This window comes from Homarus americanus, unplaced genomic scaffold, assembly GCF_018991925.1.
Source record: "Homarus americanus isolate GMGI-L3 unplaced genomic scaffold, GMGI_Hamer_2.0 scaffold40145, whole genome shotgun sequence".
Taxonomy (NCBI): domain Eukaryota; kingdom Metazoa; phylum Arthropoda; class Malacostraca; order Decapoda; family Nephropidae; genus Homarus; species Homarus americanus.
In genome coordinates this window covers 52947-188244 of record NW_024741274.1, presented here as the reverse complement: position 1 = coordinate 188244, position 135298 = coordinate 52947, and the positions used below count along the sequence as shown (strand labels likewise).

At 42.6% G+C, this 135298-nt stretch overlaps 1 protein-coding gene across 1 annotated transcript; it reads right to left on the bottom strand.

Annotated features, from left to right (window-relative positions):
• Window positions 1-14003: 14003 nt before the first annotated feature.
• LOC121875819 lies at window positions 14004-103721 on the bottom strand. The gene is made up of 10 exons (XM_042380512.1): window positions 103612-103721; window positions 65548-65766; window positions 65107-65319; window positions 62935-63041; window positions 39161-39281; window positions 21850-21914; window positions 20763-20871; window positions 19998-20074; window positions 14529-14622; window positions 14004-14395 (listed from the first exon to the last, which is right to left on the bottom strand). The coding sequence occupies exons 1-10, from the start codon at window positions 103658-103660 to the stop codon at window positions 14004-14006; spliced, it is 1446 nt and encodes a 481-aa protein (XP_042236446.1). The 5' UTR covers window positions 103661-103721.
• Window positions 103722-135298: the final 31577 nt, after the last annotated feature.

Here is a 135298-nt window from a genome sequence, read left to right as displayed (position 1 = left end):
ATCGTACTTCGTTCAGTTACATGTGCTGGCTGTGTACTGTGGGGGATATAAATGAGGTTGTGTACTGTGGGGGATATAGTAGGCTGTTTACTGTGGGGATATAGTAAGGCTGTGTACTGTGGGGGGATATAGTAAGGCTGTGTACTGTGGGGGATATAGTAAGGCTGTGCTGTGAGTTCCTCGTGGGCTGTGTGCTGTGGGGGATATAGTGGGCTGTGTGCTGTGGGGGATATAGTAAGGCTGTGTGCTGTGGGATATAGTGGGCTGTGCACTGTGGGGGATATAGTAAGGCTGTGTACTGTGGGGGATATAGTAAGGCTGTGTGCTGTGTGGGGATATAGTAAGAGTGTGTACTGTGGGGGGATATAGTGGAGCTGTTTACTGTGGGGGATATAGTAAGACGTTTGCTGTGGGGGATATAAAGTAAGCTGTTTACTGTAGGGGATATAGTAAAACTGTGTACTGTGGGGATATAGTAAGGCTGTTTACTGTGGGGGATATAAGTGAGCACAAAAAAGCTGTGTACTGTGAGGGATATAGTAAACGGGATATACTGTGACTGTGGGGATATAGTAGGCTGTTTGCTGTGGGGGGGAAATAAGGCTGTGTACTATGGGGAATATAGTGAACTGTGCACTGTGGGGATATAGTAAGGCTGTGTACTGTGGGGGATATAGAAATAGTAAGACTGTGCACTGTGGGGGATATAGTAAGGCTGTGATATGGGGGATATAATAAGGCTGTGTGCTGTGGGGGATATAGTAAGACTGTGTGCTGCAGGGGATATAGTAGACCTATGCACTGTAGGGGATATAGTAAGGCTGTATGCTATGGGGGGGATATAAGTGAGGTGTGTACTGTGGGGATATAGTAAGGCTGTGTACTGCAGGGGATATAATGGGTTATTGTACTGTGTGGGATATAGTAAGGCTGTGTGCTGTGGGGGGATATAGTAGGTTGTGTGCTGCAGGGGATATAGTATGACTGTGTGCTGTGGGGGGGATATAATGGCTGTGTACTGTGGGGGATATAAAAATGGAGGCTGTGTGCTGTGGGGGATATAAATGGGCTGTGTACTGTGGGGGGGATATAGTAAGGCTGTACTGTGTGGGATATAGTAAGAGTGTGTGTGCTGTGGGGGATATAAATAAGGCTGTTTGTTTACTGGGGATATAGTAAGACTGTTTACTGTGGGGGGATATAGTAAGGCTGTGCTGTATGAGGATATAGTAAGGCTGTGTGCTGTGGGGGGATAAAGTAAAGGCTGTTTACTGTGGGGATATAAGTAAGGCTGTGTACTGTGGGGGGATAGTGGGCTGTGTGCTGTGGGGATATAGTAAGGTGTGTACTGTGGGGGTCTCAGCAAGGCTGTGCTGCTGTGGAGATGTAAGTAAGGCTGTTTACTGTGGGGATATAAATGGGCTGTGTACTGTGGGGGATATAGTAAGGCTGTGTCCTGTGGGGGGATATAAGTAAGGCTGTGTACTGTGGGGGGATATAATAAGGTTGTGTACTGTGGGGATATAGTATGACTGTATACTGTGGGGGATATAGTAGGCTGTGTGCTGTGGGGGGATATAGTAAGGCTGTGTGCTGTGGGGATAAAGTAAGGCTGTATGTACTGCATGGGGATATAGTAAGGCTGTACTACAGGGGATAGTAAGGCTGTCTACTATGGAGGATATGTGGTTTGTGTACTGCAGGGGATAAAGGGCTATTATTACTCAGGGGGATATAGTAAGGTTGTATACTGGGGGATAAGTAAGGCGTATATACTGGGGGATATAATAAGCTGTGTACTGTAGGAGATATAGTAAGACTGTGACTGTGGGATATAGTAAGCTGTGTACTGTGGGGATATAAAGGCTGTGTACTGTGGGGGGGATATAGTGGGCTGTGTACTGTGGGGATATAGTAAGACTGTGACTGTGGGGATATGTGCGTTATGCTGTGGGGGATATAGTAAGGCTGTGTACTGTGGGGGATATAGTAAGGGCTGTGTACTACACGGGGATATAGTATGACTGTGTACTGTGGGGGATATACTAAGGCTGTGTGCTGTGGGGGATATAGTAAGGCTGTGTGACTGTGGGGATATAGTAGGCTGTGTACTGTAGGGATATAGTAGACTGTGTGCTGCGGGGGGATATAGTATGACTGTGTGCTGTGGGGGGATATAGTAAGGCTGTGTACTGTGGGGATATAGTAAGGCTGTGTGCTGTGGGGGATATAGTAAAAGGCAGTTTACTGTGGGGGATATAGTGAGCTGTGTACTGTGGGGATATAGTAAGGCTGTGTACTGTAGGATAGTAAGGCCATGCAAAATGTGTACTGTGGGGGATATAGTAAGGCTGTGTACTGTGGGGGGATATAGTGGGCTGTGTACTGTGGGGATATAGTAAGGCTGTGTACTGTGGGGGATATAATGGCTGTGATCAGGGGGGATATAGTAAGGCTGTGTGCTGTGGGGATAGTGGTGTGTACTGTGGGGGATATAGTGGGGTGTACTGTGGGGATATAGTAGGTTGTTTACTGTGGGGATATAGTAACTGGTACTGTGGGGGATATAGTAGGCTGTTTACTGTGGGGGTATAGTAAGGCTGTGTACTGTGGGATTTAGTAAGACTGTGTACTGTGGGGGATATAGTAAGGCTGTGTGCTGTGGGGGATAAATAAGGCTGTGTATATGGGGGATATAGTAAGACTGTGTACTGTGGGGAATATAGTAAGGCTGTGTACTGTGGGGATATAGTAAGGCTGTGTACTGTGGGGGATATAGTAAGGCTGTGTACTAGGGGATATAGTAGGCTGTGGGGGATTTAGTAGACTGTGCTGTGGGGATATAAGTAAGACTGTGTACTGTGGGGGATATAGTAGGCTGTGTACTGTGGGGGATATAGTGAGGCTGTGTGCTGTGGGGATATAGTAAGGCTGTGTGGGGATATAAGACTGTGCTGTGGGGGATATAGTAGGCTGTGTACTGTGGGGATATAGTAGGCTGTGTACTGTGGGGGATATAGTAAGACTGTGTACTGTGGGGGATACAGTAAGGCTGTGTACTGTGGGGGATATAGTAAGGCTGTTACTGTGGGGATATAGTAAGGCTGTGTGCTGTGGGGATATATAGGCTGTGCTGTGGGGGATATAGTGCTGTGTACTGTGGGGATATAAATGGTGTGTACTGTGGGGATATAGTAAGGCTGTTTGTGGGGGATATAGTAAGGCTGTTACTGTGGGGATATAGTATAAGGCTGTTTACTGTGGGGATATAGTAAGGCTGTGTACTGTGGGGGATATAGTAGGCTGTGTACTGTGGGGGATATAGTAAAATTTACTGTGGGGGATATAGTAAGGCTGTTTACTGTGGGGATATAGTAAGGCTGTGTACTGTGGGGATATAGTGGGCTGTGTACTGTGGGGATATAGTAAGCTGTGTACTGTGGGGGATATAGTAAGGTTGTGTACTGTGGGGGATATAGTAAGGCTGTTTACTGTGGGGATATAGTACGGCTGTTTACTGTGGGGGATATAGTAAGAGTGTGTACTGTGGGGGATATAGTAAGGCTGTTTACTGTGGGGGATATAGTAAAACTGTGTACTGTGGGGGATATAGTAAGGCTGTTTACTGTGGGGGATATAGTAAGGTTGTGTACTGTGGGGGATATAGTAAGGCTGTGTACTGTGGGGGATATAGTAAGGCTGTGTACTGTAGGGGATATAGTAAGGTTGTGTACTGCGGGGGATATAGTAAGGCTGTGTACTGTGGGGGATATAGTATGACTGCGTACTGTGAGGGATATATATATATATATATATATATATATATATATATATATATATATATATATATATATATATATATATATATATATATTTATTTATTTATTTATTTATTATGACGACTCTGTCCACTCCTCACTCTACTACTTTAACCATCACTTGGTCCAACTTGGCACCAGGAGAAGAAACTGCTTCACTAAGCTACTTGACCCCAGTGAGCACAGTTTCAGAACCAGTTTCCCCATCTGACTATAAGACCGAGGTATTGAGGCAAGTGTGTCTGTCTGGTAAGCTCAGTCTCTTCTCTGTGGCCTACGGTGTTCCTCTTCTCCCGGGGTATGGTCGACGAATTGTTTTAAGGACCACTGCTGGTGGTGTTGTGATGGTTTGATGGTAGTGGACTACGGCGTTATCCCTAGTTTCTTGTGGCTGGCCGTCGTAACCTACTGTTGACTTGCTACCTGAGCTGCCATTTCCATCATGTTATGTGTTGTTGTATATAGTATGTGTATTAATGCTTAAAGTTGGAATAATTTGGTAATATTCTGGTGTGTTTTGACAAATGTATAGTTGTAACTTTTGTTTTGATAATTGCATATTTTGTTTTACTTGTGTTATTTAATATTTAATATAAATGTTATTAAATTACTTAGTTTACATGATAATAATCTTATCCCTTTCATAACTTAAATTTGTCTGTCACAAACAGTGATTCTATTGTGTGTGCTTCCTACTTGCTGCATCCACGTATTTCAACCCCTAGATTATTCACTCTGTAATTTTACTTGTCAACTTTGCCTTTCCTCGATGTTCTGGGTTGCAAGGAGGGACATCACAATATGTATGTACAGTCACAATCCAAAGTTTCGACACCCCCCCTGGTTGGGTGTACGCCGAGACTAGGGTTGAGGTAGGGCTGGGTGATCAGACGCAGACATTCCACTACCACAACACTCCGAGACTCACAGCACACGAGCATGGAAGGATTTTTTTTTTACGAATTTTGACATGACATGCACCTGCATAACAAAATTTCATTTATAACATTGTTGGCACACATAACAATAGCACACATAACTCTCATAATCCGAGACATTAAGAAGCGAAATTTAAAAACTAAAAGCAGCAGTAGACAGGAAACACGGCAAGTGACCAAGAAGTAGGCACTAATGATGACACACGGCCAGGCATCTACGCTGAGGGTCGAGGTCTTCGGCAAAGTCGCTGCTCCGGACCAGACAAAAATTGTTTGGGTGTTACCATGATTAATGTGAATTGCAACATTCCAAGCCTAAACACTCCAATGTAGTTACTGATACACCATTAAATATTGCAAACATGACTATATGAATTCCTAGTATGTGTGAAACCATAATATTCCCGGGTTATGGTAATATCCATACATGTATAGGCCTCACCTTGTCGACTCACCGCTCACTCCCTCTTGACGAAATTCGGCCGCCGGCCACCTTTTATATATGCTGCCCTGATGATTCATGTGCAATACGAGGACTCGCATCTAGTGGTTCCAAGTCAGTGTTTTGGGACCGGGCAAAGTTTTTCATGCTCCAATCTTAACATGTTATTGTTATGTGTGGCAACACTGTTATGAATGCATTTGTTATGCAAGTTCATGACATGTCAAAGTTCGTAATAAGTTCCTTCCTGTGCTCGTGTGCTATGAGTCTCTGAGTGTTGTGGTGGTGGAATGTGAACCTCACCATCGTAGTGCCTCGTTACCACATTGCTGATCTAGTCTGCGTCAGATCACCCAGCCTTACCTCAACCCTGGCCTCGGCGAACACCCAGCCAGGGGGGTTTCGAAACTTTGGATTGTGACTGTATGTACACAGAGTCATCGACAACGAATACCAAAATTTAATATATAAACAAAAAAATTAATATTCTTGTCTGTCTGCCTGTTTGTCTGTCTGTGCAGCCGAAACGGCACAATCGTTTTTCACCAAACTTGGTGGAAAAATCGCAGAGAAATCGTAGAGTGGAACAAACCTGGTCCCATGTTGATGGTTTCCTTAGGAAGCCATTAATTAACCATTTTATTTACGGTGGAAAACGCACCCGAATTAACCATGCAAGTCTACGGACTTGCCGCACCCTCATTCGCTGTACTCTGTCAGCCGGATACAATACAGTACAATACCATACAATACCATACCATACAAAACAATACACAACGAACCATAAATACTTGTAAGAATAAAACATAATTATATAGACATGTAAGACTCACAACTTGATAAGATATCCGTAAGACATTAGCTATTGGAAATGTGATTAAATGTTTTGTTATTAATCCAGTGTGAAATGTATCGGTATTGGTGGTACAATCCTAATGGTCTCTAATCCTGTTGATTAGGTGAGGTTAATCTGGGTTTATTGAGATTGAAGATAAGGTGTGGGGTTTATTCTACCTGTGTTAGTCTAAGGTACGACCCTAATTGTAACAATCACGACCATGATTATAACAACCAGGACCATGATTATAACAACCAGGACCATGATTATAACAACCAGGACCATGATTATAACAACCAGGACCATGATTATAACAACCACGACTATGATTATAACAACCAGGACCATGATTATAACAACCACGACCATGATTATAACAAGCAGGACCATGGTTATAACAACCACTACCATGATTATAACAACCACGACCATGATTATAACAAGCAGGACCATGGTTATAACAACCACTACCATGATTATAACAACCACGACCATGATTATAACAACCACGACCATGATTATAATAACCACGACCATGATTATAGCACCCACGACCATGATTATAACACCCACGACCATGATTATAGCAACCACGACCATGAGTATAGCAACCAGGACCATGATTATAACAACCACGACCATGATTATAACTAGCACGACCATGATTATAACAACCACGACTCTGATTATATCACCCACGACCATGATTATGACAACCACGAATGTGATTATAACAACCACGACCATGATTATAACAACCACGACCATGATTATAATAACCACGACCATGATTATAACAACCACGATTATAACCACGACCATGATTATAACAACCACGACTATGATCATAACCACGACCATGATTATAACAACCACGACCTTGATTATAACAACCACGAACCATGATTATAACAACCACGACCATGATTATAACAACCACGACCATGATTATAACAACCACGACCATGATTATAACAACCACGACCATGATTATAAGAACCACGACCATGATTATAACAACCTCGACCATGATTATAACAACCACGACCATGATTATAACAACCACGACTATGATCATAACCATGACCATGATTATAACAACCACGACCATGATTATAACAACCACGACTATGATTATATCACCCACGACCATTATTATAACAACCACGACCATGATTATAACAACCACGACCATCTGGAAAACGATGTTGCTGTACGCTGTCAGCCGGACGACGGTTGCGCTCTAGCCAAGCACGAGAGTTCGAACTTTCACGCCTCGGTAAACTGTACCACCGGACTCGCCACCCGGCACGAAGGGCCCACGATTACTTGTCTAATCAATCGTTTTTCATCAAACTTGGTGGAAAAATCGCAAAAAAATCGTAGAGTGGAACAAACCTGGTCCCATGTCGATGGTTTTTTTAGGAAGGCATTAATTAACCATTTTATTTACGCTGGAAAACGTTGCAAGTCTAAAGACTTGGCACACCCTCATTCGCTGTACGCTGTCAGGCGAACTGGGCATGAAGGGCCCGTGATCACTTGTATATAATCTATAACTCTTGAGATGTACTGCGCACTAGCCTAAGCGACCTATGTAGATTTAAGGTTATCTTTTTTTTCTGATCGAGGACAATCAACTACTCACTAATTCCATGTCTTTGCACATTGCTCTTATATAGGAATTGAAAGTACAATTTCTCCATTTATCTAAATAAAGCTAGAAATATAGATTGTTGGTGTTGATCGTATAATGTACTACTGCTGCAGTAGGGGAGGTTTCCGAGTCCCAATGATCCGATGAGCCATACTAAAGGGGGCTTGGGCCCCTTCCTTCCCTCCTCGGAGGAGGAGATGGGTTCTCCAAACTGGGTGGGTCACCGGGGAGAGTCCAGGCAAATTGGTTCCTATCATGCTGCCGGTTTGGAGAGCAGACTAGCAGCATTGTCCCGAGCCCAGACCACCGGACTGGAATACTCTCCCACGTTTACGCCGTGCGTGGCGTCCTATAATGCTGGGACACGGGAGTCTTGGGGGTTGAGTGAAGCCGTGCCCTTCGGCTAGCAACACACCTCTTTGGTCCATATTCCAACTAGACGGATGAGCCGGCACGGCCGGTCACAGTGTGGTTAGGGTCAAGCGGACATCAGGGGGCCAGGCACTCCTATGGTCTAGGACAGTTTAGGTCCTAGACTTTAGGAGCTGCCATCTTAGCCCTCTGGTGGTTACCCTCGTATACTCTCCTGCTAACCCGGCAGGGTCTTATCTCTGGCATTAACCTCTCCTTGTTTGGCTACATGGTTGGTGGGGGGGGGGAGTGTGGAAGTGAAATTTTTTATGGATGAAACAAACTTCATTATACGGCCTGATTTTCCCTCTGACGACAATGCATCCGTCCGTGGACCCTCTGGATCATCAATTGCAAAAATAGCTCTATCAGATTGAAAAGAATGGCTCTGGGTCCCGACAAATAACAAAGTATAAGAGCCACAGGAGGCCCACTGGCCCTGGCACCCTCCGTGATGCTTCTACCCGTGATATCCTACCAGATGTGTTCAAGCAGGTAGATTCGGCAAAATATCTCGTGCTCTGTACCGTGGAAGACAAGCCTGTAATGCACATGGACATTTTTGATGTTCACACGTCAATAGGAGAGTGCTCGACTCCGTACCCTGTCTGAGGTACCTGGTGCCCCAGTCTCCTGTACTCCGCATACCACCTTTAACCAGTGTCGATGGGTGGTAGTCTTTAAAGAGCTGCTCCAATACTCAGAGGAGAAGCTTCTGGAAGAGCTTCGAGTCCAAAAGGGGGTGACAATGGACAGGTTCCGCAAGAAAAAAAAATGGCATTCTTAACTCTACACCAACTCTGTTATTGACATTTGACTGCTTCGAAATTCCTATCTTCTGTCAAGGTTGCCTGGATCTCCCTTAAGTGAAACCACACCTCCCAAACCCTAGACGATGCTTCCATTGTCAGATGTATAGCCATGTCGGCCTCACTTGTTGTAAGATACAGCAGGGTATTCCTGCAGTATGTGTTAACTGTGGTAAGGCCCATGAGGGTCAGAAATGTCCGGGTCCGGTCTGCTGTTTTCACTGTAGTGAGGCGTACCCTGCCTCTTCTAGTGAATGTGACCCGGTTCCGACTCGAGAGAGATACCCTCCACATCCGCATGACAAAGTGTGCTTTGTCGAAACCAGAAGCACAGCACTGAAATCAGTCTCAAGTCATGAGGATTCTTATGTACAGGTTCTGTCCCGACACGAGGATCGGCGAAGTGTTGATGTGACATCGACCCGAGAATCATCTGTACCTGTGTTGAATTTGGCTTCCACTCCTGACTCTGTGGATGAGGCGGGCACATCTGCTACTCTTCATCATTCCTCCACCCACCGTTCTGGTACTACCAAAATTTCAGAGAAATGCTACCGAGGGTCCTCAGAGTCTCTGGATGTGGACGATCATCTAGCCAAGGTCTCGATGGTGGAATCGTCCGACTGTTGCGAAATAAGCAAGGCCTTTTCGCTAACTTCAGAACCCAATTCTGAGTCCCAAACACTTCAACAGATGTCAGCTCAGGCTGGCGCCTCCTACCCAGAAAAGCCAGCTGATCTCCTTCCGGTTGCCCTTGGTGATGGGAGCCCATTCCAGGGGTTAACTCTGGTGTTAGCCCATCCGATGGGCCTACATCTGCGATGGTCTGTGGCTACAAAGATACAGACACAACTTTCAACCTTAGGGCGGGACAGAAAAGCCCAGCCCCACACAAGTCGTCCCCACCCCCCCACTTCAGCAGGGGGACTGGAGGAGGGGCACGTCGTGGTACACTCCCGGTGCATCCTCCAGGTTCCAACACCCAAAGCCTGTTGGGAGCCGCACACTCGCATACCCCTACTTAGATCCCCACTAATCGTGGCTACCATAGTCCAATGGAAGTGTCGAGGCTTAATAGCCAACTGGGAGGAGCTCCAATTATACCTGAACAAGTTCTCCCCTATATGCATTTGTCTGCAAGAGACAATGTTCGGTGTCTATGATCGTCTCCCTCCCAGAGGTTATTCGGATTTTTATTCTTCTCAAAATCAAGAGGAGATGCCTCATGGGGACACAGCCATCCTTTTCTCGGACAAGTGTGGTGTACCCTACAGTATAGCCTATTATCCATCACTTCCCCGTTGCAGGTGACAGCTTGCCAGATTCACCTTCAACGCACCTATACCATACGCTCCGTTTACCTCCCACCCAGTACACCAATTGCTAGGGAAGATTTGGTTTAATAAATTCGTCAAATTCCTTCTCTTTATCTTATCTTCGGTGATTTGAATGGCAGGCATACCTTCCGGGGTGATACAAGGGCTAATAAAAGGGTCATTTGATAGTCTCGATCAATAAAGAAATGGATCTGGGAATATTAAATACTGTGATGTCACCCACTATCATGTCCAAACCGACACGACTATAGCCATAGATCTCTCACTGTGTTCAGCAGACTTTCTACTGGACTTTGAGTGGAGAGTAACAGATGACCTCAGAGAAAGTGACCAGTACCCTATCCCACTTTCCTCCCCGGAGGAAAGTTCCCCGTTGGCAGTTAGATAAGGCGTAATGGGACTTGTTCAAGGAACTAGCAAAGGTAGAGGGGTGCACTAAAGACTTTTCCTCAGTAGATAGGCTGGATATTGTTCCATTCTTCGGACCTCTGGTTGTGTAGCTCCCCGACCTGTTCCTTGGTCGTTGGAGGAATGCAGACATGCAGTTGTTGAACAGTCTCATATGACGGAATTTTCGTGTGGAATACAAATGGGCCAGAGCCCAAACTCGTCGAGTTTCAAAGAATGCCCGTCACCAGTCTCTGTCCTCATATGTCTTCTCTCTAAATGTAAAATCTCCCTTCTCCTAGGTTTGAAAACATATGCAGAAAATAGCAAGCCTCATTCTAACCCCCCCCAGTTCTCATGGCTAATGATGGCAGCTCCGTCGCCGCCCCCGAAGAAGTTGCTGAGCTTTTTTCCACAACATATGCAGGTGTGTCTTCTATGACAGCTCGATCACGGACCCTGGATCTTGGAGTGGGACGTGGAGAGACGTACAACATCTTGTTCTGAATGAAATAAATGAAAACCGCCCTCTCACTCACTGGAGATGCATCACCAGGGCCTGAAGATGTCCCATTTTCAATGCTCCAACACCTTGAATTTTTCTATTGGAGCTATATAACAGGATCTGGCGAGAGGGTGTCTTCCTTTCCTCATGGCAGGAGGCTACTGTCCTGCCTTTCAAGAAGACTGGAAAAGAGGGTATTCACCCGTTAGAATATCGCCCCATAGTTCTGAACTCCTGTATCTATAAGCTGTTTGAAAAGATGCTCAACTCGTGATTAGTATTGTACAGTATACTACCTGGAGAAGAATGCCCTTTCACTATATCAATCTGGCTTCTGGAAGATACATTCAACATCAGATGCTCTTGTTCGTCTTAAGTCCTTGGTCTGTGAGGCCTTTGTTCGTCGTCAGCATCTAGTATGAGTTTTATTCAACCAAAAGAGAGCATACGACGCAGCTTGGAGATTTGGCATTCTTAAGGTGCTTCTCAATTTTGACTTGCGGAAAAATTTACCACCAATAATAGGTCAGTTCTTGGACCATCGCACTCTTAGGGTCTACGTTGTCACAGAAATATCAGCACCATATATTCAGAACGACGGGGTTCCTCAGGGAAGTGTCTTGAGTGTGACCCCATTTGCCATCGCAATAAATGATGTAGCAGCATCTGTTCCAAGTGGTTTATCAATTTCATTGTATGAAGACGACTTGTCCATTTGGTAGGCAGCTGCTTGCATGTCAGAGGCTGAACGTCGCAAACAACTTACACTGGGCAAGGTTTCTGCCGCCTCCGAGGTGTTCACCCCGATCCTGATCTACAGCTCTATTGTCATCGTGTGCGGTGTGTCACAGAGACCCGTTTCCTGGGCATTATCTTCGACAACCGTCTTATGTGGCAGCTACATATTCGTTACCGCAAAGAGTCTTGCCAGCGTGCTCTCAAGTTATTGAGAGTCTTGGGGCACACGTCGTGGGTTGCTGACCGAGGAACTCTGCTACATCTTTACCACATGCTAGTTAGACCCAAAGTGGATTATGGGTGTGAGGTGTACTCCTCAGCTACCGAGGCTTGACTCAGTACAATGAACTCCATTCATCATACTGGGGTGCGCCTGGCGACCGGTGCCTTCAGGTCCTCGCCAGTTCCAAGTCCACTGTTGTTGCTGATGAGCTTTCCACTTAATCTTTGGCGCAAGTATCTCAAGGTCCAGTGTTGGTTTCGCCTCCATCGCCTTCCGCAGTCCGTAACCAACACTTGTGTAGTTGACGAGACTATGTCCCCACACTACACTCCACATCCAGGCCTCCCGCAACATTTTGGCTTCAGGATAAGGGAGTTGTGAGTGTTCTTTGTCTTCCCCCTGTTCAGATATGCCCCATGCTCCATGGATTCTCCTTGAAGTTCTACTTTGTTAGTATTTTAACGAAAAGAAGGACTTACTTCTTCCTTGTGTGGTTCGTTCTCATTTTTTTTAGAGCATGCCTCCGCTCCCAGAGGGACTGTCCCTGTTTACACCGACGGCTCTAAGTTGGATGCAGGGGTGGATATTGTGGTATTATTTTCTGATTTCTGTTGACGGTAGTCTCCCACTAAGGAATCTATTGTTACGGCAGAGCTTTCAGGTATTTTACTTGCCGTTAAGATTATTTTTACCGAACCCAGGAGCGATTTTACAGTTTTTAGTGATTCTTGCAGTGCTCTGCAGGCTTTATCTAGTGTCTCGTCGCCCCATCCCGTAATTATATATATTTTACAGTCGTTGTTTCTCAACCAATATTGGGCCGGAAAGTCAGTTTTTGCTGGGTTCCGTCCCGTGTGGGGGAGAAGGAGACTGAACGTGTTGATGCTGTGGCGAAAGCAGCTGCTTCTCGCTCTGTGGCACATCATTCCTTTCCACCTGCCTCTGATATGAAGCCGGTAATAAGAGCTGCCATCCGCTCGAGTTGGCAATGCAGGTGGGATGCCGGGATGCCGTCGGAGCAAACAAGCTCCATGGCACCCACCCTGCATTGGGTGCCTGGGGATATCGGGGACCGTTGCGTCGCTTTGGCCCACCTCCATATTGGCCACACGCGGGTGACTCATATTTTTTAATGGACAGAGCGCCCCCTCCCCATTGTGGTGAGAAGCTTGGTTCCATTGACTGTTCGACACCTCCTGCTGGAGTGCCCCAGTCTCAGAGATCTTCGTAGTGGGCACCTCTCCCAGTGCCGGGGGGAGACGGATCTTACCGCCTCTTTTTAGCGCTACGGGTGGGGTAGGGGAGCGTGGGAAGGAACATCCTCTCCTTAGTAGAGGAAGCCAGACCTATACACAAGCTTTGAGTTTTATTGATTAACGTTTAAATTTTTTTAACTTTGAAAGTTCTTTGTTATATATTATTTATGTATTTTACCTTGCATTATTTGCTTGTAGCCTTATAAGTTTTTAGTTTAATTCGACGGCATATGACCTAAGCTTTTGCGTCGCCATGGATGTAATTACTAGACTCATCAATCAATCAATCAATCATCAAGCAAGTAGTTAGTACTGTACTTAAACCAGTCATCAAAACTTAACAATTAAGAATCTCTCTTTCTCTCTCTCTCTCTCTCTCTAAATATATATATATATATATATATATATAATATATATATATATATATATATATATATATATATATATATATATATATATATATATATATATATATATATATATATATATATATATATATATATATACTGTATATGCAATTTATTTAATAAGGACAATGAATCGCTTGTATAGATTAGGACCCCATAGCTTATTTCACCTGATAAATAAACTCGCTTACACTAACCTAACCTAACCTAGCATCGCATCACATCACATCATCGAGCCTAAGCTAAGATAAGCCCCCAGGTAGGGTTAGGTTGTTTAATCCTCAAGTGAGATAAGCTGTGATGCCTAATCTTCAGGTGATCCAGACTGGCAATAGAACAGTGGTACTCACGAGAGCATGGAAGGTGCAGATTAGGTTTATCCCAATTCAAAAGTCCATTATCATTTCTACAGTGCACAGCGCCCCTTCGTGTCCTAGCACCTCCCTGCACACCCTCCGAGTAGAACCACCAGCACTGGTAGGTGATGAGGGAGCGCAAGCCACGGCTCAGGGACACCGTCGCGTTCTCTGTCCTCGACCTCTGGATGGTGGCTCCTGACGGAAGTAGGAACGCTGGGTCCTTTACAAGCCATGAGGGTTCCATAATCCCGAAAGGTGGACACGAAGTTGCTGTGGAAGGATAGAGAGAAAGATTAAAACACTAGTAATAATAATGATGATAATGGTAATAATTAGTTAGGCAAATAAGGATATTTCTAAGATTACTTGTCACTGTGTTGTGTCCTCACCTCACGACACTTACCTCTATCAAACACCTGTGGTCTTATCCTCACCCTAGCAGCTGACACGGGTTCAAGTAACGAAGGCCATTCTGTTATGCCGTTGCCAATTTTGGACTGAAAGCAAATGAAGAAAATAGAGAAACTGTCAACGATAACTATAATTTTCCTACCTGGCTGAGTGATGACGAGATAACTTGTCTATTAGAATACTTAAGCAACAACATGGAAGATGGTTGGTTAAAGTGACCTCGAAGTTACAGATTCTATCTATAGGGAATTACATTTTTTACTCTAGTGCTTTCCGTCTCCACACCTTCACCTACTCATACTGACACAGAAACAAACAGACACTAATTATACAAACAAAGCAACAAACACACGCACTAATTATACATACACAGACACAAACACAGACACTCATCATAAAGACACAGAAACAAACACACTAATTATACATACATAACAACAAACACACACACTAATGATACAGACTCAGCAATAAACACATACACTAATTATACAGACACAGCAACAAACACACACATTAATTATACATATTCAGCAACAAACACACACACTAATTTTACAGACACAGCAACAAACACACTAAATATACAGACGCAGAAACAAACACAGACACACCAACAAACACACACACACACACTAATTATACAAACACAGCAACAAACACACTCATTAATTATACAAACACACCAACAAACACACAAACTAATTATACAAATACAGCAACACACACATAAATTACACATAAGAACATAAAAACATAAGAAAATAAGGAATCTGCAATAGGCCGGTTGGCCTGTGCATGGCAGCTCCTGTCGAGAGATACAACCACCCTCTATCGTCCATGAATCTATCTAGTCTCCTTTTAAAACTTTCCAGCGTCCCAGCACTGACTTCATAGTTGCTAAGCGTGTTCCACTCGTTTACCACCCTATTTGTGAACCAGTTTCTTCCTATCTCCGTCCTAAATCTAAACTTATCCAACTTAAATCCGTTGCTACAAGTCCTATCCTGCTCGGATATTATAAGAACTTTATCTATGTCTCCTTGATCAATTCCTTTCATCCACTTAAATACTTCTATCATATCTCTCCGCACTCTTCGTCTTTCTAGGGAATGCTAGTTTAGTTCCTTTAATCTATCTTGACATAGAAGGTTTCTAAGTCCCGGAATCATTTTCGTCTTTCTTCGTTTCACCGACTCCTGTGAATTGATATCCATTCTATAATGAGGGCACCAGAACTGAAAAGCATAATCGAGGTGCAGCCTGACTAGCGCAAGGTATAATTGCAATATGACCTCCGCACTCTTATTACTTACACTTCTAGATATAAAACCTAATTCTCTGTTTGCCTTATTTCGAACATTAACGCACTGTTTTCTAGGCCGAAAGTCCGGGCTTAAAAGTACCCCTAAGTCTCTTTCCCAAGTCGACTTCATTAGGTTGATGTTGTTAAGGCTGTAAACATTGACAGTATTTGTTCTTCCAATATTAAGTATCCTGCACTTGCTGGTGTTGAATTCCATTTGCCATTTTGCTGACCACTCCTGCAGCTTATTTAAATCCTCCTGTAGTGCATTTGCATCCTGCCCTGAATTAATCTGTCACCCTATTTTGGTAACATCTACAAACTTGCTTACGTCACTGCTGATCCCAGTATCTCGATCGCTTATGTAGATTATGAACAAGAGTGGACCCAGTACTGACCCCTACTGGTTACACAGCCCCACTAAGATTTAGGACCATCTATGCTGACCCTCTGTGTTCTATCGGTGAGCCATGATTTTATCCAATTTAAAACTTTCCCCTCGATACCATGAGCATTAACTTTTCTCAGAAGCCTCTGATGCGGTACTCTGTCAAATGCTTTACTAAAGTCTAAGTAAATAACATCGTAATTTTCGTCATTATCTACTACCTCATAGATTTTTCTAAAACACGTCAGCAGATTTGTTAGACAAGATTTTCCCTTTGTAAATCTATGTTGACAGTCGTAGATTAATTCGTTTTTCTCTAAATGCGCTCGGGTGCTATTTGCTATAATTGATTCAAGAAATTTCTCCACTACTGACGTCAAACTCATCGGCAAGTAATTTGACGCTGATGCTCTGTCTCCCTTTTTGAATATGGGTATTACATTTGCCCGTTCCACAAGTCTGGCACAACTCCCGTGTCTAATGATTTTGTAAATAAATTTACGAGGGGTCAGCTAATCTGTTCCTTACACTCTTTCAAAACTCGAGGGAAAATTTCATCCGGCCCTGGAGATTTTGTCTTCTTTAATTTATTTATCTTCTTAAGAACATCCTCTTTTCTGATAGTGATATCCTTTAGTTTCTCTTCTCATTTCCCCTAAATATCAGTTCCACCTCTGGCATTTCCTCGTGAATTTCTTCTGTGAAAACTGATATGAACTAGCTGTTTAATGCTTTGCTTATTTTCTCACTTTCATCGATCACTTCCCCTCTCTCTAACTTTAAAGGCCTCACTTTATTCTTGACCTTTGTCCTATATACCTGGAAAAGTCCCTTGGGATTCACCTTGGATTCTCTTACTATCCTAATTTTGTAGCCCTTTTGCCGTCCGTACATTTTTTCTTAACATTCGTAGATAGTTCATTATACTTATCTCTGAAATGTTCCTCCCCTCCCTTTAATTTCTTATAAATTCCTTTCTTTATTCCGATGTCATGTTTAAGTTTTTTGGTCATCCACCTTGGCTCATTCTTATTTGACCTAATTTTTATGCATGGTATATTTCTTGTTCCTGTGCTTTACGTAGTATACTAGTGAATTTATTATGATCAATTTATCATGATCAATCTTTGTGTCAACGGTGACCTCACGCATTCCTACGAAAGACTGACCTGACCGTTCCCAGGTGATCTACCTAGGTACCTTCTTAACCCCTCATAATCCGCCGATCATCGAAAGTTTGGGACTGACCATGTTGTCATTATTTTTCGTTTCCCAATTTAGGGTAAACTTGATTTCTCCGTGATCACTGTTCCCTAGTTATTCCCCTATTGTGATATCTCTGATAATATTTTCTTTATTTGTTAATTCTAGGCCTAATATATTGTCACCTCTAGTAGGTTCTGTAATTAGTTGTTTTAAAAAATTGTCCTGTACTGCGTCTAGGAAGTCTTCAGATTCATAGTCACTCATAAGAACATAAGAACATAAGAAAATAAGGAGTCTGCAATAGGCCGGTTGGCCTGTGCATGGCAGCTCCTGTCGCGAGTCACTACCACTCTCTATCATCCATGAATCTATCTAGCCTCCTTTTAAAACTTTCCAGCGTTCCAGCACTTACTACAAAGTTGTTAAGCTTGTTCCACTCGCCCACCACCCTATTTATGAACCAGTTCCTTCCTATCTCCCTCCTAAACCTAAACTTTCCAACTTAAATCCGTTGCTACGAGTCCTAGCCTGCTCGGATATTATAAGAACTTTATCTATATCGCCTTTATTGATTCCTTTCACCCACTTAAATACTTATATCATATCTCGCCGCACTCTTCGTCTTTCTAGGGAATGCAAGTTTAGTTTCTTTAACCTATCTTGATATGGAAGACTTCTAAGTCCCGGAATCATTTTCGTCATTCTTCGCTGCATAATGTTGTCCCAGTCAATATTTCTGAACTTAAAATCCCCCATAATGCACAGGTTACTGTATCTTGCTGCCCTACTCATTTCCTGCCATATGGGCTGAGCTGCTGCTTTCCCAAGACTAGGGGGGAACTGTAAATTACTCCCATAATTAGTTTTCCCTTCCTTCCGCAATTTCTACCCATTCAGACTCAGTTTCTACTTCACCCTTTATTGTATTATTAATACAACGTTTTAATGTATTCCTGACGAAGAGTGCCCCCCCCTTCCTACCTTCCCTGTCCTTGTGAAAAAGGTTGTACCCTTCTATGTGGTACTCTCATAAAAAGTTCTTACTCGCCAGATTCATCCAAGTTTCGGTGATTGCTATGACGTCTATATTCTCGGTACATACAACCGCTCTCAGCAAGTCTATTTTATTTCTAACGCTCCTACTGTTTGTATAGTATACATTTAAACCTACCCTTCCCTGGTCCTGTTTTACCCCTTGTCCTGAGTGACCAATTCTACTCCCCAGGACTTGATTGCTTTTTTTACTCCCATTTACCCTGATCTCTAAAATCGACCCCCCCCCTTCCCTTTGGAGCGACAATTTCGCGCTCCAGGGTTGCAGAGAACGTCTTTACCCCAGCGCAAGACAAGTGTACTCCGTCTGGACTGTACAGGTAGTCGTTGCCATGGAACGGTCGCCAGTTATCAATGAATGCCCAACCATTGCTTGTACAATGTTTTTCCAGTCGGAAATTTATAGCAATTGCCCTGGACAGCCACTCACCGCCAAACCCCCCTTTAGGCATAGACACCACATACTATCGGGATCCCTCCCTTATCGCTAACCTTCCCCAGCGCCTCGCTATATCTCCTGAAAAGTTCCTCACTCCTAACCTTTCCTATGTCGTTACCTCCTACACTAAGACACACTACTGGCTTGGTACCCTCCCCTGACAAAATCCTATTGATCCTCTCAGCTACATGTCCTATCCCAGCCCCAGGAAAACACACCCTAGTCCTACGTTTCCTATCTCTTTCGCAAAAAGTTCTATCTAAGAACCTCACCTGGCTGTCCCCAACTACCACGACCTTACCACTGGGCAGGGTTTAACCAACTGCCCTTTCCTCTCCTACCACCACACTGCCCTGCCTCTTCTCTTCCTCGCTAGCTTCCTCCATTACTTGGTAAGGGTTACTGCACTCCACACTCTCGTCAGCTTTCCTGAGTCTGACCTTAGTCCCCTTGAAGACAACCACTCTCCACTCCTGCTCCTCCTGACCCTCCTTCGAGTAGGTGTCCTGCTAGGCAGGACACCTACTCGAAGGAGTTCAGTCCTGTAGGCTTCGTTTTCCCCCTTTAAAACGTCCATCTCTCTCCGCAACTGCTCCAGCTGACTTAACAGAGTGGCCAGGGGGTAGTCTCTCCCGACATATCGCCTCTTTTCCCCCGCAACACAACGGCCCACGGCGGCCATTTTCTATGGTCACTAACACGAGCACACAGGGGAACAGACACAGCAACAAACACACACACTACTTATACAAACACAGCAGCAAACACACACAATAATCTTACAGACACAGAAACAAACACAGACACTGCGACAAATACAGATACTAAATATACAAACAGCAACACAAACACACTAATCATACAGACACTGCAACAAACACACACACTATTTATACAAACACAGCAACAAACACACTAATTATACAGCCACAGCAACAAACACAGACACAAAAACATACACTAATTATGCAGACAACAAACAAAAAATACCAAACAGAATCGCACAGACACTACCAATCAAACAGCAGAGAGGCAACACAGGGCAGACAAAAAGAGAGACATTACTCACTGCGTTTATGTTTGTCGATATCCACCACTGGTCGACCACTGAGAAGGTCTCGTTGATGTTGTACTGGAGGGAGTCACCTGGAGCATTACCAGTGGAGAAGAGAGTCAGGAAAATGTGACTACTGTTCGTCTTGGTTGTTAAAAATATAGATCATATAGAGCCTTGGACACTCCAGGTTATTTCACCATAGGAAAAAGAAAATTAGCAACCTAACCTAACCTAACCTAACCTAGCCTAGGACAACCTAAATAAGCCCATCCTAACTTAATCTAGCACAACCAAACTTAATCTAGCACAAACTAACCTAATCTAGCACAACCTAACCTAATCCTGCGAAACCTAACCTAATCCTGCAAAACCGAACCTAACATAACCAAACCTAACTTAACATAACCAAACGTAACCTAACCTAACCTAGCAAAACCTAACCTAACCAACCCATACCTAATCTAATTCTAATCGAATCTGACGCTAAAACCCCACCAAATTTAAGTTAACCTAATTTAACACTAACTTAAACTAACCTACGTTAAGCTAAACCGACCTGACCTGACCTGACCTGACCTGACCTGACCTAACCTAACCTAACCTAACCTAACCTAACCTAACCTAACCTAACCTAACCTAACCTAACCTAACCTAACCTAACCTAACCTAACCTAACCTAACCTCAACCGAGAGACAAGAGGGATATGTCAATGAAAAATTTTTTCTCTCTCTCTCTCTCTCTCTCTCTCTCTCTCTCTCTCTCTCTCTCTCTCTCACCTGCGTCACCGTGGTAGGTACCTAACTCCACGACCCGGTGGCTCTCGTCCAGCACTAAATTGTCGTAAGTGGCGTGGTAAGTTTTGCCGTTAGATCCCCTCAGCAACACCTGCCAGGGACAAGAGAGGTTGTTAAGTACTGCCAGGTACAAGGGAAAGTGTCAAGTTCTGCCAGGGACAAGGGAAAGTGTCAAGTACTGCTAGGGACAAGGGAAAGTGTCAAGTACTGCCAGAGACAAGGGAAAGTGTCAAGTACTGCCAGGGACAAGGAGAGAGTGTCAAGTACTGCTAGGGACGAGAGTGTCAAGTACTGCTAGGGGCAAGGGAAAGTGTCAAGTACTGTAAGGGACAAGGAGAGAGTGTTAAGTACTGCCAGGGACAAGGAGGGAGTGTCAAGTACTGCCAGGGACAAGGAGAGAGTGTCAAGTACTGCCAGGGACAAGGAGGAGAGTGTCAAGTACTGCCAGGGACAAGGGAAGAGTGTCAAGTACTGTGAGGGAAAGTGAGAGTAACGACTACTTCCAGGGAAAATGAGTGTCAAGTACTGTCTGAGAAAGTGAGAGTAACGACTTCTGCCAGAGAAAGTGCGAGATTGTCAAGTACTTTCAAGGAAAGTGAGAATAACGATTACTGCCAGGGAAAGTGAGCGTCCAGTACTGCCAGTGACAAGAGAGGGTGTAATGTACTGTCAGGGAAAGTGAAAGAATGTCAAGTATTTCCATGAATTATGACAGTACCTGACACACTTTCACTTGGACAGTACAGTATGTGTATACAGTATATGTGTTTGGTTTTGTAATTGTGTGTGTGTGTGTGTCTCAGTATGCATTACCACATAATATGTGTGTTCAGGTTAAAGTATGCACGTATTAGTGCCATATATATATATATATATATATATATATATATATATATATATATATATATATATATATATATATATATATATATATATATATATATATATATATATATATATATATATATATATATATATATACGTGACCAAGAAGTGAACCACTCCTAAAACGAATCCTCCAGCGTTAATTGCTTCACCTGTTAGCACTTGAAACGCCTTAGAAGTTTACCTGCAGGACAAGAGGACGCGGATCCCCGGTCACCTCTCTATTCATCTCCGTCAAGTTCTGGATTCCTGTAACAAGGAATGAGGCGTCAGGCTTCGGGGATTACTCTTGCAATGTGCAGGTAGAAATAAATTTTTTGAATATATATATTCTTCAGGTTTGGGAGTTAGTCTGGTAAACCATTATTCAAGGGTCATTTATCTTAACCTGAACCTAAACAGGGTTCAGGTCCTATAACGATTTAATTTTGACAATACTTTAATGTGTTGGTAGTCATATTGCCAGTATAACTATAGGAGGTCGGGAGGGGGAGACAAGGAGAAAAGGTTAATGACTTTGTCAACAGTGTGTGAGTATTGAAGCACACATGGTTGGCCGCTCCATTATGAGTGCTGTCAGGGTTTAAAAGTATAACAGTCGCTCATGACGCTTCATACAGAAGAATAAACAGAAACATTTTATCGTTAAATAAATAAAATACTTGATATAACGGGTTGTGAGGTGCTGTGAGTTGTGTTGTGATGTGCTGTGAGTTGTGTTGTGAGGTGCTGTGAGTTGAGTTGTGAGGTGATGTGATGTGAGTTGTGTTGTGAGGTGCTGTGAGTTGTGTTGTGAGGTGCTGTATGTTGTGTTGTGAGGTGCCGTGTGTTGTGTTGTGAGGTGCCGTGTGTTGTGTTGTGAGGCGCCGTGAGTTGTGTTGTGAGTGCTGTGAGTTGTGTTTTCAGGCGCTGTGAGTTGTTGTGTTGTGAGGCGCTGTGAGTTGTGTTGTGATGTAAGTACCGTATAGAGAGTGTGATGTAGGTGCTGTGTGTTGTGTTGTGAGGTGCCGTGTGTTGTGTTGTGAGGTGCCGTGTGTTGTGTGGTGGTGCTGTGAGTTGTTTTGAGGCGCTGTGAGTTGTGTTGTGAGGCGCTGTAAGTTGTGTTGTGAGAGCCGTGGGTGTGTTGTGAGATGCCACTGGGATTGTGCTGTGAAGTGTCATTAATGTTTGCATTGTAGGTGCTGTGTGTTGTGTTGTGAGTGCTGTGAGAGTTGTCTTGGCGGAGTTCCGTGTGTTGTGTTGGGAGGTGCCGTGTGTTGTGTTGTGGTGCCGTGTGTTGTGCTGTGGTGCCGCGTATTGTGTTGTGAGGGTGCCGTGTGTTGTGTTGTGGTACTGTGAGTTGTGTTGTGAGTGCCGTGTGTTGTGAGAGTGCCGCGTGTTGTGGGGATGCCGTGAGTTGTGTTTTTAGTGCTGCTGAGTTGTTGTGAGGGTGCCGTGTGTTGTGCTGTGAGGTGCTGTGAGTTGTGTTGTGGGGTGGTTTATTTGAGTTGTGGAGTGCTGTGTGTTGTGCTGTGAGGTGCCATGTTGTGTTGTGAGGTGCCGTGTGTTGGGTTGTGAGTACCGTAGTTATATTTGTGCCGTGTGTTGGGTGTGAGGTGCTGTGTGTTGTGCTGCTGAGGTGCCATATGTTGTGTTGCAGGTGCCGTGTGGGCTGAGTTGTGAAGGTGCCGTGTGTTGTGTTGTGGTGCCGTGAGTTGTGTTCAGTGGGTGCCGTGTGTTGAGTTCATGAGGAGTGCTGTGAGTTTGTGTTGTGGGGTGCCGTGTGTTGTGTTGTCGAGGTGCCGTGTTGTGTTGTGGGGTGCCGTGTGTTGTGTGGTGCATTTAGTTTTTGTGTGTTGTGAGGTGCCATTAATGTTTGTGTTGTGAGGTGCTGTGTGTTGTGGTGAGGTGCTATGTGTGTGGGTTGTGAGGGTGCCGTGGGACGTGTTGTGAGTGCCATTGTCATGTTGTGGGGTGTTTACGTATGTTGTGTTGTGGCAGGGTGTGAGGTGCCACAGTGTGTTGAGTTGTGGGGTGCCGGTGTGTTGTGTTGTGAGTGCCGTGTGTTGTGCTGTGAGTGCCGTGTGTGTGGTACCGTGTGTTGTGTTGTGAGGTGCCACCGCGTGTTGTGCTGTGAGTGCGTGTGTTGTGCTGTGGGGTGCCGTGTGTTGTGTTGTAGGTGCCGTGTGTTCTGCTATGAGTGCTGTAGGTTGTGCTGGCAGGGTGCTGTGAGGTTGTGTTGTGAGGTGCCTTGTGTTGTGAAAGTGCCGTGTGTTTGTGTTAATGGGGTGCAGTGTGTTGTGCTGTGAGGTGCCGCATGTGTTGTGTTGTAGTGCCGTGTGTTGTGTTGTAATTACTGTGAGTTGTGTTGTAAGGGTGCCGTGTGTTTGAGGTGCCGCGTGTTGTGTGCGAGGTGCCGTGGGTTATTGTTACCCCGAAGGTGCTGTAAGGTTGTGGTGTGAGGTGCGTGTTGTGCTGTGGGGTTTTCCATGTGTTGTGCTGTGAGGTGCCGTGTGTGTGTTGTGAGCTGCTGTGAGTTGTGTTGTGATGTGCAGGGGTGTGTTGTGAGTTGCAATGTGTGCATGCTGTGAGGTGCATGTCTGTGTGTTGTGAGGTGCCGTGTGTTGTGCTATGGTGCACAGGGTTTTAGGTTGTGAGGTGATGTGATGTGAGTTGTGTGTTGTGAGGTGCTGTGTGTTGTGAGGTGCTGTGATTTGTGTTGTGAGGTGCTGGGTTGTGTTGTGAGTGCTGTATGTTGTGGTGTGAGGTGCCGTGTGTTGTGTTGTGAGGAGTGCCGTGTGTTGTGTTGTGTTTTCGTGAGTTGTGTTGTAGTGAGAATTACCATATATTGTGATGTAGGTGCTGTGTGTTGTGTTGTGAGGTGCCGTGTGTTGTGTTATGAGTGTCGTGTGTTGTGTTGTGGTACCGTGTGTTGTGTTGTGAGTGCTGTGTGTTGTGCTGTGAGTGCCGTGTGTTGTGTTATGGGTGCCGTGTGTTTGTGTTGTGAGGTGCCGTGTGTTGTGTGTGGTGAGTGCTGTAGGTTGTGTTTTGAGCGCTGTGGTGTGTTTTAGGGCGCTGTGGGTTGTGTTGTGAGGAGCCGTGGGTGTGTTGTGAGATGCCATAGGTTGTGCTGTGAGGTGTACGTGTGTTGCATTGTGAGGTGCTGTGTGTGTTTGTGTGTTGTGGGTGCTGTAGGTTGTCTTGTGAGGTTCCGTGTGTTGTTAGGATATTACCGTGTGTTGTGTTGGGGTGCCGTGTGTTGTGTTTGAGGGTGCCGTTAGTTGTGTTGTGAGGTGCCGTGTGTTGTGTTGTGAGTGCTGTGAGTTATATTTAGTAGTGCCGTGTGTTTGTGTTGTGAGGTGCTGTGAGTTGTGTTGTGGGGTGCGGTTTGTTGAGTTGTGGTGCTGTGTGTTGTGCTGTGGGGTGCCATGTGTTGTGTTGTGAGTGCCGTGTGTTGGGTTGTATGGGGCCACCGTAGCAGGTTATGTTGTGTACCGTGTGTTGGGTTGTGAGGTGCTGTGTGTTGTGCTGTGGTGCCATATGTTGTGTTGTGAGGTGCCGTGTGTTGAGTTGTGAGTGCACCGTGTGTTGTGTTGTGAGGTGCCGTGAGTTGTGTTGTGGGGTGCCGTGTGTTGAGTTGTGAGGTGCTGTGAGTTGTGTTGTGAGTGCCGTGTGTTGTGTTGTGAGAATTACCGTGTGTTGTGTGAAGATACCGTATGTTGTGTTGTAAAGGTACCGTTAGATTTGTGTTGTGAGGTGCACCGTGTTGTCGTGTGAGGTGCTGTGTTGTGTTGTGAGGTGCTGTGTATTGGTGTGAGGTGCCGTGAGTTGTGTTGTGAGGTGCCGTGTGTTTGTGTTGTAGTGCCGTATGTTGTGTTGTTGTGAGGTGCTGTGAGGTGCCGTGTGTTGAGTTGTGAGGTGCCGTGTGTTGTGTTGTGAGGTGCCGTGTGTTGTCTGTGGTGCCGTGTGTTGTGGTACCGTGTGTTTGTGTGTGGTGCCGCGTGTTGTGCTGTAGAGGTGCCGTTAATGTTGTGCTATGAGTGCCGTGTGGTTGTGTTGTGAGGTGCCGTGTGTTGTGTTGTGAGTGTGTTGTGAGTGCCGTGTGTTGTGTTGTGAGTGTGTGTTGTGTTGTGAGGTGCCGTGTGTTGTGTTGTGAGGTGCCCGTGAGTGTGTTGTGTTGTGAGGTGCCGTGTGTTGTGTGTGTGAGGTGCCGTGTGTTGTGTTGTTGAGGTGCCGTGTTGTGTGTGTGTGTGTGTTGTGAGGTGCTGTATGTGCCGTGTTGTGTGAGGTACCGTGTGTTGTAAGGGTGCCGTGTTGTGTGTGAGGTGCCGTGTGTTGTGTGTTGTGGTTGTGTTGTGATGCCGTGTGTTGTGCTGTAGGTGCGTGTTGTGTTGTGAGGTAGGTGCCGTGTGTTGTGTGTGAGGTACTGTGTTGTGTTGTGAGGTGCCGTGTGTTGTGCTATGAGGTGCCGTGTATGTGTGTGTGTGTGTGAGGTGCCGTGGCCGTGTTGTGTTGTGTGTTGTGTTTGTGAGGTGTTGTGAGGTGCCGTGTGTTGTGCGTGTGTGTGTTGTGAGGTGCCGTGTGTTGTGTTGTGAGTGTTGTGAGGTGCCGTGTGTTGTGTTGTGATAGGTGCTCGTGTTGTGAGGTACCGTGTGTTGTGAGGTGCCGTGTGTTGTGTTGTGAGTGTCGTGTGTTGTGTTGTGAGGTGTGTTGTGTTGTGATGTTGTGTGAGGTGCCGCGTGTGTGAGGTTAACGTGTGTCCAGCCGCCGTGTGTGTGTGTTGTGCCGTGTGTTGTGTTGTGAGGTGCTGTGTATGTGAGCGTGTTCCGTGAGGTACCCGTGTGTTGTGATGGTGTTGTAGTTTTGTGTTGTGTGTAGGGGAAGCGTTTTGTTTGAGGTACCGTGTTTTGTGGCTTGATGTATCGAGTGGTGTGTTGTGAGGTGCCGCTGTTGTGTTGTGAGGTGACGCGTGTTGTATTATGAGGTGCCATATGTCGTGTTGTGAGGTACCGTGTGTTGTGAGGTGCCGCGTGTTGTGTTGTGAGGTGCTGCATGTTGTATTGTGAGGTGCCGCGTGTCGTATTGAGAGGTACTATTGTGCACCTAAGTCGTGTCCACTACCCAACCACAGTGAGGATTCGAATAGCCTTGAGACTGAAGTTTCGAAACAGCTGGGGGAAATGCTATGGTCGGCCAACAGATGTCGCCCACTGTAGTGTGTGTGGGGGGGTGATAGAGGAGGTGGGGGTTAGTCTGATAACAGTCTGTGTATAGGTGGAGCATAACATCGTGAATTCCGCTATCACTGATAACAATAAGAATGTCATGGCATGGTGAGAGATGTGTAACGGTAAATAAAAGCACTTCTACAACGACCATATCTCTGCCGTTCATGGCTACGACGGTGAGACTGATGGGCACACCAGTAATTAATTCTCCGTGACTACCATTACTGGTAGTCACAGGTGCCGTGTGTTGTGAGGTGCCGTGTTTTGTGTTGTGGTGTATCGAGCGTTTTGTTTGAGGTACCGTGTTTTGTGGCTTGATGTATCGAGTGGTGTGTTGTGAGGTGCCGCTGTTGTGTTGTGAGGTGACGCGTGTTGTATTATGAGGTGCCATATGTCGTGTTGTGAGGTACCGTGTGTTGTGAGGTGCCGCGTGTTGTGTTGTGAGGTGCTGCATGTTGTATTGTGAGGTGCCGCGTGTCGTATTGAGAGGTACTATTGTGCACCTAAGTCGTGTCCACTACCCAACCACAGTGAGGATTCGAATAGCCTTGAGACTGAAGTTTCGAAACAGCTGGGGGAAATGCTATGGTCGGCCAACAGATGTCGCCCACTGTAGTGTGTGTGGGGGGGTGATAGAGGAGGTGGGGGTTAGTCTGATAACAGTCTGTGTATAGGTGGAGCATAACATCGTGAATTCCGCTATCACTGATAACAATAAGAATGTCATGGCATGGTGAGAGATGTGTAACGGTAAATAAAAGCACTTCTACAACGACCATATCTCTGCCGTTCATGGCTACGACGGTGAGACTGATGGGCACACCAGTAATTAATTCTCCGTGACTACCATTACTGGTAGTCACAGAGAATACACAAGTTGTTACTAAGGTTGGCGCCACCCACACCAGGGGAAGGAGATGATGTCGAACACTGAAACATGCCGAGGTCTCATTCCTACCATCGTCGTCACCAACAGGTAAGTCACATTAATTTGTCAGTATAGCCCATGTCGTCCTTACACTATTGCAGGGTGTCCCTACTCAGAAAAAATAATGAATGGGCCCTCCAAACAAATTAAAGATGAGGTGCACCCCACCCAAATAGGGATGGGCGCTCCATTTCCTTTCGCCTTCTTTTATCCACATCCTTTCCCTCCCTCCCATCGCCCCAGTCACCCCATCCTACCACCCAATACCATGCAGTGGGCAGAAGGCCACACACTTTCTCTCCTCCTAAAAGTCTGTTCCGCTTAACCCACATTCTTTCACTACTAAACCTTCTTCCCCCTTTCCTGTATTTCGCTATCGCTATCCCCCGCCTCGACTCCGCCATTTGTAATAGTTGCCTTGCATAATTTGTAAAATCCACCTCACGGCTAAACGTAAACCGAAAAATCAATATATGTGTAGAAGCTTTATACTCAGAATCACATATTCTTTCACCTCTACAAATATCTGCTGTAATTAATGGGACACCCTACTATTATTATATGACAGTTGGTATAAGAGCTCCTTAATTAACTTCACCATAAAAATATGGTGTTTGATGTGCTATGCGTTTGCCGCACGTTACCTTACTCGGTTATGTTACACCCCCAGTTGCAACCTGGGAATTTGGGTTGGGTAATGTAGTATTTTGAGCAGAAATGGAATTCAGAACGACTCAATGAACATGAAGAAAAACGTTTTTACATAACGAACCCTAACGTAATGTAACATATAACAGTTATATGTAATCTGGGACGAACATGTCATAGCTGAAAATTGTCAAAGAAATATGTAAAGCAATTGAAAACCATGTATTTTGATTATCGGTGAGGCTAACTACCTATAAACAATTAATATTTGACGATTGGCAAAAGTCCTGGGAAAATGAACCAACAAGTCATAAGCTAAAAATGATCAAATCATCAGTTTATCCTTGGTCACCATCAAAACAATCCTCTCGACATCACGAAACTATTCTGAATCGTCTAAAAATTGGGCATACGCGATTGACGGATGGCCAACTCATGTCTTCCCCCAATGGAGCCCCACCTATATGCTCCAACTGCCGAACACAAATAAGAGTCCAACATATTCTCATTGAACGCCCTATTTATAATCGGTATCGAACAATATGCTTCACTAACCCTACAATGTAAGATATTTTAGCAGAGACTCCAAAAATTTTTCCTAAGATCAGTTTTGACCTTTTTGAAATACTGTATCTCCTCCAAACAATATAACACTAAATTATAGAAACAGAAATATATGTTAACTAATCCCTCTGGCCAGCCCTAGGAGAGACTCAAATGGGTGTCAGTGGTCTGGTTAAACTAAATCCTGATGATGATGATGATTATCGACGAATGTTCACTCTACAGTCGCAGGGGTGGTGGGGAGGATCCACTTGCAGTTCACTTTGCATACATGAAATAGGAAGGGTTTCTTGGGCAGTTGATCCAAAAAGATTTACCAAAACGTTATTTCAGAGTAATAATACTTAACGTAGGTGTTACTAATACCATTAATTTACTCTAGTATATAAAAGCCTGCATCAGTTACCACAACATAATATTACTCTGCCATTTCAGATATGCCTGCAGGACGAGCAAATTCGTCGGCAGTGATTGCTGAGCGAAGCCAAATCATCGGGATGTGGAGAGCCGGGGCAACTGTGCCGAACAGTGCTGTCGAAGTGGGAAGGAGCACCAAGACGATTAGGAGGTGGATCCGCCGGTGGGAAGAAGAGGGCTCAGTGGAGACGAAACCTCGAAGCGGAAGGCCACGAGTAACGTCGGCAAGGATGGATGCCATGATCGTGGCAGCTGCAACGGCATATCTAATGCGAACATCAGTGAAGCATACAAGAAATCTGGGCCTCAACTGCCATCACATGACGACGAGACGCCGACTTCATGAAGCCGAGATCGACTGCCATATTCCAGCTCACAAAGGGTGGCTAACACCTACTCACAAGGAGTGTCGACTCGGCTTTGCATTGGAACACCTTCTACATAGAGAAGAATACTGGAGAACCATTATATTTACCGATGAAACGGTGTTCAGGTCAGTGGGAGCCGAAACAAGGCAGTGCTGGCGGCCCCCCAACACACGCTACCATCAGAAACACATTCAACATCGCGCAGTGAGTGGTAGGGTGTCAGTGTCATTCTGGGGGTGGATGTGGGCACATGGGCCAGGTGAACTGGTCAAGATCAATGGCTGTTTCGCTAGTGAGCAGCATGTAGGCATCCTGGAGCAAGTGCTAATTCCTACAGTCCAGGCTATGGCAGTTCCAGCCCCCCACACTATCAGGCTGGTTCATGACAACAGTCCCATTCATACCAGCAACATAGTGAAGGACTACATCCAGATCACCCTGAAATTGAGGTCATTGTCTGGTCAACACTAGGATGTGATAATAATACGATTGAACATATTTGGGCCATGATGAAGCGTGATTGGGATATTGGGGAGCAGCGAACCTGTGCAGCAATAGAGGCCAAAGCTTACGACGTGTGGGGAGGGTATACATCGACGACCAGGGGTGTGCCTAAAGCTGGTCAACTCCATCCCTAATCGCTTTGATGAAGTCCTGAATGCAATGGGTGGCTGGACCAAATACTAAGATGTGTGTATTGGTGTATTGTTTGGATTTTAGTATTGTTTGTAAATACAATTAATATATATTAACTCACCTACAGTGTTATCTTAAATCCATGTTCTTAATGATGTCTTAAACTATATCGCATGAAAATTCATAACAAAGTAACTTAACAGCCACAAATTATGTATTGTGTGGAAAACAATGGTCTGTATGACACGTCGTGGAATGTGTTGTCTTATAACACAATATAATTATATAGTTACAATTGCTACCATCATTGAAATGCTCATGATGTTCAGCACACAATATTAACGGTAACTGAGCACACTCCAAAATATATGAAGCTTGCATATTGTGGTGGGGAGTTTAAACACTGGAACTTGGAAGAATTGTAACTAGATTAAGTCTGAATACTATTTTATCATACTAATAACTTTTTCACTCCACTCTTTTTAACATAAGTATATAATTATATAATATTGTATATTATCACTAATATTTATTAAGCAAAGGATGAGTGGAATATAAATAAATATTACCATAATCTCTTTGTCGGAATAACAACAAAATTGTGACGTGGTCGCTGAGTAAAACTAGCTGACCAAGGCCCTTCACCCTGATCCTTGTATATTTCACTTTTATCCTTAATATATTCCATTCTTTAAAGTATCATTGTGACCTGAGCGGCAATAAGAACCCAGGGCACTGCACCTGTTCCATGAAGTCGTAACCATAAAGAAACAACTGTAAGACAAAACGTAGTTAAAAAGGCAGCTTGAAATTATGGAGCAATTAATAATAAATAAGCATGCCTCTCATCCAGCCCCCACCTCCTCTATCCCCCCATCCCCACACACTACAGTGGGCGACATCTGTTGGCCGACCAGAGCATTTCCCCCAGCTGTTTCGAAACTTCAGAGTCAAGGCTATTCGAAACCTCACTGTGGCTGTGTAGTGGACACGACTTTTGTGCACGATAGTACCATGTGTTGTGATGAACTGTTTTTTAATTATTTTTAATTTTGCCCCTTTCAGCGGATAGTTTATAGTGCACCCCTTACTCATCCTGTGAGTGGTAGCAGCAAAAAGAATTAAGAGTGGAAGCCACAAAGCGTCTGTATAACTAACCCCTGTGGGCAGGATATACAGTAATGACACTGAATGTTACAGAGTATTTCAAATACGTTTTCTGTTTAGTTCTATTCATAGAGGGCGACTTATTCGGAAGTGCGTGAGTAATGTAATGTGAGGCGATATGTCTGGGCACACTCTTTATTATTCACAATTGCGTGAGAGGTATTGTGAGGTACAGTGTGGTGTGAGGTGCCTTGTGCTATGAGAGGCGCTGTATCGTGTTGTGAGGTGTTGGGGACTGTGTCGTGAGGTGCCGCCCGTTGTGAGGTACCATGTGTTGTGAGGTGCCGCCCGTTGTGAGGTACCGTGTGTTGTGTTGTGTTGGGAGGTGCTATGGGTTGTGTTGTGAGGTGTCGTGTGTTAGTTGTGAGGTGCAGTGTGTTGTGTTGTGAGGTGTGTTGTGTTGTGAGGTGTCGTGTGATGTGTTGTGCCGTGTGTTGTGTTGTGACGTGCCGTGAGTTATGTTGTGAGGTGCCGTGTGTTGTGTTGTGAGGTGCTGTGTGTTGTGTTGTGATGCCGTAGGTGCCCTGTGTTAGGTGCCGTGTTATGCTGTTGCTTTTCTGTGTTGCCGTGCTGAGGTGCCGTGTGTTGTGAGTGCCGTGTATAGTGCACCGCGTGTTGCGTTGTGAGGTGCCGCGTCCGTATCCTGTGTTGTGAGTGCGGTAGCGGCAAAAGGATTAAAGAGTGGAGGCCACAAAGGGTCTGTATAACTAACCCCTGTGGGCAGGATATACAGTAATGACACTGAATGTTAAGAGTATTTCAAATACGTTTTCTGTTTAGTTCTATACATAGAGGGCGACTTATTCGCAACTGCGTGAGTACGATAGTGTGAGGCGATATGTCTGGGCACACACATTATTATTCACAATTGCGTGAGGTACCGTGTGATGTGAGGTGCCTTGTGCTATGAGGTGCCCTGTATCGTCTTGTGAGGTGTTGGGGACTGTGTTTTGAGGTGCCGCCCGTTGCGCGGTAACGTGTGTTGTGTTGTGTTGGGGCCGTTTGTTATGTTGTGAGGTGCCGTTTGCTGGGTTGCGAGGTGCCGTGTGTTGCGAGGTGCAGTGTGTTGTGTTGTGAGGTGTCGTGTGTTGTGTTGTGAGGTGTCGTGTGATGTTGTGTGTGTCAGGTATGTGTTGTGAGGTGCCATGTGTAGTGTTGTGAGTGCCCTGTGTTGTGTTGTGAAGTGCCGTGTGTTGTGAGTGCCGTGTGTTGTGTTGTGAGGTGCCGTGTGTTGTGTAGTGCCGTGTGTTGTGTTGTGAGGTGCCGTGTGTTTTGTGAGGTGCCGTGTGTGTGTTGTGAGAGTGCCGTGTGTTGTGTTGTAGTGCCGTGTGTTGTGTTGTGGGGTGCGTGTGTTGTGTTGTGAGTGCCGTATGTGTTGTTGTGTTTTGTGAGTGCATGTGTGTGAGTGTGCCGTGTGATGTTGCCGAGAAAGCCGTGTGTTGTGAGGTGCCGCGTGCCAGGTGTGTGTGTGTTGTGTCAAGTGTTTTGTTTGAGGTGCCGTGTTTTGTGGCTTGATATATCGAGTGGTGTGTTGTGAGGTGTCGCGTGTTGTGTTGTGAGGTGCCGCGTATTGTATTGTGAGGTGCTGTATGTCGTGTTGTGAGGTACCGTGTGTTGTGATTAACTGTTTAATTAATTATTTTTGATTTTGCTTCTCTCGGCGGATAGTTTATAGTGCACCCCTTACTCATCCTGTGAGCGGTAGCGGCAAAAGGATTAAAGAGTGGAGGCCACAAAGGGTCTGTATAACTATCCCCTGTGGGCAGGATATACAGTGATGACACTGAATGTTAAAGAGTATTTCAAATACGTTTTCTGTTTAGTTCTATACATAGAGGGCGACTTATTCGCAACTGCGTGAGTACGATAGTGTGAGGCGATATGACTGGGCACACACATAATTATTCACAATTGCGTGAGGTACCGTGTGATGTGAGGTGCCTTGTGCTATGAGGTGCCCTGTATCGTGTTGTGAGGTGTTGTGGACTGTGTTTCGAGGTGCCGCCCGTTGCGCGGTAACGTGTGTTGTGTTGTGTTGGGGCCGTTTGTTATGTTGTGAGGTGCCGTTTGCTGTGTTGCGAGGTGCCGTGTGTTGCGAGGTGCCGTGTGTTGCGAGGTGCCGTATTGTGAGGTACTGTGTGTTGTGAGGTGCCGTGTTTTGTGTTTTGATGTGTCGAGTGTTGTGTTATGAGGTGCCGTGTGTGTTGTGTTGTGAGGTGCCATGCGTTGTGTTGTGAGGTGCCTTGTGTTGTGTGAGGTGTCGTGCGTTGTGTTGTGAGGTGCCATGTGTTGTGAGGTGCCATGTGTAGTGTGGTGAGAGGTGCCGTCGTGCCGTGTGTTGTGTTGTGGGGTGCCGTGTGTTGTGTTGTGAGGTGCCATGTGTTGTGTTGCTGCAGGTGCCGTGTGTTGTGTTGTGAGGTGCCGTGTGTGTGTTGTGAGGTGCCGTGTAGGTGTGTGTTGAGGTGCCGTGTGTTGTGTAGGAGGTGCCGTGTGTTGTGTTGTGGGGTGCCGTGTGTTTGTGTTGTGAGGTGCCGTGTGTTGTGTTGTGAGGTGCCGTGTAGTGTGTGTGAGTGTGATGCCAGTGTGTGTTGTGTTGTGAGGTGCCGTGTGTTGTGTGAGTGCCGTGTGTTGTGTTGTGAGGTGCCGTGTGTTGTGTTGTGAGGTGCCGTGTGTTGTGTTGTGGTGCCGTGAGGTGCCGATGTTGTGAGGTTCTATGGGTAGTGTTATGAGGTGCTGTGTGTTGTGTTGTGTGGTGCCGTGTGTTGTGTTGTGAGGTGCCGTGTGTTGTGTTGTGAGGTGTCATGTGTTGTGTTGTGAGGTGCCGTGTGTTGTGTTGTCAGGTGCCGTGTGTTGTGTTGTCAGGTACTTACTTCATCATTAACTCGAACACTCTGAGTAACTTCAAATATAGGTTGGACGGATTTATGAGCGATAGAGGTTGGGTGTAAATTAAACATTGGGTAATCGTAATCAGTTGTCATAATCGATTACAATCGATTACAGTTTTTGAAGTAATAGTAAACGTAATCGATTACATTCAAAATGTAATCGTAATCACAATTACTTTCACGATTACTATAGTAAGTACATACCGGTACTTCATTTCTTTTACAAAATTAAGCTCATGATTTTCAATACAGTCATCTACAACCGGTCCTTTAAATGACTCGGCATACATTCACCATCCATATTACGTCTGTAATACTCTAGGTCAGCGTTTCTTAACCTGGGGTACTAGGATGCTTTATTTTTGGAGAATGAACAAAATATATTCTCAAACAGTACTTTATTTACTTTTTATAGCCCCTTAGCAACTGTGGTCTCTGCAACCAGATGTAGGGGGTGCTGGACTGTCTAAACCTGACTACAGTGGGTGCTGAGGTTAGATAAAGTTAAGAAACACTGCTCTAGTTACTAATAACAAGTTATGGAGTCGGTAAGATCTAAACATTCATGCTAGTAACTAATGATTTACGTCTAAGCAACCACAGAACATGCTAGCACGCAGACTTAGGCTAATCATTTTATCAATTAAGTGACGCGTCAGCAACGTTACAATGTGAATTTGTTTTTTCTTATGAGATTAAATCTAACTGTGTAAGTTTAAACTACACACGAACTGAACGTCCTCTCCAATTTCTGTGTTCATTATTTTCATATTAATCTTATGAAAATTTAGATCCATCTGTTAAAGATTTAGATTTTTTCTGGTCTATTAAATGGCCGCACCATTACGTATAATGCATTATATCTACCTTTTCGTCTCTCAGAAAATATGATTTTATTGTACCTGGTTGACAAACAGCACAGTAAAACGGGTTTTTGTAGTACGTTCGTTTATTTCCCATACTAGGCAGCCCCATTTACACCAGACATGGGGCGATTACATCTGTAGTGTTATCGATTACGATTACATGGTAATTTTAAGATTACGATTACAGTAAAATGAATGTTATCGATTACGATTACATGATGCGTAATCATGATTGCAATCATTATTAATTCAAAAGGAATGTGCATAACCAATAAGCCTGATGCAGTTTCCTCCATTCTTACGTTCTTATATTCTTATGTGATGAGGTACCGTTTGCTGTGTTATGAGGTGACGTGTGTCGTGTGGTCCCAAGTGTTGTGTTGTGAGGTGCTGTGTGGCGTGTTGTGAGATGCTGTGTATTGTGCTGTTCTGTGCTGTGTTCGTGTGGTGATGTGTTGTGCTGTGTGCTGTACAGCTGCTAGTTTACTGTGCACCCCTTGCTCAATCTTGTGAGCGGTAGCGCAAAAGGATTACAGAGTAAAGGCCAGAATATTATGGCACTGAATGTTACAGAGTATTTTGTTTTGTTTTTACGGGAATTAGCCTACCCGGGTACAGGTCAAACGACCCACAACGGGGCCTGGGGGGCGAAAAAATTGAAAAATTTAATAATAGAAAAGAAAAAGGTTATATTAATCTACACCACGAAGATGCCGGAAAACCAGCTTTTTAAAGTGAGACAGATTGTATGAGTATGGAAACACAGAAGAAGGCAGAGCATTCCACAGTTTGGCTGTGTGAGGAAAGACGGACGCACTATAACGGGTTATTCTAGTGTGACCGACATCCACAGAGAAACGGTGGGCACCGCGGGCAAGACGTGTATTACCAGCCCACGGCCTTGCCGGCGGTACACAGGATGCCAAATCCATCGAACATTGCCTGTTAAAGTACCTGTAAAAGAGAGAGAGAGTGAAGCAACATTGCGGCGAAGCGAAAGGGAAGAAAGATTGTCAACTAAAGGAGGATACTTAATAAGGCGAAATGCCTTTGATTCCACCCTATCTAACAGTTGGATAGAAGAAGAGCCACCCCAGATATGAGAGCAGTACTTAGAGTTAGGACGAATGAATCCCATATATACTTGAAGCAACTGCTCGGGAGTAAAGTAGCTACGGCTTCTGTACAGCATTCCCAACTTTCGGGAGGCAGCTTTAGCAATGTTGAGGATGTGTGGCTTCCATGACATATTAGAGGAAATGATGAGGCCTAGCATATCTATTTTAGAATTTGTCAGAATGATAGCGTCCTAATTTAGAAAGTGTAATTGGTAAATACTGAGCTTTATTACTATTGAATTTAACCAAGTTTCTACCTCCCCATTCGGAGATGCTGCACAGATCTGAATTGACAGATGTAATGATATCAGCCCTAGAAACAGATCTAGTTTGAGAATTAGGAGAAAGGGGAATATGTGAAGAAGAGTGAAGAGTAGAACCATCAGCGTAAGAATAGAAAGAATTAGTTGTAAAGTGAATTAAATCATTGACAAAAAGAAGGAAGAGATTAGGTGAAAGAACAGAATCCTGTGGGACACCAATATTGGTAGAGAAAGAGCGAGAGATCGATCCCTCGACAACAACTGCCATGGATCGGTTCTCAAGAAAGCTAGAGATTAGAACAAAGTGGGGGAGAGAAACCATAAGAGGGAAGTTTAGAAAGCAAAAACTTGTGCCATACCCTGTCAAATGCTTTGGAGATGTCGAGGGCCACGACGAAAGTTTCCCCATATTCCCTAAGAGAGTATGAACAAAGATGGGTGCAGTAGGAGAGCAGATCATCAGTAAATCTCGCCTGGCGAAAGCCATACTGGTGATCCGACAAAAGAGAAAGGCGTTCAAGGTGAAGGAGAAAATAGGAGTTCAAAATAGTTTCGAAAATCTTAGAGAGGGATGAAGTTAGGGCAATGGGGCGATAGTTAGAGGGATTAGAATGGTTACCCTTCTTCGAGATGGGCTGAACCAAGGCATGCTTCCAAGAAGAAGGAAAAGTTTGGGTTTTGAGGCAGAGGAGAAAGAGGCGAGCAAACACAGGGGCCAGAGTTTCAACACACTCTCTCAGAACACGATGGGATATTCCATCCGGTCCATGCGCCTTACGCACATCTAACCTGGATAACACACCGGCAACCCTGCGAGTGGAGATTATAGGAAAGTGCATAGGTTCAGTAGGAGGTTCAGGGGTGGGAAGGATAGAGTAGGAATCGTCTAAGGTGGAATTAGAGGAAAATACGGTGGTAAAGAGATTGGCTTTGTCATGGGTAGAGATGGCTATAGAGTTATCAGGTCGGAAGAGAGGAGGAAAAGAAGGAGTGCAGAAGTTATTACAGATGTTTTTGGTGAAGGACCAGAAGGATTCTCTAGAGGAAGAATTAGTCAGGACAGCGGTCATTCCTTTTATATAATTCCGCTTGGCCCTACAACGATTCCTAGAAGTAATGAAAGAGGAGTGGGTAATAGGAGAAAGAGATAGTTTCATAGCTTGATATGCCTTATCTCTCTCCCTGCATGCAAGAGAGCAGGAGCTATCAAACCATGATTGTAAAGTGAAAGTTTTGGTAGAAGATGGGATAAATGCACTCATACCACCCTGTATAACCCCAGCAATGCTGTCAGCACATACCGAGGCGTCCCGAGTGGTAAAGCAACATTCATCCCAAGAAAAGTCGGTGAAGAATTCTCGCAAGGATTGCCAGCTTGCCCTCCGATAGTGCCATAGATGACGTTTAGAGGGAGGCGGGGGAGGTGGCCGTGCCCAGTTTGATTTAAGAGAAATAAGGTTGTGATCACAAGACCGTAAGGGGGCAGAAATTGAGTATGAATAGTGTGAGAGGTTAGAGGTAAAACAAAGATCAAGAATGTTAGCAAGTTGATCGTGTCGATCAGGAACACGTGTAGGGTTTTCTTTGTTTTGTTCTGTATGAAAAAGGTGACTTATTTGAAAATACGTGAGTACAGTAGTGTGAGAGAATATGTCTGCCCGCACACTTTGTTATTCATATTTGAGTGAGAGATATTCATGCACATTGTCTGTTCTCTTCTATACATGATAAATCATATAGTTATTTAGGGCAAAAAAGTTGATACAATCTTAATATATCAGCTAACTTGCCATGAGAGTTTACATTTTCTGCCATTTCACACACACAGTGTACTTGGACCATTTACCTAAAAGGTTTTATTTTTCACACAGTCAAGGACATAATATTCGAGTGTGTGGCCATATGTTTGACCACACACTTTACATTTGGTTTTTGTTGCTGTGTTGTGAGGTGCTGTGTGTCGTGTTGAGGTGCCGTATGTTGTGTTGTGAGGTTCTGTGTTGTGTCGTGTGTCGTGTTGAGGTACCGTGTGTTGTGAGGTCCCATGTGTTGTGTTGTGCTGTGTGTCGTGTTGAAGTGCCTTGTGTTGTGAGGTGTCGTGTGTTGTGTTGTGAGGCGTCGTGTGTTGTGTTGTGAGCTGGCACTTTGCATTGCCACACAGTATTGAAACCACAGCCAACTTTACTTGGATTGTGGAAATAGCTGACCTATGCACGTGAATGGCATATTTCACAGACATTCACGTGGTTTAAAACTTGAACTCTCAGTGTATTATAATCAAGCTTTTCTATATTCTACAGTATATTCTTACACTGACCAAGAACGTCACGGTTTGGGGATAAAACTTAAGCTTTCATAAGCTGTACAGTAGTGTGCGGTACAATAAATGCATGTTATACAGTAGTAGTTAGTACAGTGCACTCACCTATGAAGTAGCCGTTATCATAAGTTGGTTCTACGGTGATCCAGGAAGTCTTCTGCATCGAGATAGTGGTCCAGCCTCCCTCAGCCCATTCCACGTCAGCAGTGTTCACCTCGCAGTGTACCTGTACACAATTCATAGATAGATAGATAGATAGATAGATAGATAGATAAGAATGGAGGAAACTGCAGCGGGTCTATTGGCCCATACTGGGCAGTCCCATTTACACCCAACCCCTATCGCTTATTATATTGACTTTGATACTGTATCTAACCAGAAAAACAGAGATACTATTAAGAGCAAGTGTAGTGTAATAAAAGTGTTTATAAACTGAGAATACTCCTGTTACCTTAGTCCCCCCGACACCACACTCCCTCCGCGGGAGGCCCGCTCATGGCCTCCCCTCACACCGCTAATACGCTGTAGATGCCAGTCTCCTTTGTCCTCTAAGAGGGTTACGCCTCCCAACCACCGCTGACTTCCTAGGAGTGCCAAGCAGTCCTCGGCCCTCTGACGTAGGCATATAAGTCGAGCCCTGTAACTCCACCATGTCTGAGTTGACTGGAGACCCAGCTACTCGCTTTAACTCTCCTGATGCACTGAGTGAGCCAGGCGACTGTGGTGTTGACCTTGACACCAACGGAGAGGATGGCTTTCAACTAGTTCAGTCCAGGAACAAGCGGAAGGCCGGAAAGGCAGAAAGACTTCGAGACCATCAACTACAACCACAACCCCCCATGAGAGTAAGATTATACTTCCCTGAAGGTACATCACCTGAAGACAAGTATCTCTGGCTGAACGATGCGGAAGACAAATACCCTGAGGCTGAGTTTCAGTTCAGAGTCGGTACACAAGATCATGTTCTGATTAGAAACGACCCAGCAGTCATACAGGATCTCCTCACCAATAGCATAAGGGGAATAACCATGGAACAATCATCCCAACCATCGAGCAAGAAAACCATCTTAATCATAGGGCTCGACCAGTACCAGACCCCTACACTACTAGAAGCTCATCCCTACATCAGAAGGACGAAGCGACTCAGGGGCAAGAATGCAGTCATTGCAGACTGGGTTGGCTCGGAAGACCCACCCAAGACCATTCGAGTCCGTGGTGCCTATCGGACTCTGAAGGTAACTCTTTATCAGCCCCCTAACCGGAGGTGTTACAACTGTCAGCACTGGGGCCATGTGGCCCGGTTATGCCCCTCGACTAAGCCATGGTGTGGTCTCTGCTCAAGGCAACATGCAACACAGGTTTGCAGAGATACAGTTGCTCAAGGGGGTGTCATCCAACAGAAGTGTATTAACTGCAAAACAGTTGGAGTTCCTGTATGGCACCCTGACTGTTCTAGAGCTCCTACACCCCTTCAGCGCCCAGACCCGCCACCCAGGCAGGTCTCAAGAAACACTAATGCTGCTAGGGTACTCCCTACGGCCAACCCCTGGCCCGCCCTCCCCACCAAAGCTCCAGGATCATCACCAGCAGTCAAGATCAGCATGGGGCAACACAGACGTACCGACACAACAGGTAGCTGCCAACACACTCCATGAACACGCACAACGTGAAGAGATCAATGATTTGAAAAATGAAATTAAAGAACTCAAAGCTCAGTTTACAGCTCAAACTGAAATGTTAAGGAGCCTCTGTGATACACTAAAGGAAAAAAACACCACAGACACAGTGCAGCAGCTACGGAAAAATTACAGTCAAACTGAAGACATTCAGATGTCAGTACCAGATGTGGAAACTCAAGACCCACCAGGAACTAGTGTCCACGCAGAGGAAAATAGTGATACTGGTAACAGTTCTACTGATGCCTCTGTGGACATGGTCAGTGAAGATGAACAAGCACAAACAGAAAATGGTGGTGATGTCGAGTGTAACCAAAGTGTGTTGTTGTCTGCCACTGAAATACAACAATTGTTGAGCCGTACATGCTCCAGAAATGTTTCAAAAAGGTTAACTGGCCTACTGCCTGCCGAAGGGACAGGCAGCGCAGAAAAGAACAGTATCATACAGTGCCTTTTGCTTCTTTCCAAATACATTTCATAATGGCCAGTGTTAATACCAGACAAAGTTCCAAATACATTTCATAATGGCCAGTGTTAATACCAGGCAAAGATACAGAGCGGTGAAGGTGATGAGTTGGAACATCTCATCCCTTAGAAAACGATACCCTGACCTACACCACAAAGTTGTGACTGAGGACATCGATATTGTGTGTCTGCAGGAGTGTCTCACACCTAATGGTAAGCCCCCACCCAGTCTGCCCAATTATGTGTATTATGATCCTAGTTCTACTCACACATGTTTGATGTATGTTAAGAAGTCACTCCCGCATGTACCTCTTGTATCCAAAAAGACTACCAACCTTCAGTACCATGGGATCACTATCCACCTGGGCAACTCCACACTCAACGTGCTAAACGCCTATGCTCCCTCAGATCAGCTTCAGTACACAGATCTCCCAGACTTTTTACACACTGAGCCAATAGGCAACTGATATTGTACGAACTAGCCAAAATGGATATAGGAGGTAGGCTGTTACACTGGATAAGTGGTTACCTAACCAACAGAAGGGCTGCTGCACTGTTTCAGGGTTACAAAAGTGAAGTTAAAGATATGCAACTTGGTACCCCTCAAGGTGGAGTACTTAGCCCCACTTTGTTCAATGTTCTTATGAATGCATTATTAAATTTAATACCAGACAACCCCAGCAATATCTCAATCAGCTATGCTGATGATATTCTTATACATACTAAAACTCATCGTGAAATGCAAACCACCCTGAACCATGTATACGCAGCCTGTGAACACCTCGGTCTTATTATCTCCACTGAGAAAACTAAGGTGTTCAACAAACAAGCTGGTAACCGCAAACGCGGCCCCGCCAAGTTCAAGATAGGTAACAACACTATTGACTATGTTTCTTCTTTTAAATATCTTGGTGTTTCCGTCCCTTGTACCCTACCTGCCATACAACAGCTAACCCGCCAATGTACTGACAGACTGAGACCTCTTAGAAGTGTAGCGGGGTACAGCCCGCACTATGGTGCTAATATTAGAATTGTTAAAACAATGTACCTAGGCGATATAAGATCTCTGATAGATTACCACGCACCAGCCCTGGTCATTCGTGACGGGAAAGGCGTTGACAAGGTCGAGAAAATGCAAAATAAAGCCCTCAGAATTATCCTAGGATGTCCCATGAGCACTAAAGTACTTAATATGAGGAAAGAACCAGGTATACCCAGTGTTAAAGATAGAATAATTGAAGTCAACCTCATGATAGCCCTGAGGCTTCTGCGTGGTGTTCCTGATAACGTTGTTTCCTTAAAATTGCTAGAATGTATGAACCATGGGACTACTGAGTTTAAATGGATCCAAACTACAGCTACACATATGAAGATGTTTGGACTAGACCACCTGTACAAAGTTGAGACACAACAGCGCTTCCTGCCACCCTGGCGGACAGTTCCCTTCGATATCACAATACCGACGTATCCGCCTAAAAAATTAATTATACAAAGCATTTATCTCCAACACACTGCCAAATTGAGAGCTCTTGAACACATACACACTCTACAGACTGATGATAATATCACACAGACCATCTACACTGATGGATCTCTAAACACCGCCTGTGGGAGGGCTGGAAGTGCTATTGTTGTGACTCAACCTGACGGTAATATAATTGAGAAAGGAATTAGAATTAACAACTGGGCATCCACTCTATAAACTGAATTAGTTGCCATACTCACAGCTATTAAATTCATTGAAACCACTGTTACTGACAGTCTCATCATCACTGACTCTCTATCCTCACTACTTGCCCTTGGTACCCTCGACTCAGGTTGTCACGCTCTTGCCTCTGAAGCCAGACACAAATATGCGTGCCTTGTTGACCGGGGTGTCAAGGTCAAACTGTTGTGGATCCCCTCTCACATAGGCCTCATAAAACATGACAGAGTTGATGCCCTCGCCAAACTCGCGTCTAACAAAGACACCGTTGAATACAATTTGGGTCTGTCAAAAAGAACCCTTAAAACTGTAATTAGGAAAGAACTTTTTGATGAGTTTGACGCAAGTAGACAAGTGCAAACAGGCACTAGTCGATCCATAGGTTACCATGATGAGATGTATCAAGTGAAACATGTATATGGAGCAAGTAACAAGATCACTAGATTACAAGATGTTGTAACCGCTAGATTAAGGTTAGGATATAAGTACCTTTGGCAGTATGTTCCTCAAGCAGATGTAAACAAAACTAAATGTAAAGTGTGTGGCCATACATATGGCCACACACTTGAACACTACGTCCTCGACTGTGTGAAGATAGAACCTTTTAGGGACAGGTCCAAGCACACTGTGTGTGAAATGGCACAACACTTCATCTCTAATGGCAAGATAGTCGACATATTAAGATTGTATCCACTTTTTTGCACTTAGTAACTATATCAATTCTCATGTACAGAACCAAATACGCAATGTGCTTGAATACCCCTCTCGTAAAGGTGAATAACAAAGTGTGAGGCCAGACATACTGCCTCACTAGGGTGTGTCATACGGAGGCGAATTTTTTTTTATTGAGTTTGAAAAATCGGCCCATGGTATTAATGATGTAGTTTTATGTGCAGAATCATGTATATCTTCAGATTTGAAAAGTTTTCATTTTTTGCTAGGTAAATTTTAACTTGAAATCTTATGAAAATTCAGTATTCCCACCCTTTTACCAACACCACTAAATAGTTTATTTAAAGTAAAGTAAATGTATCAGGTTAATTTATTAGGATGAAAATGATCCAGAATAGTGAAACGAATGATCTTGACACATTTATTAAATTTAATATTCCTTTAGAAAACAAAATCATCAAATACAAAAACCGGTTTTACTACTACGACCCGGTGTTGCTGCACACCATAGAGAACATGTCTTTCTTGCTTCTGTTTCTACTCATCACCTCCCTGCTGACCACCTGAGCTCGGATGTAGCCTTCCCTCCTCTCCTGGCTGTACACGTGACTGCTGGCCTCGCTCACTTGCTGTACACAACGCTCTATACTCTGGGTGTGCGAGGGCCAGGCATGGACATGCATGGGGTTGTCCAGGAAAGCTCTGACTTGAACATTGGTGAGGCTGCAGGTAAGAGGGGGCTCACTGTCAGCCTGGATGTTATCCAGATCTATGAGATCAGTGAGGGTCTTGGCACCTAGATTGACTTCAGGAGTCTTCCTGACCCTGAAGGAATAGTCACCAACTGATTCGTCATGCCCAGATCCTCTCATAAGTCTCATATCCAAGATCTTTTTGACTGCCACTCTTCTCTCCTCCTCATCCTTACTGCAGAGCATTGTCTGCAGAACTGCCTCGGGATGAGCATACCAGGAAGATCTCCTCACAGTCTGCTCCACAATCTGAACAACCTTCCTTGGCTGACTCCTCAGGAGCTCAAGCTGGAAGGGAACATGCCTCGGATCTTCGGAGAACGATGACTTGACCTTGGTGTTGAACCAATTTGGCAAGTAGACAATCACGATGAATTGGACAATAAGTCTCAGGTTGTGAAGCTGGTTCCCTTTCAGTTTATGATGAGCGACCCAAATTCTGCAGAACCTGAGAGCCGTTGTGAGCCACCTAGAATGTGAGACTGGACCTATCTGCAGGTAAGCAAGTCTATCAGGCATGACCCCAGTTTTGATGGCACTGCAAATCATGTAACCATAGTACTGGTCAGTACTCAGGTCGTCAATGACAGTATGTGCAAGCTCAACGAGTGGAGGGCCAATTGTGATTTTTTCAAAGCTCGGATTTATTTCTAACTCAGTGGCAGAGTCCAGCATCTTGCCAAGAGGACCAGACCATCTGTTGTTTGAAAGAGTCTTGCCATCCAGCTCCTGGATCAGATGTCTGAGTGGCAACTCGGTGGTGTGGAAGTCACAAACAATCCAGACCAGCTTCCTCCCAATCTTCCGCTCTATCCACTGTATGACCCCCCTTGCCACCCTGTGTTCGTGTTGGTGCTGTCCCCTCCAATGGCCTGCAGGGTCTGGTCTACGTTCCTCTCTCTGAGCCAGTTCACAATGTTATCTGCCACTATCTCAGCTGGTTTCCTGATGTCATCTTTCTCTGGAGTGAAATGCCACAAATACTTCCCTCCTGGTTCACTGCAGCAGGAGTAGTGTTCCTCCTTCACCATGGCAGGGAACAACTTGTCAGAATCTCCAACTTTCATGAACACTTTAGTGTCATCCCTTCTCCCATCAAAGAACAAACAATTGATTCCATTTTCTTATCCCCTTATCAAACTCCTCTTCTAGGTTACTGACAAGTTTCTCCTGAGCTCTCCTTACTTTGTTATGATCTATCACCAGGTGAACATCATCAGGTGTTATCAAACCACCGTCAATCCAGGCAGCTGTTGCTATCTCTGCAGTTTCTCTGAGACCAGTGTGGTGTCGCATGCTGGCCAGAGCTATGCTCGGGATATCTTTCCTATTTCGAATCTTGTGCCTGGAAGGTTTGGGATCATTATTTTCTGGGTTAGGAACAAAGTCACCATTCTCCTGGTCAGCACTCGGATCAGCCATGGGGAAGTCATTAAACTCTGAATCAGCTTGACTCCAATCATCGGCCTTTTTTACCTCACCCTGGGCCTTCTCAAGTCTCTTTTCCTCGGCAACTCTTCTCCTCTTCTGTCTCTCTGTGGCAGCCTCCTGTCTCTTGGACTCCGGAATATCTTGGCTAGAAATCATGAGAGCCCCTATACTGCCAGTCTTCTCTCTCTGTGCTTTGACAAATGCCAGTTCGATCACAGGAATCTTCAGTTCACGCTTGCAAATACAGGAGATGTGGGCCTCGGATTTACAGTCACGATCGCATCCAAACTCAGGACAGAGAACAATTGGGCACTTGCAAGTAATTATGTCAAATAACTGGTCCAGTTGCTTGGCAAAGCTGTCCTTAACTGCAAGTTTTCCTCTCCCAAGAGAGATATCTCTTGCCTTTTCCCAACTGGCTAGCAGTCTCTCACTAATCTTCTTCTGACTTGTTATGACTGGAGGCTTGAACTGAGCGTTAGCCAGAGTGTACTGTGCCAAGACAGCTTTGGTCATATCACTGGCAATGTCTTTGTTTGTGTAAGTTCTTTGGTTCTTTTCACTGATTTGCCTGATTAAAACACCGTATCTCAAAGCATCTCTCAATGTAGGCAACTCCGACTTCAGGAGCTCTCTCCCAGACCCAAGATAGTGACTGAGATGGCTGGATTTTTGGTTCCTCGTCCTGACACAAGCAGCCATCGCAAATATTATCAACTTATAAATGCATCAGAATCTGAAACAGAAAAAAATATTGTTAGTTGGGTTGTTAAAGAATGAAGTCAGAAAGCAATGTTCACTATTTAATTGTAATGCACTAATGCAGCTGTACGTTAGATTTTCGATAAATTTCACGCTAAAATTTACCTAGCAAAAGGTTGCAAAATATTGAAACTGAAATTATTTTCTGTTTATATACACTAAAATCTACCAAAAAAGTGATGGGCCATTAGTTTTAGCTGATCTTCCCTCCTATGACACACCCTTCTGCCTCACACGCCTGTACTCACGCATTTGTGAATAAGTTACCCTTTATGTATAGAACTAAACAAATAATGTAAATGAAATACTGTGTAACATTCAATGCCATAATATACTGACAACGGGGGTTAATTATTATGACCCTTCGTAAACCCTACTCTGTAATCCTTTTGCGCTACCGCTCACAGGATGAGTGTGGGGTGCACAATAAAGTAGCCGCTGCAAGCGGCAAAATCAAAATCAAATCATTATTTTATCCATCCAACCTATGTTTGAAGCTATCTAGTGCATTCGAGTTAATGATGATGTTTTGTAACTTGTTCTATTCATCCACTACTCTATTTCCAAACAAATGTTTACCTATCTCGAGCCTAAATCTAGATTTGTCTAATTTAAAGCCACTGTTACGAGTTCGTTCCTGGTTGGATAGTTTGAGTACCTTTGTTATATCACTTTTGCTTAGCCCTGATTTCCATTTATAAACGTCTATCATATCGCCTCTCACTCTACGTCTCTCGAGGGAGTGCAAATTAAGATGCTTTAACCTGTCTTTGTACTCAAGGATCCTAATGCCCGGGATTAGTCTTGCCATTCTCGTCTGAATTCTTTCTGGGCATTCTATATCCATTCTGTAATACGATGACCAGAATTGAACTGCGTAATCCAAGTGAGGTCTCACAAGCGTAAGATATAGTTTTAGAATAACCTCTCTAGTCTTGTAACTAACACTCCTTTGTACGAACCCAAGTACTTTATTAGCCTTGTTTCGGACAAAGACACATTGTTTACTTGGCTTAAGATTCCTACTTATCATTACTCCTAAATCTTTCTCTCATTCGGATTTATCTATAACATCGTCGTTCATCTGATATCTGGTTTCTCTGTTTACATCTCCTAGACAAAGTGCTTTGCATTTTTTCCACATTGAATTCCATCTGCCATTTATCAGACCATTCGATTTTTTTTTTTTAGATTTTCATGTAGTTTTGCAGAGTCCTCGTCAGATTTAATTGTACGCCCTATTTTAGTGTCATCAGCGAATTTACTTATGTTGCTGTCTAAGCCGATATCTATGTCCTTTATGTATATAATAAATAATAATGGTCCAAGTACTGAGCCTTGAGGTACCCCACTAGTGACGTTACTCCAATCGGATTTAGTGCCGTTAATGCTCACTCGCTGTTTCCTGTCCTGTAACCACGCCCTAATCCATTTTAGAATATCTCCTCCAATGCCATGAGCCTCCACCTTTCTTATTAGTCTTTCGTGTGGGACTCTGTCGAAGGCTTTACTAAAGTTAAGATATACCACATCATAGTCGTGCCCCTCGTCCACTGATTCGAAAACAGCTGAAAAGAATGTTAATACATTAGTTAGACATGAACGCCAGCTTATGAAGCCATTTTGGGATTCATTGATCAACTTGTGCTTCTCCAGGTAGATAGATAGATATAAATAAAATACATGACGGAACTATTTTTCATTAATAATTATTTACCTGTTCAGTATAATGGAGGGTATTTTTGATACATTTTTAACTACCCAGCACACCTTAACTACCCTGATTACCTTAACTAGCCTGCATGCCTCAACTACTCTCCACACCTTAACTACCCAGCACATCTTAAGTATGCTGTACATCTTAACTACTCTGCATACCTTAACTACTCTGCACACCTTAACTACTTTGAACACCTTAACTAGCCTACATGTTTTAATTACGGGAGTAAACCCCGAACGAAAAATCTGCGATGGGAGGGCGCCCCGCATCAGGCAGACCTGCTTACAGAGCTCCTGTAAGACCCCAACGGCGATATTGGCGGAAGAGGTGACCAACACAGAAACCTAATGAATACACCGGCGGATGAAGGCAATGCAAGATGGACAGGCTACGCCCCCCCGCTCATTCGACAGTAACTCCTTAATTATAGACGAAGAAGGCATCCGTCAGTGCAAGAAAGGGCACTATCATTCCCTGCTCAACCAAAACACCGATGTGAATATCCTGACTACCCAGCAAGTTCCTCAGCTCCCAGAGCTGACCCACCTCAGCTATCCTCCATCCCGTGATGAGGTACCTACTGCCATCAAACAGATGAAATATAACGAAGCCACAGGGCTTGATGAAATTCCAGTCAAGGTGTAAAAAGCAGGAGGACCTCTGCTTACCAGCTGTCCCCATTCCCTCCCGGAGATTATATGGGAGAAGGAGGAAATCCCCCAAGATTTTAAAGACTCTTCCTGAAGCGGAAAATTCCTCCCAGAATCTTAATGTGGCTTTAGACCATCACATAGCACCACAAACATGATCTTTGCTGCCCGCCATATACAGAAAAAGTGCAGAGAACAGCGTCATGACTTGTATTTGGCCTACATCGACCTTATCAAGGCCTTCGACTTGGTCAACAGGGAAGCCCTCTGGCGGACTCTCAGTCGTTTTGGCTGCCCACCAAAATTCATCGCCATTGTGAGGCAACTCCACGCTTGCATGAACTGCAGTGTCCTGCACAATGGCACCCAGTCTGAGTTCTTTCCCACCCAAACTGGGATAAAACAAGGATGTGTACCGGCATCAACTCTCTTTTCCATTTTCTTGGCTGCCTTTCTTACTTGTGCCAGTGCCAATTTAACCGGTGGAGTGGACATCCAGTACCGGATGAAGGAATTTTTCAACATGCATGTAAGACGATTCCAGGCAGGAACAAAGGTGTCGGTTGCTTCCATAACTGAGCTTCAGTATGCAGACGACCTCACCCTCGTCGCTCACTGAACACGACCTACTGAAGATCCTGAACACCTACGCAGATGCATATGCACACTTCGATCTTGAGGTGAATGCTCGTAAGACTCAGATTCTCTTTCAGCCTGCCCTGGTTCTGCCACACCTCCACCCAGGTTTACGGTACTACGCTCTCTAATGTCTCCCACTTTTTAGTATCTTGGTTCCCACCTTTCCACCATCGCGGACAGCGATGGAGAGATTCAACATCGTATCATATGTGTATCCCAAACCTTTGGCAGACTCCGTTCCCGTGTCTTCAGCTTTAGGGAGCTGAAATTATCTACAAAGCTCCTGTATATCAGTATATCAATGAGACGTGGGTAACATACAGGAGGCATCTCAAGGCACTTGAAAACATTCACCAATGTAGTCTACGTACCGTCTTCCGAGTTCACTTGGAAGACAAGAGAACAAATGCCAATATTCTCGCTGACACCAACAGTTGGAACAACGAGGCTACCATTATCCTTGAATAACTTTGTTAGACTGGCCGTGTTACCCGAACAGACGACAGTAGATTTCCAAAGCAGCTACTGTACTTTACAGCTACCTAACGAATGGGTAAATGTACGCTGGTGGACAACGGAAAAGGTATAAGGATAGTCTTAAGACAAACCTGAAAAAGTGACAAATCGACCCCCTCACCTGGGAGACAATCGCTCCACACCATAACACTTGGAGGAGTAACACACGAGAAGGTGTCAAGACTTTCGAGTAAGCCAGACTGCTTATAGAGGCAGACAAGCGCCAGCACCGGAAGGACGCTGCCGCAGCCCTTCCCGCACTATATGTAGCCCTCTACACATGCAACATCTGTGGACGGCTCTGCCAGTTCCGTATCGTCCTCTCGAGTCACCTCAAAGCTCACCAACGAAGGATGACATCGTTAATAGCTCATATCATTGTCTCATGGCTGGATGATCGTCATACTTGATTCCAAATGACAACAAAGTAGTAGTAGTAGGATACAGCACACTATGTAATATGCCTTCAGTACTCAATGAGGTACCATGGTCTGTACTGCACTTGCCTGGATTCACTTGACCAAGTTGTAAACTTAGGTACCCATTTACTGCTGGGTTAAATGAGAGTGCCTGGGATCGAACCACTGACCCATGAAACAGGAGGCGAGCGCTGTGTCCATTCTACCACCACACTGCTTGCTAATATCAAAACTCTGATGTAAAAAAATAATATTAAAAATATGTAAGGCAATGTTATGCATATTTTCCTATATATTCAGTATTTCTTCAGGAATTTACTATGCGTAAACCAGGTGACGCTCGATATTCATGGAAAAGAATAATTTGGTAAGGAATTTCACTTAATATATAGTTTTATATATGAGAAATAGCTAACTTTTACCGAGTTAGCGTGTCACATGGAACTCAGAAATATATCTTAACCTTATATTTAAAAAAAAATATCATGTTCTCTAATAAATCTAGAAATATGCTTATTTTTTTTTTAGTTCCAGGAGGTTAGTGATTCAGGGAGTGATAGAAATGTGAATAATAAATGAGTATACATGTGATATATGAGCCACGACTCCTCATATATCACAGTAGACGAGTTTAACCATAATCATATACCGTATTGTTGTGTTATATTTGACAGAAAATGTATAATTAATTCATTAAAATAGCGTGAAAATATAAGTTAAATCCACTAGAAGTTATAAAACATAAAGGTAAATCAATAAAGCGAAGATGAAAATTTATATTAAATTCAATTAACTAATATAATATTATTAAGATATATATACCAACAGCCATAATACATTGATGAAAATGTCATCTAAATTAAGAGTATAATAATTATTTTTTACGATTGTTTGTGCAATAAATATTTATATATTTTTTTATGAAATCAGTACTTAGGAAACAGGTCATGGTATATATATTTTGTTTATGATAATGAATAAAAGACCGATTTTTATTTCCCCAAGTACGGCTTAACACAGCTTAGTGACACAAATATTATTCAGTCTTAGCGGGTCTCTTAACTACCTCTTCTTCCTTAAAGTTTACTCTCTTAGTCTTTATTTACACTTTAAAAGTCATCCTTAAATGCTTTAATTCCACCTCAAACTCCACTAACTTACTCGTGCCTTTATTTTTTTTAAATGCCCTTTAACTCGCCCTCTCTCTCCCTCTCCTTTACTCTAGCTCCCTAAAAAAGAAATCCCTAGAAATCCTTTAATAAACTTTCCGTTTAATGCCCTTAACTCAGACACTCCCTGACACCTTGATTTTGCTCCTCTTCGTCAACTTCCTTTTTTTTCAACTTTCTCTTTCAACTCTTTCCCTTTGTCTCTCCCTCCTACTCCTTTCCTCAACCCCTCCCTCCTTCCTACCCCTCTCCCTCCTACCCTTACCCCCTAAAAAAGCATGTCAGTGGCAGTCACACAATATACAATAATGTCTGACTGAAACTTCATATTCTGCATTCTTAATGTTGGTAATTCATGCGCATTTCTCCGGTTCCTCCTCCCTCCCTCACCTCCCCGCAACAAAAACTCTCTCTCATATGAACATATGACGTCTAACCATTTTTTTACCTGTTGGTAAGATATGAAACTCTTATAATAACTTGAGAAGGTTGAATATCATAGTTTATCTGCGTTGTGTTGTTGGGTGTGTGTACACACAGGGTGTTGTAATGCGTCTAGTGTGGTAGCATTATGTTAGTTTTAAGGTGCAAACACTGCTTGCATCCTCTCGCTTTCAGCTACCGCCGCTGGCTAGCCCTCGTGGTGAACAGGGAAGCAGCTTTGTCTTCCCACGCCAGTACACACCCTCTTCACCATCAAGACTCCTGCAATACCTCCTCGTGGCAACACACGGTAACTGGGTGCCTCGCGGCAGGGTATCTCGGAGCACCAGTGGGCCCCACATGGACGACGCATAAACTAACCAACAGGTGGACACGTCCTGGCTCCTACCAACTACTGACCCGCTGCCTTGCGGATTAACCTTGGGAGGTATAAGGCTCCGGAAGTAAACCGCGAACAAAAAGTCTGTGGGGGAGCCCAGAATCAGGCAGACATGCTTACAGAGCTCCAGTAAATCCCCAACGGCCGAAGAGGTGACCAATATGAGAACCCGACGACTATACCGGTGGATGAAAGTAATGTAAGATAGACAGGCTACTAAGGCATAACCTAACAAACTGGGCTATCGGCAGTCCATTGCTCACTCCACATGGTGAGGGGGCTATTAAAGGTGCTCTAAACATAACCTGCTGAGAAAAAAAAAACCTGACTGGGCAACCGCACTCAGTAAGGTCATCTCTAATGCGGTCGAAAACATAATCACAGATCAAAGCAAATAAACCTACAACCTCTTATAGTCGCTGCATGTAATGCCAGGACCCTTCTGGATAGTGGCACAAATTAGCATCCTGAAAGAAGAAACGCCAATGTAGCAAAAGAGCTGTCTAGATATAACATCAAAATAGCATCCATTAGTGAAACCCGGCTCCCACACGAGGGTCGACTCACAGAACAGGGGTCCGACTATTCCTTCTTCTGGAAAGGTAAGCCTGCTGCGAAGAGAAACCGCATTTATGGAGCTGGTTTGCCATTCTCTAATCCATCCTACATAGGCTAACTGAAATGCCTGAAGGGGTCAACGAGCGCCTCAAGACACTCCGAGTCCCACTGAATTAATCATGCCATGCCTTCTTCATCAGTGCATACGCTCCAACACTGGATGCAGAGGATAACATCAAGGAGGCATTTTACGCCGACCTTGACAGAGTGCTAACCTCTATCATCAGAGAAGATAATGTTGTGCTCCTTGGAGACTTCAATGCCAGAGTTGGCAGAGATGCTGACATATGGCAGGGAATCATAGGGAGAAACGGAGTAGACAAGTGTAATCTCAACGACCTACTCCTTCTTAGGCATTCCGACAAGTTCAAAGGTTCTTGACAACACCCACAATCCAAACATTGGCATCTCATTGACTACATCATTTTCAGAAAAAGAGATCGCTGAGATGTACTAATCACCCGAGCCATGCAAGACTCAGACTACTGTGGCACAGATCATTGGCTCGTCAGAGCCAAACTCTCCCTTCACGTCGCCCCAAAACAGCGAAGGTAACAAGCCTCCAGAATAGTTTTTAACACCAAGGGACTGGAGGATGAAGCGGTCGAAGATGCTTTCAGAGATCATGTCGACGATGGGCTGATAAACTACCCAACAACAAACAACCTAAATCCGAGTGCTGAATGGGGTATCCTCGACGGTATCATCACAAAAACCTGCAGCAAGGCCCTCGGCCAGATCCAAAGAAAACACCAGGATTGGTTTGATGAAAATAACTAGAAAATCGATGCACTTGCCAATGGTAAGCACGCTGCTTTCATTGACATGCAGAACAACCCTCAGTCTCGGACCAAACCTAATATCTTCCGCCAGAAGAAAGTGATGGTCCAGAGCAAAAATTCATGATCTAAATAACGACTGGTGGAAAAATAAAGCGTGTGAAACACAAAAATTTGCGGATCAACACAAGATGCTTGAATTTTTCAGTTCCACTAAAACACTGTATGACCAGCTACTCATGGCAACTCCCTAATTAAAGACGAAGAAGGCATCCATCAGCACTGCTCAACCGAGACACCGATATGGATGTCTTTACTACCCAGCAGGTTCCTCAGCACCCAAAGCTGACTCATCTCGGCTATCCTCCATCCCGTGATGAGATACAGTAGCTACTGCCATCAAGCAAATAAAAAATGACAAGCCACTGGGCCTGATGCAATCCCAGCCGAGGTGAATAAAGCAGTAGGACCTCTGCTTACCAGCCGTCTCCACTCTCTCCTGGAGAATATATGAGAGAAGGAGGAAATCCCCAGAGATTTTAAAAACGTCTCCATCTTCAATATTTATAAGAACAAGGCAGACCGGTCAGATTGTGGCAAATACCGCAGGATCTTGCTGCTGTCCATAACTGTCATGATTAATGACCGAATCTTCCTCAACAGACTTCTGACTAATGTGGAAGATTTCCTCCCAGAATCTCAATGGGGCATTAGACCATCGCGTGCAGAGAACAACGCCATGACTAGTACATGGCCTTCATCGACCTTACCATGATGGTACAAAAGGCAGTGTCCTGCACAATGACATCCAGTCCTGAGTTCTTCCCATCTATAGGGGGGTAAAAAAAAAAGGATGTGTACTGTCACCAAATCTCTTCTCCATTTTCTTGGCTGCCTTCCTTACTCGTGCCAGTGCCAATTTAGCCTGAGGGGTGGACATCCCGTACCAAATTAATGGACTTTTCAACATAAGACGAACAGGAACAAAGGTGTCAGCTGCTTCCATCATTGAAGCTCAGTCTGAAGACGACCTCACCCTTGTCGCAGATACATATGCACATTTCGCCCTTGAGGTGAATGTACATCGGACTCGTATTCTCTCTCAGCATGCCCTTGGTTCAGCCATACCTCCACCATCCATCCAGGTTAACGGTAGTACCCTCTCCAATGTTACCCACTTTCGTTATTTTAACTCTCACCTTTCCACCAATGCGGACATCGATGAAGAGATATAACATCGGACCAGATGTGTATCTCAATAATTTGGCAGACTTCGTACCCGTGTCTTCAGCTGTAGGGAGCTGAAATAATCTACGAAGTTGCAAGTATATCGATCAGTGGTCCTCCCCACCCTGTTGTATGGCAGCGAGACATGGGGTCACATACAGGAGGCACTTAAAAGCACCAACATAGTCTATGCTCTATTCTCTGAGTTCACTGGGAAGACCAGAGAACAAATGCCAATATTTTCGATAACAACTGTTGGAGCATCAAGGCTACCATTATCCATAAACAATTACGTTGGACTGGCCATGTTTTCCGCATGGATGACAGCAGACTGCTAAAACAGCTACTTTCGAGTCATCTGTCAAATGGTAAACAAAACAATTTCGGGTAACGGAAAATGTATAAGGATAGTCTTAAGACAAACCTGAAAAGTGCCAAATCGAACGCCTCACCTCGGAGACGATCACTCCACACCGTAACGCTTGGAGGAGCACCACACGAGAAAATGTCAATAATTTCGAGTTAGCCCGACTGCATACCGAAGCAGACAAGCGCCAGTGCCGAAAACACGTTGCGGTCGCCCCTTCCGCACTAGATGTAGCCCTTCACACATGCAACATCTGTGGACGGTCATGCTTTTCCCATATCGGCCTCTCGAGTCATCCTTAATAACTCGTATAATTTTATCATAGCTGGATGATCGTCATACTCGATTCCGAGCGACAGCATAGTAGTAGTTGTGTGTTGTATTGTGCATTCCTGTGTTGTGTTGTGTTGTGTTGTGTTGTCATTCACCAAACTGTTAGTCGCCATTCATTACCTAAGCTACTCAACCCACTTAACAAGACTGAATTTCCATGTTATAAAATTCAATTAGAAGCTTTCTGAGCACCTCGTCCTGAAGAGCCGATATTCATTTATAACAAATTACTCGTGTGGGGGAAGTAATTTATTCAAGGTTTCATGCAAGTTCTTTCTTCTGTAAACAAGACAATAGTGATAGTCTTAACTCAGTTAAATCAAAATAAGTTCTTCATTATATTTTCTCTACATAAGAGGTTATAAAATCTGAGGAACTTTTCAAGGCAAACGTCGTCAAAACAATAGTGGCCATTATAATGGTGGTTGATATAATGGTGACAATTATAATGGTGGTGGATATAAAGGCGTAATGGTGGTTGATATAATTGTGGTTAAAATATTGGTGGTTAAAATAATGGTGGTTGATATAATGGTGGCAATTATAATGGCGGTTGACATAAAGGCGTAATGTGGGTTGATATAATTGTGGTTAAAATATTGGTGGTTAAAATAATGGTGGTTAATATAATGGTTATTATAATAGTGGTTGATGTAATGATGGATGATATAATGGTGATAAAATTTTTGGTGGTTAAAAAAAAGGTGATTGATATATTGGTGGGAATTATTATGGTGGTTGATATAATGGTGATAATTATAATTGTGGTTGATATAATAGTGGAAATTATAATGCTAGTTTATAAAATGGTGGTTGATAAAAAGGTGATTAAAATAATGGTGGTCAAGACAGAGATGGAGGGAGGGAATAAGGGAAAGAGAAAAGAGAAGAGGGGGAGTAAGAGAGAGGGAAAAGGAGAAAAGAAGTAAGAGGGAAGAAAATATAATTAAATAGAGAGAAAGAAAGTTGAAGAAAGAGATAAATAAAGAATGAAGAATGAAAGACGCAGTAGAAACGGAGGAAGGAGAACTAGAGAGTAAAAAGGGAAGACAAATTAGCGAGAGAGAGAGAGAGAGAGAGAGAGAGAGAGAGAGAGAGAGAACACACACACACACTCACACCACACCACAACACACATACCACAACACAACACATGACCCAACACAATGACAGACTATTGATCAATGAGACAGGAAGATGATTCAGTGTGTTTATGCTGTAGACTGGTGAACATACTGGCCAGGACATATTGTATTCAAGGCGCCAACATAATGAAACCAGATTCATATGAGGGAATACTGTATCCTACCTGTACTTTACGGTCACTACATGGAGATTACTGTATCCTACCTGTACTTTACGGTCACTACATGGAGATTACTGTATCCTACCTGTACTTTACGGTCACTACATGGAGATTACTGTATCCTACCTGTACTTTACGGTCACTACATGGAATTACTGACGGTCACTACATGTTACTGTATCCTACCTGTACTTTACGGTCACTACATGGAGACGGTCATTACATGGAGATTACTGTATCCTACCTGTACTTTACGGTCACTACATGGGATTACTGTAACCTGCCTGTCTTTACGGTCATTACACTGTATCCTACCTGTACTTAACGGTCATTACATGGAGATTACTGTATCCTATCTGTACTTTACGGTCAATACATGGGGATTACTGGATCCTACCTGTACTTTACGGTCACTACATGGAGATTACTGTATCCTACCTGTCATCCTACCTTGTACGTACTTAACGGTCATTACATGGAGATTACTGTATCCTATCTGTACTTTACGGTCAATACATGGGGATTACTGGATCCTACCTGTACTTTACGGTCATTACATGGGGATTACTGTATCCTACCTGTACTTTACGGTCACTACATGGGGATTGCTGTATCCTACCTGTACTTTACGGTCACTACATGGGGATTACTGTATCCTACCTGTACTTTACGGTCACTACATGGGGATTACTGTATCCTACCTGTACTTTACGGTCACTACATGGGGATTGCTGTATCCTACCTGTACTTTACGGTCACTACATGGGGATTGCTGTATCCTACCTGTACTTTACGGTCACTACATGGGGATTACTGTATCCTACCTGTACTTTACGGTCATTACATGGAGATTACTGTAACAAAATCCATTAATTTATAAATAAGTACATACATGTAGTTTTTATATTACGGTAGATTATTTCTTCAGGTTCCAGTTAATATAATGCTATATATACTTGTGGAATTTCTCGCCAACATTCAGATATAACAACAAAACCTGAGACATATCTGGCGTGTCTGTCTGTCTGTCTCTCGAAACCTGTCTTTTCTGTCCAACTGTCTGTCTGTCTGTCTGTCTTTTTACTTTTATCCTCTTCGCCACTGATCGGCTTGTTAGCCGCTTGGGCGATCGGTCACGTCTCTTTTCCTTTATATTCTTCACCAAAAGGTCGGCTCGCTAGCCGCCCGGGCGATCGGTCACGTCTCTGTCACGCACTGTTGGCAAATACTGGGCATGCACCGGCTCCTGAATGTACCTGAACCCGCTCCAGTGTTGGTCAAGTCTTCTCTTGAAAGAGCTCACACTCGGCGCCGTCACAACACTCTCTGGTAGATTGTTCCAAGAGTTTACAACCCTCACTCCGAAAAAGTTTGTCGGGTTGTTCATCTTTTATTTGGTCTATCTATCTATGTATGTCTGTCTGTCTGTATGTATTTCTGTCTGTCAATACATTATTTACTTATTTATACATAAAGTAAAGAGAGTGTCAGGAGACTTAGATTTCGTTGGCCACTCTAATGCAAATTTGTAAAGCAAATCCGTAAAAATCTGTAGACACTATTAAAATAAAAGTGCAATAATCCGGAAACAAATTCGTAAAAACAAAAACAAAATCCTTAAAACCCCGTAAAAATTTTGTAAAATCCGTAAAGTCTGTAAATATTCGTAAAATTCTGTAAAAAATGTCAAATCCGTAAAAAGTCTTAAAATATTCGTAAAAATCCGTAAAAAATCTTTAAAAATCCGAAAAACCCGGAACAAAAAATATAAAACTAATAAACTCGGTAAAAGTCAGTAAAACTCTTCCATGTCAAGTGAGTTAAGAAATATTTATCAACATTCAACATTTTATCAATATTTTTATCAACATTTTGTTTTTGTTTCCTGATTTCATATTTTGTAGTTTATAAGATTTTATTTTATATTTCGATTTGTCTTTATGTGTTTATGTAGGTGTAGAGAGAAAGGTGTGTGTGTGTGTGTGTGTGTGTGTGTGTGTGTGTGTGTGTGTGTGTGTGTGTGTGTGTGTGTGTGTGTGTCCCCTAACAACAGACACTCATTCATTATTCATTGCATTCACGAGTGTTTATTGATCGCATCGGGAAGATATAAATGTGTGTTTGTGTGTGCGCGCGCGTGTTCTGACTTGAGTGTTATGTTTTACATGAGTAACAAACACGTAGTGAAAGAGAGTGTACTGGTGACAGACAGACAGACAGACAGAGTGGGGTGGGGAGACTTTATATCTTGACTGGAACAAAATCTCTTACTCCGCGCTGGGTTAAATAAAACTTCCCAACCTCATTCACAGTGTTTTTGACCACGCCGTCCGTGGCCTGTCATTTGTGTAAACTACATAATTGATGAATGTGTTGACAAATCTGCTTAGAATTGCCTTTGTCTTCATATAGACAGAGAGTATAAATTCAGGCTGTTTACATATTGTTTAAATATGTTGTTTTGTTTTTTTGCGGAAGCGGTTATTTTGGAAAAATCACCGTCATGCATATTGGATAGGATAGGATGGCTCGTGTAGCTTGATACACAGTTAAGTGGTCCTGTGCTTTTTTTATTAACTTTGGACTATGTGCTGTCCTCACCTAACCTAACCTTATTCAACCATAAGGTAAGGGTAGTTTAGGTTAGCCTGTTTGTAAGTTATTTTGTAAAATTACCAATATGCATGCCGGTGATTTTTGCAAAATAACCGCTTCTTCAAAAAAAAAAAACATAACCTATTGTATACCCGGATTCGTCAACACAGGGGCACATAACCATATATCGTCATATCCTGTAATGTTCAACACAGGAATTCATAACCTTGAATCAGCATTTCCTGTCATGTTGGAAAGTGAAATTCAGATCACCTCCACGGCCCAGTAAAACCTATCGGGTAGGCATTTATCTCACCAGTGAGATAGCCAGAATAAGAATACCCAGCACATCGCCTAGACTTGTGACTGACTGCTCTAACTATGAGCCTACGATACTAATACTGCTTACAGTAGCTGTCACTCGGAATCGAGTATGACGATCATCCAACTATGATACAATGATATGAGTTATTAGGGATGTTACCTTCATTGGTGAGTTTTGAGGTGACTAAAGAAACCGATACGGGACCGGCAGAGTGGTTCACAGATGTTGCACATATGGAGGGCTACATGTAGTGCGGGAGGGGTGGCGGCAGAAGCTTTCCGGCGTTGGTGCTTGTCTGCCTCGGTTTGCAATCTGGCTAACTTGAAAGTATTGACACCTTATCGTGTGATGCTCCTCCAAGCGTTACGATGTGTAGTAATCGTCTCCCAGGTGAGGGAGTCGATTTGGCACTTTTTCAGGTTTGTCTTAAGACAATCCTTATACCTTTTCAGTTGCCCGCCAGCGTTACGTTTACTATTCGTTAGGAGACTAAAGTAGCTGCTTTGGCAGTCTACTGTCGTCCATACAGGTAACATGGCCAGTCCAGCGTAGTTGTTCATAGATTAATAATAATAATAATAATAATAAACGGTTTATTAATAGAGTTGCAGCCGGTGGCTGAAAATATACAAACTTACATGTAATTTAGACATAATGATATACGATCAATAAATTTACAGTTCTGTACAGTACTTAAATCAGCTAGCCTCGATGCTCCTCCAGTTGGTGTCAGCAAGAATACTGACATTTGTTTTCTTGTCTTCCCAGCGAACTCGGAGTATGGAACGTAGACTAAATTGGTGAAAGTTTTTAAGTACCTTAAGGTGCCTCCTGTATGTGAACTATGTCTCGCTGCCATATAGCAGGGTAGGAAAGACCACTGCTCGACATATGTGTAACTTTGTAGATAATTTCAGCTCCTTACAGCTGAATACACGGTTTCGGAGTCTGCCAAATTATTGAGATGTACATTTAATCCGATGCTGAATCTCTTCATCGATATCCGCGGAGGTGGACAGGTGGGAGCTTAGATTGAACAGGCTTCGTGTGAAATATAACAAAGTCTAGGACTGCTTTTAATATCCTGGTGGTCCAGTGGTTAGCGTTCCCCGGTCACAGTCATAGGCTCGTCGGCCGTGGGTTCGAATCCTGGCGGGTTGAGGTGTTGATTGTATGTAGAAGTCTGCGTGCTTTATTGGGCTAATGAAATATATATGGATCCTCGTGTTTCGAAGCCGGATTTGGTAAAACGTTACTCTGACCACCTACGTGATACGGGTAGTCCCCATTAGAAGTTCACGGCGCCATATGCTCGTTGAACAGGCTTTGTGTGAAATATAACAAAGTCTAGGACTGCTTTTAGTATCCTCGTGGTCCAGTGGTTAGCGTTCCCCGGTCACAGTCATAGGCTCGTGGGCCGTGGGTTCGAATCCTGGCGGGTTGAGGTGTTGATTGTATGTAGAAGTCCGCGTGCTTTATTGGGCTAATGAAATATATATATATATATATATATATATATATATAAATATATATATATATATATATATATATATATATATATATATATATATATATATATATATATATATATATATATATATATATATATATATATATATATATATATATACTTCATTTTTAGTCCATATAACATGTGGACTTTGAACATATAATCAACGACCTCACCAGCCAGGAATCGAACCCTCGACCTACTGGGTGGGACTAGGGAACGCTACCGACCAACCCACAAGGACACTAAACGCAGTCCTAGACTCTGTTATATTTCACACGAAGCCTGTTCATCGAGCTGATGGCGCCGTGAACCTCATTGAGAACCGCCCGTGCCTTGTATGTGGTGTCAGTAGCATTTTACCGAATCCAGCTGGTATGAAACACGAGGTACCATATATATACTTCATTTTTAGTCCATATAACACGCGGACTTTGAACATATAATCAACGACCTCACCAGCCAGGAATCGAACCTTCGACCTACTGGGTGGGACTAGGGAACGCTACCGACCAACCCACAAGGACACTATATGGTCTTATGTTCTTAAATTTAAACAAAACGTTTTTATCTGGAGGAGTGTTAGTTACAAGCCTAGCGAGGTCATCTTAAAATTATATCTTGCGCTAGACAGGCCGCACCTTAATTATGCTGTTCAGTTCTGGTGCCCTTATTATAGAATGGATATCAATTCACTGGAGTCGGTGCAGTGAAGAATGACGAAAATGATTCCGGGCACCTCAAGTCAAACCCAGCTGTGAATGGGTACCTGACTCTACATTTCTCCAACTGTAGGTAAAGGTGATAAGTTGTAGTGCCGGTTTCACTGTCTCCTTATGTGGCACTCCACATCAATCGACTAAGTGACGTCTTCTCTCCCTGACGGAAATTAATCAGGTCCTTTAATCTACTTATTATTAAATTAAACTGAGCCAAATTAAACCTCTGGCTGACGGAGAAAAAATCTGTAACTGACGGAGAGGAGTGGACTCCCGACAGTGGTTTATGTAAAAGAAATATAAGAAAGTTATTGTGCTACTTGTGTATAAATAACGTAATTCATTCTCCATGCTGAAGGCCCAAGGGTGGCCTTTAGCTTGTATGAATATTTTATATCCCGCCGTGGTGCACGCTACCTTGTACTGTGCTGCGTCGTATATTATTCACACACACACACACAGCTGACAATCTACGCACGCCATGAACGGCTGTCATCCTGGTGACAATAGAATGATAGTGACTCACTGAGGAGGGTGGAGTAACTGACGCGAAAGTGGAATAACTCAAAGAGGGTGGAGTGACTCACGAGTGCTGGAGTGACTCACGAGGGATGGGGTGATTCAAAGAGGGTGGAGTGACTTATGAGGGGTGGAATGACTCACAAGGGGTGGAGTGACTCACGAAGGGTGGAGTGACCTACCTTAACAGCATGTCTCTTGTAGAATCCGGAGGGCACCACCATGAACTCTCCGGTAGTGTTGAGAGCGCGTATGGTAGGATGGCTGCAGTCCCGAGGCAGTCCACAGTCTGAGGACAACACAGGTCCATATTGTTAGTGCTGTCCTCTGGCTGCCCTTCCCTGACCACCCACATACACCGCTATCTATCTAACCACCCACCCTTACTTAACCTTACCCATCCACATCTTACGCCATCCACACACATCCTATCGAGCCACCCACCTACAGCATACGGTACGCCATCCATACATAACCAATCTATACATCAACCTATATCCTGCGCCATCCACACATAACCAATCCACCCCATCCATGCCTCAGCTCATCCATCCACATCCTATGCCAGACTTCGGTGTTTTTGTTTTTTCCCTGTCGTCTTTGTTTTCTTGTGTTCATTGGTTGATTATGACTACAGTAACTCCGGTTTCTAATTAACGAAAGATATCACGTAAGAAACCCCGACTTACTGAGGCTTCTCCATCTTTGTGTTCATCAGTTTCACTAAGCCAGCATTAAGTATATATACCACTGAGGGTATTTACCTCTAAAGCCATATATATTGTCTTAATATTAAAGAGATCATCTGAAGATTCACCCCCTAACTTATTTCACCTGAAGATTAACCATCTTAACGCTAACCTAACTTAACTTTCTTTACCTAGCCTAACCCTCATAAGTTAGCGTTACGGTGGTAACTCTTCAGGTGAAATAAGCTGAGGGACTAAGCTTCAGGTGATCCTCATAAAAATATGGTTTAGAATATTCTTATGTGTGTATAAGTATGAGGGTTTTTTTTTAGGGTGTCTAGAGCATTTATATAAATATACTAGCAGAATCGCCCTCATCCACTAGCCAACGGTAGGAGTCACCATCCGGGAGGCTCCACATTATCTCACTGTTCAGTCCCGAAAACTTCTTCCATCAATAGTTCATTAACGGTGTATGTAAGTTCCACAACAACGGTACAGCAAAGTATATTGTTTTAGCATTAAACTGTTATTATTTTATTGTCTAATTATCACAACATATAACACCACCCATCATCACTACATATAACATCATCCATCATCACTACATATAACATCATCCATCATCACTACATATAACATCATCCATCATCACTACATATAACACCATCCATCATCACTACATATAACATCATCATCCATCATCACTACATATAACACCATCCATCATCACTACATATAACATCATCATCCATCATCACTACATATAACACCATCCATCATCACTACAGATCGGTAAAGTAGTTTCCGAAATTCTCGTGCGGACACACACACACACAAACACACAGACATACTTCTTTGTTACATATACAGTATATATATATATATATATATATATATATATATATATATATATATATATATATATATATATATATATATATATATATATATATATATATATATATCATGATCCTATGAAGTGAGTGATTCTTACATTTAGTGAGATATTGTAGTTCACATTATTCCTTATCCATCTCTCTGATCCCACAAATACATATGTCGTAAAGGGGTCAATTTTTATCTAGTAATGAGAGTTCTTACTAATTCTTACTATAAGTTCATATTACATTCAACTCGTTATAGTCGTGTAATCTACCAACCTGTTTGCACAGAATGTTAGTTAAATATTGGTAGTATGGTAGCGAGGGAAACACAGGGTCAGAGAGACAACTTTACTCCTCACGTTTCGTCACAGCTGACTGCACTTCAGTGTATCAAAGGAAGTAGTACACCCCGTGACGAAACGTCATATCGGTAAACTTCTCTCTCTGCCAATTGTTTCCTTTGCTACCATATTACAATTTGTCCAAGTGAATTCTCTTCATAGTTCAATATTGTTTGAATATTCGCCCCGTCTATGTGACTTTTTTATACTACACGCACTGTGTACAGTGTGTATATTGTATAACTACATTGTTTATATACATACTGGATCAGAACTGCGGAACTGGATTACGCTTAAATGTTCGTTTTTAAGGGAGCGGCAACTTTCAACAGACATAAACTTGCATGTTATTGTAAGATTTTGTCTGTTGGCTAAATACACAGTTTGAGACAGTTTGAGTTTCACCCAACACATGCCTCTCTCTCTGTCCTCCTTACCGTCTTCACAGGCATCCATTATTGGGGTCCATGTGGATCCTACACACTGCGTGAGTCGATAACCGTGCCGAGAGAGCCAGGCTTTACCCTGTTCGCACTCATACACCTGTGCCAATGGTTTGGTAGTCATATCCAGTGTTAATGACGTCCCTGTAGGCTGTGGTGGGGCTGGATTACAGGTTGTGGGGAAGACAATGTTAGGGCTGCCCTGGACTGTGTGTGAAAATAATAAATATTAGATTATTTGAGTGTTCTTGTTCACTACTTTACGTATGGAAGTAGGCTAATTGTTTTAGAAATGATGAATATTGTTTTTATAACATTACAATTCAGTGTAACCTCATTACTGTGCATTACATATAATTCTAACTCATTACAATACATTATATTTAATCTTAATCAATATACTGTGCATGGCAGCTTAATACACTTTGTCCTCACCGGTGCAAAAGACATTCTGTTGGTCCCATTCACCGTTGATGCAGTAGCTAAGACGCACTCTGTCGGAGCTCGAGTTCAGAAAAGGCTGGGAAGAAATTTGGCAAGAAAGTGCCCGTACCTCGCCCTTGGCCACCACATCCACTGTCACTCCGGTGTATTGATCAAAGACCTCGTCGGTGCAGGGAGTAGGGCTGTATTGTCCCACCACCAGTGTTAAGTCTACTTGGGAGAGAGATATAAAAGCAATATTAAAAGATCGTTGAAATAGCCATAATAATTGTATCATTACTTTCGTCTTAAATTTTAATTCTTAAATAAAAAAAACGGGAAAAATTACTTAAGGTAGAGCAAATATTTTGACGTGAAAAACTGTGAGTGAGGTGATGGAGATAATCAACACAACCATATTTATGAGTCATTTTATCAATGATATTTTATACATACATACATACATACATACATGCATAATATAATGGTTGCCCCTCGAAATCGAAATCGCCACCTAGGCGTGAATTTATTCAAGGTATAGAAGCTGTCGTGTCCTGTGGTGTAATGGCTAACATAATTGCCTCGCAAGCGAGTGGGCCCGGGTTCTATCCCGGGCAAGGTGAAACTGTGGGCAAGTTTCTTTATGCCATTTGCCTCTGTCTACCCAGCAGCCATTGGAAACCTGGATGTTAATCGATCTGCGGATCGGGTTTCGGAGTAATAGTTAGCCAGTGCTGTTGGCGAGTTGCCGGGTCTTCTCGGACTATTCCTTGACACTGGGTCATGCAGTTCGTTAACTTAGGGGGTGGTTGTGGTGTTGGTGACAGCTTCTACACCTTAAACAAATACACGCCTAGGTGGCCCTAGGGCCGGCCATGCTCGATTTAAAGGGACATCCATTATACATACATACATACATACATACATACATACATACATACATACATACAAACATCCTTGACCACCGAAGGGTCAAGGCGTACCTGGCGCTCCTCTGGGAGCAGCCAGGTCAACTGTTAAGTTGGCCCATACCAACTCCCTCCCCTGAACCCTCCTCCCCACAGGAATATCAACAAGTTCTCGCCAGAAGTTACAATTTCATTTAGGAAAGGGATGGGACCAGTGTTGAACAGAGGTGAACAGTGGTGAGCAGTGCTTAAATCAGTGAGAACAACTCGACAGTAACAGCCGAGTCGTACCCAAGTTAACGTTCACACAGTGAGGTCCCAGGAACCCAGTGATAACTGCCCGTGAGACCCAACAACAACCAGCGAGGTGTTAATCCGTCTACGAAAGGAAGGCCTGGGACCACACCTCACTCATATAACACCATCTGTGAGGGAATTACTACACCACGTCAGGTCCCTCATAACACCATCTGTGAGAGAATTACTACACCACGTGAGGTCCCTCATAATACCATCTGTGAGGGAATTACTACACCACGCCAGGCCTTTCATAACACCATCTGTGAGGGAATTCGTACACCACGTGAGGTCCCTCATAATACCATATGTGAGGGAATTACTACACCACGTCGAGCCCCTCATAACACCATCTGTGAGGGAATTCGTACACCACGTGATGCCCCTCATAACACCATCTGTCAGGGAATTACTACACCACGTGAGGTCCCTTATAGCACCATCTGTAAGGGAATTACTACACCACGGGATGCCCCTCATAACACCATCTGTGAGAGAATTACTACACCACGTGAGGTCAATCATAACACCATCTGTGAGGGAATTACTACACCACGTCAGGTCCCTCATAACACCATCTGTGAGGGAACTACTACACCACGTGAGATCCCTCCTAACACCATCTGGGAGGGAGTTACTACACTACGTGTTTGCTGTTTAACACCTACATTAATCTGTATGTTCACTGTATGTTCCTTCACCTTTCTCTAATGAAGGCGTTTGTTAAACCACCAATGTATGTAATAAGTCCTTTATATCCAATGTATAATTTCAGCCTTCGGGCTGCAGAACTTTTTCAATAAACCGATAATTAATTATTTTTATTATTATTTTTATTATTCATACTGTACGGTTGCCTCAAAGAGTTTCTTACCCACTGTGGTGATGTTTATTTTATTGTCGCAGCGACCCAATGCCAAATTTATGAATGAATGGGTAACAGTCTTGTAACGGTAGAGCTGATTAGTGGACAAGTTCGGGTGCTGGGCGTCAGCAGGGACGGGGGTTAGAGGGGTGGGGCGGTTCCTCTCCCTGTGGTAAAACTGAGAGGCCTCCCCGCCACCATACTTTAGTGTTAAATAAGTAATCCTCTTCAATTTTATTTTGATATTTCATGACTCTGAGCACACCTCTGAAGTCGAACCCCACCGCTGCCAAGACCACAGCACCTCACTCACACCACACTCCGCGATACAGGCCTACCACTATCTGCATTTATATTTAACAGTACTTATAATCTGTTTACAGTACTATGTTTGCCGGTTTTCCACGATTAAAATAAAACTCGTAGATTACACTGTATAGACATATATTCAGGTGGTGTCAGTGTGGTAGTGATGGGTCGACGCTAGTCAAGGCAGCAGCGCAGTCATTCATCGGGTTGATCACATCAAAGGTATTCTAAAGCTATTAAGTGAAGGGATGTATATTAGTTCTGATATAATTTTGTCTTTTTATGTATCAGTAAGAACCGACATTTCACACTTAATCAGTAAGGGCTCTCTATTGTTAGACATTAGGTGCACCTCTAATAAGGGGCCGTGAGCCACATTTACTGCAACTTATGATACATTAATACTGCCAACATGATATTTTAATGTCTGTGTTTTGTTTATTGGGTCGCCTACGTATGCTGTCGTTTACAGATCATTTATATATTGATTAAGTAGGCTAAAGGATAAGCTGGCTATTGGCCAATAGTCTAGCGCAGGTCCCTCCTGAGCTGCCGATTGTCATTACATGATATAACCGATTACGAAGTAAATTATTAGAATATCTAATACGGTAACTACCAGTCTTGCCGTCAGGTTGATATAAGCTTTGTTAGGGCTAGTCATAAATTATAATTTCTTTAGTAATGCAACAGGAATATACAGTATGGGCGCAGTGAGACACGACGCACCAGATATGGAGAGGCTATAAAATATATATGAGGGGCAATGAATGATATATCAGGAAATAGATAAAGGTAGATTCATTGATAGACCGGTAGATTGAGGTAGAGATGATTAGACAGGTAATGATAGCTAGATGGATAGAGAGAGAATAGAGAAGGGAGCCAAAGGGAGAGAAAGTAAAAGATAAAAATAAATGGGTAAAATGAATGGGTAAAGGAAACAAGAAAATATGAAAATATCGGGAGGAATGTGAAAGAGGTGTCTCCTCCATTGATGCCAAAAACACTCACTCAACTTGTAAATGAAACTAACCAAAGGTCTCGGCGAACAGCGAATCTTGAAAATGTCTGACATGTGTCCTACATCATAACTATTAACTTAGTGTCATGTATGAATTTGTGAGACTTACTCAATATATATGTTATGTTAGTTTTAGCTGAGCACTTACAGGGGATGGAGCGGTTTAAACAACCCAAATGAGCAATGTTTGGTCAATGATTGTTCTGTGTCGTCATTGTGTGTATCCTCTGGCCTTACCCGGGAGCCATACCCTGAAATACCAAACCCAAACCGGCGTACATTCCACCAGTTTCTCAAGTAAACTGAGGTTATTTAGTACTGGTGTTTGTTAACAATAATGGTCTAAGTGCTGCGTAAAAAAGGACTAAAAAACGTAACCAGATAAACTCTGAAATCCACGATGTATTTCGACTCTTAACCATGTACAGTATCAGTGCTATTTATCATCCACACCGCTGACACGTGTATCGGGTGTAACTGTAATATCCACACCATAAGATCACACTACTAGTTACCAGTGTGACCAGATCACACCAACAGTTATCAGTGTAGTGACTTGTTACTTACTATTTGATTCTTTAAAAATTACCACTTTTTTTTTTCATTGTCCAGACAAAGTAAAGCAAGTAATAATTGTGAGTGGTAGACAATAAGTTAATTTTGATAGTACCAACACAACAAGGGTTAAATCTATAATTAACCTTATCTGAATAAAAAACAAAAACAAAGAGTTATGAAATTAAAGAGATTTCTTGCTTGTAAAGGTGGTATTAAATGAATACTCAGATTAAATATACATATCCATAATTATTAATAAATGAATTGCACATACACGATCTAGTGATAACTTCTCACTAGGAGATCACTTGTCTATATAAATAAATAAATAAGTTTCAATGATAATTATATCTTTCTATGTATTATCTAACTAATTTCAAGCTTAGCTGAAACATAAGTCCTCGTTGCAAGTTGTATCATTACAGTGTTCGTCCACTGATATGTTAAAAAAAATACTTGGAACCTCTTTGCAAATCACAGTTTCAACTTTAAACTGCTACAATCTTAACAGCGCCACGTTAAATTTAATTTAAGTGCAAAGTTAAAAATGCTCCCCACATAAATCTGCTGTACACGTAAACCTCTGAAAATAATTATTATTTCCAGTTCCTAATATAGAAAATAATAATTCAGTTTAAATCGGTGAAGGTCACTTTATAAAGAATCATTAAGTAGCTAATTAATTCAGAGAAATAATACTTTAAATTAATCCCATTAAATAATAAAGTAATATTTGTTCTTTCACTGTTCATTTAAAAATGGAAACTATATCTTTCATAATTCACTGTTAAGTATGCCATGACGAATTACTTTGTCTCGCTTACAGAAATATTACTAACTTTGCATTTATCACTGATCAATAACTTAACAAAATAATAGTTATCTTATCATCTCTTGGGGGTATATTAATACTTATTTACAAAAACTATCAGAGGTAGACCAACGACACGTCTACTCTCCATGAAATCTTAGATGCTAATGATGTTCATATCCTGTTTATAATTCAAGCTTACCAATAATTATAATTTGCAAAGTTTCAGATTACTTATGTTCAATATTTTACTACATTTCTTTCCATAATAATTTTCTACAACTCATTTCAATGTTTAAAAGTCTCAAAAAACTCTTCCTAGATATTGTTACGAACCCCTTTCGCTGGTTACCAGCGGCCAAACCGTATATACAGAAGCAGTAGATATATCAATAAATGTCGTCGAATTACACCTAGCTGTCCCACCAGTCTCCAATAATTAATTTACAGACAAAACAAGAAGCAGGTAAATTTCCACCAGGTCACAGAAACACACTAGTGAACTTTATTCCTCTTTATAATCACTAAATCTTCCCCAAAACTGCTCACGGGGTAATTCTTCACAACCGGACATTTCACTTTGAATATATACAGCACAGTCAGCACACTATCTGTGTACAATTCCTTAGTCTTTTCACTTTTTATCGCTTACAACAATTCCACAATACTTAAATGCCAATTATCTCCGTCTGTCACTAGGCTTGTACTTCACACTTTGAGCAGAAACAGGTGACTACTTGACCAGATGATGATGATAATGATAATAAAGTACAGTAAAGTGGAAAATGACTTTACCATGGGAGAGGAGAGAGAGAGAGAAGAAAAGCAAAGAAACGGGAAGTAAAGTAGTAGGGAAAACAGGTGGGCTGTTCACCGAGCTGAGTCAAGGTGATTGGTTGGGGTGGTGGCCATAGAAAGGGGGGAGGGAGCTAAGCTAGCTAGACATTCATGAGTGTAATGTATTTATGTTTGTTAAATGGTGGTGTTATTTGTTCACTTATATGTATAAAGTGGGTCTTGTTCTTCTATATTAGCATGGAGGCTCTTGGGCCACCAACTGTGTGTTCTTGAGGTTTCTTCTTTTAACTGGGAGAATATTGGGTACTCCAACTCGTCAAGTTTGCTCCAAACTCTCTGAGCTTGGCTATGTGTGTACGTGTGTTCAGTGGTTTGATATTGTATAGTTCGTGAAGTTCCTGTATTTTGGTGGTGTATTGGGGGAGTTGCTTTGGTGCTCTACAGATAGCTTTGTTTTGTACTGATTGAAGTTTAAGTTGGTTGGTTCTGCTGATCGTGCTGAGTGGTATTGGTGGGTACTCCAGGTGGGCGCGGACAAGTGCTGTGAATAGGTGTAGCTGGACGTTGGTGTCCATTTAGCTGAATCTTCGTAGTTTTGTGAGTTATGATTGGGCAAGCGTTTTACGTTATGTGTTTTGCTGTGCCTGTTCTTGTTATTGTGAGTCCCAGTATTTTGCCTTCGTTGTAGTATTGTATAGGTTCGTTTTTTACTGTGATTGGTGCTGGGTTTGTTTTAGCAATGTGAATGATCTTTAGTTTCTGTGTAATGGCTTGGATTTTCCACTTTTGTTCATAATAGTTAATTTGCTCGATGGCGTGGGCTGTTTTTTGTGCCATCATCTGTTTGGCCTTGCCTGGATGCCGGATGATTTGGGTGACGTCGTCGGCATAGGTTATGTATTCTCCGTGAGTAGGAGGTGGTATGTCCGACGTGTATATCGTGTAGAGTGTTGGCGAGAGGTTACTTCCCTGTGGTACTCCGCTGTATAACTTGATACTTAGGCCTATGTGGTTACCAATGATGATTTTTACCTCTCTGTTATCAAGGAAGTCACAAAGAAAAGAAGTGAAGTTGTTGGGGAGTTCGTGGTTGGTTATTTTGTATTTGAACCCCAAGTACTAGACCTTGTCGAATGCTTTTGCTACGTCCCTTAATACTACTTTGCATTGATCTCTATTGGCTATGTTTTCGTAAATTAGGACTATGGCTGTATGGGTTACTTTATGTTTTCTAAATCCGTGCTGCCTGGGATTGTATTTCCCTTCAAGTTCGAGGTGTGTTTTCAGTCGGTGGTTCATGATTTTTTCCAGGTCTTTTCCCGGTGTTTCTAGAAGAGAAATTGGTCTGTAGTATGATACTTGAGTGGGGGATTTACCTTGTTTTGGTATAAGTCTGATGCTCCCTGTTTTTAATTTCCTTGCAAAAGTAACCAGAGGCAAGTGATGCATTAAAATGTTTCTGAACTGGTGTATCATGCTGCTTGGTCGATGCTGGAGTATGAGTTTGCGTATTTTACTGATGTCTGGGGCTTTGTTCTTGAAACCGTTTATTGCTCTGAGTATTTCGTCTGTGGTGATTGGTTTGATCAGTGAGGGTAGATCGTCAAGAGTGTTTATGTCTATATTGGGACTCGGTTGCCAGATGAGGGTTATGTCTACATTGGGACTCGGTTGCCAGATGAGGGTTATGTGTGTCAAGTGATTGGTTACTTGTCTCTCGGTGTTCATACAGAAGTTCAGGTTGTCTTCGAGGCTTATTTGAAATATTTTGCTCCAGTATTTCCTGACTTCAGGTTCGTGTTCTTTGGGTTCGGTTAATTTGGTTTGGTTGCTGTTTAGAATATAGTTTGATTCGTTACTGGAGATTCCCATTAGGAGTTTCATTTTCCACCAGAATTGTTTCGGGTTGTGGTAAATTGCTTCTGTGTCTGTTATTAGTTTCTCCCAGTTATTCATATATGTTTCTTTGGACATGTTTCTTAGTTGTTCGTGTATGGTGTTATATTGTCGTCTGTATTCTGGGGGTCATCCTTGTTCTTTGATTAATTTTATTAAGTTACTGAATTGTGTCTGCAGAATTCTTGATTGGTGTGAGTATTGGGGGTGTGGTAATGCTCGGTGAGTGGTCTTAGGTATGTGGTGTTCCATTGCTTGGCTCACGTTTTCGTACCATATCTCTAGTGTGTTGTCTATTTGTGAGGTGTGCTTGTTGTGAAGTTAGGTGATTTGTTTAACTTCTTTTTTAATTCCTCCCAGTTGGACCGGCTGTAGCTGTATCTCGACCTATCAGGAATCTGTATTGGCGACGTGGAAAGTGTGGTTAGGATAGGGAGATTGGTCACTGGTGGTTATTGGGCCGGGTTCTATTAACAGGTTAAGATGGCGATGCTGGTTTGTTAGTACTATGTCTGGATGCCCGATGTGACCTGCTCTGATGTATGTGGGGAATTCCGGGCCAAGGTGTATTGCGTTGCCGTGGTTCAATTATGTGCTTAGGTTCTGCCCTACGGCGTTGTTGTCCTGGTGCCCCAAGACGCGGTGTCATGCATTTAGGTCACCCAGAAAATATGCTGGTACAATTCTTCTCATCAGCCTAAGCATGTCTGCTAGTGGAAATATGGGTGTTCTCGGAGGGAGGTAACAGGTGCCGATTATGATGGGTCCTGTTGGGCTGTTTATTTTAATGGCGAGAAAATTTTCTTGGAATGAGTTGTGTATATTGTGTTGTATGTTCCGTTTAATGGCTTATTATTATTATTTTTTTTTTTTACGGGGATTACCCCACCCGGGCACAGGTCACTGACCCACATCGGAGCCTGGGGGGCAAAAATGTAATAATAATAATAATAATAATAATAATAATAATAATAATAATAATAATAATAATAATAATAATAATAATAATAATAATAATAATAATAGTAATAATAATATGTCATGGGTTGCGTTAGGCTTACCCACGCAACCAACTCCAAAGTTTGTTTTACCAGAGATAAGGTACCCGGCGAGGCATAACTGGGACATGTATTTTTAAATTAGTGTATGTCAGCCAGCCTTTAGGGGGGTGGGCAGTGAAACAGTGTTGTACTGTTCATCGCTTCACACCCAAAAACCTCATTTTAGGTAGTACCCCCTGAGCCATGGGTTAGTTAAGACGTCGTCTCCATCCTCTCCCTCCTGAAAGGGGACGGGACACCACACCACACAGAGTCCTTCACCGCCACTCCGTCCTATGAACCGTCGTCGACACGAGACTAAGTGTGTTAACCTAGGTCGTTATCCCCGTGGAAATATCACGTGTGGATGCCTGGTTGCGACAAGAGCAATCCAGGCTGGCCCATCAAACCTACAGTAAATGGTTAATTAATTCACGCTTACAGAGTTCTCCTGCACGACACCCGTCTACAGTGACCGTGATCGACACGAGATTATGTGTGTTAACCTAGGTTTGTTATCCCCGTGGAAATATCACGTGTGGAAGCCTGGTTGCGACAAAAGCAATCCAGGCTGGTCTATTGCACCTAATGGTTAATTCAAGTCACGCTTACCAGTTCTACTTGCCGCGACAACCGTCCACAGTGACTGTCAGTGACGCGAGACTATGTGTGGTAACCCAAGAGTACCTTTTTGTTGTTATGGCCGTGGGAAGAAGTTCTTGTGATGAAGCCTGGTTGCGACAAAAGCAATCCAGGCTGGTCTATTGCACCTAAATGGTTAATTCAAGTCACGCTTACAGAGTTCTCCTGCACGACACCATGTGTGGTAACCCAAGAGTACTTTTTGTTGCTGTGGCCCGTGGAAAGAAGTCCTTGTGCGGAAGCCTGGTTGCAACAAAAGCAATCCAGGCTGGCAGTAAATGTATCACTTGAAAAATTAAGGCTCTGTTAAGTTATACCCATAGTAGAGTAATCACATGTGTCCCCAAGTTAAAATTCTCTTTTAGAAGATTAATTTTATTACAGCGTGAACGTGAGTGAATCATATTTCCATGCAAATTGTAAATCATTGTATGGAAGCTTGACAAGTAAATGTAAGTGCAATTATCTGCCCGTATCTGTGATCCTATCTTATTATTACTAAAGGTAATGACTGATTGGTTATGACAAAGTATAACCAGCAACTTAGATAGATGTTGAAATTAAATGAATCCATTAAATCATCATTTATCAAGTATAAATCATGGAATGTCGAGTGGTGGAGTGAACTTCTACGTAGATACGCCATAATCTCCTGTAAGTAATCAGTGTGAAGGTATCGGACTCTACGGTAAGAAATAAGAAATACGACATATTATTATCTTTATATAATATAATCCACTCCTACTACCACCGATTCTTCTTGGTGGACCGATCCACCCCAAAACCATGACATAATAATAATAATAATACTGTAATAATAATAATAATAATAAATACAAAAATTAAGAAAATCAAAAGTGAGAATCAATGTTTGTATGTTGTGTTGTCAATGGTAAGAGAAACAATTGAGACCCTGCAATTGTGTGTAAATGAGGCAGAAGTCAGATCAGCAAACTGGGACTTGGTCACAATTTTTGCGATGCCATATGGCAGCAGGGTCTACCATTAGACAATACATTATGCTTCCAATATCTTCCCAGGCGGTAGTACCTCCCTGTTTGGTAGCTGCTTACTACCTACTACCTGTATGGTAATTTCATCATGTCATGGGTCTTGACTGTTTTTTTGGTAGACTGTGTAGTTAAATATTTAAAATTTTCCAAGTTTTTTCTTGCCATGCGAATTTAGGAGGATAATATCTGGGTCTATGTTACGGTATGTTATATAGTTCGATAGCTCTCTGTGGGTTGTTCCATGCTAAAACATTGTGCTGGATTATTTTAAGTTTGTTTATTATGAAGGCTGATGCCTAGAGCTGGTTTGCGCCATTTTTGCTGACCGGTCTTCCCCTGACACCCTCCTGTCCGTCAGCAGGCCCAGACAGATTTTTTTTCACGATGACTGATCAACTCTATCCTGTTGTCTCTTGTGACGATTCTTCCTTTCTTAATTAGTGTTTCAATGTGTGTGTCTTCTATGTTTTTGTCTGTGTATGTGTATTTTATCATGTCTTGCCTTATTTTTTGCCATGAGCCTTTCTGTTGAGCGTATGAGGGAGCTGTAGACCAATTTCGTCTCATGGGTCTTCATTCTCCGTGATCTTTCTGGGTGACGGTGGTGGTACCATAGTTCCTGTTTTATTATTTTTTGGGGTGCTGAATTTGGCAGCGTGTTCTGTTTTTGTAACGATTTCATCTTCGTACTCCATCGTTACCTCTTCGTTTGCTGACTCGGGGTGTATGTCGGGGATAACCTGTGCTTGGGTCGATGGTTCTTAGATTGCGGTGCTCTCTGGTTATTGGTTTGTATGTCAAGTTGAATATTTCAGTATTGGGCACGTCGTTTGGGAATGCCATGCCTGGTAGGTTGTTGGCGGCGAACATGTCCCTTACTGCCTTGGCAAAAGTTCCAGGTCTGGGCTATGTTCATGATGTGGGAGTGGATTATGGAGGTCATTATTTTTATGGAAAGGTTATTTCCAAATTGAAGCAAAATAGGTTGCTTTGTGAGGGGTGGTGTGGTGACTTTTTAGAGGACCTTCGTCGTTTCTTTGGTTAACTTTGTCACAGCTGAATACGTCCTGTTTTGCTGTTCCCATGTCTTCTCCCTCCCCTTCTTCTTTTGGCTAACTATTGCTTTTCGTTTGGGGCAACGAGCAGCCAGTGTTCTGTGCTTTCCTTCAGAGTTTAAGCATTTGGTGGTGTCTTTGTTTTTACATTCCTTAAAGGTGTGCCCTTTGTTTCCGCATTCTGAGCAGTACTTTGTCTACTTGTTAGGGCAGTCTGTAACCGTGTGTGTGTGTCGGTAACAGTTCCAGCATGGGGTAAGGAGGAAGAATTCCTCCTGCTCCACCCGGCTGCTGCTGACATAGTTGTAGGAGAGACAAAGTCCCTCCTGGATTGCTCTTTGGGCCAAGGCTATTTCTGTGAATCTTTTCTTGAGCATGGGGGTAGTCTGGGCAGCTTGATCACTTCCTCCACCTTGGGCCATTGGTTCCTATGTTCTATGTCGGATACCAATTGCTGTTCACTTGCATCCTCGGTGATCGCTTTATCTAATCGTTTGACAACAATTGATTTCCTTGCTCAGAGTTGTAGAGGGACTGCAACTTTAGACTTTGTGCTCTCGCTCGACAGGAGTAAATCGACATCTTTCTCGGTCAGGCACAGGGCGATGAAGGAGTCCTTGGTGATGATGAGGTTTAATATTTTGAGGAGTAGTGTTGCACCAAGGAGTCTTGCCAGTTCTGCTTTCCTTTCATCAGACAGTACGTGGTGGACAGGCCACCGTTGCGTGGGGTGAAAAAGGAAAACCTACCTATTCCAGGAGAGGAGCTTGTCACTGGAATTACAACACCTCCCACCGCCACTTGTTGGTCGAGTGGTCGTAGAGTGGTTCCCGCGACTCTCTCCCGGAAGCCCGTCAAGGGAGCCTACTACCCTAGTGTTAATGAATGCTCACTTATAGACTTGAGCGAGTGTACCTATTCGGGGGGGGGGAGGGTGATTCAGGATTGCGACCCTTCCCTAGGTGGACCAGCACGATTACGGTTACCCAGAAAGGCTCGGCGGAGGGATAGGTTCTGTGCCCCTGCCCCTATTCGTGTTCACAAACTCCTGGGAGGGAGGTGAACAGTTACAGGGAGGACCCAAGGACGAATACACCTCTAGGGTACAGGTCCCCAGGCCAGAGTGAAAAAGAAGGAAGATCAAAGGAAAAACAGCCGTTACAGTAAGCCGTTAGAGAGCACCCAATCTGTACCGCCTGTGATCAGGAGACACCCCTGAGTTGTGGAGCGACACAGAAAGTGCTTTGTCTGGAACAAGCTTCCCAAGTGTTTAAGTGGTGGTGAGTGGCGTTAAGTGATGGTTAGTGAGGTGGTCGTTTACGTTCAGGTCGTCAACAGTTTGAGACAAAGGCTGGCTGGCTTTGGCGGTGAAGGGTATGGAGAGAGATTCTATCACGGCGAAGGCTGACTGGCTGTATATATACCTCTCGCCAGACGCTCCTAGAACATCCTAGCATCGCCCAGGCGTTGCAGGTCGGAACGAGACACGCCTGGGAAGTTATAGAATGTTCTACTCTGATCGAGGCTTAGAATACGGAAGTAAATCATAACATAGGTAATGCATCAATATATACAAGAAAATCTCCCATAACTTGCCAAAAAAACAGTTGCTTGGAATAGATAATAATCAGAACACCTAGTTCAAAAAAATTTTAATTCTGAATTATACCTCGGCGTAACGCTACCCCCTCCCTAACCCTAGTGTCGTCCCGACACACTCATTCACTATATACATGACAATCCTGAAACTTGGTAGGTCTCCTCTTTTTCCGCTGCTGCCGCCGACGTACTGGGGATGTCTTCAGAGTCCTCCCTTGGCACAGCAACCTCAGTCACATCCTCAGATCTGCTCCCCACGTCCAATTCCGCTAAGAGGGAACAGTGCTCCTCTTCCTTGTCCATGGTCGGGTTCCCCGGATCAGTACGGTTTTGATTTCTTTCAGAATCTCCAGTCTGGTCCTCGTCGATGGTAGGTGACTGCTCCTCAGAGTCTTCACTGGTGTATTGCCCTGTCCCATGATACTGCCACAGACGATCGACGTGGACTACCTTCGGCTGAGCCTTCTTCTTCCCCTGATCCAGTAGGTCACATCTGGAAGGCATTCCAGTACATGTATGGTCCTGCCCATGAACTCAGCAACTTATGTGACTGACCCTTCTTCCGCAGAAGATTATACAGCCAGACCTTATCAACGTCCTTGTAACAGACCTGGCTTGCTTTAACATCATGGTTGTTTGAGCCGGGTTTTGATATCAAACGATCTCACTTGTTAACACTTGCCTGAATGAGTGTAGAGTAGTCGCTGGTACCTTTGATGAAGCTGGGTGAGATAATAGCCGTAGATTTGAGTCATTGAGTCGTCCCGGCCCTGGGTTAAACTTGTAATTATCTTAGCTTGTAAGTATACACAAGTGTACACAGGTTCTGTTATCTTCATTTGTGGTTCCTTGGTTTAATGTAAACACACGTGGTGATTTTCTGGATATATTGGATGCTCTGGTAGTTACAGATTTGTTTGTTGACAGACAACTGAGCATTAGCTATTAGCTTGTAATTAGCTTATATAATTAGAAAGAGATACAGCCTTGGGAGCTATGCTCGCACACGTCTCTTTGGTACGGTGTTTGGCTGTGAACTGGTGAACTGTGTGAAACTGTGAACTATGCGAACCTCTCTCTGTCTGCTTGTAAGGGGGTATGTAATCTATACGTCAACAGCGAGATAAGAGGCTACACTTCACAGGCCTACTCTCATGGAGGCCTGGGGACATATATTTATGGGTTGTAACCTGAATCTGTGTGAAACTACAAATGTTTATGTGTGCTGTCCACCCTAGGAGGTGTGACAGAACAAATGCTTATATAGCTGTATGCTCAATAGTCTGGGTGATAGAATGTATATAATGGATATATGTCCTTAGCCCATATTTATATAATACTAATTGATAAGGGCTGGAACATTGCTCGGCTACCACCCACCGAGTTCCACACAGTTTAAATCCATGCAGATAAGCCCTATGTGTACCTAACCTTGTTATAATGTGTGTGCTAAGCTGCGATCTTCAACCTTGTGTAACTGGTGGTTGAGATTCAATGAACTTGCCTACAGTGCCTTTCTAAATGTTTCTGCTTGAACAAAATACTCGTATACTGAATAACACAAATGGTAAAGGTTGGTATCACAAGGCTTGATTTCACAAATCTTTAGATATTAAAAATGAATAATAATTGCAAAGTATACAAAAATGTTTTACTTCTATAAGAAATTGTTTTTATTTTTTTTTTATTAGAACTTATAATGAGTTTACTGAACATTGACTATTGGTTTTATGTATTTATAAAATCATTAATTCAAATTCACGTAGGAAGGAAAAATTTTCATGGGTTGGCAACGTTTTATAGGGAAATGGCTAGTAACTTGTTAATTGTCTGGCCTCAGCTAGTAACCATTAACTTGCTCGTATCCTGACACAGCAAAATTAATCTGTTCTCTGTAGGAAGAATTAAAATACAAAAATACTGAACATTATGAAGGCGTGCATGGACACAGATCTAGGTGTGAAGATATTGATGAATGTGTATGCTGAGCATAATAGTATATGCTAGTGTCATTATGACGACCTACAGTGTATCAGCATTTCCTGATCATCTGCAGCTATTAAGATTAGTCATTCACTACTAGAAGAAGTTCAGTTTGTTTAACCAATGTCAAAACTGTCAGTTTATTTTATTAGGATTAGTCCCATATATCATGCATTAAACTTAGAAGTAGAAAACAATAGGATATGCATACAAGAATAACATCATAGATAGGGGTTAATTACAGATCTCTCTTGGCTATCCGCAAAGCGTCAAGGAAATTAATAACAGCTTGTGATATATAACATTCATATTTCTGAGCTTGTAGTATACAGACGTGCATCTATCTACGCTTAATCTGTACGTGCAAAACGTAGTTTCATGCGATACTCACTGGATACAGTTTGTGTATTTGTAGTGTTTACGACCTGCGTAGGTACGTCTTGGGCGTCTTGGTTTTCATTTTGTGCAGACGTACTGTAGAGTCTACTGTAGGAACGTCGTGTACAATGGTGGGAAGCAAGTCAGAGCTCACCTTTTTTAATCTATCCACGTGTACTACGTCGGTAATTTGAGTATCTGATTTCAGTATTTTGAATTTGTTACCGTGCTCTTTGACAGTTATCAGGAAGGGTCCTGAAAATGTCGGCGAAAGTTTAGAGATTCTTTCAGGTTCTCTCATCATGACAGCGTCGCCTATTTGAAGCTTGATTGGCTCAGCATGATTATGTTGTGTGTAAATCATTTCAGCGAGCGATGCTGCTAATTGTTTACGCACTTTTCCATGGATGTCAGTGAAGGTATTGATTTACTTCTTTGCATAATCATCCATGTTATATACAGGTTGTTTAGGTCCTGTAAGTATGTCATAGGGTAACCTTTTATCGGTCCCATATATGATATAGTAAGGTGCTTTGCCTGTGAAGCTATTTATTGACCCATTTATTGACGCTGCTACTTGAGGTAACCAATCCTCCCATGCTACCTGCATTGGATTCACTATATGTCTGAGAATCTCTAGGATTTTGCGGTTGGTCCGCTCAACTAGGCCATTTGATTGTGGGTGATAAGCTGCTGTGAAGCTTTGTTGAATGCCGTATTGTTGGTATATGGTTGCAAGAAGATGATTCTTAAATTCTGATCCGTTGTCGGATAGAATAACCTTAGGTGTAGTGAACGGACATATGAGATGCGTCACTAAGGCGTGTGCCACAGTCTCCGCGGATTTATCCTCCAAGGGATCTAGAATCACGAATCTAGAGAAGTGATCAACACACTCAAGTATGTAGCTAGAGCCTTGATGACTTTTTGGCAGTTGCAATAAGTCGATTGCGACTGTGTCGAATGGACGTTCGGGCGTCGGGTATTCGAGAATTGGAGCAGGGTGCATCGTAGTTCCCTTGTGTTGAGCACAAGATAAACAATTAGCTCGATATCCCTTTTCATTGTACTCCAATAGTAAGATTTTCTTATTTCTGCAAAACATTTGTCACGCCCTGGATGGCCTTCTTGAGGTGTATTGTGGTACAGAGTGAGTACCGTGTCTCGTAGGTTGTCAGGTACGACAATTTGTGTGACAGTATCCTGCACTGTTTTTGTTGTACGGTTCAGTATGTCTTGTTGCAGTTCAAACTGCTTGAACGGAAGAGGTAACTTTGGTAGATTGTCCTCCTCACCTGATTCTAGAGCATAAATTACTTTAGACCACATTGGATCGTGCCGTTGTTCCTCTCTTAATTTTTGTGGAGTGAACAAGGGTATTGGTATGACTGGAGCTATGTGTCTAGACAGTGCCTCGGTAACCACATTCGCGCGTCCCAGTAAGTGTTTAAGGACGGGTTCGAATTCTTGAATGGTCAAGCACCAACGTGCAAGTCTGCCAGAGAGGTTCTTTCCATGGAATAACTCCGTTACTGCTGCATGATCCGTATAGACTGTTATTTGATAACCAAATATCACATCTTTGAACTTCCTTGATGACCAGACCACAGCTAACGCCTCTAGATGAGTTACTGAATAGCTTGTTTCTGCATCATTAAGTTTACGGCTTGCATAAGCAATTACTCTATTTTTCCCTCTTGTGTCTATCTGCATGAGAACAGCTCCTAGCCCTTGTCCGGAGGCGTCGGTGCACAGGGTGAAAGGTTGAGTGTAATCAGGAAATGCCAAAACTGGTGCATTGGTCAATGCTTCCTTTCATGCATTAAAGCTGTTTTCCTGTTCATTGTTCCAAACAAATGTTGCATCTTTTTTTAGTAATTTTGTCAGCGGGGCGGCTAACTTAGCATACCCGTGAATGAATGAGCGATAGTAGCCGGAAAGTCCGAGGAAACCACGCACTTTGTCTACATTTGTTCAACTGCTTTAACTTTGCAGTCCATAGTATGGATGCCGTTCCCATCAACTACGTGTCCAAGGAATTGAACTTTAGATTTGAGAAATTCGCATTGAGAGAGCTTAATTTTCAAACCCGCTTTATGAAGATTTTTAAACACTTCACGTAATTTGATAAGATGACTGTTTACATCTTTGCTTACAATAATCAAATCATCTAGATAAGCATAAACTGTATTGCCAATCATTCCTGCAAACAATGTATTAATCATTCGTTTAAATGTAAATGGCGCATTTCATAGTCCAAATGGCATTCTTAAAAATGTTGAGTACCTGTTAGGACTGCAGATACTATGCTCCAATCTTTAGTAAGTTTGGGCTCGTGGACAACCTTCCTCGTACCTGTTGAGTTAGTTATCACTTTCACATTTGTGCTGAGCATTGGATGTGAATTTTGCATAGCATGGTATGTAGTGCTATTAAATGTTATAGTATGTCGACTAGGTTGGACATCTATATTATTTTGTTTTAGTGTTTGAAGACCTAATAATCCATCAGCTGGTAGAGAAAAATCTTTTACAACATAAAACTCAGCTAGAAAGATTTCACTGGAATCACAAAAACCTATAGGTAATGTAATGACTCCCATAATATCTAAATGTTGGCCTGATACTCCGGAGAGATCGACATCAGTAGGTCTTATTTGCCATTTATTGTCAGGAGAACGTCGATTCAATTCAGTAAATGACGTTAACGAGATAACATTAACGCACGCTCCTGTATCTATGTCTAAAGAGAGCTTGGTGTTACCTGCACTCACTGGTATTGTCAATACTTCAACTTTACTTAGTGCAGCGATCAATGACGCTGTCATGGAAGCATTGTTAGTTATATGTGGTCTTATCCCTGGTCGTGTTGGACATGGCGCAAATCTTCCCCCGACGGATTTTGAATTTGCCGCCGTTGATTGCGCTCTAAATAATCCTGCCTGCATTGCTGCAGAATTACACAATCCTCTGAACGGTGTGATGTAGAATGATGTAGTAAACACCACTGGTCACTTTTGGTTTCAGAAGCGTTGTAGGTCTTGCTTACTGCATTTGGATTTAACTTTTGATTTTGATTTTTGAAGTTGCTTCTCTTGGCTTTGTTAAACTGATAGGTATTACCGTCTTGTGGTGCATAGAAACAGTCTTCAGTCCTATGATTCTGTTTCTTGCAAATTTTACAAACAGTGTTTTGTTTAGGTTTGGTACCTGTTTCTTTTTTAACCTTAATTGGTGCTGTTGCCACCGGTGCAATGGTTCTAGCACAAGGTATGTATGGGGTTCTCTGTATTATCTTTTCTGCATAATCTGTGAGTTTTTCTGACTGGGAGTAATTTTCCCTTTTAGCTTGTTTAAACTCTATTTCTTGAATAAGAATTATAAATTGGATATACTCGATAAGACGATACACGTTTTCCTCACTCATGGTACGGTTGTTTTCCCACCAATCAGAAGCGGAGAAGTGTGTTTTCGCGTCGTCATAAGCTTGTCCCGCCATGGACTGTGCCATGAAGAGGTCCTGTGTTTGGATTCGCGTTAATGTTCTGCTTACCATTCTAAAAACCCATGTAAGATGACTGTCACCTCCACCTTGATCAAAAAATCGTATCAAATTTCTTTTGAACTCATCTTATGTTGATCTAGTAAAGGCTGAAGCATTCATTAGGTTACTTGCGCGACATGCCGGTTTAATGTGACCACGGACGAATGCTTTACGATCCTCGTCATCTTGGACATTATTATGTCTCATCGCATCCTCACATGCTCTGAGAAATGCGAATACATTATAGTTAGGTTCTTCCCCTGTGAAGTCTCGAATCCGATCATGGTGTGGTAATATTTTCCACACATTAGTTGCTTGCATCACTGGGTTAGTCATGTTAGTGGTTATGGGTTTACTAGTTAATGGGAATGCTGGTAAATTACTCGTGCATTGATCAGAAGATGTCGTTATTTGTTTTATCTATGATTGCTTCACTAACTTCTATTGAAGTGTTTGCTGTTAGTTCAGGTTCAATGACTTGTAATTCATGCGCCCCTTCGAGTTCACATGTGTCAGCGTTAACAGTGTCATGAGGTACAGTGTCACTTGAATCACCATCTAAGCCTTCATTAAGTTGGTCGCTTAACAATATATTAATGATCCATAAATGTTTCTTAGATTTAAATATTTAATAACTTTGCCAATCCATTCACACTAAGGTAATGTGAAATGTAATTTTAGTGATAATTAATTGTATAAGTTATTTTTCCATTAATTGTTACAAGGCACTTGATAATTAATAATCTATCACGATGTCTACCGTGTGAAGATATGTTTTAAATATTATGTAATATGTGTATATATAACTAATGAGTGTTTGTGAAATACCTAATACCGTAGAGTTGATTGTAGTATCTTGGAGAAATCATCTTGTTTACATATCGTCAGCTGGGCTGGGTGTATGACGTAGTCGTCCAGATGGCGCCGCTCTCGATGACGTCACTGTTGGAGGTTCTCTACTCACAACATCTGTTCTGGTCCAGGTCGATGAGGGTTAGGTCGATAGGTCGATGAGAATGATGAGTCGACAGGTCGATGGGGGTTAGGTCGATACGTGATATCCTGAGAAGGTACCGCTGGGTTTCTGCTTATCGCCTTCCTGTCAAGGTGACTAATGGCTCTGGTAAACCATACACATCTGCTCTGTCTTGAGGGTTTTCTGAATGGTTAAGTGTTGTTACCACTTAAGAGTTAGTGTTGTTACCACTTACAAGTTATTGTTACCACTTGTACTGGTACACAGTTAAAGTAACTTGTTATTTGTTACTTGTAGTAGTCACTTATTTGTTGTGTTACTTTATAAGTATTTTTATTTTTTTGGTACTTATAAAGTTTTCTCTCTAATTCACTAGAAATCACTGGAACTTTGAAGCATTGATCAAGTTTATTGTAGATTCGATTTCCATTGCTGACACCATTGCTTGGGCCGGGTTTTGGTATCAAACGATCTCACTTGTTAACACTTGCCTGAATGAGTGTAGAGTAGTCGCTGGTACCTTTGATGAAGCTGGGTGAGATAATATGTAATCTCACGTTGTTTCACCTTTGGTGTAGTCGTAGATTTGAGTCGTTGAGTCGTTGAGTCGTCCCAGCCGCCCTGGGTTAAACTTGTAATTATCTTAGCTTATAAGTATACAGGTACACAAGTGTACACAGGTTCTGTTATCTTCATTTGTGGTTCCTTGGTTTAATGTAAACACACGTGGTGATTTTCTAGTTATATTGGATGCTCTGGTAATTACAGAATTGTTTGTTGACAGACTACTGAGCATTAGCTATTAGCTTGTAATTAGCTTATATAATTAGAGAGATATTCAGCCTGGGAGCTATGCTCGCACACGTCTCTTTGGTACGGTGTCTGGCTGTGAACTGGTGAACTGAGTGAAACTGTGAACTATGCGAACCTCTCTCTGTCTGCTTGTAAGGGGGTATGTAATCTATACGTCAACAGCGAGATAAGAGGCTACACTCCACAGGCCTACTCTCATGGAGGCCTGGGGACATATATTTATGGGTTGTAACCTGAATCTGTGTGAAACTACAAATGTTTATGTGTGCTGTCCACCCTAGGAGGTGTGACAGAACAAATGCTTATATAGTTGTATGCTCAATAGTCTGGGTGATAGAATGTATATAATGGATATATGTCCTTAGCCCATATTTATATAATACTAATTGATAAGGGCTGGAACATGGTTGCGCTTCATCACTCCACCCGAAAACTCCAGAACTCCTTGAACTTGATGGTGGACCTCTGTTAACCTTTCTTGGAGGCTTTTGACGTAACTGGTGGTTTCTTCGGGTAGTTATTCATCAAGTGGTCTTCTTGTCAGCAGGTTCACTGGTAGCCGCAGTTCGTGAACCAGCATCAATTTTGGCGGTACGTATCCAGTTGACTCGTGGACAACCGACCTATACGCCACCAGCAGAGCAGGCAAATTCTGATCCCATTCTGTCTGCCTTTCGACACAGTACTTAGCCAGTTCTTCTCCCTAGGTCCAATTAAACTGTTCTACCATTCCGTCTGACTGTGGCCGAAGTGGAGTGGTCTTAGTCTTTCTTATGCCCAATAGTTTACAGCACTCACTGAACACAGCTGACTCAAAGTTTCTGCCCTGGTTCGACTGCAACTCGTGGGGCACACCAAACCGGCAGAATAACTGGTCAACCAGCACCCTAGCAACAGTCGTGGCTTCCTGATTGGGGATGGCATATGCTTCTGGCCATTTAGTGAAACAGTGCATGGCCACACAGATGTACCTATTCCCATATGCAGTGAGTGACAGAGGTCCCGCAGTATTCACTGCTACCATCTCCATTGGCGTGCCTGCATTGTACAAATGAAGTGGGACACGCATGTGTAGCTTTGGTCCCTTCTTGACGCAGCAGATATTGCATGAACGGCACCATCTTTCCACATCCTTTCGTATGCCAAACCAGTAAATCCTTTGCCGCAGGCAACTCAGGGTCTTCTTCACTCCCAGATGTCCACTGGCTGCATTGTTGTACATCTCTCCCAGGATATCTGATCTCATCTTCCAGGGAAGTACTGTCTGTCAGTATCTGATGAGGCCATCTATACTCACCCTCTGGCACTGCAGCAGACCATCCTTCAGCCGAAGAGCATCTCACTGAGCCCAGTAGTTTTTAGTCGTAGGACTTGCTCCAGAGATCGTCTCCCATGCTGGCTGCACTGAGCTCTGGCTCATCCACTCGACCACTGGTCGCAGGTCTTGGTCTTCCAGCTGCAGCTTCTCAGAGCCTTCCCCAGCAACGGCTGGATCCTCCTCCGCTATAGTGCGACTACACTTCTTGAGAACTGCCTCTCTCCGGCAATACTGCCAGTTGTCCTTCTGGATTCCTCAGGGTTGTAAGCCACCTCAGTGCTGCGTGGTCAGTCCATACAGGTAGGATAAAAAACTCTAAATTCCTTACCACAGCCAAGAGTTCCTTTATAGTCACACAATAATTTTTCTCTGGAGGGCTTAACCTCTTGCTGTAGTATGCCACTATGTACAGTCTCGTTCAAGATTCTTCGTACACTGCTGGAGACAGCTGGCAACTCAAGGCCGTTTGTTTACTATAATACGTAGTAAAAATAATGAATGAATGTAAAAGTGATCGGTGATTGGTTACTTAGTTCCCTGTTGCTTAATTTATGGTTGGGCTTTGTTGCTAGTATATACTGTTAATTTGATTTTAAAATGGATAGAGCAATGGGTCAACCTATATGAATTCATGTTTAGACAATTAAACATAAATATAAATCGGGAAGTATGTTAAAGAACATCATGCATCGGGCACAGCTGTGTGAAGGCTGTTTATGAGGTTGCCTGTTTATCATTAATTTATACGAATATTATCTTCAAACGTTTAATCTATTTCGGGTAATTAATCCAGTCGTATTTAACCGATGCCAAACAGACTTCTTTCTAAAGACGCTGATTTCATGCAACACAAACTGTTGTTTTAATTCTCTGTGGGATTAAGCAGAATCATCGGTAAAACCAACCTCCAGAAGGAGGACCTCAAAAAAATAACTCTAGAAGCCATAGCCACCGAGACACCGGCTGATGCAGCATCATACTTCACAGACGGCTCGGTGGATCCAAAACATCATACATCCGGAGCGGCCTTCTACACCCAAGGTCAGACCCTCCGATGGAGACTTTCTAATGATTGCTCCACCCTACAAACAGAGTTGGTAGCAATCTCAAAGGCCCTACAACACGCTGCAACACAACACAACAAGTCCATCATAATTCACACGGACTCGAAATCGGCCATGCAGGCGCTGCAACACAGCCAACCAAGAGACAACGTCCACATCATAACCTCGATCCTCGCACATCTACAGGAATTCCAAAGACAAAACCGCCCAGTCGTCTTACACTGGATTCCCAGTCATGTAGGGATCGGGGGAAACGACGTGGCAGACGAAGCAGCCAAGGCAGCTACACGTTCTAGTAGCGTACACATTCAAGTTCCAGCAAGAGTGCAACAGATCAAGAATCACCTCAGAAAGACTAGCAAGATCCACATCAAAAAGAGCTTCCTTCACGCATTTAACGCTGGTTCCCAATCAGCCAAATGGTACCTGGCGGCTACAAAAGGGGAACCACCTTTCGCGGACAAGAAAACACCAAGACAAACCCAAGTCAGCCTTCATCGACTACGACTAGGGTACAAGTGCTCCTGGCAGATTATCGGAAATCACGTCATGGAATGCACCTACTGTCAGGAGCCAGCAGCCAACCCACTTGAACACTATCTCCTCGACTGCGAAGTCACACAAGACCTCCGAAACAGAACTCAAAACTTCCAAGAAGCACACACAACACCAGCGGCCACTCTAACAAGAAAGGCCCAAACAAACCACAATCACCACCTTCTCCGGGTCATCACACGATACCCACCACCCAGATAGCTTAGAAAGTATCCTCTCCCAGCAAGTGCGGACCCCAGTTCGGAGGGCGCGCCACTCCGAAACTGACCACGTCCAAGAGTGGGGGTTGGTGGTAAGCGTCCACTGATCGGGGGTCCGCTCACACTTGCAACCTGCAGTATCCTTCCATATCTGCACGTAGGACAACCTACAATCCCAATCCGGTCTGGCTGCTCCAGGAGCTCCAGCCGGAACCACCGAACGGGCCGCCTATAGGCAAAGGCCCGTGTCGGACTATGGTCCGACACTCTCAACAACAACATCATATCATTATATCATAGCTGGATGATCGTCATACTCGGTTCCGAGTGACAGCAAAGTAGTGGTGGTAGTAGTAGTAGTTCTTCTGTAGCTTCTGCCACTATTCCCAGAGTTACCTGGTTGGCGGGTATATCACAAAATTGGGCTACTTTTGTGTCTAGTTGGCGCTCAACTTTTGGCCGAGGCGAGTTGGCGGTTCTTTTGGCCGTTTTCTACTCAAGTTGGCCTTATTGAATAAAGTATTATATCTAATAAATACGTAACCAGTAGCAGAAATATGCCATTTTTGTAAAGTTTTGTTCCTTAACGTTCCCACAACGGTCACTTGTGGTAAGCCAATACTTTTGACAATTCCTCGTCATTGGCAAGAACGACACTTGGTGTCTGGGCCTTGCTCGCCGACTCAGGTAAGATCTGGAATTAGTTCAAGATGAAACCTCGACCAGTTGTTATCAAAACTGTCTAAGCATTATTTTACAGTTAATTAAATTAGCAATTTTCAGATATACTGTACTTTGCGTATTGTAACATAACTTTACTAATTGTGGGTTGTTCATGTTTTTTTTTTACATTTTTGATAACTTGTATGATATTTGGGTAACTGTACAATTTGTCTAGTACAATGTGACAATTATAATCACTATATGATATTCTTTATTACTACTATTCTGTTAATATTATTATTCATAAATAAAATAAGCGTAAAACAAATTTAGCGGAAAGCTCTGAGTTTCCTTTACTGTTGGGAGGATTTTTATGTTTTTTTGAGTGAAAAATTATATTTACGCCTACTGCCATACAAATTATTAACAGTAATAAGCGTGCTTCAAAATCTGCTACAATGAGTTCATGTAGACAAGCATGTCACTTGCAAACTCAAGTTGTGGTGGAAATGTGAGGAAAGATCCAGTGGTTGCTGTCAGGGGAGTAAGATGAAAAACTTTGTTACAATTCTTTTACAAATATACCTAAAATGGGATGATATATTGTGATGTCAATCTGCGGAAGTCGTGTATTGTTACATAACAACCACTTTAAAATGTTTTTGCCTTTATCATTTAACTTGTTAATGGTATTCAAATAAAGTGTAAGTTTTTCCTCATAAAAATGGTGACTTTTTCGGACTTTTTATCCGATTATATTTTTTTTTCGTTCACCGACGAATAGACTTTTTTGGGCTGTGCTGGAATGTCTCATGGACGTTAGCAAGGATTCTCCAGAAACACCTGACAGGCCACTCCGAGGCAAGATGAGTCACACTTCCTGTTCCCCAAAACTTGTGAGCAGTTGTCACTGATCTCGGCTCTGCAAACCAGATGACATATAGAGTTTTCTCCTGTGTGACCGCTATCGTCACTCGAGCTTCTTTCGTTAGTAGCTAGACACTCAGACTACAAAAACGTTTTTAGTTAAGGAACGTGAAAAAACTGCACAAAATTACAAAGGGAAAATCTTGTCTTAACAAATCTGCTAACGTTTTTTAGGAAAGTCTTCGAGGTAGTAGATAATGACAAAAATTACGATGTTATTTACTTAGACTTCAGCAAAGCATTTGACAGAGTACCGCATCAGAGGCTTCTGAGAAAAATTAAGGCTCATGGTATCGAGGGGAAAGTTTTAAATTGGATAAAATCATGGCTCACCGATAGAACGCAGAGGGTCAGCGTAGATGGTGTTAAATCTGAGTGGGGCCGTGTAACCAGTGGGGTTCCCCAGGGGTCAGTACTAGGCCCACTCTTGTTCATAATCTACATAAACGATCTAGATACTGGGATCAGCAGTGACCTAAGCAAGTTTGCGGATGACTCCAAAATAGGGCGGCAAATTAATGCAGGTCAGGATGCAAATGCATTACAGGAGGATCTAAATAATCTGCAGGGGTGGTCTGAAAAATGGCAAATGAAATTCAACACCAGCAAGTGCAGCGTACTTAATATTGGAAGAACAAATACTTATAATGTATACAGCCTTAACAACATCAACCTAGAGAAGTCGACTTGTGAAAGAGACTTAGGGGTACTTGTAAGCCCGGACCTACGGCCTAGAAAACAGTGCGTTAATGTTCGAAATAACGCAAACAGAGTATTGGTTTTATATCTAGAAGTGTAAGTAACAAGAGTGCAGAGGTCTTATTGCAACTATGTCTTGCGCTAGTCAGGCCGCACCTCGATTATGCGGTTCAGTTCCGGTGCCCCTATTATAGAATGGATATAAATTCACTAGAGTCGGTGCAGCGAAGAATGACAAAAATGATTCCGGGACTTAGAAACCTTCCATATCAGGATAGGTTAAAGAAACTTAACTTGCATTCCCTAGAAAGACGAAGAGTGCTGAGAGATATGGTAGAAGTATTTAAGTGGGTGAAAGGAATCAATTAAGGGGATATAGATAAAGTTCTTATAATATCCGAGCAGGATAGGACTCGGAGCAACGGATTCAAGTTGGATAAATTTAGGTTTAGGAGGGAGATAGGAAGAAACTGGTTCACAAATAGGGTGGTGGACGAGTGAAACAAGCTTAGCAACTTTGTAGTAAGTGCGGGAACTCTGGAAAGTTTCAAAAGGAGGCTAGATAGATTCATGGATGATAGAGAGTGGTAGTAACTCTCGACAGGAGCTGCCATGCACAGGCCAACCGACCTATTGCAGACTCCTTATTTTCTTATGTTCTTATGTTCTTTCGGTTAATAACGCCTTGTATCCCGGAACAAGGCTCTCTGGACATGCTACTAAACGTTTGACCTCCTATACAGTATATATATCAGCAAATTTATCAGTGAACCCATAATGATACTCAGAGTGGATGATAGTTTAAGTCGAACACATACAAACAAGTTCCTTTAATACTTTATAGGGATGAAATGTGAAAAATTTTCATTTGGTCCTTTTAATTGCTATACTATTTTGAATTAATTTTCTTCATAAAAAGTTTTTAATGATTTCTCGTTACTATTTATTCGTTTCCAGTTCCCAGGATTATGGATCTTTCACCATAAAGGTTTAGCACTCCGCTACAATAATTAGATATTGAGGTCACAGCAAGGAGTTTACTGGGACAGCAGTCACAAAATACGGGTCATTCTGCAGCCCACTGACCTACACACACACACACACACACACACACACACACACACTACTTAAAGTATTGGAACGCTGCCCAAGTTTGTGTTTTGAGTATCACGTGAAGATTTGGCACCCCACCTTATGTCACCTAACTTAATCTTACCTTCCCCCAGTTAGCAATAAGGTGTTTAATCATCAGGTGATAACAACTGAGGTAATACTTGATCTTCAAGTGTTCATTTTTGTTTTTTGTTTTTAGTATTCAGTTTGATCTCAGTTAAGTGAAAGTTATATTAGCTTGATGAGGAGGGAGCTTTTGATAAGCCTATGATCGGTAATATATGGTTCGTGGGAGTCAGTTGGGATGATGTAAACTTATAGATCATATGTGGAGGTCGAGCGCTATAGTATATGTTTTTGTTATTTTAAAAGGAGCTGATATATGAAGCCTGGCGTCTTATATACAGCTACAGTAAAGTTGCTGTAGCTGACTTCTGTACGTCGTTGTCACTGTAGTTTTGTAATTGTGTATTAGTTGTTTTGTGTAAGTTATCACTGTAATCGTTGTAGTTATTTTAATTGGTTTAGTTATTGTGGGTTTTGTGAGTAAGTTTGTAGTGGATCTCTCCCCTACAACTGCGTATCCGCATTCCAATGCGACAATATCCTAGCAACCAAGCGAGCTGTTCAGGGGTGGGGGGGTGGGGGGAATCGCCACCTGCTACGTCTTCCCTAGCAACGGAGGCAAGAAACCAGCGAGTTCCCACGGGTTTACTTCCCGCTGCTGTGTATATAAGCTCGCAGTCTCTCCACTGAGATTCGACATAGTCAAAATATTTGTACAGAATGACGAAGACGCCGACCAGTTCCACTCCCCAGCAGTGAGCAAAAAACTGAAAGACAATGGCTTCACGGTCCTCAGCTCAACTGAGTACCGTGCAAAATGCACCCTTATATGCAGAAAAATCATCCCTCCTATCCTGGGCAACCCTAATTTCCTGAATGAACTCAACTCCCACAACACCAACAAAATGACATCAGCAACCCGGATGGGAACCCTTCCCATGCTAAAAATCACCACAGCAACACAAACAGATGCCATTAAATTAAAATCAAATGGCATAAAAATCGGCAACAACATCATCCCCTTACGTGACATTGAATTTCAACACTACATCCAAGTTCACCAATGTTACAAATGTTACCAATTCGGACACAACACTAACCGGTGCAATAACACACAAACCTGCTCAAAGTGTGCCAACAAAGGCCACTCCCACCGAAACTGCACGGCCACTGAAACAAAATGCTGCAACTGTAAAGGCCCACACTCTGCCATCAGCAACAAATGTCAAATCAGACTCGACAACAGCACAACACCACTCCCTCCCCGCCGACCCTCACCTCCCACAGTACCACCTCCACCTCCCCACCACTCACTCCCTACACCCACGACTCACCCCACCCGCACTTGCTGGACCAACAACGTGACCGCCCCCCACCCTCCCCCGACACTGACGCAAAAATCACTACCATCATACTTTTGGCACACACCCTAAGCAACGGAAACAGGTCACTTTTTCTGAAACTAGCAATTGAAGGTTTGAAGGCGAACGGCCTCCCTACCATACACATTCCTGATTCCTTCAGAACCGGTCCCGACCTCATCTTCCCCACTGCCCCCATCTCCGACCGGACCTTCACCATCCCCAACCCCCAGACCAACATGCCCCCCCCATCCCCCAGAGAAACCACTGCAATCCCCCTCCGCCCCTCCACTTCTGCCATGCCCACACCTGACTTATCTCACCAATCTACCATTACCTCACCCCCCATCATGAGTAATCAGTCCAAAACCTCCCGGCCCCTCCACCTCGACCTTGCCTACACCTGACTTCTCTCACACGACTACCATGAACTCCCGGACCACAAACACCCAAACCAAACTCAATCCTCCCCGAACACCTCAGACTCCCAAAAATAAAATGGCAGCCCATCCCCCCACAGAACTAGTAGTAAGACACTAGACCAAGAGGAAGAACACCTCCCCCCTTTCTCCTACACACCTGACAGCAAAAGAATTATACAATACACACATCCAACAAAATCTATAATCAAAATAGATCTATTCGGCACTACCTCAAAGGAAACAGGAAACAACCCCGACACGAACCTAGCACACTCCCTCATCCTCCCGAACTCCCCCACACACACAGTCATGTCACCGCCCTTCCCCACCTACATACACCACACACAGACCACTTTCATAGTCACTCGACAACTTAGATATCATAGCAGCACCCCAAATTTCAATCTCATATAAGTAACCAAAAACAAACACATCCACACTAACATGATCACCATTATGCAATTCAATTGTAGAGCAAATCATTCAAACAGACACGTAACTTCCCCGTAACCATATCCAACAACTTACCCCGAAAATAAACCAAACACCTCTCCTAACCCACACCCAACCATTCCCCCCTAACCTAACCTAACCTTACCTGACTTTTGTAACCTGACCCTGCCCCAGCTGTACAGATCAACCACCTCCCTCCTCACCCCCTCAATCAAAACCCCACGCCCCCAAACTCACACCCAAACACCATTCCTGAGTAAAACCCTACTCAACAATGTTAAAAAAAAAAAACACTAACTTACTCAACCTGCACTAACACCCCTCAAAAAGGAAAAGAAAAAACCCTAACAATCCCCCCAAAATAAAAACCTAACATACCCAGCCTTTACTAGCAATCCCACCCAAAATAAAAAATAACCATTCAACCATTCACTAACCACACCCTACCATTCCTCCCAAAACAAATACCTAACTTACCTATCCCATACTAACACATATGACGTGGACGCCTCCCTTAGCCAATAAGGTCGGGGAGGGGTGCATAGTACCTGTACACAAGCCCTCTCCCTCAAGAATGGGACCAGGAATGCACAATACCTGCAAAAGCCCTCCACGCAAATTGCAGAAGACCTTTACAAGCCAAAAGGAAAAAGAAAGAAAGCAATAATAACCCAACTCTGCCAACCACTAATAAAACCTACAATCCTCCCAAAAGAAAAACTTAACACACCCAATCTTACTCACAATCCCTCAAAAAAAAAAAAAAATAATTAACTCAACTTATCCAACCACTAATCAACTCCTACAATCTTCCCAAAATAAAAACTTAATATACCCGACCTTTCTAACAACTATTCATTAGTCACACAAATCATATTACCCTAAGAAATCCTACCATACTATAAATTAACCTAACAACCTCCAAAGCCCCCCCTCTCCTCCACCCTCCTCCCAACAACTCACCATACCCGACTTTACTAACAATTATCCTCCCCTTCCCCCTCACCCATTACTATATTGACACACACACACACACACACACACACACACACACACACACACACACACACAACCAACCCCTTAAGCAATCCTAATTCAGCTCAAATCAACATACCACCGCCACCCCAACCAATCCCCAAATACAAACCCCCCACAACCAATCTCCAAACACAACCCTCCCCCAGACAAAGCCTTACATAATACTACAACTCTCCAGAACCAAATCAAACATACCCAACCTCTGTGACATCCACTCTCAACAAAATCGACCTAACTCAAGACTGAAACCAATCAACCTATATCTCATTCTCATCTCCGTTCACAATTTGACAAAAAGCTCAAATCTGTCTCCTGCTATTACTAAAAACTCTCCTACGATACACTCATCCTTCCTTACTATGAATACTTTGACATTTCAAGCACAAAGATTCAAAACTCTTCCTCCAACTCGCTCCATTCCTCTTTGACATAGCTCAAAGACCTACAACTCTCAGAACCAAATCAAACATACCCAACCTCTGTGACATCCAATCTCAATATAATCGACCTAACTCAAGACTGAAACCAATCAACCTATATCTCATTCTCGTCTCCGTTCATAATTTGACAAAAAAGCTCAAATCTGTCTCCTGCTATTACTAAAAACTCTCCTACGATACGCTCATCCTTCCTTACTATGAATACTTTGACATTTCAAGCTCAAAGATTCAAAACCCTTCCTCCAACTTGCTCCGTTCCTCTTTGACATAGCTCAAAGACTTTACCTCCATCTTTCTCCAAACAACCCTACGACTAGCTACATTTCCATTTTGTCACCTTCTCTGTTACTTTGATCGTGGGTGCCTGTACGTCCGTTCACCTGCGCTTCTCGGCTTGCGCCGCCGCCGTGGCGGGGCGGTTCTTCCTCCGCTTTGCCAACACTGCCTAAGCTAAGACGATAACCAGAGCACCCGCGTTGGCCCTTTGCCTGCCCGGTCCTGCTCCAGCCCTCCCTCTGCCTCGTCCTCATTGTGATTGTTACACCAACCGGGCACATTGCCTACCCCCTCACGCAAGCGTTGTAGTTGTAGTTGAGTTGCCAATTCATTAATATAATTTCTTCATTATTTAAGCAAATATACGAATATTTGGAAACTTCTCATTATCTTAAATAACAATGAATAGCTTATTATTATAAAAATTCTACCTTTCGATTATTTAAAATTTATCCTGACAGTAATACAGCCCAAAACAGATCCACCAATCACAATCACCTTTACATACAACCATACTTTACCAAATATTGCCAGGTAAAATTGCGAGCACAAGACCCAGGGTGCGGTTTAAATGACCACGGTCGTACATGTCAGTTAACGTAAAATCAGACGATTCATATTACGCTCAATAGCCCACAAAACATGTAGCTATGCTTTTTTTATTTAAGTCCCCCGTCTGATAGACGAGGAGTCCGTTTTCTCATCGCTTCAGGACGCCTGAGTCCTCCGTTTTCTCTCAATCTTAGAGTGCACCATAGACTTCATTATTTCTTAGTAATGACACAGAATTTGAAATTGCAACTGTGGTTGCATATGTTGAGGCAACTTAGATATGTCTGATTACAGTTGGAACATCCAAGATCCATTGTGAGTGATGTTGAAAGCTTCAACTGTCTTTATGGTTGGTAAAACTTGTTAAGTAAGTGAGTGTCGAGTTTGTCAGTATGAGTAGCATATCCTCATATCGTCCTTGGGGAGAGCCATAAGTTCCAAGTGCTACTGAAGTCAGATTATTTTGATGCCCAAACATCAGAGAATCGGATGTTTGTAGTTTAGTTAGTGTCAGTTGTCTATTTAAGAAAGTCATCAATCTCCTGAAAAGATTCTGTCAAACTCAAAATCTCCAAAACCTAACGGCTCTCTCCAGGAAGAATTCCTTGGCTGTGGTTTGTGGTTTCCGGTAAGTAGAGTTGTTAGTGCGTATTTAACGTCCATTTCACTTTTTCCTGAGAAACTCAATCTCTCATTAGATTATAGGGATAGACGTGGAAAATTAGCCTGACCCGTGATACTGACGTTCATAGCGGAGTGTACAGCGACCAAGTTGAATAGAATTTCTGTTGTTGATGAAATTAGCCTTTCTGGTATGTATGCGTAAGCCGGAACTTCCCAGGCTCACGTATATATGGATGCACAAGGAAAAATCACACGTTCGTGACTCTTCCTCAACTCATCTCCAGGTATGTGAACGATTGTTTCTCGCTGCCATGTTAAGTCAGTTTAACTTAGTCGACTTTGTGAATATCAGTGTTCATGTTTTAACATAGTGAAGTAATCATGTGCCAAGTAATTCGAGTAAAGTAAGTGTCGTCTGCATTGCTGCCAGACGTATAGTATGAGTATTAGAGTTAGACATTTACACGTAAGTGACTCTTCCTCTTCCTCAACGCATCTCCAGGGACTGTTTGTGTTGTCACCACTACCGAGGTGCGGTAGCCGCCTATGGGCAAGATGGTCCTTGAAGGATGTTTTTAATTTGGCGAGATAAGAATCCAAGGACAAGATTACCCAGGAACGCCGTGCGGAGAGAGTCTACCCCTCGGGCGCTCCTTGCGAGTGAGCTTCAGCTCGGCTGTGTGTAGTCAACAATTCCCGTCACCAGTGGACTCAGTCTTGTGACGTTGTCCAGTCTATTGATCTTGGTTATATGTATTGAGCTGTATTGGTATCTATGATTGGGGATTAACTAGCAGAAATATAGTTATCCCAGGTTAAGTATTGAACCCATGAATGTTGGTGTTACCAGCGGTACTGTTGAGTCCACCAACCAGGTGTACTAACACTGACTGCTTGTTAAAGTGCAATGTTGTTCATTCCGAACTAACAGGATGTGTTTGATACTATCTTAATTTTGGATTTTGTCAAGTGTGTTATGTAATCATCTGTCTTGACAATGAAGTAATATCATGAGAGTATAATGTTGTAATCAAGAAATGATCTATGTTGCTATGTGTAAAGTATGACCTAAGTGGTCCAGTTTGGTCTGAGTGTAATTAATTAACATCTTATTCACTCCATATTGGATAAGTAAACTACAAGTATCACCACTCTATTCCTTCTACACATTAGTTCTCAGAAAATAACTAGTAACTCACGTGGCTAGAAAATCGCAAACACGCTACCTAACAGTTCCATGAGATATGTTATATTCTAATAAAAGTCTGGGTGGTGGCAGGCTACCATGGTAAGTATACTAAGTGTTATAATAATGACATGGTTTCCCAGACTGATCTATGGTTTAGAATATAACTAGAATAAAATTGTATAAAGAGGAAAACAGGACTCTTACAAATTGGTGACTTAGAAAATATAAGCAGAGAAATATAAGATATATACTTAGACTGTAGAAATAAAGACACTGCATATGAAATTATTAAATATATACACCAGAAAAGATTAATATAAAAGATAGATATGTGCAAGAAAATAAGTAAATAAGAATTTAAGAAAGAATAAAATAGAAGAGAAGAAATATATGAATTAGAATAAGTCTGAAGGATAGCATGAAGTTAGGAAAAGTCAGCTCCTTACAGGGTCGCTGGATCTTTGGCTGACTGTTTGTACTTTACCGCAGTCGGCAGGCGCCATTTTTTTTTTTTTAGCAGCTACCAGTACTAGTTGTATTGATAACACTGTGTTTTCTCAGCGCTACCGTCCCTGACACACCGACTCGACATTGAAATTCCTTTATGTTCTTTGTCGAGATGTCATTCTTTTGCTCATTTTAATATTGATTTGGAAATAAGAACTGTATTATATTTCAAATGTCATTTTGTATGCAGGTGGGTCTCTATAAATGGATACATACTACTGTAATTATTGTATAAGAATTGTATCAAGAATTGTATCAGTATCCGCGAGCTGAAGGTTACAGTAGATGGCCGTGTTGAGGGATCAGCCACCTACATGTAACCTAATCTATTTTAATCAAACTTATGGCGGGCAAAACAGGATCATCGTGGAAAAAATATTTCCGGCCAACTTAAAGGTGTTCGATTGGTCCACCTACACAGTGGCAGTCGTTCAGGATCTGGTTTATCGAGACCAATGTTTGCTTGCAAGGAGTCTAGTGGCTAATGAATTATAATTCATTCCCAGCTCTTCGACATGTGGGTGGAGTTTCTGAATAGATGCATTGTACTGTTGTTGAATGGCGTGAGTGCGTGCGTGCATGGAATCCATATTAACATTACTCCTGGCTGTGTGGCTTTTGATATTTTAGTTTAGTATATCACAACAAATGCGAAATATGGCGCTATGGGGCGTGATTTAATCGTTAAACTTTTGCATACAGAAGTTGGCCAGAATGATGTCGTATTAGAGTAAGATTTTACCGTACCTAGTATTGCCGTAGCCTGTTATCGATAGTAAAGAGCATAAAAAACTGCAGCAGGCCTATTGGCCCATACTGCCCGTTAACACCCAACCACTATCGCTCATTTACCCATCCAACCTATGTTTGAAGCTATCCAGTACTCTATTTCCAAACCAATGTTTACCTATCTCGCGCCTAAATCTAAATTTGTCTAATTTAAAACAATTGCTACGAGTTCGCACCTGGATGGATAGTGCGAGTAAAGCGAGCGAGCTTTACATATGTTCGGAGCTTTATAATGGTGCATTGCATCTTTCACTTTACTTGTATAACACTAGTCTATAGTATAGGGGGCGGATTAGTGCCTTTACTTCGTATATTTTCAAAACTCTGAATTTGTACATGGGATTTTGATCAAACTGCAATATTACTGTAAGAAAATTCAATAACTGAGCGATACTTATCTGCCACAATCGCTGATATGTATCATTGTGTCACTCTACTACAACAGTTATTTCTGCATAGTTATGATTAATACTTCAACTGCCGTGTATAATGACACAGCCGCTGTATAATGATGTCATCCTTTAGGAGTGGTGTTGTGCTATCACCCATCATTCATCATCAGCCAGTTACTGTACAACTATTACATAACCGGATGATAGTTTGAGTATCATCAAAATTCAGTGATGTTATGATGTTTTACTGCGACTCTATAACTAAGGTGTTTTTAACTAATAGTACAACCAGAGAAGAACCCCCTCCTCTAAACCCAAACACGCAAGGTGAAGCACCTTCATCTTCATCTCCCCCGACATGACAATTCGGTCGCAAAACAAGTTTCAAAAAATAGAGACAAGCTGAGAGGATAAAGAAGCGTCACAGTGCGAGAATATTTGGTTAAAGATCAGAAGAGTTTAAGCAGTCAGGGTACTGGAAGATGGAGAGCACGAAGTACTGTAGTCCTCCAGTAGAGACAAGAGGCGAACTACCGATGAATAATATGAATGCTTCGGCTTTAAGTAATAGTAGTAGCTATAGGCTTGACAGCACAGTCTCATATATGCACCATAACATCGTTTCATGGAAAGAAAATCTTGTTTGAAAGTTTTCCTTAAATTCCTTGAAATTAAAACATCAAACTACATGGACCAAGGTTTACTAGTGGTTGTACTGTACTGCACTGCACTGCACTGCACTGCACTGCACTGTACTGCACTGCACTGTACTGTAATGTACTGTACTGTACATGGATGGCCCTAATGTGTTCGACAAAATTCTACAGGTCCGATCACATGGCATCAGAAGCAACAAATATTGGTTTAGTTTAAATGCTGGTTCGAAGGTAGGCACCAAAGATGATCATAAATGAAGTACATTGAGACCGGATAGAGGTTTTCAGTGGAGTACCACAGATATATATCCTGGGCTCACCCTGATTGTGATCTACATTAACGATCGTAATGAAAATAAATCGAAGAACATGATCAAGTTTGCGCACGATATGAAGATATCCTACGGGAATGGCGTTTTTTTTAACACAGTAGAGTATAATAGTGGGGTCATGATATTTCAGAACACACCAACTCCATGCATAACACTTTACTGGCATCTGTAAATAAGAAAAATATCTAAGTGTCTTAATAGACCAATCACTGAATACAGCTCATCGAGTGAAGAAGCCCAACGCCATTCATTGCCAACTCTCCTTCTAGGCAGGACACCACATATGATAGGGATCACACTCCCTTCATCCTTATACGTTCGATAGCTGCCTTGAACTTATCAAGAAGCTCGTCACTCTTACACCGGCCAATATCATTGCCTCCTGCACTGAGGCAGATAATGGGTTTATTCCCATTGCCAGACATGATATTGTCCATCCTGTCAACTATATCCCCCACCCCAGCTCTTGGCAAACAGGCTCATCCTATTTCTATTTTTGACAAGAACAGTTCTATCCAGGTACCGTACCTGGGAATTACCAACAATTAAAGTTTTCGTACCTTCCTTGTCAACTCTGTCCCAGACTTTGTTACCATCCAATTCGTCTACCTAAGGACTAAAAAGTTTAGTACACTTAACTGCTATCGTTTCCTTTTTGTCTTTTTTCACCGCCAATTTGATCGTTCCTCTATGTTGTCGTCAGACACAGACTCTCCCTGTCCCGTATCTTCCTCTTTCATCCTCGTAATTACTTCCATTAACTTTTAAGTTTTCGGCCTTCAAAGAGGCACAGAGCTGCTCACTACTAACAACAGCAATTGCACTAATAGTTAATCCCCAAGAGCTAAATCGGCTGTGACCCTCCCTCTGGCAGGTCAGCACACAATTTTTAAGAACAATGGCAGGATCCTTTCTACACACACCACTGGCCTTTTTTCCCTCAACACAGCCACCTCCAATGGGTGGCCATTAGGTAAATAAGTTAAAAAGGTAGGACCATCGGCCTCCTCCTCCGCGTCATGGCCGTTAGGTAACTTAGCCTAATTAGCTGGCACTATATGCTAGACACTGTACTCCTGCATCATAATTTAGATACATTATTTTTTTTTATTATGAACCTGTGTAATAATTCATGCCGCGGAATGTTGCTTGATAATTTAAATATTTTACTGTAAGTTTGTCAATAGTTTCGGATTAATAATTGGATATCATGAAGAATACGAATCCCGTTTATTTGACCTAACTATTAAACACCCAAACAGTAAATAGGAGGTAAGGTTAGGTTAGGTTAGGTTAGTTTAGTTTAGGTTAGGTTAGGTTAGGTTAGTCTAGGTTTGGTTAGGTTAGGTTAGGGTATTTAATTACTCAGTCTAATAATTTAGGTATGTACAAGAAGTCTAATTATATAGGTCTTATGAACTTATCCTATAATTCAGGTTTTGTAAAACTATACCATAATACAGGTGTACACCACACCTATAACACGTTCTAATTACTTTGTGCCATGATACTTTAACTTCAGTACATCTAGTAATCCAGTTTTAGGACTTGCATTGCTACAATGCAATTTAAATGCAACGCTGTGCTGTACCTTAGGGGGCTGTATCGACTGTTATAAAGCACCTGCTGTATTACCAGGTGGTGAAGTTACTGTGCTATTTCCCTGGTTGTTAATATTCTTTATACTGTAGGGACCAGCTGCAAGCCAGATCACGTGACAGCTGTGTCCTTCACCATCTGATTCCAGCTGGCATACATGTCCAAAGAATTCTGTTCTGTACTCAACAATGCTATCATGATACAGATGGTTAATTGGCCTATTATATACATTACAGGTGACGTATAACTAACTTATACAAAATACAACTGTGTGTACACTGACATACTCGAGGGCTATAGAATATAGCAGATGGTTTATATACATATACTTACATAAGAGGAGTAGTGGGAGCCAACTGGGAACCTCTGTACGTAGGGCCATGTTGCCAACTGCACCAACCAGCTGCCTTAACCATAAGAGAACCACCTCCGCTGTCACTGGAGGTTGGTGGCCGTCTGCCTCACGCGCGCAGGTACTGCTCCTAACAAATGTCTATTACCCCCCTCCCCCCTGAAGCTTCTGTAACTATTTACGCCGCTGTGGTAACGCCAGCTGTACTGCAATGACGTTAGGCGCAATCTTATGAGGCTAGTTGTACAGTACTTTAGTGACGCTAGTTGTACTCTAGTGATACCAGCTGTACTCTAGTGACACCAGCTATACTCTAGTGACACATCTGTACTCTAGTGACACCAGGTGTAGTCTTGTGACACCAACTGTACTCTAGTGATACCAACTGTACTCTAACAAAACATAGAAATAATCCATTAAGTTTGACTCTTATTTTATATGCACGAAATTAAAGTGTTTCTCAGTCCCAAAATTCCTGAAGAGAATTTTGGAATTTCAGAGTTTCTTAGAATGAGACTCTACCGGATGTAATGAAGGTTGTACCTGGCTTGATAAAGGTAAAAATACACAATAAAATACATCCAAAATGGACTCAAATTAATTCTGAGACTCGACTGCATTAACAACATGCGTTCAATTATTACCAGGAAAGGGATCGAATATTAACGTACAAGGTCCTGGAGAATTAGAACTTCAAGTCGTAGAAGAGAATCGATGTAACCTGGGATACTTAACTATAGTCACATGATATCAGGAAACACTTAACGCGACCAAGACAGTTCTAGTAATAATTTACACCGCACGAAAGATACCGTCAATGCTTAAGTCCGAGGATTCATTGTTTTTTCATGTATTTTTTATTACTGTCTTAGATGAATTTCTACAGAACAGAATAAAGTAAATTAATGCCGACGCTAAAGGTAGATAGAAAGTAATGATGGGTGTGTGTACGTTTATGGCTCCTACTAATGAGTTATTGATTTGTGGGATGTGTTTAGTGAGACTCAGTTGTTGATAAAATATTCATATACGATGATTTTGATTTTGCCTCTTACAGCGGCTACTTTATTGTGCACCCCACACTTATCCTGTGAGCGGTAGCGCAAAAGGATTACAGAGTAGAGTTTACAAAGGGTCATAATAACCCCCGTTGTCAGGATATTATGGCACTGAATGTTACACAGTATTTCAATTACATTATTTGTTTAGTTCTATACATAAAGGGTAACTTATTCACAAATGCGTGAGTACAGGCGTGTGAGGCAGTATGTCTGGCCTCACACTTTGTTATTCTCATTTACGTGAGAAGTACTCAAGCACATTGTGTATTTGGTTCTATACATGAGAACTGATATAGTTACTAAGTGCAAAAAAGTGGATACAATCTTAATATATCGGCTATCTTGCCATTAGAGATGAAGTGTTGTGCCATTTCACACACAGTGCGCTTGGACCTGTCCCTAAAAGGTTCTATCTTCACACAGTCGAGGACGTAGTGTTCAAGTGTGTGGCCATATGTCTGGCCACACACTTTACATTTAGTCTTGTTTACATCTGCTTGAGGAACATACTGCCAGAGGTACTTATATCCTAACCTTAATCTAGCGGTTACAACATCTTGTAATCTAGTGATCTTGTTACTTGCTCCATATACATGTTTCACTTGATACATCTCATCATGGTAAACTATGGATCGACTAGTGCCTGTTTGCACTAGTCTACTTGCGTCAAACTCATCAATAAGTTCTTTCCTAATTACAGCTTTAAGGGTTCTTTTTGACAGACCGAAATTGTATTCAACGGTGTCTTTGTTAGACGCGAGTTTGGCGAGGGCATCAACTCTGTCATGTTTTATGAGGCCTATGTGAGAGGGGATCCACAACAGTTTGACCGAGGGACTGGGGTATGTGGGGCGTGAGAGGGTGGTGGTGTGAGGAGGGGGTGTCGTGAGAGGGACTGGTTTTAACAGATGTGGTGTCAACAGACGGTGTTGTCAACAGGGATTATGATATGATGACAATAGAGATGGTGTCAGCAAGGGTGATGCCAGCAGGGATGATATCAGTAGAGATGGCGTCAGCAAGGGTAATGTAAGCAAGAATGGTGTCAGCAGGGATGGCGTCATTCGGGGTGGTATTAACAGGCGTTGGTGTCAGCAAGGATGGTGTCAGCAGGGGTCATCAGGGATGGTGTCAACAGGCGGGGTTGCCAGCAGACGGTGATGCCAGATTACAGATTGCCCCGGAGGGGGCTAGTTTATTGGGCACCCCCTTACATCCTGTGCAAGGTGAAGCGCGGAAGCGTTTACAGTGCCCAACTGGGAAGCATGCGAGTTCATGCTTGCCTTTATGACTCATGCATTAAGGGCGTGGAAGCCTGAAGGGTCATGGGTTTTGTCAGCAAGTTACATAAAGTGACAGAATGATGAGTGTGTAGGGGGGAAAATTCCCGGTACATTTCATCTGTTTATAGCAAAGCGTGGCAGGTCCCTAATAATGTCAAGTGCCAGGCCAGTGACTAGGAGGAGGGATATCTGGTCAGGGAGGGAAGAGGTGTTGGTAACGGCTGGGGACCTGTAGGAGGAGGTCATAGGGCAAGTGAGGATGTAGTGACGGAGGGTGTGAGAGTCGGGTTGGCCACAAAGTTTACAAACAGTGCGGCCAGGCTCAGGGTTGCCAATGTACTCCCATAGGTACCTGTACCCCAGGCGCAGTCTCATGTATATAAGCTGTTGAGATCGAGTCAGAGATTGATACTCTTTGTAGTGGCGGTTGGAGTCACCGGTTACAGCGTCATAGTGGCATAGTGTGACGCTGTCCCGTTGTTTCAGGTGTGTCCATTTTACGTCGAATGCTTCTCGTTGTGTGGCGTGTATGCGAGATTTGAGATGATTCAGGGAGAGGGCGAGGGTGGCTTCAATATCTTCTTTTTGTGTCGCTTCTTTGGCAAGTCGCTCAACAGTGTCACAGGCAGTTATTCCTATATGTGACGGGATCCAAATAAACTTGACACGGATGTCATCAGTTTGTTCTAGCCTGGCGACGGCGGCTAGGGTGTTTTGGGCGGCAGGGGAGGAGGGGGAGGGTAATTTGAGCCTCGCTAGCGCAGAAGTGCTGTCACTGATTATCAGGTGGTTCCGGCATTCAGTGCGAGCATAGATCGCCCCCTCATGAATGCCCGCGAGGATGGCTATGCTTTCAGTGTCAGTGGAGGAGGCCCAGTCGTGGACCCTGATTTTCTTGCGGGCCTGGCGCTCAGGAATCCATACAGATGCCCCAGCACAGCCCAGCGTGGTGACAGACCCATCACAGTAGACGAGGATAGGATGGAGGGAGGTCGTAAGAGAAGAGGCGACATCATCAATCTGCTCAAGGCAGTTAAGTTTGAGCATATACCTCAGTTGGGTGGATTTACGACCAGGGAAGGTGTGGACGACAATATCAACACACGGGGAAGTCCACGGCGGTAGAGGTGGATGAGTGTACTCGGGAGGGAGAGTGGTCCAGGGGGTGTAGAGGTGATAACGCAGGATGTCAGCAGCAGTGTGGATGGGCCAGTGTTGAGAGAGGGAGGGAGAGGTAGTGGGGGCAGGCCGGCGCAGGAGGGAGTCAAGATGTGAGTTCAGTGAGCGAAACAGGGGAGTCGGTTTCTCACTGCGAAGGAGTTTAACACCTAGGATGGCATTGAGAGCAGTAATTCGATCGCAGACTGGAAGCAGGATCAGTTCACGCTGCATGACTTCTATTCTGGTGGTCATAGGGCAGCCGAGGATGAGTCTCATCGCTCTGTTTTGGATTTTCTCTATGCTTTGTTTCTCACGTTGGGAGGCAACTACAAGGACAGGGGAGGCATAATCTATGACAGCTCTGACGATAGCAATATACATGAGGCGTAGGACCCTGACAGAGGCTCCTTTGAGGCCTTGGGTAAGGGACTGGAGGGGCCTCGTTCGTTGACGGCACTGGGAGATGACGTGGGCGGCGACAGCTGAGGTGGTGGCGCTGGTAGTGGCACGCACGGGTAGACCAAGGTACCTGTAGGTGCTTACTTGATCGATGTCTTGTCCTTGCAGACTCAGCGGAGTCTGACGCCGGAAGTGTGAGATGAACTTGATTTTAGTGTGTGAGATGACTAGCCCGAGTGTTTGACAGGTCCGGGCGAACGTGGAGAGTATAGGTTGTTCATGTTGCACTGTAGAAATTTGGAGGGGATGGTTTTAGTAGCGGTGAGGTCAGTAGGGGTGGTGTCATCAGGCGGTGGTGTCAGCAGGAATGATATCAGTAGAGATGCGTTAGCAGGGGTGATGTGAACAGGGATGGTGTCACCAAGGGTGATGTGAACAGGCGGTGGTGTCAGCAGACGGTGATGTCAGCAAGGGTATCGTCATGAAAGCGTAGTAAAGTAGTTTCGTGATGTATTTAGTCAACCCAAGCTCTTCCCTTTCTCACCTAACTAATATATGTTTTACACAGGTGTGTGATGCTTCATTTTTTAAACTAACATTATGATTTAACATAGCTATTGACTATATACCTGATGTTCTATTCACTTATTCTCACATCACTTACTCTCCTGTTATTTCCCCCTTTCTCTTTCTTCACTTTCTAGTTTCCCCTTTACTTCCCCTTCCCTTCTTTGAGTTTCTGTTATCAATAAATAGTTTGTCACCTATTTTGCTATCTTGATGTCGTTTTCTATTTTAGCTTTGTCAGCATTTAGAGTGTGTGTGTGTGTGTGTGTGTGTGTGTGTGTGTGTGTGTGTGTGTGTGTGTGTGTGTGTGTGTGTGTGTGTGTGTGTGTGTGTGTGTGTGTGTGTGTGTGTGTGTGTGTGTGTGTGTGTGTGTGTGTGTGTGTGTGTGTGTGTGTGTGTGTGTGTGTGTGTGTGTGTGTGTGTGTGTGTGTGTGTGTGTGTGTGTGTGTGTGTGTGTGTGTGTGTGTGTGTGTGTGTGTGTGTGTGTGTGTGTGTGTGTGTGTGTGTGTGTGTGTGTGTGTGTGTGTGTGTGTGTGTGTGTGTGTGTGTGTGTGTGTGTGTGTGTGTGTGTGTGTGTGTGTGTGTGTGTGTGTGTGTGTGTGTGTGTGTGTGTGTGTGTGTGTGTGTGTGTGTGTGTGTGTGTGTGTGTGTGTGTGTGTGTGTGTGTGTGTGTGTGTGTGTGTGTGTGTGTGTGTGTGTGTGTGTGTGTGTGTGTGTGTGTGTGTGTGTGTGTGTGTGTGTGTGTGTGTGTGTGTGTGTGTGTGTGTGTGTGTGTGTGTGTGTGTGTGTGTGTGTGTGTGTGTGTGTGTGTGTGTGTGTGTGTGTGTGTGTGTGTGTGTGTGTGTGTGTGTGTGTGTGTGTGTGTGTGTGTGTGTGTGTGTGTGTGTGTGTGTGTGTGTGTGTGTGTGTGTGTGTGTGTGTGTGTGTGTGTGTGTGTGTGTGTGTGTGTGTGTGTGTGTGTGTGTGTGTGTGTGTGTGTGTGTGTGTGTGTGTGTGTGTGTGTGTGTGTGTGTGTGTGTGTGTGTGTGTGTTAATAATAATAATTAACGGTTTATTGAAAAGGCTCTGCAGCCCGAAGGCTGAAGATATACGTTGGACATAAATGACTAATTACATACATTGACATTGGTGGTTTAACAAAAGCCTTCATTAGAGATAGGTAAAGGAACATACAGTGAACATACAGATTCATGATTACAGTGGAGGTCACGTATATCATGTGCGCTGAGGTGTTGAACAGCAGACACGTAGTGTAGTAACTCCCTCACAGATGGTGTTATGAGGGGAATCACGTGGTGTAGTAATTACCTGACAGATGGTGTTATGAGGGGCATCACGTGGTGTAGTAATTCCCTCACAGATAGAGAATGGAAGGTTGTGAGGAAAGGGACGACCAAACTGGTGGTGAAAAAACACACCAAAGATATGACAACAACAGTTAAGTGTACCAACTCTTTCAGTCCCTTGATAGACGAATTGGACGTTAGCACAGTCATGGACAAGGCTGACAAGGAAGGTACGAAAACCTTAATTGTTGGCGATTCCCAGTTACGCTACCTGGACAGTGCTTTTTGTGGTAAAAATAAAAATAGGATGAGGTTTTGTTTGCCAAGAGCTGGGGTGAGGGATATAGTTGACAGGATGGACAATATCTTGTCTGATAATGTTAACAAACCCATCATCTGCCTTAGTGCAGGAGGCAATGGTATTGGCCGGTGTAGGAGTGAGGAGCTTGATAAGTTCAAGACAGCTATAGAACGCATTAGGGTGAAGGGAGGGATCCCTATCATATGTGGTGTCCTGCCTAGGAAGAGAGATGGCAATGAGTGGTTGTCAAGGGTAGTTGGTGTCAACGGCCGTCTTGATAGTTATTGCAAGTCAATATCAGTCCCATTCGTTAACAACTGGGACAACTTTTACGGCAGAAGGGACCTTTATGCTAGGGATGGGATACATCTGTCTAGTGCTGGGGTGTCAACCTTGGCTGGCTCTCTCGAGAGGGCAGTTCAAAATATGTCGAAGTCTTTAAACTGATAGGGGAACATATGAGCACGGGGGTGGAGGAGACTGCAGTGGTAGCGGGTAAACAAAGTGAAAGGTTAAGCAGGGATTTGAAACCTAAAAACGGTCAAAGGAGGACTCAGGACACGACTAACTTCAATGTCTACTACGCAAACAATAGGAGTATGAAAAACAAATGGATGAAATCAGGGCGTTGGTATGTACCGAAAAAATCAATATAATATCATTCACCGAAACATGGATAAACTTCGAATCACATGAGTTACCCGACGAATACCAAATTGCAGGTTACAAATTATTCCATACCGATAGGCAGATTAGGAAAGGAGGCGGAGAAACAATCTATGTCAGGGATAATCTGAAGTATGAAATAAATAAGGAAATAAACACTGAGAGAAATACAGAAACAATTTGGTTAGAGTCAATCACAGGAGTAATATTTAGACCTCCTAATCTTGATAGAGTTAATGAGCGATTATTTTGGGTGAAGTGCACAGGGCTTCCATGCATAGCAAAGTCTGTATAGTAGGCAACTTTAACCTTAGCCAAATAGATTGGATCGACCTTACAGGTAACTCAGAATCAGATGATATTTTTGAAACGGTTCAGGATTGTTTCCTAAGCCAACATATAACCGCACCCACTCTGGGTAATAATATACTCGATTTAGTTCTGCCAAACAGAGAGAATCTCATTAGTAATGTCGAGGTAGGGGACGAACTTGCTAACAGCGATCACACAGAAGTAAGATTCCAATTAGAATTGCATGGCAGCCACAAGGAAAATTTCACTAAAGTCCCATCTTTCAGAAGGGCAAACTTTGATAGTTTGAAGAGGCAGCTGAGAGAAGGGGTGAATCACATGACCTCACATGAGGTGACCCCTCACAATGTACCCACAGAGGGTGACCTCACTTTACTAGGAGACCTAGCAGTTTAGGATGACCTTGATCACGAGATCTGAGTTTGACGAGTTCCACAACAATTTAAATAATGAGTTACTTAATGCACAAAGGCAGGCCATACCATACAAAAAACTCAGATTATACAACAATGACCCTAAATGGAAAATAATTATTTAAAGAATATTATTGGACAAAGGCAGGCTATGGGTAGGAGAATAAATCGTGGTGAAGTTTACCTCCGAGATTATTATGAGGTATTGGCCAGTAAGGTAAAGACCGAGATAAGAAAAGCAAAGACGAATAATGACCTGAAGGTAGCAAGGGAGAAGTCAAGCCCCAAGGGATTCTATCAAATGTATCAAACTAAAACACGAAAAACGATTGGGCCAATACAGTCAGATACCGGCGAGCTAATTGATAACGACGGAGAAATGAGCAATAATCTGAATAAATATTTTTCAACAGTTTTCACCACCGAAAATTTAAACATGATACCCAAGGCACCGATTGTCTACAGAGATAGTGAAGTAAATAAATTAAGCGAGATAGTGGTGACTAGAAACGATGTTAGTAAGCAAATAGCCAAACTAAAGCCTAATAAATCACCAGGTCCCGATGAGATATTTGCCAGAGTATTAAAGGAATGTAAGGAAGAGTTTAGCAAAGTTGTTTAACATGTCCTTAAAAACGTGTGTAGTCCCAGAATCCTGGAGGATAGCGAATGTAATACTGATTTTCAAGAAGGGAGATAGATAACTATTTTCTAACTGCAGTCCAATCAGTCTAAAATCAATTGTAGGCAAATTACTGGAAGCAATCATTTCAAACTCTATTCGAAATCACCTGGAGAAACACAAGTTGATCAATAACTTCCAACATGGCTTCACAAGAGGGCATTCATGTCTAACTAATCTATTAACATTCATTTCATCTATTTTCGAATCAGTGGAAGAAAAGTGGAGGCTCATGGCATTAAAGGCGATATTCTAAAATGGATTAGGGATAGGTTACAGGACAGGAAACAGCGAGTGAGCATTAACAGCACTAAATCCGATTGGAGCAACGTCACTAGTGGAGTTCCCTATGGCTCAGTACTTGGACCATTATTTTTTATTATATACATAAACGACATAGATATCGGCGTAGACAGCAACATAAGTAAATTTGCTAATGACACTAAAATAGGGCGTGTAATTAAATCTGGCGAGGATTCCGCAAAACTACAGGAAGATCTAAAAAAAAATTTCGAATGGTCTGAAAAATTGCAGATGAATTTCATTGTGGACAAATGTAAAGTAGGAGATGTAAACAGGGAAACCAGATACCAGATGAACAACGATGATATTGAGAAATCCGATGGCGAGAAATATTTAGGACTAATGATAAGTAGGAATCTTAAGCCAGGTAAACAATGTGTATTTGCTCGAAACAAGGCTAATAAAGAGCTTGGTTTAATACAAAGGAGTGTTAGTTACAAGACTAGCGAGGTCATCCTAAAACTATATCTTGCGCCTGTGAGACTTTACTTGGATTACGCAGTTCAATTCTGGTCACTTTATTACAGAATGGATATAGAATCCTTCGAAAGAATTCAGAGGAGAATGACAAGACTAATCTCAGGCATTAGGATCTTTGAGTACAGAGACAGGATAAAGCATCTTAATTTGCACTCCCTCGAGAAACATAGAGTGAGGGGGAAATATGATAGAGGTACATAAATGGAAGTCAAGGCTGAACAAAGGGGACATTACAAAGGTACTCAAAACTATCCAACCAGGAGCGAGCTCGTAGCAATGGTTTTAAATTAGGCAAATTTAGATTTAGGTGTGAAATAGGTAAACATGGGTTTGGAAATAGAGTAGTGGACGACTGGAACAAGTTACCAAATATCATCATTAACTCGAATACGCTGGATAGCTTCAAACATAAGTTGGATGGATATCTGAGCAATAGGAGTTGGGTGTAAATGGGACTGCCCAGTATGGGTCAATAGGCCCGTTGCAGTTTCCTCCATCCTTATGTTCTTATGTTATGAGGAACCTCACATGATGCTGTAGCAACTTTATCACTACTTGGTGTCGTAGCATCATGGGACACCACATGGTCTGGTGCCACAGGAGCTCACTCACTCAAGTGAGTGAGGTGTAGTCCCAGGCCTCCCTATCGTGGACGAATTAACACAGCTTGTGTTGTTGAGTCTCACGGGCAGTTACCAATGGGTACTCGGGACCTCACTGTGTGAAGGTTAGTTTGGGTACGACTCTCAGCTGTTACTTTTAAGTAGGGTTGCTCATTTTTCCCAATTTTAGAAAATTGTGGGTGGGGGTGTTTTTTCCCATTATTTCGTTACTCCTAAATTCATTGGTGCCAGAATAATGAAATCCAACATGTTCTAGGGGTCGCGAATCCAAATATAAAAAATGAATTTTTGCGAAAAAACGTCAAAACTCAAGCTTTTTCTCTTATAGATCAGCAATCGCGCTGCTTTTCACTACTTAAACCTAATGGCTGGCTAGAGCAGCTATTCAGCTTTCCATTGACACCTAATTCGATTGCATGCACCTCTTAGTTGACCTTCTAGTTTAGGTCAAAGGCTTTACCTGCGTTAAGGGAACCAGATTCCAAAATATTCATAGTTTTGACTTTTCCATTTATTCGAAAACACATATCAATATTTTGCCGTCACAGTCTTTTCCATGATATATTTACCTCTTAAAAAAACAAACATCATTGAAATAGGTCAATAACTCTAGGAGGAGATGCAATTTGAAAGTTCAATCCCCCCTCTATTCAACTCTCACAGTTGCATCAGAGCAGACTTGCTGAAGCCACTCATCTGCTTCCTGTGCTTTTCCACAAGTTGCATGACATCCTGCAGCTGCTGCTCATCCTTCGTGACTGAACCAATGAAGTCCTGCATAAGCTTTATTCCCCTTTCGGCCACGTCATTGGTTACCTTCAGGCTTCTGGAGAAATCTTTCAGCTTCATGAACTCTTCGTTTTTCTCCCAGTCTTCCACCGGTGACATCAGCCATGCTGTGCCGCACACATGATGCTCCTTGAAGATCATCCATGAACGTTCATCTATCAGGTCGGAAAGCCGTGTAGTCTGTTGGATGACCAAGTTGTCGTTGGCGTAGTCGTTCGTTTCTTCTAGGCAGCTCAATTTGGTCGCCATCTCCTTTTTCTCTGCCGCACTCAACTTCTCGCTGCACAGCGACAGAACGACGGTCTGTGGCCTTAGATACCACAGGTGGCGGCTCGCGACCGCCAGCGCCGCATCAGCCACCTCACAGTCCACGGCCCTGTAGCGGAGGAGTTCGTGATGCAGTTGCAGGTCATTCACAGGCGCATCCTCGGCTACTGGTGATTTCAGCCACGCCGGTGTGTACAGCAGAGACACAAAGATCGCCATCCTCTGCAGCTTGACGCACAGGTCACTGCTGAGCTCTAGCTGGTGGCTAAACATGTAGATCTTGAGGTAGTATATGATCTTCGCCATCCAGCGAGCGTGGTGACATGCGCCAGGACGCAGAAAGTGCGTGCCGCGCGGAGGATTCACACCGAGGACGAGGAGCGTTAGTTCTGCCGCTTCTCGGTAATCCTCTCTGGCCCATTCTGTGACGGTCAGCAGGTAGCTAACGGTCCTGTGTCGGAGGTGACTGAGCCAGTCAGACTCTGGTAGATTTGCAATGTCCAGCCTGAGATACTGAGAGTGATCTAGTTGACTCCACCTTTTCTTAAGAGTCTGCACCCAAGCCTCAACAGCTGTTTTTCCAGCAGCGCCTCCAGATGGACAACCGCACCTTGGACTCGCCCTGTGTTGGACGACGTTGTATCAAAGCACAGTGCCTTGACGTTTGAAGCGCAGCTCCAGTCCTCGATAGCACGAGCTGTTGCGCGTGCCTGGGTCAGGCCAGTGCCGTCCTTCACTGGCAAGACAGCAAGCAGCTTCCCTTCCTCATGGCCGCGCCCTGAGATGAAGATGGCCTGTCGGTGTTCTTCTTCTCCCACGACGTTCTGAAATAAGAGAAATATAAAAATTCAGACAGATAATGAAGAATTATCAAGGCTGCCTTTTTCTCCAAGCTTTTTGTTAATGATTTGATACATTTCTAACAATATATTACAATAGTCTAGGCTTTGGTAAAATATTAATGTAGTACCTAAACGTGTTCTCACCTTAACCAGCTTACCATCCCAGTGCACCACTGCATGTGGTGGAGGCGTGAAGGCTTCCCTTTGTGCGGCAGCTACCTGACGACGGTGTGAAGCTCGCGCCCGTCTCGCAGTCTCTCTCGAGATCCGGAACTCAGACAGATCGCCTGGCGGGTTAGCAGAGCGCAGCACTGCTGCGACCACCGAAACTATCTGCGAGCAAAAGCAGGCAAGGGTGTCAGTAGAAAATGTCGACTGTTTAAGTGCTTATCAAATAATTAACAGAAATTTCAAACATTCCAAACACATTTATGGATACACTTACTTCGTTATTGGATATCCGAAGACGGTCAGCGAGTTCCTTTAATGCTGGCTCTTGGAGAATGCGACGTGGAAGCTGAACCGTCACATAAGGGTGCTTTGATGTGTACCTGCCAGGTTGTATCGCTGTGTCCTTTTTCTCCATTTCTACTTCCGTTGGGGTGTCAGCCACCACAGAGGTTTGAGGTCTCGAATCACTGCTGCTTGGTTCACAGGCTGCGAACCTTCCCTGTTTCGACCTTTGCTTCTCGACTCGTTCCTCCTGCTTTCTCTTCTTAGCGGCAAAAATCTTATCGTTACCACTCATGAACGCTTTTCTTTCTCCGCGTTGGTCTTGATAGAAGGCGATGTCTTGTTGTTTGTCGGCCGGTGTAAGCAGCCGGTTCTTCTCGATGTCCTCTACGGCGTCCGGTGCTCCGATGTCCCACAACAGGTCAAGTTGAGACTTGAAGTTTTCAACCTTGTCCTTTGCAGCCCTGTCCCGACTTTTTTGTAGACTTCTCCAGTGCTCCCATAACCTTGTCAGCTTCTCCCGGCACCCCCTCTCTGAGATAGTCTTGATGCGAGCTAAATTCCAGAACGTGAGTACGTTTCTCACTGTTTCTTTAAACGTCTCCTGTCTGTCACCAGATTCATTCACTGTGTGAAAGAAGAACTTCAGGACTTGACGCATCGTCAGGAGTTTACTGCCTCTAATTGACGATGCTGGCTGGCCTACTAGATAGATTTCAGTGGCAGAACGGGTAGTGGATGATGTTGGCCTGACAGTCCCCTTAGCATTCTCCCCCGACTGCGACTCACTCTCTTCCATGATTGTATGTACTGTATATAAACAGATGAACTCTGTAAGAAAAAAACGTTTTGTAATAAAACAAAATAGGCAAACAAAATAGGGTCACATAAGAGCAATTTAATCCCACATAGAAATACACAACAAACTAGATGACAACCATAAATTTACTGCCACTGTGTAGCAGATTTGAGATAAATACAAAATAACACCACAGTACCAACAACAACACAACACATGTCAAAAACACTGCCAAAAGCGCAGGGTTTTAAAAGCTGTAATGTGAACCCTAGTGAATTTATAACTCCGTTAATACGGAGTAGGCTACAGCCTTGACCTTGTACAACAGAAGGTCAAATAAGGGTGCATGCAATCAATTAGGTGTCAATGGAAAGCTGAATAGCTGCTCTAGCCAGCCATTAGGGTTAAAGTAATTGAAAAGCAGCGTTGCTTTAGTCTATAAAAGAAAAAAAGCTTGAGTTTTGACGTTTTTCGCAAAATTCATTTTATATTTGGATTCATGACCTTTAGAACATGTTGGATTTCATTAATTCTAGCACCAATAGATTCAAGATAGCTCAAAATAATGGAAAAAAACTTTTACCTAATTTTTAAAAAGTGTAGAAAAATAACCGGCCCCTACTGTTAAGTTAAGTTGTTTTTCACTGACTTTAGCACTGTTCACTACTATTCTACACTGATTCCATTCCTTTCCTAAATGAAATAGTAACTTCTGGCGAGAACTTGTTGATATTCCGATGAGGAGAAGGGGTTCGGGGAAGGGAGTTGGTGTGGGCCAACATAACAGTTGATCTGGCTGCTTTCAGAGGAGCGCCTGGTACGTCTGGACCCTTCGGTGGTCAAGTATGAAGTCTGTGTGTGTGTGATGATTGCTTCTTAGTAACAATGTAACAGTACAACACAGTAATGGAGAGAACATAATACCCTTACGATCTGTGTATCTGTTACAGTTTATAACAGCTACTTGTGAAGCTGTCATATATGTAACAACCTTCCTGGGTTGTCACCACTTGGAACAATCACTTGTGAAGCATGTTACCTTATATTCTAGACCGATTAAAATATAGATCAAAGTTTATTTGATCTTCTGTAGTGAAATGCACTATGTTCCTTTTCTTTGTTTATTATAAAAAGAGTTCTATGTACACAATCAGAAAGGATTATCACTGTAACTTAATCACTGTAGCTATGAGTGTATGGAGGTTAACTTAGATAACTCATCTAAAATACGTCCAATTGATGTGAGACTGGGAGTGATCTTGAGTAGAGACCCGTCGAGGGAGAACAGAAATATATCGGACGTCCTCCTCGAAGAAGACGGGTGACCTCAACGATGACTATACAGTAAATTACGTCTTCCTCTAGTCAGGGTTATGAAACTACCGCCCGCGATAGGTGGCCAGAGAGCCGGTTACTTAATCCTTAGCTCAGCACCAAGTGACGAGACTTACCATGGGCACACCTTATCACGTGCTCTGAACATGAACTCATAGCTAGTGGAAAGTTATAGGGGGTGATGGAGTTATATAAAATGAATGTACTGCCCCACATTTTATATAAAAATAAGGGGGCTAATACATCGCTCAGTCACACCTTCCAAACGCCGCGAAGAATAAACACTAAACTGGGGAAGCTGACACCTGCGGTTGAACAGCTACTCAAGCCCTAGTCTGAAATACCTCATGGGAAAGTATATTATGTACAATGGCACATTGGAAGATTCTGACTTACAAAACAAAAATATTACTGCCAATATCAACACAATAGTGGAAATCGTTAACTTGGGTATAGTAAAACCCATAATAACATGGCAGAAATAATCCTGGCCTATTTAGTGTTTAAGAGCGCACCTTGTTAGCAATGTACAACATCTGCTACTATAAATAGTCACGCTGGATGAATGAGTGTGTGGTGCTTGGGACACTCTGACAAAACATTCACCTTTGCGGAAAGCAGTGTTACAAACTTGCGAAGGGTTCTACCACGGTATATGGCTGAAAATTTACAGTCTGTGATAAAATCATTCTTGAACTGTCATATTTGCAGTTTAAAAAGATGTCTATGACATTAACGTTAATATAGAAGTATCATATTTGTAGTTTGAAAAGATGTGTCTATGACATCATTAAAATCATTATTAACCTGATATATTTGCGGTTTATAAATATAGTGTATGTCTGTAAAATACCTATTTCTGGTAGAAGCTGCTCCCAGCTTCTGGGGTTCACTGAGTACATAAGTGCATCCACCACGCCATACTTCATAATGCTGACACCAATCTCTACAACTTTCGTGGTCGGAGATGCAATGTCATCACTAAGGGGGGTGCTGGGTCCAGGTAACTGGGGTTATTTCATGACGCGAAACTGTTGACTCACGTCCTGGCTGGTGAACTATTCATTTGCAGAAACTAATGTTCACTTCAGCTGAATTGAATTGAATTGAATTGAATTGAATTGAAACAGTTTATTTAGCCAGAAAAACACAGATACAGAGTGGATAATAATAACAATATTAACATGGCTGAGCCAGTTGACAACCTGAGCTCTCTTTTAGACACCTGATATATGCAACATTTAGTGTCAAATGGAATAGTACAATAGCATGGTGGTAATAAGAATATCTCATAATGTTTACGATTTATAACTTCAATATTTATGAATTTTATTTATTCATTATTTTTTAGTTTTACTTTTTTTGTATTTATATACCTGTATACATAAGTACCTTGGAATTAGAAAAAATATAAGTATAACGGGGGAGCAGTACCACATGGGCTGTATAGCGTAATAAAATTTGAAACAGAAGAGACAGAGCTATCAGGATTATGTATAGTTGGCTATTATGTTAGTGCAATGGTAATTGCCTTTGTACATGATAATTTCCGATAAAACGATTTGACGGTACAATAAAAGCAGGTACTGTAAATATAGTAGGTAATACAAGAAATATTAATGCTTAGACAATAGATATTTTAGAGATGATGATTTACCTGGGAAGGGCGTAGTCTTTGCTGGGATGAGTGGGGATAAGTTGTGCACACTTTCACCGTGATATTTTATGGAGGTCTGAGTTAGAGAGAATCGCATGGAGGATGGTCTTAATAGCTCTGGGTGCCTTAAGTTGTATCTCTAGTTATTCCGGAACTGGAAATATTGTCAAGCAAGTGATTGATAGATTTGGAAACAAAGAATTACAGCAGTAGGTGTTACTATCTTCGAATTTTAACATTTTCAATATAGCAATTTTTTCGTTTGTGCAGTAACCAGAGATTGTGTTTTTGAAGAGCCAGAGGACCCCCATAGTGTGTGACAATGTATCAGGTGTTGGTAAACAAGATCATGATAGATTTCTTTCATTGCTGTGAGAGGAAGTGACTGTCGAGTGTGATACATGATACTGCACTGTTTATTGACTTTACTGTGAATGCCTTGTATGTGGTTTCTCCAGTTAAGTTTTCTCATCAACAATAACTCGAGGAATTTAGTATTATTTGTTCGCGTTTGAGACTGTATTACCAAAGGTACAGGAGGTCCAAGTCTGGGGTAAGTTTTTCCTTCTCTGAAGATCGTGAAGTGGGTTTCGCAAGTTTTAAGGTCAGTTAATTACGTATTGCAGTCTGACTTTGCGTCAATTCATTGTTCCTGATTCTCATCAATGAATGGGAAGACCAACATTGCTGGCACTTAAATTACAATTGTCTGCAAATAAGTTGCATATTTCATGAGTGTGCTGGCGTTTATGTAAAAAAACGGTACTGAATTGAAAATGGAACCTTGGAGGGACGCCATACCAAGATTGGCGAAAGAGTCAGATTGGTGATTATTATAGCAGACATACAGTTCCTGTTGGACAGATATAGGAATGAAGCCAATTTGTGGGACCAGGACCCTAACGCCGTAATGTTCAAGCTTTTGAAATGAGGATGGTCGACAGTATCGAAGGCTTTAGAGGTCCAGAATATACCGACTGTGAACTGATTGTCATTAAAAAGGGAATTTAAGATGCTCATTAGTAAGGACAGCAGAGCACTCTCAGTCAACCTTCTACTGTCTAAATCCAAACTGGAGTCTGTAAAAGATGTTATTGGCATTTACAGAAGAATTTAGTCTATTATTACTAACGCTTTTCAGTATCTTACTCTGAGGCACGGAGGACTGTTATGGGGCGGTAATTCTTGAAAGACCTTTGTCCTCAGATTTTTATATGCTGGGTGAACTTTAGCAATTTCGAGTTTATCAGGAAGGACACCACTAGTGAAGGAGGAGTTACAATGTGGCAGAACACATAGTAATAAGTGGGCTACTTTCTTAATGATGCTCATTGGTATATTGTCTTCGCCTGCTGCTGCATCTTTGGACATTTTGGTGGCCAGTAATTACATCTGCTGTGACAGGGGATAAGAACAGCTCATTTTGCTGTCTGTTTTGCGGTAGCTCTAAATTCATATGGTGATCAGGATGCTCTTTGGTGCAACATTAATAAGATATTCATTGAAGTGGTTGGCAATGGGGGGAGTTCCGTTACTACTGGATCAAACATCATAAAAGCTGAGTGGGGGGCGAAGGCTGAGTGTTCCTGTTCTAAATAGACTTTATGACATTCGGGTTTTGTTACTGTCTTCTGATGATGCAGACTGGAGCTTATTTGTATCATAAGTGCGTGTGGCATTTCTAACTACTTGAGTTACTCTATTTCTGATACTTCAGTGGCATCACCAAAGTTATGGAATCTTTTACCATTCCTTTGGGTTGTGCTTTTCTTTTATCATTATCTTAATTCGCTTGTGATATAGGGTTTTGGAAATGGATAAAGTTTTCACTGACAATCTTCGGGCAGGAAGCATTTATCAAAGCAAACATTGAAGATGCAGAGAAGTTGCAGCTATCCACGTTAGGGTTGTGGAGCATAGACAAGATCCCACTTAGCATTCATTAGATTTGTTTTAAAAAGGGGCATATTTGTCTGGTATTTGTTAGTCAGATATGATCTATCACAGTGGCAGAAATTGGCAGTTACTCTGAGTAGGTTTTGGTTATAGTGTTGAGAGAAAAGAGTTAAGAATGATGAGTAGCAAGAAAGTCTAAGACTGGAGTGTCGGTTTCTGATTTTAATAGATCAGGTTGAAATCCCCTGTAATCATGAATTTTCCTCTGAACTAATGATAGTGATAACCTCGAATGCTTATCAAGAAAATTCCTTTATTTGTGGCTGGGTCTTCTGTAGATTACTCTACTAGGATATTTAGTGTGTCGTTACGTAATTCAATGAAAGCTTACTCTCCATGTAGTCCTCCTAGACCTTTAAAAGTTAAATCATCTTACAGAAGAGTTATACTTGATATCAACGCTATAAATTGACACCACCACTGTGTCGTAGCGATGTTGACGCAGTGTCTATTATAATTAGGAATGTTATACAAATGGTCAATATCATTGGTGAGTTTGGTCTCACAGAACAGAAGTTCGTCAAATTTGTGGGCAATAGAAGATAAGCCTTCAGTCTAAGTATCTGGATGAAGAATACTGCTGATGTTATAGCTAATCAAAGGAGAAGGAATGAGGTATTAGTAGACTAGAACTAAACTCAGGGGGTTGGAAAGTAATAGTTACAGTTTGGGTTGGTGCAACCAGGTTTTGTGAAAGGCATCAGGATCGATATGAGGGTATTGTGTCGACATCATGGGTAAAGTGTAACACATACGATCTAAGCGCATCTAGGGAATGACATCATCATTGTGGGAACATTGATACTAATTAGGAACAGTAAGAACTCAGGAATGCTGGGGGTGCGAAAGAAGATCTATGAAGACTATAATAGTGGGGGTAACGTACTCCTGATGCTGCAACCAACAGAATTAGGATGACCGGTGCTGTTGAGGGGTGATTTCCAGATGAGTGGGAGGTGCGCCTGTCCTCGGTTTTGAGGTTACTGGTTTTTGCATCACAGAGGAATTAGACGTGTAGCGATACTTGAATTGGCCAGCAAGAGGAAACTCCTCGGAGTACGATAGCGACAGTAGCTGGTTCCCTCCCTCGATGAGGAGGGGGTTTCAGGTTCTTGGAGGGTCGGTACAGCGGGTGGGTGAGTGGTGGTGTCCCGCCGCGATCCTCTAACAAGGGTTTATGACTGAACGTCACGTGTTCCCTTGTTTCCTGGCTTTCTTTAAACTGGTCCATTGCTGTACACGGGCTGAAGGTCCGTACCCTGGGCAGAGATCTTCGTTGATAAAATGCTGTCACCGTCCAAGGGGATAGGGGCCCATGTGATGTCGCGGGGGCAGGAGGAGTTGGGTTTTCCCGACGCGTTGAACACAGTCAAACTTTACTTCAGGAAGTTTAAAATGTTCATTCAGGTGTAAGTGCCACGTTGGAATGACTCCCAGTTCTCGTGGTCTTCAGGCATACCGGCAATCCTGAGGCTGTGTTTTGCCGCCTATATCATCCACATAATCCACCCGGTCTGCTGTTGTCGTTGGTTCCGTTTTGAGCTTGAATTCTCCTCACTCAACTCAAACAAGACTTGAGTCTTCAATGTTCGGTTCTTTGCTTCAACGTTCAACCCTGCTTTTTAAGTTACTTATTTTCCTTACGATAATTCAAGCGTCTTTTAATCTCCACTTAGCTGGTCAGTGAGACGCCGGTCAGCCTCTTCAGCACCTCATTTTCTCCTTATTCATTTGTTGTATGATGTCCTGTATGAGAGTCCGTTTGACTTCCATTATCATCAGTCAGCTGTTGTTTCGTGAAATTTGAATTTTGATGCTAGCAGCCACCTTAGACATATTAGACTAGTGAGGGCTGGTATACAGCAGTATGGAGACGTTTTTTTTTTTTTTTTTTTTTTCTTTCTTTTTTAGGGAGGGTGAAAAGAAGATTAGAGGTGGGGAAGGAGAAGTTACTAGTTCAGAAATTGAAGAATTTAGGGAGATAAAGAGGGCTGGCTGACCGCCTAACTAAACTAATAGTGTGTTAGGGTTGTGTCATATTAGGGACGTTATTGTCTGTCGGTACAGGTACTTGACATCCTACCTATCTATATATTGGTGTTTAAAGCCTTATTTCATATTCCGCCGACCCTACTGGCAGATCTTGATTTAAAGTTGTCTATTGCCTGGCCAAGTGTAGATCAGAATTGGTAATGGTTTGATTTGGTAACTTTTTGAGACCATGTATGGTTGTTGTCGTTATCTGGTGGGGTGCTTTGAGAGTTCCTTGCTCTGATCGTTCTATCTTTTGCAGACTCTGTGGCCAGGGTGTGCAGCTGCTGGTTGATGGGTTTCATTCTCAGGTCTCCTATATCTCAGCTTGTGGTTCTGGGTGAAGGGGTATCTTTCTGTGACGAATCTTAAGGCTTCATTTTGGACCACCTAATTTTAATATTTGAGTGGTGCTCATAAGTGCGAACAAGTACTGCTGGGTAAGATATGTCGGTGTGATAAATAGTGGCTCTGCAGGCGGAGTTTATTATTTTTTCAGGAAGCGCTTTAAAGTGGTATAGTTTTCATCTCTTCTTGCCTTTTCCTTCTGGTGTGGACATGATGGGAGTAACCTGTCGTGGATATATACAGGCTGGGAGGTGTTCCTGCTTTTGTATTCTATCTGGGCATTGTGGTTGCTAGTGGATGGGTTTCCTTCTATAAGGATATCACTGTAATTTTCAGGGGGAGACTGTTCTGGATTTTCCATTGTTTTTCGTAATTATTTACCCTTTCTAATTCCCGCCTGGTGTTGTCGACCTGTAACGCCCGCGATTTTCGATGATGTGTTGTTGTTATTTGAGTGATGTCATCTGCATACATAATATCTTCGTTAACTATTTTAGTGGAGCGGGGTGTCACTTGTGTAGATAATATATAGAATTGGGGAGAGATGCTCCCCTGAGAGACTCTCCGTTCATGAGTGGGGAAGGTCTCTCCTGTGTTGTTCTGCCCTCAGTTTGGCATTTCTGCCGTCAAAAAGACGCAAAACAACTTTTCAATGTTGGTGGAGATCCAGTTGGAGCATCTTATATTTTTTAGACTGTCATGCCAGTCATGCCTTCCTTTACATTCGAAGTTAGATTTGTTTGTCTACCACTCACCCGCGGCTCTATATGCTTTCATACCCAGGGCTATCGCTATTGTGGTGGACTTCCCTTTCCTGAACCCGAGGTGTCTGCAGTTGACTCTGTTTGTTGTTTCCAGGTGATTTCTCAGACGGTTATTGACGATTTTTTCTAGGATCTCTCTAGTTGTGTGGTCAGCTGGGTGGCCTAGTGGGACGGTGGGGGTGTGGACGGTGGAGGTGGACAGGGCTCAGATTAGAAGCCGTGGCACTGAGGGGGAGCTTGGTGGGCCTACACCTCACTTCGCAGACACAGATTCACCAGTAAATTTACAAATATATCTACTTAGGGGGATCACAGATAGATATTGTGCTGGTTACGACACTCACTAGTCACTCACGAATCAGAGTGTTGCCATATAACAGCAATTATCAATAACTCAGTAATGGTCATTGAATATTGAGAAAAAATAATTTGTCCATCATCTTGGATTACAAAATGTGTATCACTTACAGAACACTTCTCATAGCGGTATATATCCACGTGCACTTAGAAAAAAAAACTAGGAACAAAACAAAACAAATCAGTTTCTATAAAAAAAAATGACACTGACCTCAGATATGGATCCGGTTCGCTGCCACTTATGACACTGTTTACATTTTCTGTTACATCACAGTATAAGTAACAGGAAAACAGATTATCTCAACTGTTACTCAAGTCCAGTGTGACGAATAACTTCTGTTAGGAGAATTACCATGGTTATTTGGAGTACACTTGACTAACTGTAGACAAGCCACCTTAGACTGGTCACCTTAGACTGGTCCTAGACTGAGTTCTCTAAAGCTGCGCTTTGCCAACTATGTAACAATATCTTCTTTTGTTCTGTCTATCAATCTAATATACTATAGGACTAGCCGTGTGTCTGTCTGTCTGTCTGTCTGTTTGTGTGTGTGTGTCTGTTCTGGGCAGCCAAAACGGCACAATCGTTTTTCATCAAACTTGGTGAAAAAATCGAAAAAAAATCGTAGAGTGGATCAGCCTGGTCCCATATCGATGGTTTCTTTAGGAAGCCATTACATAACCATTTATTTTAGCAGGAAAACGATGCAAGTCTACGGACTTGGCGCACCCTCTCATTGCTGTACGCTGTCAGCCCACGATTGCAGTTATCAATGCGGCTCCCTCCTCCTCCCCTTTTTTCTTAGCCTGCTTTTTTTAATGTTGTTTGGATTAGTAAAGGAAGGAAGATGAGTAAATAGAAAAATAAAGAGAAACAGAAAATAGTTAGAGATAACAGGTGGGGGCATCTGGGTTTCATCATGCGTCTGGATGTGCAGCTCCAACGTACCATAGACCTTACAGCTACGGTGTATACTTATTCCTGTGGGGTGAAGCTGTACATGGAAAAGAAGAGATAAAAGATAATAACAGGAATACATGGAGAACATGACTACAATAGATACAGGGTGAATATAGACAGTGAAACAGACAGGAGTTAACAGATTCATGCATGCAAATAGACAATATGGCAACTAACATGACAGACAGACAGCTGACTGACTGGTTCACATTAGACAAACAGGCAGACACGCCAACGACGGATAAGACAGGCAGATTTGACGACACAAAAGAGTACAGACGGGCTTACATTCCAAACACCACGCAAGACGAACGAACCCAGTTGGAATGGCAATAGAAGGACGGATAGACTTGGAACAGATTAGAAGGCATTTATAAACAAGAAGAACACCAAATTGACCATAGCTGCGTCGGTAATTAGAAAGTCTTACATCAACGGGCGTAAATAATAAGACGCATTGAAAACTAACACCCTCGCACGGAAAGAACATCGATGGTCAGTCGGTCATGTGAGATGGGCCTAAAACTGACTAACGTACATGATGACTATGATGACTTAACACAGGTGATGACTTAAGCAGATGGTGACTGATCTAACCAGAATCAAGGTCACTTCTCTTCATAATATAATTTATCTCGGAATGATCGCCGGTGATTCATAATATTTTTTTTTTTATGATTTTAACTCACTCTTAAGGAGAATGACTTCTTTAACTAATGATTCTGACGCTGACCTATTCCTTCTAATAGTATATTAGATACTGTGATATCACGACCGACCATGATTATAACAACCACGACTATGATTATAACAACCATGACAATGATTATAACAACCGATTATGATTATAATAACCACGACTATGATAATAACAACCACGACCATGATTATAACAACCACGACCGCCAGTTATAACACCCAGGACCATGATTATAACACCCAGGACATGATTATGCTGTACGATTAGCAATTACAACAACCGACCATGATTATAACGGCGCGACCGCGGTTAACAACCACGACCAAGATTATAACAACCACGACCATGATTATAATAACCCGACCATGATTATAGTAACCACGACCATGATTATAACAACCCACGACCATGATTAACAACCACGACCAGTTATAACACCCACGACCATGATCGCAACAACCCACGACTATGATTACAACAGCCCGACTATGACTATAGCGCCACGACCATAATTACCAACAATACGACCTGATTATAACAACCACGACCATGATTATAACAACCACGACTATGATCATTGATCGCCGCTTAACCACGACCATGATTATAAAAGCCACGACCGCGGTTATAACACCCAGGACCATGATTATAACACCTAGGACCCATGACTATAACAACCCGCGAGTATATCGGGTGCTAACAACCGCGACCATGATTACTATAGCCACGACTATAATCTGTAACAACAAATACTATGATTATAACAACCACGACCGCCAGTCATAACACGACGCCCAGTTATAACAACCTGACTGCGGAATTGCGCCCAACAACCACGACCGCCAGTTATAACACCAACGACCATAATTATAACAACCACGAAACACGACCATGATTATAACAACCGCGGCTATGATTATAACAACCACGACCATAATTATAACGCAACGACCATAATTATAATAACCACGGGCTATGATTATAACAACCACGACCATGATTATAACACCAACGACCATGATTATAACAACCACGACTCCTGATTATATAACCCGACAATGATTATAACCCGATGACTACAACAACCACGACCATGATTATAACCACGACCGCCAGGTATAACAACGACCATGATTAAAAACCACGACCATGATTATAACACCCGACGCATTCATAACAACCCGACTATATGATTATGGCAACCGACCATGATTATAACCACGACCGCCAGATATAGAAACACGACTATGATTATAGCAACCACGAACGCATGATTATAACACCAACGACCATAATTATAACAACCACGACTATGAATATAACCACGACCATGATCATAACCACGACCATGATTATAACAACCGACAATAATTATAGCAACCACGACCATGATTATAGCACCAACGACCATGATTATAACAACCACGACTATGATTATAACAACCACGACTATGAATATAACAACAAATGACCATGATTATAACAACCACGACCATGATTATAACAACCACGACCATGATTATAACAACCACGACCATGATCATAAACACGACCATGATTACAACAACCACGACTCTGATTATAGCAACCACGACCATGATTATAACACCAACGACCATGATTATATAAACCACGACTATGATTATAGCAACCACGACCATGATTATAACCAAGACCATGATTATAACAACCACGACTATGATTATAGCAACCACGACCATGATTATAACACCAACGATCATGATTATAACAACCACGACTATGATTATAACAACCACGACCATGATCATAACCACGACCATGATTATAACAACCACACCATGATTATAACAACCATGACCATGATTATAACAACCAGCCATGATTATAACAACCACGACCATGATCATAACCGACCATGATTATTACAACCATGACCATGATTATAACAACCACGACCATGATTTAATCCCCGACCATGATTATAACAACCACGACTATGATTATAACAACCGACCATGATTATAACAACCGACGCCATGATTATAACAACCGACCATGATTATAACACCAACTACCATGATTATAACAACCACGACTAAGATTATAACTACCACGACCATGATTATGACAACCACGACCATGATTATAACAACCACGAACATGATTATAACAACCGACCATGATTATAACAACCACGAAAATGATTATAACAACCACGACTATGATTATAAAAACCACCTGATTATAACAACCACGACCATGACTATAACAACCACGACCATGATTATAACAACCACGAACATGACTATAACAACCACGACCATGATTATAACAACCACGAACATGACTATAACAACCACGACTATGATTATAACAACCACGACCACGATTATAACACCAACGACCATGATTATTATAACCCGACCATGATTATAACAACCCGACCATGAGTTATAACAACCAAGTCCATGACTATAACAACCACGACCATGATTATAACAACCACAACCATGATTATAACAACCACGACTATGATTATACACCAACGACCATGACTATAACAACCACGACTATGATTATAACAACAACGACTATGATTATAACAACCACGACCATGATTATAACACCAACGACCATCATTATAACAACCACGACCATGATTATAAATAACCACGACCATGATTATAACAACCACTACCATGATCATAACCAAGACCATGATTATAACAACCACGACCATGATTATAACAACCACGACCATGATTACAACAATCACGACCATGATTATAACCACAACCATGATTATAACAACCACGACTATGATTATGACACCAACGACCATGACTATAACAACCATGACTATGATTATAACAACCACGACTATGATTATAACAACCACGACCATATTATAACAACCACTAACATGATTGTAACAACCACGACCAAGATTATAACAACCACGACCATGATTATAACAACCACGACCATGATTATTACAACCACGACCATGATTATAACAACCACGACTATGATTATAACAACCACGACCATTATTATAACATCAACGACCATGATTATAACAACCACGACCATGATTATAACAACCACGACCATGATTATAACACCAACGACCATGATTATAACAACCACGACTAAGATTATAACAACCACGACCATGATTATAACACCAACGACCATGATTATAACAACCACGAGTATGAGTATAACAACCACGACCATGATTATAACAACCACGACCATGATTATAACAACCACGACTATGATTATAACAACCACGACCATGATTGTAACAACCACGACTATGATTATAACAACCACGACCATATTTGTAATAACTACGACCAGGATTATAACAACCTAATGACCAAGATTATAACAACCACGACCATGATTATAACAACCACGACCATGATTATAACAACCACGACCATGATTATAACAACCACGACAATAATTTTAACAACCACGACCATGATTATAACACCAACGACCATGATTATAACAACCACGACTATTATTATAACAACCCTGACCATGATTATAATAACCACGACCATGATTATAACAACCACGACATGATTATAACAACCATGACCATGATCATAACCACGACCATGATTATTGCAACCACGACTATGATCATAACACCAACGAACATGATTATAACAACCACGATCATGATTACAACAACACGACCATGACAATAACAACCACGACAATGATAAACACCAATGACCATGATTATAACAACCACGAACATGATTATAGCAACCACGACATGATTATAACACCAACGACCATGATTATAACAACCACGACCATGATTATAACAACCACGACATTGAGTAAACAACCACGACCATGATTATAACAACCACGACTATGATTATAACAAGCACGACCATGATTATAACACCAACGACCATGACTATATCAACCACGACTATGATTATAACAACCACGACCATGATTATATACACCATGACCATGATTATTACAACCACCACCATGATTATAACAACCACGACTATGACTATAACAAACACGACCATGTTTATAACAACCACGACCATGATTATAACAACCACGACCATGATTATAACAACCACGACCATGATTATAACAACCACGACCATGATTATTACAACCACGACCATGATTATAACTACCACGACGATGATTATAACAACCACGACCATGATTATAGCAACAACGACTATGATTATAACAACCACGACCCTGATTATAACACCAACGACCATGATTATAACAACCACGACTAAGATTATAACAACCACAGACCATGATTATAACACCAACGACCGCATGATTATAACAACCACGAGTATGAGTATAACAACCACGACAATGATTATAACAACCACGACCATGATAACAACCACGACTATGATTATAACAACCACGACCATGATTGTAACAACCACGACTATGATTATAACAACCACGACCATGATTATAACAACTATGACCATGATTATAACAACCTCGACATGATTATAACAACCATGACCATGATCATAACCACGATCATGATTATTGCAACCACGACTATGATTATAACACCAACGAACATGATTATAAATAACCACGATCATGATTACAACATCACGACCATGACAATAACAACCACGACAATGATTGTAACAACCACGACCAAGATTATGACAACCACGACCAAGATTATAACAACCACGACCATGATTATAACAACCACGACCATGATTATAACAACCATGACTATGATTATAACAACCACGAATTTGATTATAACAACCACGACCATGATTATAACAACCACGACTATGATTATAACAACCACGACCATGATTATAACACCAACGACCATGACTATAACAACCACGACTATGATTATAACAACCACGACTGTGATTATAACAACCACGACTATGATTATAACACCAATGACCATGATTATAACAACCACGTCTATGATTATAACAACCACGACCATGATTAGAACAACCACGAACATGATTATAACAACCACGACCATGATTATAACAACCAAGACCATGACTATAACAATCACGACCATGATTATAACAACCACGACCATGATTAGAACAACCACGAACATGATTAGAACAACCATGACCATGATTGTGACAACCACGACCAAGATTATAACAACCACGACCATGATTATAACAACCACGACCATGATTATAACAACCACGTCCGCGATTATAACAACTACGACTATGATTATAACAACCACGACCATGATTATAACACCAACGACCATGATTATAACAATCACGACTATGATTATAACAACCACGACCATGATTATAACACCAACGACCACAACTGTAACAACCGACAATGATTATAACACCAACGACCGCGATTATAACAACCACGACCATGATTATAACAACCACGACCATGATTATAACAACTTCGACCATGATTATAACAACCACGACCAAGATTATAACAACCACGACCATGATTATAACAACCACGACCATGATTATATAGCCACGACCGCATTAAAACAACACGACTATGATTATAACAACCACGACCATGATTATAACACCAACGACCATGATTATAACAACCACGACAATGATTATAACACCAATGACCATGATTATAACACCAACGACCATGATTATAACAACCACGACCATGATTTTAACAAACGACCATGATTATAACAACCGACAATGGTTATATAACCACGACCATGATTATAACAACCACGACTGTGATTATAACAACCACGACCATGATTATAACAACCACGACTGTGATTATAACAACCACGACCATGATTATAACAACCACGACCATGATTATAACAACCACGACCGCGATTATAACAACACGACCATGATTATTACCACGACCATGATTATACCAACCTCGACCATGATTATAGCAACCACGACCATGATTATAACAACCACGACCATGATTATAACAACCACGACCATGATTATAACAACCACGACCATGATTATAACAACCACGACTATGATTACAACAACCACGACCATGATTATAGCACCAACGACCAAGATTATAACAATCACGACTATGATTATAACAACCACGACCATAATTATAACAACCACGACCATGATTATAACTACCACGACCATGATTATAACAACCACGACCATGATTATAACAACCACGACTGTGAATATAACAACCACGACCATGATTATAACAACCACGACTATGATTATAGCAACCACGACCATGATTATAACACCAACGACCGATCATAACAACCACGATAATGATTATAACCAATGACCATGATTATAACAACCACGAACATGATTATAGCAACACGACCGCCAGTTATAACACCAACGACCATGATTATAACAACAACATCAATGATTATAACAACCACGACATTGGTTAAAACAACCACGACCATGATTATAACAACCACGACCATGATTATAACAAGCACGACCATGATTATAACAACCACGACTATGATTATAACAACCGCGACCATGATTGTAACAACCACGACTATGATTATAACAACCACGACCATGATTATAACAACTACGACCATGATTGTAACAACCACGACCAAGATTATAACAACCACGACCATGATTATAACAACCACGACCATGATTATAACAACCACGAACATGATTATAACAACCGACCATGATTATAACAACCAAGACCATGACTATAAAATCACGACCATGATTATAACAACCACGACCATGATTAGAACAACCACGAACATGATTAAAACAACCATGACCATGATTGTGACAACCACGACCAAGATTATAACAACCGACCATGATTATAACAACCGACCATGATTATAACAACCACGTCCATGATTATAACAACTACGACTATGATTATAACAACCCGACCGCGGTTATAACACCAACGACCATGATTATAACAATCGACTATGATTATAACAACCACGACCATGATTATAACACCAACGACCTCACTGCAACAACCCCGACAGTTATATACCAACGACCATGATTATAACAACCACGACCATGATTATAACAACCACGACCATGATTATAACAACTTCGACCATGATTATAACAACCGACCAAGATTATAACAACCGACCATGATTATAACCACGACCATAATTATAACAACCGACCATGATTAAAACAACACGACTATGATTATAACAACCACGACAATGATTATAACACCAATGACCATGATTATAACACCAACGACCATGATTATAACAACCACGACCATGATTTTAACAACCACGACCATGATTATAACAACCACGACAATGGTTATAACAACCACGACCATGATTATAACAACCACGACTGTGATTATAACGACCATGATTATAACAACCACGACCATGATTATAACAACCACGACCATGATTATAACAACCACGACAATGGTTATAACCCGACCATGATTATAACAACCGACTGTGATTATAACAACCACGACCATGATTATAACAACCACGACCATGATTATAAAAACCGACCATGATTATAACAACCACGACCATGATCATTACCGACCATGATTATACCAACCTCGACCATGATTATAGCAACCCTGACCGTTCGACACGATTAACAACCACGACTATGATTACAACAACCACGACCATGATTATAGCACCAACGACCAAGATTATAACAATCACGACTATGATTATAACAACCACGACCATAATTCAACAACACGACCATGATTATAACTACCACGACCATGATTATAACAACCGACCATGATTATAACAACCGACTGTGAATATAACAACCACGACCATGATTATAACAACCACGACTATGATTATAGCCACGACCATGATTATAACACCAACGACCATGATCATAACAACCACGACAATGATTATAACACCAATGACCATGATTATAACAACCACGAACATGATTATAGCAACCACGACCATGATTATAACACCAACGACCATGATTATAACAACAACGACAATGATTATAACAACCACGACATTGGTTAAAACAACCCGCGACCATGATTATAACAACCACGACCATGATTATAACAAGCACGACCATGATTATAACAACCACGACTATGATTATAACAACCGCGACCATGATTGTAACAACCGCATTATGATTTAAACCGACCATGATTATAACAACTACGACCATGATTGTAACAACCACGACCAAGATTATAACAACCACGACCATGATTATAACAACCACGACCATGATTATAACAACCACGACCGCGGTTATAACAACCACGACAATAATTATAACAACCACGACCATGATTATAACACCAACGACCACCGGTATAACAATCACGACCATGATTATAACAACCACGACCATGATTAGAACAATACGAACATGATTAGAACAACCGCGGCCATGATTTGGCTGACAACCACGACAAGATTATAACAGCACGACCATGATTACCAACAACCACGACCATGATTATAACAACCACGTCCATGATTATAACAACCACGACTATGATTATAACCACGACCATGATTATAACAACCACGACCATGATAATAACAACCACGACCATGATTATAACAACCACGACCATGATTATAACAACCACATTATGATTATAACAATGCGACTATGATTAAAACAACCGACCAAGATTATAACAACCACGACCATGATTATAACAGCATACGCCAGTTATAACCCGACCGCCAGTTATAACCACGACCATGATTATAACAACCCGACCGCCAGTTATAACAATCACGACCATGATTATAACAACCACGAACATGATTATAACAACCACGACCATGATTATAACAACCACGACCATGACTATAACCGGCACG

Excerpts from the sequence above, each read along its gene's own strand:
- LOC121875819 (XM_042380512.1), bottom strand. The coding sequence starts at position 103,660 with ATGGCCCTACGTACAGAGGTTCCCAGTTGGCTCCCACTACTCCTCTTA. Across the intron at positions 63,042-65,106 it reads AATGGATGCCTGTGAAGACG|ACTGTGGACTGCCTCGGGAC; the intron begins GTAAGGAGGACA and ends TGTTGTCCTCAG. Across the intron at positions 39,282-62,934 it reads ACAAGAGACATGCTGTTAAG|GTACACTGCGAGGTGAACAC; the intron begins GTAGGTCACTCC and ends AATTGTGTACAG.